The 144,179-nt window shown below is 40.2% G+C and overlaps 1 protein-coding gene across 2 annotated transcripts; it reads left to right on the top strand.

The window, feature by feature from the left end:
* The first annotated feature begins 45,655 nt into the window (after positions 1–45,655).
* On the top strand, positions 45,656–133,282 carry spred1 (sprouty related EVH1 domain containing 1). Of its 2 annotated transcripts, none has more exons than XM_060828920.1 (7): positions 45,656–45,777; positions 46,240–46,476; positions 70,609–70,783; positions 99,863–100,031; positions 109,466–109,515; positions 126,139–126,300; positions 128,272–133,282. In XM_060828920.1, exons 2-7 carry the CDS (start codon positions 46,451–46,453, stop codon positions 128,929–128,931), a joined length of 1,242 nt encoding a protein of 413 aa, XP_060684903.1. In that variant the 5' UTR covers positions 45,656–45,777; positions 46,240–46,450; the 3' UTR covers positions 128,932–133,282. The 2 variants fall into 2 exon arrangements, with proteins under 2 accessions (XP_060684903.1, XP_060684904.1); XM_060828921.1 differs by lacking the exon at positions 45,656–45,777 and adding an exon at positions 45,825–46,114 and having other exon boundaries at positions 46,312–46,476.
* The last annotated feature ends 10,897 nt before the right edge of the window (positions 133,283–144,179 follow it).

The following is a 144,179-nucleotide window of genomic DNA, read 5'->3' as shown; positions in this document are numbered from 1 at the left end:
GTGGCCAAAGTCAGGTTCCTGTCATGATTATCACTAATTATGCCCTTGAAATAAGTCTTTTAAAATGGTCATTCCAGATTACTGTTCTTCCCATTTTGTTACATTATAATTCATGTTGGACAGTCGGAGTGCTTCAACTGAAGACTTGCTGCAAATGTTATTTTAGGGCCATATTATTTTCAACATCTAATAGTTGCAAAATTAAAATAGTCTGAGAGATTTCCTTTGCCAATTTAATGTGCTCCACAAAGAAGACTCCTGCATTCTAGTGAGCTAACAGTTTCTTTCAATGCAGTATGAATTGCTCTTAAATTTCCAAAGTTAGAAACAGAGGTTGGTTTAAGGGTCCAGCAGAAGATATTGTCTAATCAGGGACATTATTACCTAGGGCAGGTGGGACTGAACCTGGGCCTCCCGGCTCAGAGATGGAGACCCTACAACTGTGCTACAAGATCCCTCAAAGGTTAAACTGAATAACTCTAGAATTGATTAAGTACAAATGACGCTCATTGGAGCTCATAAGAAAAATGATTTTGGGTTCACAGAGGAAAGTGGGCAAGTCGGAGGACCTGCTCTTGAATCTGCTCTGGGGCTGGTCAAAGTGGCGAGGCAGCAGGCCATGGAACAGAGGTCATAACTCACAACTGCCTGTCCCCTTCAATGCTGCATCTGTGCCTGAGTGTTCTTGAAGATGGAGCACGTGGTGACCATCAACTGTCTTGATGCCTTTAGAGAGTGATGGGGTGCCACAGAGGTTGCAATGCCTTTTTCTTCCCTAAGTCTATCTTGATTTTGGCTTCCTCCTTTTCCTACACTTTTGGTGTTGCTTGTGCTGCCTCAGACAGGCTTTGCCTATAAATTGGTCTTGATTCAGAAACATGGGTGAATTAGTGGTGGAGATTAAAGGACAAAAGTAACACAGATGATTTAATGGTGAAAAAATACATTCAGAGGTGTATAAAAGCACTTCTGTAAATAAAAAAAAGTTGTGGAGTTGATTTGGGGGTTATCCTGGAAGTGCTCACACCTCTGGATGAGAGGAGCTGGGTTCAAGTCCCACCTGCTGTAGAGGTGTGTCATAACACATACAGTCATAGAGATGAACAGATGGAAACAGACTCTTTGGTCCAACCCATCCATGCCGACCAGATATCCCAACCCAATCTAGTCCTACCTGCCAGCACCCGGCCCATATCCTTCCAAACACTTCCTATCTGAACAGATTGATTATAAAATACCTAAAGCTGGGTTCTTCCCCAGTTTGGTGTGAGCTTCTGGGCAGAGAAAGGTGAAAATTTGTGCTTCCAATAGATAATAAATTTTATTATAAAATCTTTTGATGCCTAATTCAACATTTGCAGATCGGTCGATGTAACAAAGGTGTTCATGAAAACATAACATTCTGATCAGCTTTATGTGAAATATGAAGTCCCTTCAGTTTTATCACTGTCAACTCCCTTTGATCTTTGTTTGATCTTTTTATCCAGTTGGCCAATAGTTAATCTGTCAGAATTATAATGAATTGAAAGAAAATGTCAATAGAATATTTATGATCATAATGGGAGTTACATTTTAACTGTATTGAAAAATAACAGAGCGACAATAAAAATTGATTCACTGATGGGTATTTCTAGTCACAGCTACTAATATAAATAATCAGAACTGACCTTTGGTTTTTTTCTTACTTAGGTAGCAATACTTTTGGAACCTTTTTTAGTTTTCACAGATTGAAACATGCTTTTCACCCCTTTTCTCCCATACACTCTTTCAACATTTTCTTCCTTCCTCTCCTAAAGATTTATAGCTGTTCAATAGTTACCACAGTATTGGATGCTAATTTTTGTTCAAACAAATTGGTCATTCTTTGTCTGTGGTGACCTAGGTAGAAGAAGCACCAGTTGACTTTGCTCCCTGTCCAGCACCTCCCCACACCTTTTCCGAGAGAGGAGTGTTTTATTTTCTGAGACATTGAGCTCAGAAATGGTATAGTCATTGGATTAAATGGTCAGAAAGTCACCTTGAACTGATGGTATAGAAGTTCAATTAACTCAATTTGTTAAAAAAAAGCACTTTGATATCAACAATATTAGCAACTTTCAGCACTTTATTACCTCAAAATTATTTTTGAATGCCCTTCCAACTTGTTGAAAATTTGCAGAAGTATATGTTACATAGTCTACCAACACATTGCATTGCTTTCCATATATTTGTCACTGTTTCATATATTCCTTGTATATGGTATTAGTTTTAAACAAAAGTGGCTTTCGAACCATGCAACTTGCAATTATTTGATGTATGTATGTCATGTCTGCATTCTCTGTGGAAAAAAAACACATGTTAAAATGTAATTAACCAAAGAGATTGGGAACAACTATACCACAATGATTTACTAATGAACTATGCAATTGTTCTGTCAAGTGTTGTACAATAAAATGGAGTAGTTACCAAAATGTGCCTTGTATATGGATTTATGCTTGACTTGTATGAAGGTCCTTTACCGCAATGTGTGGACTTAAATTTTACGTTTTGATGGAAGTGTCTCAAGTACATAAAAGCAGGAAAAACGTTTCAATTATTCAACTTTAATTAGATCCACTACCAGCACCATCTCTACTCCCATTTGCAATCCCTGAAAATGTGTGGACAGTCCATTTTGATTGCCTTAAAGGCCCTTTTCATTGCTTACCATTGGTAAGTGCCAATGCCACGGGAGTTTACTATAAAATAAAATTTAGTGGCAAGTTTTTGGGAGTACCAGGTTTAGTCCCCTGGGGATTTCCACACCTGACTTTTAACAGAGTTCTGTAGAAACCATTAGTCCACAGCAATAGCTATATGTAATCAAGAACCAGTGATCAGGGATGTCTCAAGGAAGCTAAATAAGGATGAAATCTTCCTTCGCAAAAGGTCATACCCCATAACTGTTCACACAAATCTGTTTTATATTTAAAAGTTATTATCACATCTGCATGAAGGGATTAAAAATGCACAAATATCATTCAGAGTTGTCCTTCATAAAGCTTTTTATAAACAATGTTGTAATAATAAGCATTCATACAAGACTGGCCCAGGTTAGAAGAGGTGAACCAAGCAGTCACGTGTCACATGTCTGACCAGGTATGTTAAATCTATTGTTTCAAATCAGTCACGAATACTGACCATTCTCACAGTGCATTTCGCACAGCACACTCGGATATAGTTGTCTGAATTAAGAGCAAATCTGGCCTCTTACTTTAATGCCCATGGTCAGGTATCTCCCATTGGAACATGTTCAACAAAGGGAAAGTGGTGCAAATGAACAATCCATATAGATGCTGCAGCTTAGGTAATTGAAAAGGCATTATAATTGCTGAAATTTCAGTTCTCAGGTTAGAAACTTAACCGTTTTTGTTTTAAGGTTGTATTGCATTATTAATGCATGATTGATGCACATCAAGTTGAATACCTTTATATCTGCATGACCAGATTCCCACTGAGGTTTGCTGCCTGTGAAATCAACATTTATCCATTTGCAAGGTGTTACTACTAGAGTCAGAAATACAAGTGTTCAAGTTGAAGGGGGTGGTTTATGATACTGTAATTCTTTACAAATGCACTGTGTGATAACTATTTCTTAGTACTTAAGCAAAACACTAATAATTTATTTTCCATCTACTGTGTTGTGATTGTAAAGGGATCCACCAAGGTGGACATCATAGGATATGAGTTCAGGGCTGACAGATTATAACAGGAGTGTCAGAGATTCTGCTCACTCTGAGAGCTGGCTCTGAGGGAACTGGATCAGTGTCAAGGACTCTCATCTGTGAATAAAGAGTGAATTGGTGATGGGTACTGGCCTCTGTGGAGTTACTTTAGACTGCATGTAGATCATTTAAAAATGGCAACCACCAAATTGTCCTAAAATTATGAATGAATAAGGTGTTGTCAGTACCAATCAGAAAACATAAATACATACTATACTGCAGTCCAGGCCTTAGCTTGGAGCAGGAATTGGGTGAGTGGATAGGACCAGGTCAGACCATACTGACCTTAGTTGTGCTTAAAGAGCCTGGTGATTTTAAATGCCAATGCTGAGCTGGATGCCCTCAGCTGCCAGCCTGAAACCAGCAGGACAGATGCCAGCACTAGGGAATAGAAAGCTACTGACCTGTCATGGGGGAGAGTATTGCTGGAATGCAATAATTTAAGACAGGTTCCATGAAGCATTCCTGGTCCTCTTGTCACCATGGAATGCTCCTCAATGTCCCACAAGGAAAGATTTTCCAAATGTTTTAAAAGCAACTTTTTTCCTTTTGGTTTACCTGGTGAAAGACTCACAATGGTCTCCTCACTTGGGCCCCTGATCAAAATGAAGTATTGTCGTTACAGCAAAGACTAATCTGCATAATCTCCCTCCTCCCCCCTCCCTTTAAGACCATAAGACATAGGAGTGGAAGTAAGGCCATTTGGTCCATCGAGTCCACTCCGCCATTCAATCATGGCTGATGGGCATTTCAACTTCCCTTACCAGCATTCTCCCCGTAACCCTTAATTCCTTGTGACATCAAGAATTTATCAATCTCTGCCTTGAAGACATTTAGCGTCCCGGCCTCCACTGCATTCTGCGGCAATGAATTCCACAGGCCCACCACTCTCTGGCTGAAGAAATGTCTCTGCATGCCTGTTCTGAATTGACCCCCTCTAATTCTAAGGCTGTGTCCATGGGTCCTAGTCTCCTCGCCTAATGGAAACAATTTCCTAGCGTCCACCCTTTCCAAGCCATGTATTACCTTGTAAGTTTCTACTAAAACTCCCCTTAATCTTCTAAACTCCAATGAATACAATCCCAGGACCTCCAGCCATTCCTCTATGTTAGACCTACCATTCCAGGGATCATCCGTGTGAATCTCCGCTGGACACACTCCAGTGCCAGTATGTCCTTCCTGAGGTGTGGGGACCAAAACTGGACACAGTACTCCAAATGGGGCCTAACCAGAGCTTTATAAAGTCTCAGTAGCACAACGGTGCTTTTATATTCCAACTCTCTTGAGATAAGTGACAACATTGCATTCGCTTTCTTAATCACAGACTCAACCTGCATGTTTACCTTTAGAGAATCCTCGTCTAGCACTCCCAGATCCCTTTCACTCCTCCCTGACCCCAAATGGATTCATTCTCCCATTGACCAACCAGGTCGTATCCTCTATCTGTCTTCATCTATCCCCACTTCACCACCCTGCCCCTGCCAACCCCTTTAGCTGCAGCGCCCCTTACACCCACCCCCAGTCCTGAAGAAGGGTTATACCTGAATGTTGACTTCTCCACCTCTTGGCTTGCTGTGTTCTTCCAGCCTCTTGCCTGTCTATTTATGTAAGGTAGATGTGGGTGCCTATCCAGCAGAGCAAGTTAAGTTGACAGGGACTGGGCATTGACAGATGTTGTTCATGCTCTGGACATTTTGACCAGTCCATGTACTAAAAACACTTAACCCAAGCACTCTTGTCGGTGATGTGGACAAAAGGACACAGAATTTAGTTTGCAGTTCTCTTAATTTTAATAACAAAATATTCCTTATTAAAAGAAACACATGATCAGCTCACAAATTTCCATAATATTTACTATCTAGCTAGCTTTATCTGGCTGAGAAAGGAAATTACCCACAACAATCCATAGGTTTGAACTGGGCTTTCGCAATCTTCCTCTCTGACATAGAACTGGCACGCTTCCATAAAATTGGGTCTGACAGAGCAGGGCTGATCTTCCCCTGGGCCTTCTTGGGTTAAGGTTAGAAGTGAAGAAAGGCAACATGGCAATAACGCTGATTTTTCTCTTTAGATGCTGCCAGATCTGTTGGGTTTTTCCAGCAATTTCTGATTCTGATTTCTAGCATCAGCAGTCCTTTGGTTTTTTTTGCTCGATAAAAATATAGATTTGTAGTAGCAAAATTTTCAGCCATCCACTTATTAAATGGCAGGTTCCTGGATCTGAATGGCCTATTCCTGCTCCTCGGTCATATGTTTATATGAGAAGTATTGCCACTTGCAAGCTATATTGTTGGCCAATCAGACAATGGTAAACTCATCACTGTCTTTCCAAAACCTAGTATTCCAATCCCAGGAAATATCACTGTCCATCCTCTATGTTAGAGGTTTGAGGCAATCTCACATGAACGACATCGGTATTATCTCTTCACCCCCTCCACACAGTCTATCATGAGAACATTCCTTTCTGTCATCTTCAATAATTTTTCAATCCTGTTAACTGCTCTAAATAATGTCAGTAACTCCCCCATCGGATACACCTGCCCTCATTGCGACTGAAGACTGAGAGCTCCTAAAAGCCTACATCAAAATGTCAAATATTTTCCACAAGTCAGGCTTTTAATAAGCCCCTAAATGGTTTGATTTGTTAGTAGGCACTTTGCAGGAGATACCACAATCTTCCTTGTAAAACAAAAAAGGAAATACCAGCTCAGGTCTAGATCTGCATTTCCAGATGTCTCCTTATTGAATCCATAGAGTGTGGAAACAGGCCAATCAGCCCACTGAGTCCATACTGACACTCTGAAAAGCACCCCCCTCCTACCCTCTATTTCCCATGGCTAGTCCACCTAGCACATCCCTAGACACTATGGGCAATGCACCATGGCCAATCCACCTAACCTCCACATCTTTGGGATGTGGGAGGAAACTGAAATACCCAGTGGAAACCCACGCAGACATGGGGAGAATATTCACACAGACAGTTGCCCAAGGGTGGAATCAAACCCAGATTGCTGGCTCTGTGAGGCAGCAGTGCTAAACTGAACCACTTTTTCACCCTTTTTCTAAAGCTTTCTACCAGAGTGGCAGTATGGCATACTTAATAAACAAATACTACCATGTATTTGAGATTGTGGATTGAATTATTACAGCCAGTTTATGGAATTAGGCATTCTATACAACCCATTAGGCTTTAGATATAATATGCTTTCACCTCTTAAAAATAAAAATCACTTTGTCATCTGTGTAGTGGAAATAATATTATCTTTAATGCTGCAGTCAAAAATATGCATCAATAGAGTATTTTATCTTTTGACTTATCTGAGGTTACTGAACTTCAAAGCAAATCACAGAAAACTTACTTCAGAGTAAGCTTAATTCATTAACATTTTTCCATGAATTCCTTCATGATTTTCATGAACAGCAGAGTTGAACATATTAATATGGCCGAGCCTGTGCTAACAGTATCATAATGTACCATAAATGAGAACCTGTTGCATCTCAAAAAGTTAACCTGAGTACTTCATTTGTTAAAGGAAATACTTGTTATATTTAGTGAGCCCTGATGATAGGATACAGAAACAAGCAGATTTTCAGCAGCCGGGGGATTTTCAAATCAGCAGAGAGATAAGTGAAGGATTAAAGCGGTGGTAAAAAATATCAAAATTATATCAGTGCTAATCCAATGCTTCTCAATATATATGAAAGTTTGGAGCATGGTGAAACAGACTTGCCATTTTTATTTTAGTGATGTGTGACATTGAACCATGAACAGGAAGGTCTAGGACAATCAGACACAAGAAAACATAGTGGGTCGGAAAACACAATAAAAAAAAATTCTGGAAAATACTTCATTGTTTAACAGTCACTCAAGTTCAAAAGAGTTAGAATTAATGTGGGTGAAACATGAACACTGAGAAAGGGAAGTGAAATAAGATAGAGCTAAAAATGTCCAAACAGAAGAACTAAAGTTATAAAATGTTCAGAAGATTTAATGAAGGAAAATAAAATGACATTAAGATCTAGTGACTTTTTTTTAAGAATGAACCTTGTATCCAGCCCTGAAACTCTTTAGTTCCTTTTCACATTTGGAGAATACTTTACTGAAAAGCTTTATTTAAAAAAAGCTAGAGGAACTAGGTATGGTTTGTAAACTATTGAAATTTGTATACATCAAAACCATATTTGTAAATTATTTCTTATTAAGAAAGCATTAGGACTTGAAATGTACTGGATTTGCATTTACAATATACAACAAGCTTATAAAATACTAAATGAAGCAGTGCTGGTTCAATCTACCTGTAAAGCCTAATAATTTGATATAAGCATTTATTTGTTAGCTTTCCTCCAAAAAACACTAGAGGGTCTGTGACTGGAAAGCTAAAGTTGCAATCACAACTTCTCAGCAACTGATTGAATACAGATATTTTAGTGTCCCCATTAGGGTGCTTGTTCAAATGATAAAGTCCTTAATGCATCACAGAAAGCTAGGAGCTGTAAGGCCTATCAAAGTTGTGCCAGTAGGTAAATCTGTAGATACAAAACTGTTCTGGGGTCCAAAATAATTCCAAGATAACAAAATGTTGATTCATTTGCTTATTAAAAGAATCAGCAATGGATTTATTTGCACTGTTGAAAGGGTTTGACAGCACATTACACTTTCTTACAATACATGTCACATGAGCGAGTTTCATGTGTCAGTGAGATCGATAAGTGACAGAAGATGATCAGAGGCAAAATCAAGACAAATGGTTCTAATGTATTAATATCTGAGAGAAAAGAGATCCAACAATACATTTACATCCTATGCTTTTTTCATCAGTAATGCATGGAGCAAAATGAACAAGGAAATAGATTCTGAACAAGGAGAAAATCAGAAACAAAATCATAACTTAAGAACTGTGCACCAAACCATAAAATACTTTCTGTATAGCGATCTAGATATAACAGATTGAAAACAGAGTCACATACTTCAAAACATTACCTCTAACTCCCTAATGTACCTTAACCTATTCCCAAAAACCACAAACCCAGTCTCATCCTCATCCTGTTTACAATACCAGTGTGTATAGTGTCTGAAAATAGGAACCTATACACAAAACTTGGCAGCAATAGAAATTATTTATCTTGGCAAAGCTCAAGTTTAGATAGGATATGATTGAGTTTTTATTTTAATGAAGGGCTCAGATTCAGTCTAATTAGGTAGGTTAGTTTATTATTTGGAAATAATGAAGGTATAGGTCAAGCAAATTAGATCTGTACTGAATGAGTTAGCCTAGTTGCCGGGAAATCTTTTTATTTCTTGCAAAGTATTATTGGTCTCTGGAAGGAATTCTTGAGACATCTGGACCCTGAGATGTACCTGGGGTCATTTAGAGAGCAGGGAACGAGTGGATTTCCGGACAGGAAACCCGGAAGTAAGGGCTTCCTGGATGTCGTGAAGGATTTAACTGCAGGATGTCTTATAGATCTTTTCCATCGGTTTCCAGGCAGACAGCAGCCCAATTGACAGGCTAGACAATTGCTGGGCACAAAAAAATCAATGGGATGCCAGAAAAGTCAGCGGGGGGAAGTCATGTGAGTCTGAGTTCTGTGTCCATGCCTTATACTTTCAGAACATCGGACCATAATATCTGAGTGGGTGGGATATTGTTGTTGATCACAGTAAGATAGCAGAGGTATGTTTATTGGACCTGGAGGAAACACAGTTGCTGTTCCCAGCCTACAAGCAGTGCTATAAATACATTTACATTACACATCCAACCATTTCAGTTTCCGTTTAACTGCTGGGATTCCTGAGAACCAGGAAAATGGCAACCACTAGTCAAAGGTTAAAAGCCCATTAATTGAGGGTACACTGCCTCCTTAAAAGATTTCAATGACATCACTGTTTCCTGAGACAAGATAGGTTGTCCACATCCTGACTCGTTTCCATTAAAACAGAAATTGGGCAGATTGGTTTGGAGTGTTTATATATTTTGCTTCCCATCACATCCAAACCCACTTTTTCTTGGGTCTTAAAACTACTGCTGTGGTTAAAAAGGGGTTCCTGCTGTCTTGTAAAAGTAGGCACAAGCTTCTGACAGAAGAGAGCATTATTACTTTTAAAATAAGATGCTGACACATGGCATAGGCATGACATTGATGCAGTGTCAACGCAAAAACATATCCAACTGCTTGACTATTCATTGCTGGCAAACATGACAGGTTGCCTGACTTTGTGTCTGTGCAGAAAGATGAAGCACAAAGTACTGTGAGCCCCTGAATGAGGCAGCAATGCATAAAAATGTAAGGAAGGAATGCTGTCAACATCCAAGTGGATGCAGAGTGAGTGAGCACTACAAGAACAAGCCAAAAGCCTTGTACTGAGGCGTGGATGCATATCTGTCCTTGTGTGCTAAGTGGCCTGGCAGTAGTATTGCAATATATAGCATTGGTTTGTTCCAACTGCAGTATTGAAGTGGTGAACCATATTATTAAATGAGCCTGAGTTGTGTCAAAATGATGTGGTAAGGCTGGCACTTATCCAATGCTGACTTCCATGTATGAACTATGCAGGTGGTCACTGGCCATGAAGTTTGTCCTGAGGTGTTGAAGTCTGCTGGCTAAGATAACAACGCAGAGAAGATGCCACAAGCTGCAGCTGCCAAGTGCCTGCTTAGTCTTTTGTGTCAATAACTGTTGTCAACTGGTTTCTCTCAACTGCCTGGGACAATAGTAACTTGCGTATAAAGCAGGCAAGTATAGGTAACAATGTGATGTTAACATGCAAAAAGGCCCCCTACCACTCACTCGCAAGGTTTTCAGCTAGTCATTGAAACCTTGGATGGAAAATTGGCCTTTTATTTATTGACAACATAGAACCCCTAGAGTGCATTAGCAGGCCACTTGGCCCATCGGATCTACACAGACGCGCCCCAGTATCCCCACATCCACTAAAGCCAACCTATTCAACCTAAGCATTCCTAGATACTATGGGAAATTTAGCATGGCCAATCCACTAAAACCGCACATCTTTGGGCCACGGAAGGAAACTGAACCCAGGTCGCTGGCGCTGTGAGGCAGCAGTGCTAACCAGAGAGCTACTGTACGTCCCACCAACAACTTCATTTTCCCATTTCCCATATCGCTCAGAGGTAGGGAACGTTCCACTCAAGAGATTTTCCTACCTACCTTTTTCAAAAGAGAGCATTTACTCATGCTGGGAGGACCTGTGTATGGTTCTATAATTTATTGGATAAAGCAGTATGTTGGTGGGTTCAGCAGTCATAGCTCATCCTTCTTTACCTGTATATTTATCAGCCCATAGTTTGAGAACAGACTGGAAAGCTAAATGACAAAATTCACCAGCAGCAGCAGAATGCAAAAACACATCCAACAAAATGTTGGCATGAACCACATATAACAGTCAACAAAGCTATAATAACAGAATATGAATATAAAGCGCATGTGATAGCCACTGTTTTATATAACACTACAGTTTTCTGGGAGCACGCCCTCCTGTTTTAGAGTTTTGATGACTTTATAAATTCCTCAGACTCATTTCATTGGTTTATAGCAGCTCAAGGCCCACTTAATTATATAACTGCTTCAATTTCAGAACATCAGATCATAATGCCTGAGTGGGTGGAATATTTGCTGTAAAATTGTGACCTGTACCTTGCATCTACAGCAGAAAAACACCAGAATGAACACACAAGATTTTGAATATTGAACCTTCCTCCTCATAGTCTGTGACTCTCATTAAAACAAACAACTCCTCTCTAACACACTTCAAGGTTTTTTTAATCTGTTGTAAGGTCTAGAGAGCAGATGAAGAAAAGCCAATAACAGAACTATATGTTTTTGGGGCACCTTGCCCAAAATTGTAAACATTCTGACCAGGACCAGAAGCCCAAAGTTGACATTTGAATTACCTTTTCTTTTTTGTATGTCTGCCAAAGCATTCCTCAGTATGTGCATTGTCATTTTTCTGTTGGTGTCTCTTCATATGCAAAATTAACTTTCTGCCAGTGTTTTAGAGTACAAAAAGTAGGTGCAATTTTTCCAAACTACATTACAATTATTTTGAGCTCCATTGAAGAGTGATGCATGCCAGCAAAGTAATGGAAATAGTGGATTGAATTCATTACTTCCATACTGGTCATGGAGTCAATGAATGTTTTTTCCCTGTTAGGAAAACAGGGTTATGGATTTTGTATGTGCATGTATATTACATAATGTATATAAAATCATGTGAACAAATAGTAAGTGCTTTTATTTATATAGAGAGAGAGATCTTAAAATTACTCTAACCCTCTTGAGACGCCAAGATGGGAGGTTGTCACTCAGACTGAACCTGGTATGCATAAATCCCAAGTGAAAATCAGACTCTAAAGATGTAAAGGTAACATTTTAACATGATACATTACCTCGTCTCCCTGAATAGCTGCTTTTCTTCACCACTTGTTATAATTACTTTTCATTCCCAACATTGACCTTTGCAGGTGTCAGCCTTGCATTTTTCTTTGGCAAAACTTACAAAAATTCCATGGAAGTTATAATGCAATGGAGCACATACAATGATATAATGCTATGCTGCAGACATTGATATTAGATACATATTGCAAATACATATTTATGCTGCACCTTTTAAAGACAACCTAAACTACATGTGCAACATTCTTAATCAAGGTCTACTCAATCAAACACAAAGCCAACCAGTGCACCCTGCTTTGCAGTAATATTTGGAAAGCTGTCATTAGCTACTACTTATAGTCAGTACTATTGGATTTTAGCTTAACCAAATGTCAAAATATGTGAATAATGAAAGTATTTTGATCCATATGTGGTTGCATTTCAGAGGAAACTCATTTGTTGTGAATTGCTTTAGAAGATCCTAACCACATAACAAAGTTCCATATTAATACTAGCTTCTCTTTAAACTGCCATTATAGAGGATCCAGTTTATCATGATAAACCAACAACCCAATCTGTATGTAACTCTGAATCTTGACTAACATAGTAACAAACAAACAGAAATACCTGAAGGACATTCCAAAGATAATCTGCAAGATTCAAGTTTGCTTACTAGGCCACAGCTTACCAAAGATCTTGATGCATTGGATTCAATTTTAGGACAGTCAACTGTTGGTCAGCACCAGCTGTTCATTCAATCTGGGACGGCAGAGATTGGAGACATTTTGAGACATGGATTTCATCTATATAACACTGCAAGCTGTGGGAGCCAACGTGTTTTCCCATTACAGCTGTCAGGTTTGAAATCTTTGGAGTTATGACTGGTTCCAATGTTGATCTAGTCTTTGAAGTGACAACATGAGTGAGTTGGTGAGTGAGGGAGGTGTCCAAGCCTGCAGTCTATGTCACTAGGCAAGTGTTTCAGAGCAACCAGCTATTGTAACCTGTTTAATACCAGGCCAATGCTGAAGTGTTCGCAAAGTGGAAAAAAAAGGCATGGGATAAAGAGATTTCATTTCATGCCATCTAGTGCCATTGGGATAGGGAAGGACTGTCAGAAAAGAGTCCATCTAAACTGCGCTGAGGCCACAGTTCTAATGAGAATAGAGCAGTCACAGAGACATGATACAGAATATAAAGAATAAATTGAATGAATTGTTAATTCAACTCTGGTATTTTCAGCCATAATTAAAATTGGTTACAAGGTGGTCAAGAATGAGAACTAATTATAATAGATTACAAGGTCCACAGGAAATACAGAGAAAAGGGCGGAAAAGGATGAAGCGCGTTAGTCACTGAGGTTGATAAGAGGGAAATATAATGAAAGGCATATCCCTATGTGTGTATTTTCAGCAAGTGGGCACATAATAAGGTTGGGTGGCTAACTACGCAATAAATACAGAGAGTGGGAACAGCCTGAAATCAGCAATCTACCACACAATTAAATAATTAAGGGTTGATTGCATTTGTTAAACATTTAATTGGCTCTGTTAATACTCTGACCACACCAAAATACAGTTGGTTTGAGCAGACAAGTGGGATTCTTTTACTTTAAGAATTGTCTCAAACAGTGGGAATAAAAAGTAGCACTATCTTCAGGGGTATTCTTTGCTCATTGAGTGCACCTCCTCTGAGTGTAATACTCCACCCCTTCATTCCCCCTAATATTCTGAAAAACCGATCCTCACTAAACTTTCCAAATCCTCTTAGAGTCATAGAGATGTACAGTATGGAAACAGACCCTTTGGTCCAAACCATCCATGCCAACCAGATATCCCAACCCAATCTAGTCCCACCTGGCAGCACCCAGACCATATTCTTCCAAACCCTTCCTATTCATGTACCCATCCAACTGCCTCTTAAATGTTGCAATTGTACCAGCCTCCACCACTTCCTCTGGCAGCTCGTTCCATACGCGTATCACCCTCTTTGTGAAAAAGTTGCCCCTTAGGTCTCTTTTATATCTTTCCCCTCTCACCCTAAACCTATGCCCTCTAGTTCTGGACTCCCCGACCACAGGGAAAAGACTTTGTCTATTTACCCTATCCATGCCCCTCATAATTTTGTAAACCTCTATAATGTCACCCCTCAACCTCCGACGCTCCAGGAAAAACAGTCCCAGCCTGTTAAGCCTCTCCCTATAGCTCAAATCCTCCAACCCTGGCAACATCCTTGTAAATCTTTTCTGAACCCTTTCAAGTTTCACAACATCTTTCTGATGGGAAGGAGACCAACAGTGGCCTAACCAATGTCCTGTACAGCTGCAACATGGCCTCCTAATTCCTGTATTCAATGCTCTGACCAATAAAGGAAAGCATACCACACACCTTCTTCACTATTCTATCTACCTGCGACTCCACTTTTGCAACTCCACTTTCAAGGAGCTATGAAACTGCACTTCAAGGTCTCTTTGTTCAGCAACACTCCCTAGGACCTTATCATTAAGTGTATAAGTCGTGCGAAGATTTGCTTTCCCAAAATGCAGCACCTTGCATTTATCTGAATTAAAATCCATCTGCCACTTCTCAGCCCATTGGTCCATCTGGTCCAGATCCTGTTGTAATCTGAGATAACCCTCTTCACTGTCCACTACACCTCCAATTTTGGTGTCATCTGCAAATTTACTAACTGTACCTCTTATGCTCGTATCCAAATCATTTATGTAAATGACAAAAAGTAGAAGACCCAGCACCGATCCTTGTAGCACTCCACTGCTCACAGATCTCCAGTCTGAAAAACAACCCTCCACTACCACCTTCTATCTTCTACCTTTGAGCCAGTTCTGTATCCAAATGGCTAGTTCTCTCTGTATTCCATGAGCTCTAACCTTGCTAATCAGTCTCCCATGGGGGACCTTGTTGAACACCTTAATGAAGTCCATATAGATCACATCTACCATTCTGCCCTCATCAATCCTCTTTGTTGTTTCCTCAAAAAACTCAATCAAGTTTGTGAGACACGATTTCCCACGCACAAAGCCATGCTGACCACCCCTAATCAGTCCTTGCCTTTCCAAATACATGTACATCCTGTCCCTCAGGATTCCCTCCAACAACCTGCCCACCACCAATGTCAGGCTCACTGGTCTATAGTTCCCTGGTTTGTCCTTACCACCCTTCTTAAACAGTGACTCCACGTCCAGTCTTCCGGCACCTCACCTGTGACTATCTATGATACAAACTGATACTATCAGCAAGAGGCCCAGCAATCACTTCTCTAGCTTCCCACAGAGTTCTAGGGTACACCTGATCAGGTCCTAGGGATTTATCCACCTTTACCCATTTCAAGACACACTGCACTTCTTCCTTTGTAATATGGACATTTTGCAAGATGTCACCATCTATTTCCCTACAATCTATATCTTCCATATCCTTTTCCACAGTAAATACTGATGTAAAATACTCATTTAGTATCTCCCCCATTTTCTGCAGCTCCACACAAAGGCCACCTTGCTGATCTTTGAGGGGCCCTACTCTCTCCCTAGTTATCCTTTGGTCCTTAATGTATTTGTAAAAACTCTCTGGATTCTCCTTAATTCTATTTGCCAAAGCTATCTCATGTCCCCTTTTTTCCCTCCTGATTTCCCTCTTAAGTATACTCCTACTGCCTTTATACTCTTCTAAGGATTCACTCAATCTATTCTGTCTATACCTGACATATGCTTCCTTCTTTTTCTTAACCAAACCCTCAATTTCTTTAGTCATCCAGCATTCCCTATACCTACCAGCCTTTCCTTTCACCCGAACAGGAATATACTTTCTCTGGATTCTTGTTATCTCATTTCTGAGGTCTTCCCATTTTCCAGCCCTCCCTTTACCTGTGAACATCTGCCCTCAATCAGCTTTCGAAAGTTCTTGCCTAATACCATCAAAATTTGCCTTTCTCCAATTTAGAACTTCAACTTTTAGATCTGGTCTATCTTTTTCCATCATTATTTTAAATCTAATAGAATTATGATTGCTGTTCCCAAAGTGCTCCCCCACTGACACCTCAGTCACCTGCCCTGCCTTATTTCCCAAGAGTAAGTCAAGTTTTGCACCTTCTCTAGTAAGTACATCCACTTACTGAGTCAGAAACTTTTCTTGTACACACTTAACAAATTCATCACCTTCTAAACACTTAACATTATGGCAGTCCCAGTCTATGTTTGGAAAGTTAAAATCCCCTACCATAACCACGCAATTTTTCTTACAGATAGCTGAGATGTCCTTACAAGTTTGTTTCTTAATTTCCCTCTGACTATTAGAGGGTCTATAATACTATCCAAATCAAGTTATCATCCTTTTCTTATTTCTCAGTTCGACCCAAATAACTTCCCTGGATGTATTTCTGGGAATATCCTCCCTCAGCACAACTGTAATGCTATCCCTTATCAAAAATTGCCCCCACCCTTGCCTCCCTTTCTATCCTTCCTGTAGCATTTGGACCCTGGAACATTAAGCTGTCAGTCCTGCCCATCCCTGAGCCATGTTTCTGTCAACCTAACATACAGCCTCTCAGGGGAATATGCAGTAAAAGGAAACAATCATACTTGGAAATGAATATAACATGCATACTGGAGATCCATTTTGAAATATATCAGATGAGTAAGTGTCATTCCCAATTTTTATTGGGATTTCTTTCTGGTTACCTCACTTCAGGATCCATGTTTGATTCTTCTTCGGTCTGCCTACAATACCAGTAGTGTCCACTACTGATCCTGTGGCAGCAGCAGTACTGCTAGAGCAGCTAGCCAATCAGAGTGAAGCCATGAAGTCCCACAGGCAATTTAGTCTGCCTTCAGTGTATGATGGCTGCAAGGCTGGTTTATTTCTGTTGTGTTGGATCACGACCAACTTTCCTTTGAAGGAGGGGTGGAGGGTTTTTGGTGCAATAATTGTATGCCACCTATTAATTCCAGCCATTGGATTCTAAATGTCTCATCACTGGAATGAGACAGAGACTGTTCACAATAAATTGAATAAATATGTCAATGGGTAAAATGACACATGTACAATAGGAAGTGTTACCAAAATAATTTAAAGAGCTACAGAACCAATTTGCATCTCAACAAGGCAAAGCTATCCATGGACAAGTTAAAAAAAAAGGTTAAATTGGCATAAATCTAAAAGGAAAATAATACTTAATTGCATAATATAGCTTTGATTTTAATGCCTGAGAAATATACAAAGAACAGCAGTGTGTGACAAAGGAAGTGCTGAAGAAAGGGATTAAGAAAAGTTGTAAGACATGCTGAAGTCAACATGCAAGTTTTTTTGCAACTGCATTAGGAAAATAGTTGTCATTTTATTACTTAGATCTCAGACCAGGCAGGCATCTGTTGAGAGAGAAAAGCACAGTTACCATTGCAAGTCCACTATGACTCGTCTTGAAGAATAGTCATATCAGACTCGAAACATTAATTCTGTTTGTCTTTCCAAATATACTGCCAGAACTGCGGAGTTTCTCCAGCACTTCCTGTTTCTCCAGTTTCTCCAGCACTTCCTGTTTTATTTCAAATTTTCAGCATTCACAGTATTTTACTTTTATTGGAGTGGTGCCTTCAACACATATGATGGCATACGACATTCCAATATGAAGATACCTGCCTCATCTTCAGTAGCGACAAGTAATAACAATAGCCTGCTTGTGGTTACTGTATCTATGTAGTCAATAACCACAGAGACCAGACCATATTTAAGTCTGAAATCGTATACCATTGTAAATCATATTGTTAATAAAATTCAAGACATTTGTCTTAACATGGTATATGTTACAAGGTTTAACATATAGGGAACACTCTGTCCAGATCACACTGGCAGTGGTATTTTACCCATCATTACATCATGCTCGCAGCTAGTTGATACTAAAAGGAAATAACAGCAGAGGTAGTTGTGAATACTTTTCTTAACCAACACTAATCAACTACCTGAATTGAGAGCTAACGTTTACAAATAACCATCCAAGACCAAAGTCCTGTTATGAAGCATGAATCACTCCCAGCTTCAGAAGGCAAACGTAACAATCATTCAAATAATTATCAAAAATATCTGTACTGACAAAATATTGACTCTGAATCCTTTCATTCCAGGTGTGCATCAATAATTACATTAGAAGCAGAAAGCTGTGGACACTGGAAATCTGAAATAAAAACAGAAAATACTGGAGAAAGTCAGCAGATCTGGCAGCATCTGAGGAGAGAGAAGCAGAGTTAGTGTTTGAGTCCAATATGACTCTTCTTCTTTTATCAAGAGATGAGGATGGTGCGGTGGTGGTGTAATCAAAGTGGAGGACAGAGTTCAAGGTCTGAAGTTGTAGAACTCAATATTCAGTTCTGAAGACTCTAAACTCACTAAGCAGAAAAAAACTATTCCTTCAGCTTGTGTTGGGCTTCACTGGAATACTGCAGCAGGCCCAGGATGGGAATGTTAGCATGGCAGCAAGATGGTTTATTGAGATGGCAAGCAATAAGAAGATCAGAGTCATTCATATAGACAGAGTAGAGGTATTCTACAAAACAGTCTATGTTTCATCTCGCCAGTGTAAAGGAGACCTCATTGTGGTCAGCGAATACAGCAGATTAGATTAAATGAAATACAAAGTGCTGCTTCTCCTGGAAGCTTGGAGCCTTGGACACTGACAAGGAGGTGAAAGGGCAAGTGTTAGACCTTCTGTGATTGCATGAGTTGGTGTCATGGTGGGGGCATGAGGAAGAATTGGAAGAGTGGGCCAAGGTGCCACAGAGTGAACAGTTTCCATGGAATCCTGACATGTATGTGTTGGGGGTGGGGGTGGGGGGGGGGGTGGGGTGGTGGGGAGGAGGAAGGGAAGTGGGGGTAGCGTGGTGAGATGAATTTGATGGTGGTATTCTGCTGGAAGTGCCGGAAATGGCAGAACATGATCCTTTGAACATGGAAACCCTTCAAAGAAGGGTCGTATTGGGCTCAATAATTATCTCTGTTTTCTTTTCCACAGAAGCTGCCAGACCTGCTGAGTTTCTCCAGCATTTCATGTCAGTAATTAAATTGTTTTCCAACTGAAATTCTTGATGGGTTTGCTGAATCAGAAGGTCCGTAAAGTTATAGCAGAAGCATGAAGCATAAATGTGTCATCTTCTTTTAGTCATCTGATTCATCAGCTCTGCCCAGAAAATAGTTTCAGTCATTCTTTAATAACTGACTGCCTGCCTTGGCAAATATACTATAATTAGGCGACTAGTTGAATTCAATAGCAGCAATTTAATCTGGAAACAAAATGAAAATTAGTGATGAAATGTGATAAATCAAGTATATCTTCTCACTAATTAATATAATTTTCTAGTACAGAATAGCTTTTTTAACATAAAGTCCAGCATCAGAAATCATGCATAACATAAATTCAGTCACAGCACCAAAGGAAAAGCTTAGCCCTATATAGAACATATGACTCATTATTTACAGCTTATAACAGAAGATGCAGAGAGTCTTTCTAGTGTAACACTGCTTAAACAACACTTTACAATTACACTCTGTGATCACTCTCTGACTAACATAATCTGCTCCAATAAGTCTGTGGGCAACAGTGGAAATTTTATCCAAATGCATTTCATCTTGTTGCTTTCAGAATTGTGGTAGTTATGGAATCTCTGAATAAAACAATCGTTACCTCCTGAAAAATTTTATGGTAATGTTCTAAAATTATAAAGCAAAAGTTTTAGTTCTTATTGGAAGTCAGTTCCCTCAGAGGACAAATGACTAAAGAAGAATTTGCATTTTATGGAACTTTCCAATGGATATAGTCACAGCTGCGTTGTAGGAACAATGAAAACAATGAACAATGAAAACAATGCCATCAACAATGAAAACTAAAATTTATAGAATAATATTACTAGAAGAATTTGTGCTCAAATCCATTTAAAATTACACATTCGTAAAAAAGCATAGAAAGGAAATTTTTCTCCATATGCTTTGGATCTAAGCATCTCTTTGCAGAAATTTGATGAACCAGATGTTGCATGGAAAATATATTTTTTTTTAACTGTAAAGTGATCAAAGCTCTTCTGGGAATTGCAAGTTGTATGCATTTTTCCTGAAAAGCTAATTTGATTCTTCTTCCCAAACATACAGAAGTCCTTTCCAGATTGTATCATTATAATTGGAGAAATATTCTATGAAGCATTGCATACACTTATCAATTAAGGAGAGGCAGTTCCCCATTGATCAGAACTGGGAAATGCTACTTTTCCTTTATCATATCTTTTATTGTCAACTTTCAAATCAAGTTACACATATTTGAAAGCATGATGGGAAAGAAAACAGTTAAACGACTCAATGCACAATCCTTGAAATTTTTAAATTTTTTTAGAAGTATTAATGGGAAGACAACATACTCAATCTCTTCATGACATGTACATTTGCTTCTCAATTTAAACAGAAATAAAATAAATTATAACTTCTGCTCATCATAAAATCCCAAATAATGGAATACTTTTGTGTGGCTTCCATTATGTAAAATATAAGATTGGCCAAGTACAAAACTAACTTAAGATCCATCATGCTGACTTATGGTTGACTTTTATGATGATCAACTTAGATTCCAAATGATCGATTGTGTAAGGAGACTCTCTAGTCAGAAGCACAGACAGATGTTTCTGCGGCCAACAGTGAGCAATCAGAATGGTGTGTTTCATCCGTGGTGCTAGAATCAAGGAACTCTCAGAGAGAGTGCAGAATCTTCTCAAAGGGGACTGGGACCAACAAGAAGTCATTCTACTCATTGGAACCAGAACATAGGAAGGAAAAAGGATGAGATTCTGAAGGGAGAATATAGGAAGTCAGGCAGGAATTTTAAAAATGGTCCTCAAGGATAGTAACATCTGGATTATTCCCATTGCTCCAAGCCAGTGAATGTAAGAATAGGAGGATATGGCAGATGAATGTGCAGCTGAGGAGAAGGGTTCACATTTTTGGATAATTGGAATTTCTTCTGGAGTTGACCTGTATAAGAAGTGAGCTGTATAAGAAGGACGGATTGCACCTGAATTGGAAGGGGACTAATATACTATGGGAAGGTTTGCTGGAGCTGCTTGGGAGGATTTAAACTAATAAGATGGGTGGGGGGAGGGGGGTTTGGTTGGGACCCAACGAGATAGTGAGGAAAGAAATCAGTCTGAGACTGGTACAATTGGGAAAGAGAATAAGTCAAACAGTCAGGGCAGGCAGGAACAAAGCAGAGAACAAGGTAAATTAAACTGCATTTATTTCAAGGCAAGAGGGAAGGCAGATTAACTCAGGGCATGATTAGGAACGTTGGACTGGGATATCATGGCAATTACATAGACGTGGCTCAGGGATGGACAGGACTGGCAGCTTAATGTTCCAGGATACAAATAGCATAAGAAGAATAGAAAGGTGGACAAGAGAGGAGGGGGAGCAGCATTTTTTGATAAAGGATAACATTACGGTTCCCTTAGGGAGGATGTTTCTGGCAATACATCCAGGGACATTATTTGGTGGAACTGAGAAATAAGAAAGAAATGATTACCTTATTGGGATCATACTATTGACCACCTCCAACAGTCAGTGGGAAATTGAGAAACAAATTTGTAAGGAGATATCAGTTATCTGTAAGAATAATAGAGTGGTAATGGTAGGTGATTTTAACTTTCCAAACATAGACTGCGACTGCCATAGTGTTAAGGGTTGAGATAGAGAGGAATTTGTTAAGTGTGTATGAGAAAATTTTCTGATTTAGTATGTAGATGTATCTACCAGAGAAGATGCAAAACTTGACCTTCTCTTGGGAAATAAGGCAGGGCAGGTGACTGAGGTGACAGTGGGGGAACATTTTGGGGCCAATGACCATAAACCTATTAGTTTTAAAATAGAGATGGAAAAGGAGAGACCAGAACTAACAGGTAAAGTTCTAAATTGAAGGATGGCCAATTTTGACGGTATTAGGCAAGAACTTTCAAACGTTCACATGTAAAGGGATGGCTAGAAAATGGGAAGCAGTCAAAAATTAGATAACAAAAGTCCAGAGACAGTATATTCCTGTTAAGGTGAAAGGCAAGGCTGGTAGGTGCAGGGAATACTGAATGACTGGAGAAATTGAGGTTTTCGTTAAAGAAAGAAGGAAGCATATGTCAGGTATAGATAGGAGAGATCGAGTGAATCTTTAGAAGAGGATAAAGGCAATAGAAGTCTCCTTGAGAGGGAAATCAGGAGGGTAAAAAGGGGGCATGAGATAGCTTTGGCAAATAGGGTTAAGGAGAATCCAAAAGGATTTTATAAATACATTAAGGACAAAAGGCTAACCAGGAAGAGAGTAGGGCCCCTCAAAGATCAGCAAGGCAGCCAATGTGTGGAATGTCAAATGATAAGGGAGCTACTAAATGAGTATTTGCATCAGTGTTTACTGGGGAGAAGAACATGGAAGGTGTAGAATATGATGAAATAGATGGTGATATCTCAAAAAATGTCCATATTACAGAGGAAGAAGTGCTGGATGTCTTAAAATGAATCAAGGTGGAGAAATCCCCATGTGCTGATCAGGTGTACCCTAGATCTCTGGGGGAAGCTAGAGAAGTGATTTATAGGCTGCTTGTTGAGATATTTGTATCATCGATGGTCACAGATGAGGTGCTGGAAGACTGGAGGTTGGCTAACATGGGACCTCGATCTAAGAAGGATGGTAAAGAAAAGCCAGTGAACTACAAACTGGTAAGCCTGACATCAGTGGTGCGTAAGTTGTTGGATGGAATCCTGAGGGACAGGATTTACATGTATTTGGATAGGTAAGGACTGATTAGGGATAGTCAACATGACATGGGAAATCATGTCTCACTAATTTGATTAAGTTTTTTGTAGAAATAGCAAAGAGGATTGATGAGGGCAGAATGGTAGATATGATCTATATGGACTTCAGTAAGGTGTTCGACAAGGTTCCCCATGGGAGACTGGTTAGCAACTTTAGATCTCATGGAGTACAGGTAGAACTCGCCATGTGGATACAGAACTAGCTCAAAGGTTGAAGACAGAGGATGGAGGTCGAGGATTGCTTTTCTACTGTGCTGGATATACTGCTTTTTGGCAATTATATAAATGATTTGGATGTGAACATAGGAGGTATAGTCAGTAAGTTTGCAGATGACACCAAAATTGGAGGTGTAGTGGGCAGTGAAGAAGGTTACCTCAAAGTACAAGGGGATCTTGATCAGATGGGCCAATGGGCTGAGAAGTGGCAGATGGAGTTTAATTTAGATAAATATGTGATACCTTATTTTGGAAAGGTAAATCTTAGCAGGACTTAATGGTATGGTCTTGGGGAATGTTGCTGATCAAAGAGACCTTGGAGTACAGGTTCATAGTTTCTTGAAAGTAAAGTCTCAGGAAATAGGGTATTGAATGCTGCATTTGATATGCTTTCCTTTATTGGTCAGAGCATTGAGGATAGGAGTTGGAAGGTCATGTTGCGACTGTATAGGACATTAATAAGGCCACTTTTGGAATATTATGTGCAGTTCTGGTCTCCCTCCTACTGGAAGGATATGAAACTTGAAAGGGTTCAGAAAAGATTTACATGGATGTTGCAAGGGTTGGAGAGTTTGAGCTACAGGGAGAGGCTGAGTAGGCTGGAGCTGTTTTCCTTGGAGTGTCAGAGGCTGAGTTGTGACCTTATACAAATTGATAAAATCATGAGGAGCCTGGATAGAGTAAATAGACAAGGTCTTTTCCCTGGGTTGGACGAATCCAGAAGTAGAGGGCATAGGTTTAGGGTGAGAGGGGAAAGATTTAAAAGGGACATAAGGGACAACCTTTCCAAACAGAAGGTGGTGATTGTATGGAATGAACTGCCAGAGGATGTGATGGAGGTTGGTACAATTACAGCATTTAAAAGGCATCTAGATGAAATATGAATAGGAAGGATTTAGAGGGATAAGGGCCAAGTGCTGGTAAATGGGACTAGATTAGATTAGAATAGATTACTTACAGTGTGGAAACAGGCCCTTCGGCCCAACAAGTCCACACCGACCCGCCGAAGCGCAACCCACCCAGACCCATTCCCCTACATTTACCCCTTCACCTAACACTACAGGCAATTTAGCACGGCCAATTTACCCAGGTTAGGGTATTTGGTCAGCATGGACGAGTTGGACCGAAGGACCTGTTTCTGTGCTATCTCTATGTCTCTCTGACTCTATAATGTCAACCTGGGTTGAAATCACTCAATGTCATTTCATTTTCATCCATAAAATCTCCGAGGAGAGGAGAGTAGATCCCTTTAGTCTGTGTTACAATGAAATATTGTTTGCAAAATGAAAGAACAGTCTGCATTCCAATGTGTCATTGAGTCCACCGGACCTGAGAAGTTTAGAAAGAGCCATAGAGTCATACAGCATGGAAACAAGCCCTTTGGCTCAACTAGTCCACACCAACCATGTCCCCAAACTAAACTAATCTAACTTGCCTGCATTTGGCCAAAATCCCTCCAAATCTTTCCTATTCATGTATTCGTGTATTTTAAATGTTGTAATTTGCACTGACCACTTCCTCGCGCAGTCCATTCAACAAATAAAATACTCTGTGGAGAAAAGTTGTCCCACATGTCCTTTTTAAAACTTTCTCCTCTCACCTTAAAAATATGCCCCCTGGTTTTGAACTCACTCACCCTAGGAAAAAGATCCATAATATTCACCTTATTATGCCACTCATGATTTTATAAACCTCCATAAGGTCACCCCTTAAACTCCAATGCTCCAGTGGAAAAAGTCCCAGCCTATCCAATCTTTTTTTATAACCCAAATCCTCTGTTCCCAGGAATATTCTGGTAAGTGTTTTCTGAACCCTCTCCAGTTTAATAATATCCTTCCTATAGCATGGTGACCAGAACTGCACTTAGTACTCCAGAAGAGGCCTCACCAATATTCTGTACAACCTCAACATGACTTCCCAACTCCTATACTCAGTGGTCTGAGCAATGAAGGCAAGTGTGTTTAAATGCTTTCTTAACCATCCTGCCTACCTGTGACAACTTGGCATTCACATTTTACCTTTAAATGTATCTCTCAACCTAATGCACTTATTTAACACCAATTTATTCACAATAACACAGGTTTAAGAAAAAAGGGGTCAATTGCATGCAATTATTAACCATAGAGAAGTATTTAACTATAAACTTTGTGGCAATATTACAATCCTGGAAAGCATCTGGTCATGATTTCTGAATAAACTTAGAGCAGTTATAACCTCCAGCATGAATAACATTACCCATTGTCAACAAAAAAATATATTGAATGAGCCAATATCCAGAAAGATGAGTAGGAAAGAATAACCCTGAGGAAATTTAAGACTAAAATCTCATCACAGGGTTCCAGTCACAAATAAAGATCAGGGGAGTTTCTATCTTGCAATTTATGACATAATTGATCTCATTGATCAGCTTGGAGTTTTGTAACAATTCCCACAAATCTGGTATGAAATACATCAGACGGCCATGTGCCAATTAGGTAGTGCATTCTGTGATAGGAATGTCAGTGGAGATAATGGTAGAATTTCTTTCTCATATCCAATATTAATAGCTGGCTTCTTTTCATTCCTAACAAGAATGTTTATTTAACCTATCTTTTTTTCTTCCTTTATACCTTCAATGCCAGATTATCCTATGTTGAGTAGTTGAAAAACCTTCTATCAGATCTTTCCTAGAGCCACTGTATAACCAATCATTAAAACATTAATGGCAGCAAATAAGATTTCCTGGTACTAGATTCATTCCTCTGTTCAACGTGCCTGGCCTTTGCATGGTCGTTCTTCATAATCTCGCTAGGTAATGTCAAGATACTTAATAATTAGGAGTGAGCCAGAATTGGTTCATTGTTATTCGCACAGTGAGGTAGCATTTTGGAAACAGCAACTATGTGATAAAGTTTGACCATCAATTCTAAGAAGGAGAAAGGTTAAGCATTAACTTAGAGTTTAGATTTAAGTAAAGCTGAATTTAAACAAAGTAGTTGGAAAAGTAACACGTTAAACAAGACTCACCGCTAACAGATGAAAATACAGGAAAATAGTGGTAGGTATTTGAAGAAGTGTTAAGGACAATACAATGTGAAAACTTATCCTAAAGAGGACAGTGGTACAGTCATGATATTTAATTTGGCACGTAAGACATAGTATGAAGCTAACAGAAGCAACTAATACAAATGCTCTGGTAAATTGTAATCCATAAATAAGGGATATAAAGTACTTTGCATCTGTCTTCATGGAGGAAAATACTAAGGACTTCCCCCCCAAAAAATGGAGAATCCAGGGATTAGTTAAACAAGGAATTGTAAGATGTTAATATTAATAAGGAAACAATACTAGAGAAAAGAATGGGGAGATAAATCAACTAGGCCTGATGACCTATCTCTCTGAGTGTTAAAAGAGGTGGTTACAGAGTCAGAGTCATACAGTATGGAACAGACCTTTCCGTCCAACCAGTCCGTGCCAAACATAATCCCAAATTAAACTTGTCCCACCTGTCTGCTCTTGGCCCATATCCCTTCAAACCTTTCCTTTTCATGTATCTATCCAAATGTCTTTTAAACATAGTAACTGTTCTCACATCTATGAGTTTCTGAGGAAGTTCATTCCACACGCGAACCACCCTCTGTGCAAGAAATTTGCCTCGTACGTCTTTTTTAAATCTCTCTCTCCTCTCACCTTAAAAATGTGCCCCCAGGCTTGAAATCCCCCATCTTAGGGAAAAGATAACTACTATTCACTCTATCTATACTCTGCATTATTTTATAAACTTCTATTAGATTACCTCTCAGCCCCCTACGCTCCAGTGATAAAAGTCCCAGTGTATCTAGCCTTTCTTTATAACTCAAATTTTCCATGTCCAGCAAAATCCTGGTAAATCTCTTCTGAACCCGCTCCAGCTTGATAATATCTTTCCTATAACTAGGTGACCAGAACTGCACACAATATTCGAGAAGAGACCTCACCAACCTCAACATGACTTCCCAACTCCTATGTTCAAAGGACTGAGCAATGAAGGCAAGCTTGCAAAATAGCCTTTTTAACCATCCTGTCTATATATGATGCAACATTCAAAGATTTATGTACATGCACCCTTAGGTCTGTCTGTTCAACAACACTACCCAAGGCCCTACCATAAATTGTATTAGCCTTACCCTTGTTTGTTGTACCAAATGCAATACCTCGCATTAATCCAGCTTGAACTCCAATCTGCCATGTTTCAGCCCATTGACCCATTTGATCAAGATCTCTCTAATCTTGGAAAACCTCTTCACTGTCTACAATGCTACCAATTTTGGTGTCATCTGCAAACATATGAACCATGCCTTCTATATTCTCATTTAAATCATGTACATAAATGACAAACAAAAGAAGACCTAGTCAGATCCCTGTGGAACACCGCTGGTGACAGGCTTCCAGTCCAAAAAGCAACCGTCCACCATTACACTTAATGGTAAGGTCCTCGGAGTGTTGCTGAACAAAGAGGCCTTGGAGTGCAGGTTCATAGCTCCTTGAAAGGAGAGTCACAGGTAAATAGGATGGTGAGGAAGGCATTTGGTATGCTTTCCTTTATTGGTCAGAGCATTGAGTACAGGAGTTGGGACGTTATGCTGCAGCTGTATAGGACATTGGTTAGGCCACCTTTGGAATATTGCATGCAATTGTGACCTCCTCCCTAAGTGAAGGATGTTGCAAAACATGGAAGGGTTCAGAAAATATTTACAAGGATGTTGCCAGGGTTGGAAGATTCGAGCTATAGGGAGAGGCTGAAAAAGCTGGGGCTGTTTTCCCTGGAGTGTCGGAGGCTGAGGGGTGACCTTATAGAGGTTTATAAAATCATGAGGGGCATGGATAGGGTAAATAGACACAGTCTTTTCTCTGGGGTTGGGGAGTCCAGAACTAGAGGGCATAGGTTTAGGGTGAGAGAGGAAGATATAAAAGAGGCCTAAAGGGCAACTTTTTCATGCAGAGGGTGGTACGTGTATGGAATGAGCTGCCAGAGGAAGTGGTGGAGGTTAAAAGGCATCTGGATGGATATATGAATAGGAAGGGTTTGGAGGGAAATGGGCCGGGTGCTGGGTTGGGATATCTGGTCGGCATGGATGAGTTGGACTGAAGGGTTTGTTTCCATACTGTACTTCTCTATGACTCTATGAGTCTATGATTACTCTCTGTCTCCTGCCGCTAAGCCAATTATGTATCCAATTGGCAAACTGACCCTGAATCCCATTTGATTTTACTTTACTAACCCGTCTACCATGCGGAATCTTGTCAAAGGCTTTACTAAAGCCGAAATAAACAATGTCTACTGCTCTGCCATCATCAACCTTTTTGGTAACTTACTCAAAAAATTCAAGCAATACCATGCTGACTATGTTTAATCAATGTTTGCTTCTCTAAATGTCCATAAATCCTATCTTTTATAATCACCCTTCAACAATTTATCCACAACCGAAGTCAGACTCACAAGTCTATAATTTCCTAGTTTCTCCTTACATACTTTTTTAAACTAAGGTACAACATTAGCCACTGTCCAGTCATCAGGCACCTCACCTGTAGTTATAGATAATGCAAATATTTCTACAAGAGGTCTCATAATTTCCTGTCTTACTTCCCACAACATTCTGGGATACACTAGATCAGGCCAGAGAAGTATATCCATTTTATAATCTCTTAAGACCTCCCAAACTTCCTCTTCTGAAATATGAACTGTTTGTAAAACATCAAAGTTTATTTCTCTGTATTCTATAGACTTAATTTCTTTCTCTACAGTAAAAACTAATGCGAAATCTTCATTTAGTATCACTCCATCTCTCAGGGTTCAACACAAAGATGACTTCCTTGATCTTTAAGAGACCCTACCCTCTCTCTCTAGTTACCGTCTTGCTCTTTAATGTATTTGTAGAATCTCTTTGGATTGTGGAGATAGTTGATCTTTGGTGGTAATCTTTCAAAGATCGATAGACTCTGGAATCGTTCCTGCAGATTGGAAAATGATCAGTATAACCTCACTATTAAAGAGAGATAACTGGGAACCACAGACCTGTAAACGTAACATTAGTCAAATTGAAAATGCTAGAATTTATAATAATGGATGTGATAATAGGTCACTTCAAAAGTAATGGTTTGATTGGGCAGACTAGCAAACATATTTAGATTTTCAGAAGGCTTTTGATAAGGTCCTACACAAAATACAGATAAACAAAGCTTTGGCATATCAGATTGGGCAGAATATTGTGGCAAGAATTGAGAACTGGTTAACAAACAGAAAGCATAGAGTTGAAATAAATGGGTCATTTTCAGATTGACAACTCGTGGCTAGTGAGATCTTACAAAGATCAGTGCTGTGTCACCAACTATTCACAATCAATAGTAATATATCAACTTTGTGGATTAAATTTAATACTTCCAAGTTGGCAGAATACACAAAACTAGGTGTAATTGTGAGCTGTTAGGAGGATGACACTTTAAGTGGACTTGGCAGAAGTTAAGTAATGGACAAAGATTGGTAGATAACAAATAATGTGGAGAAATGTGAACTTATCCATTTCAATATAAACAACAGAAATGCAGTATATTTCTTACACTATGTAGCCACTATGTAATAGAGAACTTGAGTATTGCTGAAAAAATAAACATTTTGACAAAGTTTTTTGTCTTGCACTCATCTAGGCAATTCACAACAATTACCAAGTACAAGGAAAGCAACATTTATACCGTATGAGAAGGAAGTGCTAATTGATTACTGCATGGAATCTGACTGGTACAGGTGATATCTTTGAGAATGTACTGGTTGGATGATGACTGACAGTTAACTTCTAAGACTTTTATAAATTTTAAACCAACCAAGTGACTCAATAGGCCAAGACATTGTCTGAGAAATCACTCAAGGAGTAGACATGTCAAAAGATTAAATATTTTCTGGTGTTTGTAAGGGTGAAAGTGATTCAAATCAAACAGATTTTTTAAAATATGGATTTTAAAATTTGAGGCAGAAAAGATTACTCCTTTGAGTGTTGTGGGGGAGGGGCATGTTGATATGTCAGAAATGAACAAGGTTATATAGCAATGAGATAAGGAAGAAATTCTTTACTAAAACAGGGGTGATTTTTTTGACATTCTCTGTCACACAGGGTTATGGAGATTCAATCATTAAATATATTCAAGACTGTGATCAATAGACTTCGACATATTCAAATGTCAGGCACAGGAAAAGGGTGCTGAGGTAGAAAATCAACTGTGATCTCATTGAATGGGGAGCTGATTGAAGGTACAAAATGGCTTGCACATGCTCCTATCTCTTATGTTTGGAAAAATAAAATATTTAGAGCTACTAAAGGGAATGTGGATACTGTTATAACTGTATTATTATAGTATCATGTATTTGTAAAGAAAGCCAATCTGTCTTTAAAATGGTCAACAAATCTTATAAAATGGATCTCAAAGGTCACATGAATTCCCTTGTGAATTTCAACTGGTATTGAGACTAGACTGTATTTATCTTAGGAAGAAATTACAAAAACAATTTTGAAATTCAATATGCATTTCCAAGCGTAAACAGAAACACCTTGACAACAGTTCTGCTGAGGTGTAACTCGCTCTCCCTGTATCACTACACCTGATAATGACCACCTTCCATACTGATGGTTGAGACAATTAAAAAGTTGATGGGACTATGTCTCAGACCTCGGTCAACCCAATACCTTTAATGGAAGCACAATTTGCCAGTCATACCAATTGATGCAATTTCTGACCTGCATAAGGCAGACCGTGAGCAACCACGTTGGGCAGATGTCCTCCAGGAAGAATACTAAGATCCACAATAAGACAGAGGTTTTGTAACAGGGAAATAGAGGGAGTCAAACTGGGTAAAGGACTTCTGTACTGAACTAGTTTGTCAACAGCCACAACCTGTCATACCATAGAAGCAAAACCATGGAGTCTTCATTTCATCCTGGAATCAATCTGCACTATAGATGAAATATTCAAATCTTTGACAACAGATGTTATTGCAGCTGCTGAATCTGATTTCAAGTTTTCAACCACTTCACTCCAGAAAGATGATCTTCAAGCAAGCCAGACAAAGAAATGACATGAGAGACTGTGCTTATTTCCATCTCCAAGTGTAACTTTTGTCCTTCCTTACTTTTATACTTTGTTTCTTTATTTTAACTGATAACTGTATCATCTTTTACTCAGTAACTTTCAGCAATTGTTATATAACAAACTAACATTTTATTGTGTTTGATGCTAGTTATTTTAAAATTGAAACATTCGAACAATAACAGGGTCAAGAAACTACCTATACAAATTTGTAGTTGTGATCATGGTAATAAAAAGTTGCAAGTCATATAAAGACTAATATTAACAGATTTTATAAATACATTTACATTATAACAGTAAGATAAAGATCTATTAAAGGTGGACACTGGTGATATGGTAACAACAGATGTGTTAACGGTAAATTTATTAAACAAATATCTTGTATCTTTTACACAACAGAGGAAAATGATTTTAGAAAATACAAGACAAAAAGGTGGAAAAATCAAGAGGAAAATGTTAACATATCGAATATTAGTGCAAATAATGATGGAGAAAATAATGAAATTTAAGATGATTGAATCCCCAGGACACAATGATTTCTACCTCAGGGTGATGAACATAATACTTCTGTTAAAACTGTTAAAAGCTCTCTTGATGCAGTGACCATGCCATTAGACTGGCAAATTGATAATGTCACTCCTTTATTTAAGAACAATATGAGAGAGGGATGTCAATTAATTATATGCTTAGCAGGCTAAGATCATGTGTAAGGAGGTTATTAGAATAAAGGGGAACTAATTAATATAAAGTTTATTTTCCAACAATCATCCTGTAAGATGCCACACAATATGTTATCACATAAACTTAGAGATCATGGGATTAGGGATAATGAATTGAGCATAGGTTAGCAAATGGAAAACAGTGAGTCGGACAAACAAGGCCACTTTCACATTGATGAGACATTGTTAGTGGGACACTTCTAGGATCAGTGATAGGGCCTCAGATGTTTAAAGTCCACATCAATGACTTAGATGAGGTAACTCTTTTGTCATGTCCTTCCTGATGGACTCGGCAAATGGCTCTATGCAGCACACAAACAAGGCAGGAGAGAGAAGGCAGCCCTGCCTGACTCCAGATCTGACTGGGAAGCTATCTGATTCCCACCCATTGATTGAGACTGCACTGACAATATTGGTGTAGAGCAGTCTGATCCAATTACAGATTCCCTCCCCAAAGCCCATTTTGGAGAGAACATCTCTCACATGCATATGTGATATCCTGTCAAAGGCTTTCTCCTGGTCCAGGCTGATGAGGTAGGTGTCCAACTGCCTGTCCTGAACATAGGCGATCATATCCCTGAGGAGTGAGAGACTCTCAGCAATCTTCCTGCCCGCACAGGTTTGGTCAGACCTGACTCGGTTGGCGATGACCTTTGCCAAGATTTTGTAATCTGCATTTAATAGTGAGATTGGTCTCCAATTCTGATTTCCTCCCCCTCCCCCTTCTGCTTGTAGATGAAAGTGATGATGCCTTTCCTCATGATACCAGCCCGAAGCATACTGACATACACCTCCAGCAGGTCCTGGCCAATCAAGTCCCACAGAGCAGAATAGAGCTCGACCGGTAAGCCGTTGCTTCCGGGAGTTTTATTCATTTCAAAGGACTCAAGAACCTTGGTCAGCTCATCCAGAGATAGCGGCTGGTCCAGCCTCTCCTGTTCTGTCGTCTAAGACCTCCATGATAGAGGACAGGAATGACTGGGAGGCCACGCTGTCTGTTGGCTTCGAGTCGTACAGAATGGCGTAGAAGCATTTGCTGATCCTCATGACATCAGCCTGAGATGATGTTACTGAGCCTGAGAGGGGTGACTATTCCTGGCAGCGGGGGCCTGCAGGTTAAGGCCTCCCTGTACATGGATGATGTCGCCATTTTCTGCTCAGATCCGCTGACCGTGCACAGACTCTTGTGCATATGTGACCAGTTCGAACGGGTCTCGGGGCCAAGGTAAACCAAGGCAAGAGCAAGGCCATGCTCTTCAGGAACTGGGCCAACCAATCCTTCATCCACTTCACCATCAGGACTGACTACCTGAAGTTGCTGGGTATTTGGTTCAAAGGGGCTGGGGCATGCACCAAGTCTTGGGGGGAGCATATCAAGAAAGTGAGGCAGAAACTGGACAGATGAAAGCTACGGTCACTCTCCATCACGGGTAAAAACCTGGTCATCAGGTGTGAGGCACTGTCAGTGTTGTTATATGTGGCAAAGGTCTGGCCTATTCCCAGAACCTGTGCCATCGTAGTCACCCGGGCCATCTTCCATTTTGTATGGAGATCAAAGATGGCCAGAGTCCGAAGGAGCTCGATGTACTAAGCTCTGGGCAACGGGGGAAAAAAGCACCAAATGCCACCCTCACCCTGATGACCACCTTTGTGTGTGGCTGCATCAAGCTGTGCGTGGATCCCCGGTATGCAAACACAAAGTGCCACTATATACTGAGGTTCTACCTGTCCCCGGTGTTGCGAAGGATGGGCCTGGCCTCACTGCTATGGAATGCTCTGAGTAGTTGGACCGTTCCGTATCACCTGTCCTTTGTGGAAAAATTTATGAAGAAAAACACCTTTGAACACAAGTCCATCAGAAAGTGGTCAGCACGTAGTGTCCTTGAGACCCTTTGGGAAAAGGAGAGGGTGGATCCTGTCAAGCTGTTCCCTGGGTAGACTGTCAAAGTCATTTGGCAGAATGCCTCATTGCCAGAACTTTCCAACAAGCACCAAGACATGGCTTGGCTGGTGGTGAGAAGGGCTCTGCCTGTGAGACCCTTTATGCACACCCAGACTCTCTGCAGCACCGCATGCTGCCCTCGAAGCGGCTGCGGGGGGGACGAGACTGTCACACATCTCCTTCTGGAATGTGCCCACACAAAGGACGTCTGGTGAGGAATTCAGTGGTGTTTGTCAAGGTTCATCCCGAGCAGCTTCGTGACTCGGGACTCCATGCTCTACGGTCTGTTTCCCGGGATGCACACCGAGACAAACATCAACTGTGCCTGGGGGATCATCAACTTGGTGAAAGACACTCTTTCGTCTGTCCGAAACCTGTTGATCTTCCAGCTAAAGGAGCTGACCCCGATTGAGTGTTGCAGACTAGCACATTCCAAGGTCCAGGACTACGTGTTGAGCGACATGCTGAAACTTGGGGCAGCTGCCGCCAAGGCGCGATGGGGAAAGACCACCGTGTAATGTCTGCCTGTCAAAGAACAGGGGGCCCATGCAGTAAGTGGGCTCTGCTGACGCCTCAGCTAAATATATGGACAGTAAATGTACAGACCTGTATATATGAATGATTACTCTGTATGCAAAGAAATGGAATGTTTATGTATGTATGGCATGACTAATTGTACAGATCATCAAACTATTTTTATGAATAAAGTATATTTTTGAAAGAAAAAAAACTCTTTTGCAATGTCATTTTATGCCCACATTAGGAGTCAGTTAGCTCAGTAGGCTGAACAACTGGTTTGCAAGGTTACCACAAAGCTCCTCTTTTCAATCTGATCCTTCACCTGAAGTGTGATGACTCTTAGGTTAAAATCACCACTAATCATCTCACTCTCTCTAATGAGAAAGCAACCCTATGGTTCTCTGGGATGATGGCAGCATTATACCCACATCTAAGGTTTGGGTTCAAGACAGACTGGTGGAGAAGGTAAGGACAAGAAGTGTCTTCAGGCTTGCACTTCTGTAGAACTCTATTAATTCCACATTAACACTAAATGTATCAACACATGCCGATCTGAAATATAATAGGTTCTAATCTCACAGTTACATTATTAGGAGTCTAATATCTACACATGTTTCTCTCTTCACTCTCCTCTCAATCTAACTAACTCCACTGTACTGTGATATGTGTGCTCAGAAAAAAGTCACTCCTTCCCATCATAACAAGGCTGCTCCAGATTCTAAAACACTTACACATCACCGCTCGCCAAAAGCTCTCCCTCCCTTCATAAACACTGATACGTTTATACATATGAGTTATTCTGATTACTTCTTTTTACAATATTCATTGTATATTTTGTCCTTATTTCTTCCATCTCTCTGCAAGTCTTTGACTTGACTCTTCTGTGTTCATAGGTGGATAAGAAAAATCTAAAAGAAAGTGTAGAAATACTTGTTAGTGAGATTTCTTTTTCTCTGTTGGCTTCCATTCCAGAGACTCAATTGATCTGGAGGCCTGACCAAATGTCCTGAACATGAAGTGCTTGCTGCAGCGTCTTGTATTGATATATTTGCAGGAATGAATGACAAGTTAGGTTGAAGCCCAAGTTCAAGTCCCACTTGCTTCAGAACTGTGTAATAGTATCGCTGAATAAGTTTATTAGAAAATATTGAAAGAAATTGGGTTAGAAGGTTACTTCTTTGAGTGAAAAATTATTTTACTTGTCCGTTGATGATAGGTAGTTCCACATAATATTAAAAAATAAGTTCTATTGCAGTGTTGACCTGGTCTTCAGTGTTCTGTTCCAAGCCATGAATATACATAATGGCCTGGAAATTACTTGATTTGACATTGGGTATATACTTTGGACTGTGGCACATCTTTGAAATGGGTCATCTTTTCCTACAATGCATAGATTGTTGGGGTAAGGCTGATCAGTTTTGCCTTCGTTATGTGGGGTTAAGCTATGATAAGATATTGTAGCAATAGATTGTTTTGGATTTCACATGGATCTTACCTCAAATTGTATATCTTTCAGACATGAAATTTATCTCATCTGATTGAATGCTCTGTTGTGCTTTAAGCAATCAATGGTCTTTGTGGACTGTTTTTTGGTAAATTGAACTGCTGTTTATGGAGCCTATTCTGGAGGTGAATTCACTTTCAATTGAAATAAATCAATGATTAATTTATCCAAGAGACTAATGTCACTAGTTCAAGACCAATTAGTTACTTGTCAGCCAAGGATCCATTCATACACACCCCTGGGCTCCAGTTTATCTGCAAACCAAGCTTTCGTTATTTGAACAAGCAGCTGTATAAACAGCACTTACTCTGAGTGTGAGATTACTTGCTTTTTAAAAAGTGCAGCAATCTTTTTTCCACCAATCCTTGATCTTTTAAACAGATTTTCTTTCCCATTTTCGTCCACAGTCAATTATACAGAAAGAAAAGTTATGGTCTTCACACACGTATGGTGCCAATGATATTTGCCACTTTATCAACACAAGCCAGATGTTATCAAAGTCTTGTTGGATATTTACACAGATTGCTTCAATATTGGGTTCTAACTAATACTGAATGTTGTGCTATCATCAACAATAATGCCACTTCTGACTTATGATAGCGGAAACATTATTGATGAAGCAGATGTAAATAGGACATAGAACATTACCCTGAGGAATTCCTGTTGTGATGTCCTGGAGTTGAAAACAACCACAGTCATCTTCCTTTGTGTGAGATGTGTTCTTGGGCAGTGGAAAGTTCTCCCCCAGATTCCTTTGGCTTCAGTTTTGCCAGGTTTCATGATGTTATAATGTAAATGCAGCCTTGATGTTGAGGGCAGTCACTCTCTTAAATTCAGCTCTTTTGTTCATGTTAGGATTAAAGCTGTAATGAGGTCAGGAGCTGAATGACCCCGACAAAACCCAAACTGAGCATCAATGAGTCAATGCTGTTTGATAGCACTGTTGACAACAACTTCTATCATATTGGTGATGATCAGGTATAGACTGTTATGACGGTGATAATTGACTGAGTTGGATTTTCCCTGCATCTTGTTGACTGAACATACGTGGGCAATTTTCTGAAGGAGTTGACTCAGAGTGGGGTATAATATGACAGAAGCATACATTTACACTTCATAAAAATCTCTATTATTCATGTATATAGCTGTATAATAATGCTCTGAATATTTGCTTTTGGGGGACACAATACCTGAACCTTATGCAGTCTCCCATAAAAACATGGGAACTTCCGAAAGAAATCTGCCTTTCCATAAGTCTTTCACACAGTTAAACATTTCAAGTGCTTCAAATTTAGTTTTTTTTTTGGAGGTCCAAATACTACTGTATGGGCAAGGTCCTGAGGTTGGACAAGGTCCCAAGTCCTGGCCAATTGTTAACCTTGGCTCAAGTCAGACTAACAAAGCACAAGGCCAGCAGTCAAGTCTGAATACATGACCCAATGGTACATTTGATGTGCATTTAACATTTAAGCGATGGGTACTGTGTCAATACTGGATCTCAATTGTAATCAGTCAAGAAAATTAAACCTTGATTAAATGAACTTCAATAATGTATGAGTTCCATTGGGTTATCAGTTAGAAATAGTAAGATTTGGTAGGCAGACCTCATTACAGATTTATTTTATATCTTTTACACTTAAATGAATAAACTAGACCTTTGTCTGGATTTTACATACATTTAAAATATGAACCTCCTCTTCACTCTGGACGAAACCTTATAAGAATATGAATGAGCTGGGTTATGGCAAGATAAGGCATGGTGGCTCAGTGGTTAGCATTGCTGCATCACTGCATCAGGGATCTGGGTTTGATTCCAGCCTCAGGTGACTATGTGGAGTTTGCACATTCTCCCCATGTCTGCGTGGGTTTTCTCCAGGTTCTCCGGTTTCCTCCCACCATCCAAAGATGTACAGGTTAGATGGATTGGCCATCCTAACTTGCTCATTGGGTTCAGGGATGTGTAGATTAAGTGGTTAGCCATGGGGAAATGCAGCAAAGGTTGAGTCTGGGTGGGATGCTCTTCAGAGGGTTGGTGTGAACTTGTAGGGCTGAATGGCCTGTTGTCACACTGTTGGGATTATGATTACGATTGGTGGAAGAATCAGACCATAAGTGTGATGAGATCCATCTCAACATTAAAATCATCTTGCTCCAACTTTTGTGCTCTTCATAAGTGGCATGGCCTGATCATGACAGTGACAAGGTGGCAATTGATGGGGATTAAAGCTTATTAAATACATTGTTACCACCACAAGTCATCTCATTAATAGTCATCACCTTACCAAACTAGCCCAATGTTGGGAATACTTGCCAAGGAAATCAGAATGTGCACCTGGCAGATGAAGCTTGCTGTTTGTTCTGAACCACCTGCAAGTTGCCTGTGACAAAACCACAGCTCCGGGCAAAATACATGGGCACCAAGCACAGTCCCCTGCATTCCATAGACATTGGCATCTGACAACTGTCAGCCCATCTCAACTATCCACTATTCCATTATCCACTGGCTGAATGATCTGGATGCATCCACTTGCATTGCAGGTTATACCAACAAATTGAAAGTCTGTAATGGGGATATTTTGCACACAGGAATGGGCACTTAGCTCACACACTCGACTAAGCTCCAGCTCAGGAATGTTCGCTTTCATGAGTAGCCCTCATTCATTTAGTGTCTATGCGCTTGCTCACAGCATCGTCGCCTTGCCTGATTAGCACAGTCACACAACCAGGCAACTTGCCTTGCAGCTCAGCAGTCCTCACTCCTGGGGTGGTACGTCTGGCTGTATGGCAGCATGCCACACCAATCTCACATGTCTTCCATGTGCCAGCAGCTTATGTACAACCATGTTTGCGTGAGCAGCAAGTAGGCAGCCAAGTATTCAATTATAAAGGGAGTAGTCCTCAATGAAGTCCTTGGAGACATGCATTAGTCAGGGGTCACAACACAATCAGTGAAGTGCAGCATCCTATAGGATGTTATACGATGTTCACAGTCAGACGTCCAATCAAACCAGTCTCAATCAAGTGGTCCTTGCTTCTGCAATCCAGTGAGTAAGCCATGCCAGTCTGTTGGTGCCATAGCAGCCAGTCCAGGGAAAAGACTAATACATTTGAGGAAATGTTTTGGTCCAATCATGGACTAGGGGTCCAGTCATGATGTTGAAGGGATGGGCCACAGTCAGGCCATTGAATCCATCCCCGGAAGCTAAAGGGAAAGGAGTTGAGAGGAGGGGAACGAATTAGTGGGCATGGCTGTGGCACTGAGCTCCAGCACATTAGTCATCAGGATCAGGGACTTCAGGCTATGGGTCAAGGCACAGCAGAAATTTGAATTGGGTGGGGTGGGGGTTGGTGAGGGTGTGTGTGAAACAAAGGAGACCAGACTGTAAATTATGGCCTGGGAGTAGGGCAATGGGAAGTGGGATGGACTTATCGAGGTGGGCTACGAGGAAAGGGACATGAATATTTGAGGATGCACTGACACGGTCAGGTTGATGCTGGAAGACACAGGAAAAAGAATTGTCACTTTCACCTTTTATTCTGCTGGAAATTGAAAGAATGCAGAAAGGAGGAAAATGCTTGTGACTACAATGGCAGGATAAGTGAGACAACCTGCTTAGGAGGGAGATGCAGCACACACAGTTCAGAGGGCTTTAAAGAGGAATTGCATAGGTCCTATCCCCCTAAATGGTCAAGCAAAAAGATCTGTACAGTTGGCACTCCGTGGCCTCTCTGCACTATTAGCCCTCTCTGAAGTTGGCACCTCCCTGGCATAGCCATTGCTGGATAACTCTTTGGCAGTTTTGGTGCATAGAGGGATCCAAATATTAGGAATCATCATCCTGGAGGGCAAAAGGTACCAGCAGCACACAAAGATTTGTATCCACATTGTTACCACTGATTGCAACTGATTTTGTCAGCTCCCTCCACAACTCTCAATCCATGAAGCCTCTTGTGTGAACAGTAGCTTTTCTTTGATTTATTATCGTCACATGCACCTAACTACAATGAAAAGTTTCGTTTTGCATGCAGTACAGGCAGATATCATACAAAGGTCACTGAGTGAGTGAACAGAGTGAGCAATACAAAGTTATGGCTGCAAAGAAGGTGCATAAAAGCAAGATCAACATTGGATTTTAAATCTGAGACATCCATTCAGAAGTCTAAAATCAGCAGGGAAGAAGCTGATCTTGAACTTGTTCGTACGTGTGTTTAAGCTTTGCTGTTTTTTAACCTGATGAAAGAGGTTGAAAGAGATTCTAATGAGGTGGAAGGGGTCTTTAATGGCATTCACTCCCTTTCTGAGGTATCAAAGAGTGTAACTAGAGTCAATGGATGGAAAGTTTGCTTGCGTTATGGACTAGGCTGTGTTCACAACTTTGTAGTTTCTCTGTAGTTCTGTAATTCTTGGGCAGAGCAGTTGCCATACCAAGCCGCCATGCATCCAGATAGAATGCTTTCCTATAAAAGTTAGTAGAAGTCCTTATTGACATGCCAAATTTCCATAGTCTCCTGAGGAAGAGGAGACATTGTTGTGCCTTCTTGTCTGTCACACTACGTGGTTGCATTCAGCAGCTACATACAAAGAATCAAAAGCAGATGCATCATAGTTGCAGTCAACAACACTTATGTACAAAATGTGTGAAATAAGAAAACCTTTCTCACCCATATCATCAACTACCCTTAATATGTTTTCTTCATTCTCTCCCTCTAAATACACTCCCTGGTTCCACAGCTGGGGTGGAAGAGCCTGCTGGGATTTAGAGGCCATTAGCGCTGGAGCTTTTGGTTAAGCAACGTTAGGGGGCTTGCTTCTAGATGGGCCAGACAAGCTGAAACTCTTGCTGCCAGAGGCAAGTTAACCATCCTTGGCTTTAGCATTCAAGAATTCAGGTGGTTCTGAGGAAGCAGGCAGAGTGGGTGCTACCTCTATATTATCCTGAATAGAAACTATAGAACAAACTGTGGTTCCTCCTCTAGCTGGGTACCTCCGGGCACCACCCTGTCTCATGGAGAGGGCACTCACAGACCAGGCTTAAGATTTCCTTTCAAGATTAGAAGGTACTAGAAATGCACAGCAGGTCAGGCAACATCCGAGGAAGAGGAAAATCTACATTTCAGGCAGGAAGCCTTTCTGATGATTCCTGAATAAGGCCTCATGCCCAAAACATTGATTTTCCTGTTCCTCAGATGCTGCCTGACCTACTGTGCATTTCCAGCAACACTCTAATCTTGACTCTAATCTCCAGCATCTACAGTCCTCACTTTCACCTTAAGATTTCCTTTCCCTATGCTGCCATGTCTTAGGTGCTGGGAACCAATGGGTAGGTATGTATGCGTGTACAACACTCCAGCAACCTTGAGGCTATCCCTCCCTCCATGTTTGCATCTGATCCCTCATTGCTAGTGCCTCAGGGCTCTGTCTAACATAGGCCTGATTCTGTGTCTGGTTTCTATTGGTCCTGTGAAAGCCACAGAGTCATAGAGATGCGCAGAATGGAAACAGAACATTGAGACAAACTCGGTCAAGGTGACGAGATTTTGTAAATTAATCTAGTCCCATTTTCCAGCATTTCCTATATGACTAGGAAGCATTTAGAGGGATATGGGCCAAGTTCTGGCAACGGGGACTTAATTTCGGATATCTGGTCAGCATGGACAAAAGGGTCTGTTTCTGTGCTGTATATCTCTCTGAATCTCAGTCCTCTGGACTCTCATCCACAGATGTCAGGGATGGGGCTTCTGATGGAGTTGAGATTGAGATTAGGCTGATGGAACCTGCAAGACAAAAGAGAAAGAAAGTAGCACAGTCAGTGCTTGGAAGTGACATGCAACAACTGAGAATGATAGCACATTAATGGGAGAGTGGCACTGACATGGAGAGAGCTGCTGACTCTTGCACTTTGGAAAAAAGAATACAATCATACTTTCTAAACGGTGAGAAAATTCATAAAGCCAAAGTACAAAGGGATCTGGGAGTGCTAGTCAAGGATTCTCTAAAAGTAAACATGCAGGTTGAGTCTGTGATTAAGAAAGCAAATTTAATGTTGTCATTTATTTCAAGAGGGTTGAAATATAAAAGTACCGTTGTGCTACTGAGACTTTATAAAGCTCTGGTTAGGCCCCATTTGGAGTACTGTGTCCAGTTTTGGTCCCCACACCTCAAGAAGGACATACTGGCACTGGAGCGTGTCCAGTGGAGATTCATACTGATGATCCCTGGAATGGTAGATCTAACATACGAGGAACAGCTGAGGATCCTGGGATTGTATTCATTGGAGTTTAGAAGATTAATGGGAGATCTAATAGAAACTTAAAAGATAATACATGGCTTGGAAAGGGAGGACGCTAGGAAATTGTTTTGTTAGGCGAGGAGACTAGGACCCGTGGACACAGCCTTAGAATTAGACGGGGTCAGTTCAGAACAGAAATGCGGAGACATTTCTTCAACCAGAGAGTGCTGGGCCTGTGGAATTCATTGCCGCAGAGTGCAGTGGAAGTTGGGACACTAAATGTCTTCAAGGCAGAGACTCTTGATGTCACAAGGAATTAAGGGCTACAGGAGAATGCGGGTAAGTGGAGTTGAAATGCCCATCAGCCATGATTGAATGGCGGAATGGACTCGATGGGCCGAATGGCCTTACTTCCACTCCTATGTCTTATGGACTCTTTTGGCAGGACATGGATGTTTCAACAACCCCATGGAAACGAGTCTGGTCTTGTGTTGTGACAGCCAAAATTCTTTCCTTGTAGGGGTGAGGAATCTGATGTTAGGTATACCTCCACTATTCAACTTCTCCCTCTCTAATGTATTATGGGCTATCTTCTTTTGGAATGAGAATAAGGGGAGATTACAATGAGTGGAATTCCTGTTAGTGCTGATACATGTATGGTAAGGTTGTAAGATGGACTGAAGGACTAAACAGACTACACAGAAAGTGCATGTAAGGCTAGTGGTGTAGGAAGCTGAGGGCAGTGCAGAAGTGTTGTGGGTAATAGTGAGAATGGTATAATATAAGTCTTGATGGGAAGTGTGCACAGTGCCACAGATAGAGTTAGTGTGAGGTGCTGGAAGAAGAATGTGGCAGTTATCCTGGCAGAACAGAGAAGATCATTGATCACTTTGCACCCCAGAGATGGCACTGATATGGGTAGCGGCAATTGAACCTCTAGGTCCCTGTTGCTGTATCACAGATCCATCTTTCTCTTCTCAAACATGTTCAAATTCTATAAATCAATGAGCTGGACATACAAATGTCCGAAAGCGAAGCAACAGTATGCTATTTAGCTCCTGGAGCCTTCTTCACCATTCATCAAGGTCATGGTTGACATGATGGAAACCCCAAATCTGTATTCCTACCCACTCTGATCAAGTCACCTCTGCCTTAAATTCATTCAGGATTCTACTTCCACCACATTTTCAGGAAGAAAATTCCAAGACTAATGACTTTCTGAGGGAAATCATTTACCCTCATCTCTGTTTTAAACTGGCAATCCCTTATTTTTAAACATTGACTCTTATTTCTCAATTCTCATATCCTCTCCACCCACCCTGCCAAGGCCCATCAGGATCTTATGCATTTCAGTCAAGTCACATCTTAGTCAACTAAATTGCATTGGATGCAAGCCTAGCTTGCCTGACTTTTCCTCATAAGACAACGGACTCATTCCAGGTATAATTCCGGTAAACCTTTTCTTAAATGCTTCCAAAGTACTTACATACTTACTGAAATAAGATGATCTGGATGTAAGCACACTAGTGCCGTGTATAACTGAAGCAAACTGCAAAACCCCCATTTTGGTTTAAAGTTGCTAAATAAAAAAACTGCATAAAAATCACTAAATATATATTTAACTTATGATTGTCAAGAAAAATACAACTTTAAGATTGTTTGTTACCTTGAGTTGATATGAGAAATTATGATTATTTTTGAACTTATTAAGCAAATGCCATATACAGCCTGTAATGATTGGATTCCCCACAGTGTGGAAACAGGCCCTTCGGCCCAACAAGTCCACACCAACCCTCCGAAAAGCAACTTATCCAGGCCCATTCTCTTACATTCACTCCTGACTAATGCACCTAACACTACAGGCAATTTAGCATGGCCAATTCACCTGACCTGCGCATCTTTGGACTGTGGGAGAAAGCCGGAGCACCGGGAGGAAACCCACGCCACACAGTCAGTTGCCGGAGCGGGGGGGGGGGGGGGGGGAGGAGTTGAACCCGGGTCTCTGTGAGGCAGCAGTACTAACCACTGAGCCAGCGTGCCGACCCGGATCAGTTTGTTACCTTCGCGAGTGTAGTGCTGGAAAAGCACAGCAGGTCAGGCAGCATCCGAGGAGCAGGAGAATCAATGTTTCGGGCACAAGCCCTTTGTCAGGAAATCAATCCCTGAACAGGGGCTTATGCCCAAAACGTTGATTCTCCTACTCCTGGGATGCTGCCTGACCTGCTGCGCTTTTGTAGCGTAGCATTTTCGACTCTAATCCTCAGCATCTGCAGTCCTCACATTCGCCTAGTTTGCTATCTTGTAACAGTGACAAACGTGAAAAGAACACTGATGCACATGTAATGCACTGAAAGATACAACAGTAGAAGAAATAAATTTGAATGATGGAGAGGCAAAAAAATGATAAATATTACTTTGCTGTTTGTTGATTGAAGTTCTGTAGAACTTTATATTGTGCGCGTTGTTGATTAGTTGGTGAAATAATTCACGAATTCCAAAGCAAAACTGCATTTTTTTGGCATATATTCCCCAGTGTTTTCTTTCCTACCCTCTCATGCTTACCGTTTTGCAACTAAAATGGCAGACAGGCCATTTGCTGCCCTCAATCAAGACCGTTCCTGAACTGATTTTGAGAAAATGCATGCTGGCTATGACAATTGATGACATCCCCTCAGTTTCGGTGGCCAAGGACCACATTAGACAAGGAACTGATGGTATAAGTGAGCCAAAAAGAGGGAGCCCACATCCTACATTGGCGTTACTGCACAGCATTCATGAAGAAATATCATTCGCTGTTTCAAATTTCAAAGGTAGCTATTTTCCTTTCCAAGCTCAGAAGTTTGTTTTCCCATTAGCGTCAGATCATTCTGTCATTTCAACACTTCCACGTAGTATTTTTAAAAATACATTGTTAGAATATGTTTGCTACGCATTGAACAACTACAGCATTTACAATATATTTCTGCAAATTGCAAAATGCGAGTTGGAACGTGTATCGTCAATGAAAACAAAACAAATGCGTTTATTAAATATAAGAAATTGAACATTGCCGCTACTCCAGCGCTCAAAGTATCTTTGATTTAAAACGCTCGTCACACTTTTGGACTAAGATAACGTTTAGAAATCAAAACACATTTCAGCTCCCCATGCTATATCAAAGAGTAATTCTTCAAAAGTCCTGCAGCCTGATTTCAAAGTAATCTGCATAAAATAAAAACTGTTAAAAGCAAACGCAAATGGGGTGGGGATTTGTTTGATATTAAATTAGAGGAAAGATGTGAAGTTGCTGGTTTTTGTTTGAAACCACGAACATATGGATCTGTTGTTTTTTTCTCTCTCAACCGCCTGGTTTCACTAGTTGCTGGGTTCGCTCTCTCTCTCTCTTTCTGTGTGCGTGTGTACAGTTGATGCGATCCAACCCCAGTCACATTGAACTCAGCTCCAGTGTGTGTGTGTGTATGTGCAGATAGATCACTGCGCGTTCTCCCTAGGGAGAGACAGAGAGAAAAGCTCCCCATCGCCATTCAGCCTAGCGTGAGGAAGAAGGGGACGGTCTTTGCTCAGAGTGTAGCAGCAGAGCAGTATGTTTTATCAATGAGCCTGTCTCCGGGGGTGGTGGGTGCTGAGGCGGTTCCGCAGTGAGGGAGGGGAAATGAGTGGAGGGATACCACCACTCGGCAAGCTTGGCGTGTGTTGGTCATTGCTTCCGCCCAGATGATTGCACGCCTCCCCCCCCCTTCCCTTCCCTCCCCTCCCCTCCTCCTCTCCTTCCTTCCTCCCTCCCTCCCTCCCCCCTCCTGTCGAGTGAAGGGGAAAAAAATGGAGTGAAAGCGGGGATGGAGAGCCGGAGCCGGAGTGGAGCTACGGCCAGGGGGCCGAGGAAGGGGCAGTGAAGCCGGGGGCTGGCTGGGTGGGAGGGTAAGAGAGAGGATCTGGGGCAGCAGCCCCAGAGGGGTGGCGGGGGGGTGGGGAGGTAGTTGCTAAGCGCCCACCCGCCCCGCCTAGGCTTTAATCTCTGTGTCTGTGTGTGTTTGTGGCTGTAGCTCCCGCGTTCCCTTCCCCTTCCTCCACCCACTCCCCCTTTTCCTCTTCCTTTTCCATGTGGGTCCCGACAGCAGCAGCCGAGCGCCCGGGAGTCACCCTCACAACATGATCACGATGATGTTGTTGCTGCTGCTGCTACCGCCGCCGCCGCCGCTGCTGCTGCCGCCGCCGCTGAGGATTAACGTGGCCATGAACGGAAGCCGCTGAAAGATGAGCGAGGAGGTGAACCCGACCGAGTAAGAAACAAAATTACCCGCCGGGACTCAGGGATTTTACCCTGCCCATCCCCAGCACCCACCCATCCATCCAACCCCCTCCCGCCAGCTACTGATCCTCTCCATCCACCAACAGCCCGCCTGAATCCTTCTCATCCCTACTCCAGCTCCTCTACCCCCACCCGTTTGACACGCCCCCATCCGCTTGCCCCCCTCAAATCACTACCCCATCCTCTCTCCCCAGAATATTTCCCCATCCTCTCTTCCCCCCCCAATCACGCCCCCATCCTCTTCCCCAGATCACTCTCTCATCATCTCCCCCCAGATCATCCCCCATCATCGCCCCCCCAGATCATCCCCCATCATCTCCCCCCCCCAGATCATCCCCCATCATCTCCCCCCCCCAGATCATCCCCCCTCATCTCCCCCCCAGATCATCCCCCATCATCTCCCCCCCAGATCATCCCCCCATCCTCTCTCCGCCACCAAATCACTCCCCCATCCTCTCCCCTTCTTTCAAATCGCTCTCCCATCCTCTCCCCCTCCCCCAAATCACTCCCCCATCCCTCTTCCCCTTCCCTAAATCACTGCCCCATCCTCTCCCCTTCCCCAAATCACTCCCCATCCTCTCCCACTCTCCCAAATCACTTTCCCATCCTATCCCCCAAATCACTCCCCCATCCTATCCCCCAAATCACTCCCCCATCCTATCCCCCAAATCACTCCCCCATCCTATCCCCCAAATCACTCCCCCATCCTATCCCCCCAAATCCCTCCCCACCCCAAATCACTCCACCATCCTCTGTCTCCCAACCAAATTACTCCCCCATCCCCTTTCCCCTATCCTCTCACACACCCCAAAATGACTCCCACCCCTAAATCACTCCCATGCTCCCTCAAATCACAGACCCCCAATCTCTCCCCCTCAATCATGCCCCCCAAGTCACTTGCCACCTAATCACACTCCCATCCACGACCCCAAAATTACCTCCTTTCACCCCAAAATCACTCTCCCAACGTTTTCTCCTCACTGAAATTATTCCTCAATCCTCTCCCTCCTCCATCAGATATTTCCCCTTCCCTTCACCCCTGCACAGCCCAGCAGGGTTATCCTGCCCCTGACAACTCCCATCCCTGCCACCCTTGTGCCCACTTCTGGCCACCACTCTCCCTTCTGCTGCCACCATCATTCTACTCACACCACCTGCTTTGCCACATTGCCACCTCATTCACATACTCCCTGACCCACGTGACCCACACTCCCATCACCCCCTTCATTATCAATCCCATCACTCATCCCTCACACTCCTCCATCTCCCCTCTCCCTCCCATCCACCTCCTCCCCTCTCCCTCCCTCCTCTTCTCCATCTTCCCATCTCTGCTGCTTCCCTGTCTCCCCCTCCCACATCAACATCGCCCGTCTCTCTGTTTCCCCCTCTCCGTGTCTTTTACTCCCCATTCCAGTCTGCACCATCCACCATCTACCCTTCCCCTCCCCTCCCCTCCTGTCTCCCCTCCCCTCCCCTCCCCTCCCCTCCCCTCCCCTCCTGTCTCCCCTCCCCTCCCCTCCTGTCTCCCCTCCCCTCCTGTCTCCCCTCCCCTCCCCTCCCCTCCTGTCTCCCCTCCCCTCCCGTCTCCCCTCCCCTCCCCTCCCCTCCTGTCTCCCCTCCCCTCCCCTCCCCTCGCCCTCCCCTCCCCTCCCCTCCCCTCCCCTCCTGTCGCCCTCCCCTCCCCTCCCCTCCTGTCTCCCCTCCCCTCTCGTCTCCCCTCCCCTCCTGTCTCCCCTCCCCTCCTGTCTCGTCTCCCCTCCCCTCCTGTCTCGTCTCCCCTCCCCTCCTGTCTCGTCTCCCCTCCCCTCCCCTCCATCCCATCTCTGCTCCTGTCTCCCCGTTCCTCTCCCCTTCATCGCCCGTCACGCCCTCCTGTCTCCCTCCCCTTTTCTCCTGTCTCCACTTCCTGTCCTGCCCAATCACCCCCTCACCTCCATGTCGTTCTCCCCTCCCCACCCCTCCTCCACCTCCCCCCTCCCCACCCCTCCTCCACCTCCCCCTCCCCCTCTCCTCAAATCACTCCCCCAGTCTTTTTTCCTTTCTGTCACCCCTCTGTTTTGCTCCCATTCTTCCCATCCCTCCCCCAGTCTTCTTTCCCTCCTGTCATTCCCCCATCTCTTCCCGTATTCCCACTCCCCATATCTCCCCACCGCTGGCTTCCTCACCTGCCCACCCTATCTCTCCCCTGCCACCCTTTCCCCATTTCCCCCCATCTCCCCTTCCATTGTCTCCTTTCACCCACCTTGCTGTGATGTCTTTTTTCCCCCTTTCCCAAAAAAATCCCAAATTTTCTCACTACATAGTTGCTGCAGTTAGTAAAGAAATAATTATTTGCAGATTTCAAAATGTCTTTCATGGTGGACGATAGCAAGTGACTGTACTTAGGATATATCATTATCCATATGTAATATATAAATGGCATGTATATGTTCTACTAAATAGAAAGATGGTGTATATGTACATACCTCCAATATATGATTCTATGTATTTTTATAATATCTGTTCAAATATCATCAAAGTTTAGTGATTTTAACTGAAGACACACAAACAGTGAAACAGAAACGTTTTGGTGTTTTGTTTTCGATTGTTCAGCTTTCAGGGCTCTGTTGTGGTTTTATTTTGCCAGTTTGACATGACTGGAAGATTCTAGATTGGAGCTGAGGCTGTGTCACGCTTTTGGTAGCAGTAAAATGGTTTGTTGCTGTTCCTTGGGGTAGGGGTTAGGGTGAGGAGGTTGGTGATTTGACACCCTGGTGTGAGTAAGAAGTCGGGTGGGGGGGGGGGGGTGTTGGGTCAATGTGGGCTGTGCTCCCTGGAATCTGTTTGGGTTGTACTTTGTGGGGTGGGGGAAGAGAAGAGACAGTGAGGTGTTGGTGCTGTTCAGGCTCGGGAGTGGGGAAGCAAGGAGATGGTGTGGGTGCTGTTCTCAAGGGTTGGGGGGAATGAGGGTTAGAGACAGATGGTTGCTGCTCGGGGCGGGGGGAGCAGTTTGGAAATGGGGTGAGAAACAGAGTGGGTGCAGCACTCCCAAGAGCAGGGGAAATGGGGAATAGACAGTATGGGTGTTGCTCTCCATAATGGTGGGGGAGGGGGAAGAGATGGGTGCTGCTCCCCAGGGTGGGGTGCACACTCTTTGTGTGTGGTTGGTGGGGGTAGGGGAGAAAGAAAGTGGGATAGTGTGGGGGCTGCTCCCCAGGGTGGGATGCAGACTATGCTTGTGTGTAGGGTTGTAGGAGAAAGGGAAGGGGAGAAAGGAGGCGGGATAATGCGGGTGCTGCTCCCCAGAGTGGGGTGTAGATTGTGTTTGTGTGTGTAGGGTTGTGGTGGGGGCGGGAAGGGGAGAAAGGAGGCGGGATAGTGTGGGTGCTGCTCCCCAGGGTGGGATGCAGACTATGTTTGTGTGTAGGGTTGTGGGAGAGAGGGAAGGGGAGAGAAGAGGCGGGATAGTGTGGGTGCTGCTCCCCAGGGTGTGGTGCAGACTGTGTTTGTGTGTGGGGTTGGGGTGGGAGGGGTGCAGTTACCGTGTGCCAGGGTACCTCGGTGGGAGGGGGGCGTGGGGTGTGGCGTGGTGTTGTGGAAGTTAAGAAAAACATTGTGGGTGCTGCTCCCCATGGTTGCGAGGTGAGGAGACGGCCTCGCAACTGCAGGCCAGCGCGGTCAGGGTTTGTTGGAACTAGCGGAGGACGATTGGTGACGAGTTTGTTTAATGAATACGTTCAGTTCCGTTTGATCATTGAGGTGACCGATCCTGCTGATGTTGTCTTTTAAACTGTTCGTATTTACACGCCGTATTTTCATTCATTAACAAAAAAATCACCCAGAATAAACAAACACCTCTCAATTTCCAAAAGCAGGGGGGGGGAAACGGGGCCCCTTTCAGAGGCTGTGCCTACATTACCCGCAGCCCTTGATCTTCAAAGCCGTGCTGCTGCAAACGTTGCTTTGCAGTTGCTGAGAAAATGTTCGCTTGGGAGGTGCGGCCGTCACATGATCGCCTCATTCATAAAATACCTGTTGTCCATTCACAGTGCAGACACTCGCCTCGTACAGAGCGATTAGGAGAAATCAGCATTGGGACATTTTGTTGCCAGATAGTCGCCTGGTTTTCCTTTTCCCTCTGACAATCTAACGTTAGAATGCGTGAACAGCTCTTTGACTGTAGTACCCCGTTTTTCGGTGAATTCTCAGATTTACTAAATTATACATTGTTATTCATTTCTAAAATGTGAAAGTGAAATGAAGCGTCACCATCATGCCTTCTTCAACGCACATCCTTCGTTTGTTGCAGTTTTATTTTAAAAGAAAGCAATTTGTTTGGGAATATAGTGCTTTTATTTCATGTTCTCACTCGGCAAACCTTTTCCTTTTCCCCGCCCGCTCCCCATCTGGTTTGATCACTTCCTTTTCAGGAGGTGCTAAACGCTTTCTGAGACATGGTTCCCAAAGTAGCAACTGGCAAGCAAAATGTTTCTCAGTGCTCTATTTAATTTTATCTATTGTAAGATAGGACGTATCATCGCCAAGCACATTGAACTTTCAGCAAAAAAACAACTTCGACAGTACTTAGAAATCTAAATGTTTTTAATTTTCAGAATCCCGAAATCTTTAGATCAATTTTATTTCCTTTACTAACCTGGCTTAATATGTAGATTAAGAATTCAATGTGGACCTCTATGTCATCAGTGACTCAGCAACAAGAAGTGCAGATAATGTATTATCCGCCAAGCTATTGTTCCTTTAATTGTGCTTTGTAATTGTAGTTTCTGTGTTTGTATTGGCATTGTCAGGAAGAGTTCCATGAGATATTAGTATGATGCTTATGTTTTGACACCACACATATATAGGCCTTGTTCTTACAAACTTCTGAAAATCATAATTGAAGCTTGTAAACTGGATGCTGGTCATTGTAAAGCGAGCTCCTTGTGCATTCACTACCATTTTAGCATGATGAAATAATTTGTGTTGTATCTAGTATTCAAGTAAAGCAGGAGTCTTGTGGTTTTTGGTGCAATCCACTTCTGGTCTTGACACCTAATTGGGGTCTGATTTTGACAAGCCCAGATTGTATTCACTAACTCTGTGTATTCTTCATTATTATGATATAGGAACCACACCATTCATGATCATGAATTATTATTCATATTAAAATATTACTCATGTAACATTATGTCCTCATGATTACATAACATTGCCATGTAAATGACTCATGTAATTATCAAAAAGTTTAAAACATCATCACTTCTAGGATCCTGAATCAAAGTAAAATAAAATAAGTTAAAAATCAGGTAGGAAAAAGTGGGACCAGCAGATGCTGGAGATCAGAGCTGAAAATGTGTTGCTGGAAAAGCGCAGCAGGTCAGGCAGCACCCAAGGAGCAGGAGAATCGACGTTTTGGGCATGAGCCCTTCTTCAGGAATGAGGAAAGGCTAAGATAAACGATAGGAAGGAGGGACTTGGGGGAGGGGCGTTGGAAATGCGATAGGTGGAAGGCGGTTAAGGTGAGGGTGATAAGTCGGAGTGGGGTGGGGGCGGAGAGGTCAGGAAGAAGATTGCAGGTTAGGAAGGTGGTGCCTAGTTCGAGGGTTTGAGTTAAAAATCACACAACACCAGGTTATAGTCCAGGTTATTTGGAAGCACTAGCTTTGGGAGCACTGCTCCTCCATCAGGTGGTTGTGGAGTATAAAACTGTAAGACAGAATTTATAGCAAATCTTACATTGTGATGTAACTGAAATTATATATTGAAAAAAGACCCAGATTGTTTGTTAAATCTCTCATCTTTTAGGGTGAGCATGTGGTTTCAGTTCTTTGATATGTATTCATAAAGAACTGAAACCAACATATTCATTCTAAAAGATGAGAGACTTAGCAAATCCAGGTCTTTTTCAGTATATAATTTCAGTTACATCACACTGTAAACTTTTGCTATAAATTCTGTGCCTTACGATTGTGTCCTCCACAACCACCTGATGGAGGAGCAGTGCTCAGAAAGCTAGTGCTTCCAAGTAAACCTGTTAGACTATAACCTGGTGTTGTGTAATTTTTAATTTTATACACCCCAGAACAGCTCCGGCATCTCCAATTCATAAGGTGTGAGCAGGCTATGATAAATTGGGGAGCATCACTTTAAGGAATGCCAGTGAATAGGCAATGGCGAACATTTAAAGGGTGGCTGGAGGTATAGAGAAGTGCACCTGTCATTCTCTCCTCACCTCCTTCCTGTCTGGCACAAAAATAAAGCAGGAAAGGTGTCCTGACCATGACTAATAAGGGAAATTAATGATTATTAGATCCTTAGATCCATGAAAGGGCTTTCAAAACTGACCAGAAAAAAAACAGTACACCTGAAGATTGAGTGCAATTTAGATTTCAGTAAAGGAGGATAAGGGATTGATGGGGGGGAAATAGAGTACAAAAGTAAGTTTGCGGGGAACATAGCTTTTACAAATTTATGAAGAGATAAAGAAGTGTAAAGACAAGTGTCCCTTACAGTCAGAAACAGAGGAATTTATAATGGGTAACACATATATAATGGCAGACCAATTAAATACATATTTTGGTTCTGTCTTCACTAATGAAGACACATAAAAATGTTGGGAACATGGAGTCTAGTGAGAGCAGCTGAAGGAAATCAGTATTAGGAAATGGTGTTGTGGAAATTGATGGTATTAAAAGCCAATAAAACCCCCAGGCCTGAAAACCCATGTTTCAGAGTAGTAAAGAGAGTGGTTCAAGAAATAATGGATGCATTGGTGATCCATTCGACAGACTCTGGAGCAGTCCCTGTAGACTGGAAGGTAGCTAATGTAATCCCCCCATTTAAAGAAAGATAGAAAGTAAACAGAAATTATAGATTGGTTAGCCTGACATTAGTAGCGGGAAAATTTCTAGAACTCATGTTTAAAGATTTAATAACAGAGCACCTGAAAAATACTGACAAGGATGGGATAGATTCAGCATGAATTTACAAAAGGAAAATCATGCTCGACAAACCTACCGGAATGATGTTGTGAAACTTGGAAGGGTTCAGAAAAGATTTGCAAGGATGTTTCCAGGGTTGGAGGATTTGAGCTATACAGAGAGGTTGAATAAGCTGGAGCTGTTTTCCCTGGAGCACGGAGGCTAAGGGGTGACCTTATAGAGGTTTATAAAATCATTAGGGGCATGGATAAATACACAAGGTCTTATACCTGGGGTCGGGGAGCCCGAGGGGAAAAATTTAAAAGGGACCTAAGGGGCAACTTTTCCATGCAAAGGGTGATGCATGTATGGAATTAACTGCCAGAGGAAGTTGTGGAGGCTGATACAAGTATAACATTTAAAAGGCATCTGAATGTGTATGTGAATAGGAATACTTTAGAGGGATATGGGCCAAGTGCTAGCAAATGGGGATAGAATTTGTTAGGATATCTGGTCGGCATGGATCAGTTGGACTGAAGGATCTGTTTCTGGGCTGTACATCTCTATGACTCTACTGGAACCTTTTGAGGATGTAACTCATAGAGTTGACGAGGGGAAGAAAGTAGATACGGTTTGCTTGGGCTTTCAAAAGGCTTTTTTAAAAAAACAACCCTTGTGAGAATTAGCATGGAAAATTAAAGTGCATTGTATTGGGTGTAATGAACTCAGTTGACCGGATGGCCAGTTTGCGATGCAGAGGGACACCAGCAGCAAGGGTTCAAACTCTGAACCAGCTGAGGTTAGCATAAAGAACTCTCCTTCTCAATCTCTCCCTCACCTGAGATTAGGTGATTGTCCAGTTAAACCATCATCAGTCATCTCTCTGTAATGAGAGGACAGCCCTATGGTCTGATAAAACTATGGCAACTTTAACTTTATTAAAATGTATAGACAACTGGTAGGCAGACAGGAAACAAAAAGTAGGAATGAAGGAGTCTTTTTCCAAATGGCAGGCATCAATTAGTGGAATCTCACAAGGATAAGTGCTTGGACTTCAGCCAGTCACAATAGATATTAATGATTTAGATAGGGAACTAAACGTTATGTCTCCAAGGTTACAGATGATACAAAGCTAGGTGGGAGGGTTAATTGTGAGGAGGATGTAGAAATGCCTCAGATTTGGACAAGTTGAGTGAATGTATAAATGCATGGCAGATAAAGCATAATATGGATAAATGTTGAGGTATCCACTTAAATAGCAAAAACAGGAAGGCAGATTATCTGTATAGTGATAGGTTAGAAAGGGGAGGTACAACAAAACCTGATGTCCTTGTACACCAGTCACTGAAAGTAAGCATTCGGGGGTAGCATCGGTGAGAAAGGCAAATAGTATGTTGGCCTTCAGAGAGAGAGAGAGAGACAGGATTTGAGTGCAGAAGCAAGGACATCTTGCTGCAATTGTACAGGGCCTTTGAGAGACCACACCTGGAGTACTGAATGCAGTTTTGGTCTCCTTAACAGAGGAAGGATGTTCTGGCTATCAAGGGAGTACAACAAAAGTTTACCAGACTGATTCATGTGATGTTGAGAGTGTGGTGCTGGAAACTCTCGACTCTAATAATCTCCAGCATCTGCAGTCCTCACTTTCGCCTGATTCATGTGATGGTAGGGCTAACATATGAAGAGAGAATTGATCATATAGGACTATATTCACTAGAATTTGGAAGAATGGGATGAGGGTGTGGCAATTTTGGAGAAACTCATAAAATTTGAACAGGACTAGACAGCGTAAACTGAGAGTTTATGAGCAGAAAATTACACAAAACCTAATGGTGAACTAATGCTTAGTAGCCATTAGTTTATTTACCAATCCCTTCAATAAGACTATTCATTTTGATAATACTGAGATTGTATGATTTAGATATTTGCATGAATAAAATTTTGAAAACAGGTTATTTCAAATTGATTTTGAAAGTTTGCAACTTCAAACTTTCATATTGCAATTTAAAACTTCATGTTTAAAGAACATGAATTATTATCTTGGATTTGGATGTTCATTTAAAATAGGATGGTATTTACATGAACCAAGGATAAATACTGTTAAAAACATTGGGTAGTTACACACCGACTGTCCTTTCAGACACCATCTGTTCTGAACTTGAAACAAATGGTTTACTGCAGTTCAAAACCGCTTCCCCTGATACCAAATGAATGTGCTGAAATGTTGCAGAGGATATCCGCTTTGAGATATCATCTGTGCACTCTTAGTTCTGACTTTTCTATGAATGTACCCAAATATGCTGAAGGCTCTGTCAGTTCTCAGCAAGTTAACGAACTGTAGAAAGAAATCTTTTCAATAATTTCCTTGTAGTAAGTTCATTCATTTTGATCCTTACATTTTAGCTTAAATATTTGCCTCAAAATATGAGATGGAGTACAGCTTTTAAAATTCAAAAATGCTTGCAGCATTCAGATCATGCATATATCCACATAAGATGCTAACAAAGAAAGTGTCTCATTAGATACATCTATTTAGTGCCATTCACTTAAACAGGAATGATTCTAGCATGACTCATGCCCACAAATAACTCCATCTTGCTGTTTACAAAGATATTACCAGCTTTGGTTTTGTAAATTAGTTCCTAGGAACCATCCCATTGGCCTGACTGCTGAGCCTTCTGCCGGCATTGAGCCCAGTTCCTATTTTAAAATTTAATTCACCACTGTCAGTGCTGCTACTTTTTATGTATAGCCCTTTTAGTTTATGTTTAAATGTTCTATAATAATATATAGTTTGTAGAGAAATTGTAGGTAACATGCTTCCTTAGGAACTCTGATTAATTTGCACTCTTAATGTAAAAGCTAAACTTAAGTTGCAGAGGATATCTGACTAAACAGTGGTAATTTTCCTTTAAATATATACATACAGTACTTTTCCATAATGGGCTTACATATAAAAAAAAGATACAGGAAGCCAATATAGTAAGATTTCCTATTACCCATTTGTTTTTAGAAACTGCTGTTTCATTCGTGCAGGAGATGTCTCAGTAGATTTTTTGGATGATCCAAATTAATTTTTAAGATGTTTTTGAGTAGAGTCAAAATGACGTCTGTGACTCATTCACTGTAGTCTTAGCTGGACTTGATTTGAATACATGTATCTGGAATTCTTTGTGCTAGTAGATCTGTTATCCCACAGCTTAACTTCTGCATAATTTTATGACAGTTATGATCACTTTAAGATTTTCTTGTCTGCTTTAATTTACAAATAAAAGTTAACCCAGCATGTAACTTCTGAACTGCATTTTGCAAAGAGCAAAGAAATAGGGTTAGTGTGTTATCATGACTGCATTTTTGGTATACGAACATTACTATAAATATAGTGTTGGCTGATTCACAAATATAGTGACATAGGCATATATAGTGACTACTGTACCCATATTATAATGGCTGTGCTGTCTTGGGAGGTGCATTTGATATATTGCATTTATTAAATTGCACTGTAGGTGATTGCTGTATGCAAACTGGATTGAACTCATTCATTAAAAGTGTATTAATTAAGCTTGCAAAAATGACAAGATGACTGAAGAATTATTAATCTTATTTTAATCATAACTAACCCAGTGATGCCAATTGTAAAATGTATAAAGTGTAGCTGTGCAATTTCTATATTAAAACAGTGACAACATTGCAAAAGTGCTTCATTATTTATAAAAGTTATGAAAGGCACTATACAGTTGTTCAGCATAGTTTGAAGTTTTGAAATTAGCATTTGTTGCCCATACTTAATCACCCTTGAGAAGATATTGTTGAGCTGACTTCTGAAATTTCTGTAGTCCATGTGAGAGATAGTTAGTTCAAAGAAATATAACAAAAAAAAACGGCATTTATGGAGTGCAGTATATGTTCTACATAATGTAGTCAATGCTATGCAGGTAAGCAAGGCTTCCATAGAGTCATAGAGGTGTACATCATGGAAACAGACCCTTCAGTCCAACCCACCCTTCCCAACCCAATGTAGTCCCACCTGCCAGCACCCGGCCCATTTCCCATCCTATCCCTCAGGATACACTCCAACAACTTGCCCACCACTGAAGTCAGGCTCACTGGTCTATAGTTCCCTGGCTTGTCTTTACCGCCCTTCTTAAACAGTGGCACCACGTTAGCCTACCTCCAGTCTTCCGGCACCTCACCTGTGAATATCGATGATACAAATATCTCAGCAAGAGGCCCAGCAATCACTTCTCTAGATTCCCACAGTGTTCTAGGGTACACCTGATCAAGTCCTGGGGATTTATCCACCTTTACCCATTTGAAGACATTCAGCACTACCTCCTCTGTAATCTGGACATTTTGCAAGATGTCACCATCTATTTCCCTACAGTCTATATCTTCCATATCCTTTTCCACGGTAAATACTGATGCAAAATACTCATTTAGTATCTCCCCCATTTTCTGTGGCTCCACACAAAGGCCGCCTTGCTGATCTATGAGGGGCCCTATGCTCTCCTTAGTTAACCTTTTGTCCTTAATGTATTTGTAAAAACTCTTTGGATTCTCCTTAATTCTATTTGCCAAAGCTATCTCATGTCCAGTTTAGACATGGAAAAGTCTCATTAACAGCAGCGACCAAATAGTTCTGATTTGATGATGTTGGGTGAAGGATATCTATTGGTTCATTAGGACGGCTTCAGTGCACTATTTTCAATAGTATTATGAGATCTTGATGCATCCACTTGAGCAGGCATTGGGACCTTGACTTAATTTGAAAAGCACATTGTCAAATTCATGACCACATAGATTAGATTAGATTCCCTACAGTGTGAAACAGGCCCTTAGGCCCAACTAGTCCACACCGACCCTCTGAAGAGTAACCCACCCAGACCCACTTTCCTCTGACCAATACACCTAATACTACGGGCAGTTTAGAATGGCCAATTCACCTGACCTGCACATTTTTAGACTGTGGTATGAAACCAGAGCACCCGGAGGAAACCCACACAAATACGGGGAGAATGTGCAAACTCCACACAGACAGTAGCCCGAGGCGGGAATTGAACCTGGGACCCTGGTGCAATTTTTTTTAATGGCAATCAAAAGGTCTCCAATAACTTTATTTTTTTCCGGATTTCTACTGAATTTAAATTTCACCATTTCACCAGCGGTGCTAACCACTGAGCCACCATGCCGCCCTTAAATCAGTGCCTACCAAACTTCTCCCCATTGTGACCCTGGGTGAGACATGCAAGACTCATGGGCATGTAAAAGTGTAGCCCTGCCTGCTAGAAAAGAAGCAAAGCTTTCATAACTATAGCTCTACTATAGCCATTGGTTCCTTTAGCTTCTGACACCACTTCAGGTCCTCACCCCAACTTAAGGAAGCACTGGTCTAGATCATGTGTGGTGGTAATATCACCGGTATAGTAATCCAGAACCCGAGGGAAATGGTGAAATTTAAATTCAGTAAAAATCCGGAAAAAAATAAAGTTAGTGGAGACCTTTTGATTGCCATTAAAAAAATGGTTCACTCATTGTTTAGGGAGGGAAATCTGCCATCCTTCCCTGTTCTGGCCTACGTGTGGCTTCCGACCCACATCAATGGGTTGACTCATCTGCCCAATGAGGGATGGGAAATAAATGCTGGCCTCGTCCAAAATGCTCACATTTCATGATCAAATAAGAAAAGAACCCGTGAAGTGGACTTAAATCCATATTTTTCTGACTTAGTCTGTCTAAGTGCTAGCACTTGAACAAGTTGATATTTGGCAAGTTAAACTGAATCAATTCTTTATTATTTGATATGAATTACGGCAAAACTATGCTTACAGACTAAATTTGGTGACAATTTTGGAATTTAAATGCATTCTTGTTTAAGAAACTGTTAACCAGCTGTCCCATGTTTAGCCATGAAACAATTATAATGTCCTCTTTCATTTATAAGAGAATGTTGGATATATCCTGGGGATACCATTGACCAGAACCTCAAATGGACCGGCCAAATAAGTGCTGTGGCTGCAAGAGCAGGATTGAGGCTAGGAACTTTACAATATGTAACTTACCTACTGCCTCCCTAGACTCTATTTGCTACCACAAAACAAAATCAAAAGTGTGATTGAATATTTTCCACTTGCCTGGTTGTGTACAGTTCCAGAATCATTCAAGAAACATAGTACTATACAAAATAGCCCCTTGAATGCTACCACACACACAAACATTCACTCCCTTCACCACTGATGCTTAGCAGCAACAATAGCTACCATTTACAAGAGGCACTGCAGAAATTCACCATGGCTCCAAACCCAAAATCATTACCATCTCAAAGGACAAGGGCAGCAGGTACATGGCAACACCACCTGCAAGTTCCACTCCAAGCTACTCAACATCCCAACTTGGAAATATATCACCATTCCTTCAGTATCGCTGAGGCAAAACCCTGTAATTCATTTCCTAGTTGCATTGTGGGTCTACTTACAACACATGGACGGTAGTGATTCACATTGGCAGTTCGCTGCTACCTTCTCAAGGGCAGTTAGTGATGGACAATAAAAGCTGGTGCAGTGTTAAAGTGTGTTTCATCCTCAATTAAGGGTGTGTCTACTGGTGTTCTTTGGAGAGCCCCACATAGCTATAAGTTGCAGACTGTTCCCTTGCAGATGGCAGCACCTCCAAGACACTCACCATCCTCATTTGGAACTATATCACTGTTCCCACCCTGTCGCTGGGTCAAAATCCTGAAAACTCCCTTCCTGACCATTGCAGGTGCACCTACACTCAAATGAATTGAAACCATTTAGAAAGCTGCTGGCCATCACCACAACAAGATGAGTTGGAGATGGGCAATAAATGCTGGCCTAGCCAGTGAAATCCACATTTCCCAAAATGAATTTTTAAAAAAGCAACTTGTCTCCTTCTCCTTTGTAATCACTCAGGATTGAGGATAACTTGTTTCCCCTACAGTTTGATTGGTTCTGAGGTGGTTTATACTATCCCTAGACTATAACATGTGAGGCAAATTGTGTTTGAAGAGTTTGGTAGATACTTTGTTTCGAGGTTTCTGAATTATATCGTGGTGCCTTGACTTTGCCTGTGCACTTTTCTGGTGAAGTCTCTGTTTGGTATCTAGCTAACTGCACCTTCTCCACTTTGGTCAGTCACAAACCAGGGTCTCCTATTAATTGGTGGGGATGTTTGATCTCTTCAGGGGAATTTAAAGCAGTGTTACTGTTGTCTTCCTGGGAGTCTTCTGTCATGACTGAGTTCTGCCAAGAGCAGTTGCTCCAGGAGTCACATTTCTGACATATGAACAGCCTGTTCTGCCCAAAGTAGCTTGTTTTCAATGATTAGCACCTCAACACTCAGTATGTTGACTTGGGAGAGGGTTGCCTTTCCAGTGGAAATCCAGTGATACAGATAATGATAAAAATCTGTGCAGCAACTTGACACTTGACCCTTCATGAGACCCATCTAAATAGAGCAGCAGTCTGAAAAACATAACAAATGTTCAAATGATATTAGACTATCAAGTACATTCCCTCTAACTTGTCTTGAGCTGTGAGGAGCTCTGAGGCCTATGCACAGCAGCAGCTTCTGGACCAGAATTCAAGGCATCAGCAGGATAATTGGCAGAACCTCGAAGTCACTGCTCAGCATTACCTGTAAAACGTAGAGGAAGCATTGGCTGTCAGTGTGTACCAGTTTCTGTTCTCGCCTGCTACTGTTGCTGCAGTGGCAGCAACTATTTTTGTAACACATGATTGCTTTGCAGTCAGTCCTGTCGGGGTTTTAGGATAAGGGTGTGTCAATTTGCATAGAACACACTGCCAACCAAATGACTGGAGTTGGCAAAGTTGGAGATGGGTTTTCAAAGCAAATGTCATCAAAATTCTTTGGGCACTTTTTATAGCTCATGGGTTGCTCTAATTGAAATATTATAAGGCTGCTCATCTCTAATTGCATAACTCCATAAAATTCAAGAAACAACCTCATTGTACCTTTCAGTGAATCAAGTCACAGAGGACTGCCTTTGGTTTAATCCACTACTTATTACTCTGTCATGACAGTTTGTAGCACCACATGGGCGGCACGGTGGCACAGTGGTTAGCACTGCTGCCTCACAGCGCATGAGACCCGGGTTCAGTTTCCGACTCAGGCGACCGACTGTGTGGAGTTTGCATGTTCTCCCCGTGTCTGCGTGGGTTTCCTCTGGGTGCTCCGGTTTCCTCCCACAGTCCAAAGATGTGCAGTCATGTGAATTGGCCATGCTAAATTGCCTGTAGTGTTAGGTAAGGGTTAAATGTAGGGGTATGGGTGGGTTGCGCTTCGGCGGGTCGGTGTGGACTTGTTGGGCCGAAGGGCCTGTTTCCACACTGTAAGTAATCTAATCTAATCTAATTGTCATTGACATTCTGACAGCGGTCTGGCCTCAAAAAGAGTGTAGGTTTTCTTTTAACATTGCTGTTTTTTTTAGGTCTTATAGGAAAAAAGATATGGTAATCACTAATCAATAAACCAGTGCTATCTGGACGTTTTCACACTGTATGCCACATTTCGAGGTTTGAAAATTATAAGAACAAGGGTGTGATTTTTGGGGAGCTGAGAGGTCGGGGGTGATCATAGCTTTTTTTTTCACAAATTTTGCTTTCCATGGATGCTGTCTGACCCACTGTGATTGCCAGCATCAGTTGTTTTCAATTGAATTTACTTGCTGTTCTATACCAGAAGATGCATTTTCTTTTGTCATACTAAGGAGTCATTTTCAAATGATGAATGCAAGGTATAAAATACGCTGAATCTACTTAAAGAGGCATTCATGTTTTATCTTGAATTGAGCTGTTCTGAATTGAAACCCATCATAAACCTGAATCCAATAAATCTGGTAATTTTTGGATCAGTAGCAGAAAACAATCATGAAATTAACCAAGTTGTAAACTTTTAACTGGATTACTAAAGGGAACTGGTCTGTTTGTGTGTGATTCCATCAGTCATTGTGTTCTTAATTCAATCCACCTTTAGAGCAATTGGTGATGAGCAATAAAGCTGCCTTGCTAGTGCTGCCTACAATAATCTCAAAATCCTTATTCTTAAAAGCATACTTCCCACCTTGCAATGAATCTAAAGATTGTTCAGAACCTAAATCAATGGCAAATCGAGATGAACTGTCTGATCTCAATCCCTGATGATTTCTGGCCAGAGGTTGGATGCTAAAGGAAAAGGTTTGCAGACTGAGCAGAAAGTAACTTCAACTAATTCACCAAATAACTTCTCCGTTGTTTGTTCCATCTGAGATAGTAAAGAATAAAATTATTACCTTCAGAATGGATCTGCTATGATATTGCTGTCCCTACAAATAGAATCACGTGAGTTTAGATCTAGTGTAGATGCTGTCTGCACAGATATGTGATTTGCTCAACTCCCAACAATGAAGAGTAAACTGCAATAGATTAAGTTTGTGAAGTAACCAGTCCAGTGTCATTTGATGTATTAGCTTCTTATATCCAAAGAAACTGAACATAAAAATATCATCTACAATTTAAATTCAGTGTGATCCTAACATGTCCCTTCTGTTCTTTCCCACCCACTACCATATTCTTGTGGGCATCTCATTGATTCTGTACAATATTAACTATCCACAATAACTGACCAAAATACTTGTGGTAAAATAAATGTGCAAAGTATCTAGAATCCTAGTTACTAAATCAAAAATTTTTTGAGTTTCTGATAACAACCAGGGGCAGATTGTAGACTTAATCAATGAAGGTGGCAGTGTGAATTGAGAAAGCTGATGATGAAGGTATTTTTAAAAAGTACTAAAGTGGGATGTGGGTATTGCTGATGTGGGTATTGCTGATTGCCTTTGTTACCCATCCCTAATTGCCCTTAAGAAGGTGGTTCTCAGCTACCTTCTTGAATCATTCTAGTCCATTGGTGTAGGTGCACCAACAATGCTGTTAGAGAGAGAGTTCTCAGATTTTGACAGTGACAATGAATGGACGGTAATTTATCACCAAGTCAAGATGGTGAGTGGATGGGATAGAAATTTGCAAATGCTAGTGTTCCCATGTTTCTGCTGCCCTTGTTCTTTTGGATAGTCGCAGTCACAGGTTTGGGCAATGTTATCGAAGGAGGCTTGTAGATTAGATTACTTACAATGTGGAAACAGGCCCTTCGGCCCAACAAGTCCACACCGATCCGCTGAAGCGCAACCCACCCAGACCCATTCCCTTACACCTAACACTGTGGGCAGTTTAGCATGGCCAATTCACCTAATCTGCACATTTTTGGACTGTGGGAGGAAACCAGAGCACCCAGAAGAAACCCACGCAGACACAGGGACAATGAGCAAACTCCACACAGTCAGTCGCCTGAGGCGGGAATTGAACCCGGGTCTCTGGTGCTGTGAGGCAGCAGTGCTAACCACTGTGCCACCGTGCCACCCCCGATGATACACACTGCTGCTACTGTACATGGGCTGTGGAAGGAGTGAATGTTTAATATATTAGATGTGGTGCCAATCAAGTGGCTGCTTTGTCCTGAAAGGTGTAAAGATTCTTATTGGAGTTGGAGGTACACCCATCCAGGCAAGTGGGGGAAATTCTGACTTGTGCCTTGTACATTGTAGAAAGGCGTTAGGGAAGCAGGAAGTGAGTTATCCACTAAAATTCTTAGCCTCTGACTTGCTGTTTGTGCCATAGTACTTTATGTGGCTAGTCCAGCGCAGTTTTTAGTCAGTTGTAATGCCCAGGATGTTGATACTGAGGGATTCAATGATTTGATTTGCTTTGATTTATTTATTGTGATGTGTATTTTGTTACAAAATACTGTGAAAAGTGTTGTATAGTCTCACCAGTCTCTGGTGCCATCTTAAAACAAACGAAGATAAACCAAAATATAGAATAAAGAAGCAGAAGACTGAAGAAATAAAGAAATAAATGTTCAACTTTACAGTCCTTCTTGTTAAGTGCTCCACAAGAGGCAATGGGCCTGGTGGCCAGGCATGAGTCCCTTGGCCGTGCTGCTACCACTAGAATGAAAGCCGCCGCTGTTCGGCACCATCTTGCCTCCACTGATGTCGTTGCCACTATATGTCCTCACTGGACCTCGCCAGTGTAGATGCTGGCACTGCCAGGTACCACACCAGCCCAAACTCAACTCTGCAGCTGCCATGAGTCCACTTCAGGCCCACCTTGCCGATGCTGCTGATGCTGCAGGGTCTCATACTGGGCCCAAACCTATCTCTGCCGATGCCTCTATGAATCTGCGCTGGAAGCAAACGCCGCCGGCAACCCAAACTTGTCTCTGCTACAGCAGCCATGAGTTGGTGCTAAAACTGCCTCATCAATGCACCTAAACTTCCTGACACTGCTGCCGTGAATACACTCTGGGCCCACATGCCTCCACCAGTGCCGTCGCCATGAACTCCGGGGCTTCTCAACCCAAGGTAAGTAAAATAAAAGAGAAAAAAAGGATAAAAGAGAGGAAAAACAAGACAAGAACTGAAAAGAAAAGTGGATGGAGTAGACGATCCCCAGGCTCAGAAGCCCTATTCCACTGCTATCTTACAGGAAGATAGTATTACCATTAAATATCGAGGTGAGAGAGTTGGATTCTCTCTTTGTGGAGATGGTCATTGCCTGGCAATTGTGTAGTTTGAGTGTTACTTGTCATCCCAAATATGTGTTGATGTTATCCAGTTTTGGCTTCATATGGACTTGACTGATTCACTATCGGAGGAGTCGTGAATAACATCCCCACTTCTCATCTTACTTTGGAGGATAGGTCACTGATAAAGGAACTGAAGACAGCCTGGATCTTTGAATTTATTGGTAGAGAAAGGGTACGAACAGCTCGATAAAACACAAATTCAGCCTGGTATGGTGTTCAGTTCTGGGCACCACACTTTAGCAAGGTCAAAGTAGGAGAGAGAATGCAGAAAAGATTTACATCAATCTTACTAGAGGTGATTGACTTCTGATATGAGGAGGTACTGGAAATGCTGGAGTTGTTCTGGTTAAAGGTGAATTGATTGATGTGTTCAAAATCATGATGAAGTAAATAAGGAGCATCTTCTCAATAACACTGAAGTCAGTAGCCAGAGGAGGCATATTTAAGGTGATTGACAAAAGGACCAGCGGTAACATTATGAAACGTCATAACACATACCAAGTTATTTTGACCTGAACCTGAATTGCCTGAAAGGACGCTGGAAACTAAGTTAAAAGTAACATTCAAAAGAAAATACCGTTAGCACGTCTGTAATGAATGACATTGTGCTCAGTTCTGATCACCATATTTTAGGAAAGACTTCAGAACAGGTGCAAAACAGATTTCTGAGAATGTTTTCAGCAATGAGAGAGATGTGTTAGTTAATTAGAGGGATTGAAGAAGCTGAGGCTGTTCTCTTTTAAGAAGAGATGCTTGAGAGGAGAGTTGACCAAGGCTTTTGAAATCCTGAGGGGTCGAAACAGGTTAAATTGAGAGAAACATTGCACATTGCATTAATTTGTATTGGCAGCAGTCCAAATTGACACTCTACAATGAGTCTGATTCTTGTGCTGTTCATGGTCAGAACTTTAATGACAAATAACAAATAAAATTAGATTTATAGAGGAACTCTTGGCATAATTATGCCCATAACCAATGCAAAGCCTATTGGCAGTGACAATGGCTCCAAAAAGACACATTTTCTGTGCATGGAACCATCTTAACATGCCTTGGTGATCAAAACCAACTGAAAAGGCAAGCGAGTTCACAATCCAAACACCCATGAGTAAATGAAAATCGAGTGAAAAGGCCAACAGTTACGTCATGATATACTTTTTATATCAATTGCATGCAACGTTAAATTAAACAACCATGTTCTTAAAGGTTGGAATATCAAATAATGGAGACCAAGTCTCAAATATCTGCTATTGTCAAATAGATATGCTGTATGCACTTTCACCGTCTTGAAGAATGTACAAACCTTTTGTCTATTAAAATGTATATTGAGGATGCAATGGCAAACCTCAAGTGCTCATTTGCGGTTATCTCATTGGAATGCTGCTACAGGTTTCAGTTTACTGAACTGCTTTGTTTTGATTAAAAGCATAGCATTATCTACTAATGGATTCTAAGCAATAGGTATGGGAAAAAATAACCTTTCAGTTTTATTGATTGGGCAAAAAAAAAATACAGTTAACTTGAAACTTAGTGCAATTGTGGTTTTACTGATTGCTGGCAAATAGTACTTTAATGTTCCCCAAATACACAGCTGTCTTTAGGTTCTAAGATGAATGCTTTATAATTCGGTTCTTGGGTTCAGCGATTCTGGTTAGTTTCTAACTTGTACAATTCCATAATGGTTACATGTGAAATATCTAACCTATTTGGAGATGAGAATAACTTCAATACTATCAATGTCAACTTTTTCATTTTCAAAAGTAGGTGAAAGGTTTTTGTGAATGTCTTTTTAGTTCTTTCTTTGTCCCAAGACACCACCAGATGATTGGTTTATCATATCATAATCTTTCAATTTGATTTGGCATTGAGCCCTACGGTCTAGGTTGTGGGACTCTTTTGCAGTGGAATGCTTGGATGAGAGGCTGTAGATGAATTAGAATGGTTAGGTAGGATCTTTTTCAGCTGCGGTGAGCAGGTCTTCAGTCGTCAGTGGTAATCACAAAGTGACACTTCAGTATTCATAAAGACTGATAGCAGGGACAGCCATAATTACTGGGAATTCCTAGGAGATGATTGTTAGAATTTGGTTGGTATGATGGCCTATTTTGTGGTTGACAAAATAAACTATGGATATCTAGACATTTTCAGTTAGTTCAGAGGATGAAAGAGGATATCCTCAGAGGATATGGCCAGCATACATTTGGAAGCTAACCCCTTGTCATCAGATGATATTGCAAAGGACAGCATAAAGAGAGGATTTAAGGATAGGACAGTCTCACTCAGGAGGCAAGTAATGTCTAAACCAAAGCTAGTTGTAATTGAATTAATAAGCAATGAGTGGAGAGGTGAGGCAAAGTTGACCTTGAGATGAAGCAATGTGGAATGTTTTTACATCTCTAGACTACACCTGTTGTGGAAACTGCGGAGTTTGAACAATATGGACTGTAAATACCTGACATGTGACCTGTCAAAAATGTAAGCATCGAAGCAAATATTGAAATGTGTTGCTTGATTGGGTTACAGTCATGTTACAATGCAACAGTAAAGTACGCAAACACTGAATGTGTATTTTTTGTAAATTCTGAGATATTGTTAATAAATGATATTCAGCAAATGTGTGCTTAATTTGCACCTTTTTTATTTTAAATATTTTCTACAATCCATCTACAAGTTGTAAAATAAAGATTGTTAATGTTTGCTATTAAAATGGTTCATTTCCGCAGTTTTATAGAAAACAAAATACTGAAAATCAAAATATCTGACTTATTAAATATGATGCAAAATAGTTTTACAGTAATGAACAAAATTGTGTCCATGAATGTACAGCTAATGTTTTATTCAGCTGTTCAGACTTTAGTACAAATGCAGTTAGAACTTTACAGTTTAGTGAAAGTAATAGTTTCATCAATAAGCCTGGGTATCACAGCATCAAAATGACACAGCAATTATTTTACTTCAGTATCTGATTTACTAGAAATGCTGAAATCAGACCCAATTAGAGATATTACCTTTTCATGGCCATGGTTCCTAGTGGCAAGGTTAAACAAGTCCCGTGTTTGGCCCAGGTTTCAAGGATGATTGCCTCTTGCCCTTTTGGTATGACTGCCATAGCCTCAAGTGTGAATTTGGAGTGGAGCATTGAATGAATTGATTTGCTTGTGACGTCACTCAATTTTCAGGCTTCTATCACAAGCACAGCAACTGTTTATTTTATTAGATCATTTATATGAACAGGAAGTAATAAGTTCATTAAAATGAATAATCTAATATTAATAGTGCAGTAATTCCATCAATTGCTTTCTATATTCTCTCTAGATTAACTGAGATACTAATTTAAAGTATTGGTTTAAATCAGCAAGTAGCAAATTTCAATGCCATCAGTTCGTACATATATATGTACATAACCTGAAAATTGCATATTATAGAGTAAAATCAAATTGCTTAGATGTTTAAAGTTTCCAGTTTAAATATGCGTAAAGAAATAAATTTATTTATAGCTTCATAATTCAGAAATATTCAAGAAACACCTCTTCAGTTAAATGAATAAGCAACTCTTCAGCATTACCTCTGACATTGCACAATGTCAAATATTCAGTACAGAAATGCATGCCTAATATGATAGACAGATGGAGGAGGGTGTTCTGTGACATTGTTTTGAATAAGGGGTGGGCATGGTCAGAAGTCACATGACCCCAAGTTACAATCCAACAGGTTTATTTGCAATCCCAAGCTTTCGGAGCACTACTTCTTCATCAGGTGAAGTCAGTCTTCACCTGACTAAGGAGCAGCGCTCTGAAAGCTAGTGAATTCAAATAAAGCTGTTGGATTGTAACCTGGGGTCGTGTGACATCTGGCCCTGCCCAGCCCAGTCCAACATCAGCATCTCCACATCATGGCTACCATTAATTTTAATAAGTAGCAGTTAGATAAAATGTGAAAAAGAAACAAAACTAAAGTTGCATTATTCTTTTGAACATGGTGAACCTCTCGCTGGGAGTTTACCTCACTAATGTTTCCTATCCTGAGAAGATAGGCAATATCGTGAATTTATTTCTGTCCAGTGAAATTTCAAGACTTGTTTGCACTGCCTAAACAATTGCATATTTTAAAAAGTTGCCAATTTTGGAGAGTCATTTCCACTTACTCATCCTGTCTAAAGTTTTTGATTCTTCAGGTTTTTTTTCAGCACATTTTTTTGGGTGGCCTCATTTATGTGAGAAATGTCTGTTTGTGCAAGACTTCCATGAAGTATTTTATACTCAGCTATAAACAGTGGAGAAGCAAGGGGTTCTAACTTGATGAGTTGGGAAGCTGCAGGTAAAAGAAGCAATGTCTTCATTAATGTATCTTCTCAGATAACTCACTTTCCCAACTTGTACAAACTATTTCTGGTTTCCAATTTCTCCTTGCCTTCCTTCTATTCCAAAAGCTGTGAGATATTCTGTAAAAGTTAGGCATTGACACAGCAGAGAGCAAAGTGATCATGCTTTATAGTTAAATCTGACAATTCCTATTTGCCCTTGAGAAAGTGTTGGTGAGCTGCTTTGAATCACCGCATGTGGTTTGTGTACTTCTACAGTGTGATTTGAGTTACAGAATTTAAGGACAAAGGAGCAATGACGTATATTCAAGTCAGGAAGGTGTATAACTTGGAGGTAAACTTGCAGTTGGTGATGTTCCCACGTGCTTGCTGCCAATATCTTTGTGTGGCAGAGATGAAGGGTTTGAAGAAACTTTGAAAAGTTATTGCACTGCATTTTATAGATTATGCTGTCACTGGGCATGCTCGTGATGGAAGGTATTAATGGTTCGGGTGGTGAATGAAGTATCAATCAAATGGGTTGGCTTGACCTGCATAATATTAAGCTTTTGTATTCAGGCCTTTTGCTGAATAAACTTGCTTTTAAACTATTGACTCTGTTGCTAAACTTGATGAAAAAAGCATGCATATCCCATTACCACAGTAAATATTTATTGTTTCAAGTATGGTACATATCCATTAATATATGACTGCAGAGTTCCTTTGAAAAACTGGCTGTTTTGTTATGCATGTTTTAAGATTGCAAACATGTTGCTCACATATTAATTTCCCATTCTGCTATGTTGCTTTGATAACATGTTGGATGGAGCAGAGAAATGCAGGATCAAGAGTGAAGTAACTCCACAGAGGCTGGGATCCCATCACCAAGTCACCCTTTATTTACACGTGGAGAGCCTTTGACACTGATCTATCTCTGTCAGACCCAGTTTTCCAAGTGAACAGGATGTCTGACACTCCATTCTTAATTGTCAGCCAGGGCTCCCGATTGGGACTGTTAACCTGGTCCAACCGGGGAACTCATATTCTATGATGTCCACCTGGCTGACCTCGTTATAATCACTACAGTGGACAGCTGTCTCAAATGCACATCCTGGTTACTGGTGTAAAGGTGTATTCTTAGAGCTTTAGAAGTGAGTCATATTTCCCTCAAGGTTGATTTATACATAGGCTAGGTGAAAATGTTGCTAAGAGTAGGAAAATCTAATTTGCTGTCGTCTTTTTACAGTGATAGTTATTTTGCACGTGTGCGAGCAGTGGTGATGACCCGTGATGACTCGAGTGGAGGATGGGTGCCACTGGGAGGTGGTGGCCTCAGCTGTGTCACTGTTTTTAAAGATCACCTGGATGAAAGTGGCTGTGATGATTTTCTAATCCATGGAGAAAGGCTCCGAGACAAAACGGTAGGAGGTTTTACAAAAAAAGGCACTGTAATCAATATTTTAATCTGTAGCATTATATTGAAACTACAATATCTAACTTTAGATAAGTTATTAATAAAATTGAATTGCAGAAATAAAGTTTACATTTGCAGTACTACTTCAAATTTTTACATTTTACTGTGAAAGACGGTGTGCTTCTTCCTCATGGATGGATATTTGGGAATGATTTGGGAATATCTTATTTCCTGAATACATCTTACATTTGCAATAGGGAAATTGTTGTAAGCTATAATTAAAGACGTTAACATAGGATACTTGGATAAGTTTAAGATAATCAGGCAAAGCCAATGTGGTTTTGCCAAAAGAAAATCATATTTAACTAATTTATTGGAGTTCTTTGAAGAAATAACTTGTTCTGTGGATATAGAGGAATCGATGAATGTATTGTATTTAGATTTGCAGAAGGCATTTGAAAAGATGCCATATCAAAGATATTGCAGAAAATAAGAGGTTGTCATGTTAGGTTAATGTTTTGGCATGGATTGATTTGTTAGCTAACAGGAAGCAGAGAGTAGGAATACATTTTTTTTCAGGCTGGCAGGATGTCACAAGTGGTGCACCACAGGGGTTAACATTGAGGTCAAAACTCCTTACAATTTATGTAAAATGATATGGGTGAAGGGACTGAAGATATGGTAGCCAAATTTACTGATGACACAAAATAGGTAGGAAAGGGAATTGGCAAGAGGGCATAAGCAAGTTACAAAGGGATGTGGTTAAGTTCAGTGAGTGGGCAAAGGTATGGTAAATAGAGTATAATATAGGGAAGTGTGAAATTGTCCATTTTGGCAGAAAGAATGGAAAAAAAAGAACATCTAAATGGTGAGAGATCACAGAGCTCTGATTTGCAGAGAGACCTGGGAGTGCAGCAAATAATCAGGAAGGTTAATAGAATGTTATTGTTTTCTCCAAGGGGAATTGAATGTAAGAGTAGGAAGGTTATGCTTCAGTTGTACAGAGCATTGGTGAGACCACATTTAGACCACTATGTACAGCACCACTGGTCACATTATTTACAGAAAGATCTTATTGCATTGAAAATAGCTCAACAAAGGTGTACTCAACTAATACCCAAAATGAGTGGATTGCCTTTGGAGGAAATGCAGGACAGGCTGGGCCTATATCCTCTGGAGTTTATAAGAATCACTGACCACTTAATTGAAATGTATAATATTCTAAAGAGAGTTGACTGGGTGGATGTGGAAAGGATGCTTCCCCTTATAGGACAATCTAGAATTATGAGTCGGAGTTTAAAAATAAGGGGCCACCCGTTTAGGACAGAGATGAAGAAAAATAATTCTTTGAGGGTTGATTGTATTTGGAATTTCCTTCCTCATAAGACAGTGGATACAGAATCTTCCGATCTTTTTTTAAGGCAGAAATAGATTCTTGATTACCATGTAGTGAAAGATTATTAAAGATATGCAAAAATATAAAGTCGAGCTTTTTAATCAGATCAACTGTGATCTTATTGAATGGTGGAGCAGAGGTAGAAGGGCCAGGTGGCCTGCCCTTTTATAGATTAGACAATTTTAATACCATGTTATAACGATAGTATATAAAGATTTCAATTTAAATTGAGCAACTTCTAATTCTGAAAAGTGGATTGTATATGCAATATTACTGCCATTTAATTCTCCAACTTTTAAGATTTTTGCATCACAGCACCTTGTACTTTTCAACTAATATACCCATTTTATAGCTTTTTTCAATTTCCTTCTATTCCACACCAGATTTTTTTCTATCCCTATCTCAAAAGAAAATGTTGCATTTATATTCTGCCTTTCACAACTACTGTACATCTCAAAACACTTTTCATTTTATCAAGTACTTTCAAATTGAAGTTACTGTTATCTTGTTGGGAGCATGGCACTCAATTTGAACATAAATGCTGGCAGCAATGAGAGGGTGATCAAATATTCCGTTTTTTGTGAAGTTGATTAAAGGATAAGTATTGGCCCAAACACGGGGGATAACTCCACTGATGTTTAAAATAGCGGCATGGGATTTTGTTTTACACTGATCTGACTGGAAAGGTAGGTCTCGCTTTGAAGTTTTTTCTGAAATACAAGACTTCCAGCAATGCAGCTCCATTCTGGAATGTCAGCTAAGAGAGGGCCTGGAGACGTGTAAAGTTCTGGCTCAGAAATATGAATGCTATAAACTGACATCATGTGTCTCAGGTCTCATGGCCTCCCACTGATCATCATTCTTCCAAAATAACAAACATGTGGTCTTCAGACTCTGCCACCTCAATATGTGACTGCTTCCCTTGAACTCCCCTCCAGCATCTCTCGGTCCAATCTTTTTCCACCTTCCAGGTAACAGTGGCCCAGATATCATCAAAATTAAAACTGAGGAGAATAAATGCAGATTAAAAACTTTGAAGAAGCACACAGGAGAAAAAAAAAGGAAGAAAGTATATACAAAACCAGTTAGTTAAGTTTCTAAAGATATAAAAAATACAAAAGGAAAGCAGACAGAAGAAACAAAAGCCATGGATTGAAAAACATTTGATAAATGTGGTTAGAATAAACCAATTGCATTTACAGAACAATGACCCTGAGTGAATATATAGCTATTCATAATAATTTATTCTAAGTATTGCATGCACTAAACTTCCTGTAAGTATGACTTGCTTCCTCTTGCACTTCCCACCCCCATACTTGCCTTGATTGATAATATTCCTATTATCCATCGATGTGCCAACTGACTCACTGAGTAACTCCACAGGAGATCTATGAGTGACTAATTGAAAATGCATGTGCATGCATTTTATGTGTCACAATTTAGTCATATCTATGTCTGTTGCTCTCTGAAATGCTAGTTAAAGTTTTTTATTCATGAGCATCAATATACCTCTTGCAATTTCTGTTTTCTCACTGTAGCCAAATCTTCGGTCACTCCTTCTTGACTCACAATCATTTCACGTATTTCCAGTAGTGTTACACCTGATTTTCAAATGAAAAATTAGATATATTTGTAATCTTACGTCCAGTTCATCTATGAACATGTTTGTATTCAAATAGGTAACTTGCTGCCAGCCCACTCCTACTCAGGCAGCTATTAATTTCAGAAGCTTTTTAAAAATGTAACTTCTTAAAATGTTCGCAATTATTTCTTCATACTGAAGTAGCTTGCAGCAAGCCTGTTCCCTGCAATTAGTGTTTTTTATTAACATATCAAATTATAACTAGGGTTAGAGTGGGATGAAGCCCTCATTTTTGAAGTCCTTCCAATGTTTTATATTGCTAGCTGACTTACTGAAGGATTTAAAAAAATTTTTTGGTTAAGCCTAGAAAGGCAAACGGCCTGTTCTATTTAATCACTTTTCCTGAAGCCAATTCTTAACCGCTTTAAATTGCTAGACTGCCAATACCTGACCTTTTCATTCTCCCAAAACCCATTATAAGGCCGAATGGCACTTTTATTTATTCGAGAGGTCCCTTGTTTTGTTTTGCTTGGCTGTCTGCAATGCTCTTCATTAATTTATTCATTAGTCCAAAGACTTTCCTTTTGCCTTGTTATCCCATGCATTAATTTGTGAAGACCCTCCGCTTCTACTTCAGGTTGCTTAGTATTCCACTGGGATGATAATTAATTCGAGGGGAAAGTCAATAACCTCTTCCTTATGGCTCCCTATATCGTCTTAATCCATATTTTTGACCTTGTTTTCCAAATTCTTTCTTCCATCCAACACTTCTCCAGTTTTATTTACCTCAAACTGTTATCTACAGTTTTCTCCTGCCTTAATGGGTCAGCATGGTGGCTCAGTGGTTAGCACTGCTGCCTTACAGTGCCAGGGTCCCAGGTTCAATTCCAGCCTTGGGTGACTATCTGTGTGAAGTTTGCATATTGTCCCCATGTTGTGTGGGTTTCCTCAAGGTGCTCCAGTTTCCTCCCACGTTCCAAAGATGTACAGGTCAGGTGAATTTGCCATGCTCAATTGTCTGTAGTGTAGGTGCATTAGTCAGGGAGATTGGTGGGTTGGTGTGGACTTGTTGAGCTGAAGGGCCTGTTTCCACACTATAGGGAATCTAATTTAATCTAAAAAATATTGTCTCTTCCTACTGGGATCCATTTGATATATTTAAGATGGCAGCGGTAGAGTAGGCAGCTTTCAGGCTCTTGAGCCTGGGGCCTGTCCACTCCTTTATTCCGTCCATTACTTTTGCCATTTTACTTTTTACCTTACCTACTTGCGAAGAGCTCGGTCACGAGGTTATTGGGGAAGTGAGCCCAACACAGACTCACGGTGGTGGTGGAGTGAGTTTGGGCATGATGCAGGACTTGGCAGCATTGGCGGTGGCTGCATCGGCAAGGTCAGCCCAGTGCTAAATCGTTGCTGTGGTAGCATCAGCGGAGGAGAGATGGCGCCAGACAGTGGCAACTCTTTGTATTAGTGGTCACAGCGCAGCGAAGCGATGGTTACAGCAATATCATCAGGACCCGAGGCTGGTCGACTGCTTTGTGCTGGTGACCTTGGAATACAGGCACCATGTTAGTTTCTGGCTCAGACACGGCAGTCTCAGCACGGAGTCGGGGAGCCCAGATCCAGGCCCATAGGCTGACACAGGAGCCATTCCAAAGACCAAGTTGCTGCTGGACAGTGACAACACTATGCAACACTTTGCATTGTATTTGTAACAAAATATACATGACAATATATTGATCAACTGTTTTCTTTTTTAACTTCCCACTGCTTCTTTCAAAAAGTCATTGTCTCAATTCCTCCAAACCAGACCTATCACTTAATAGTTCTGAAAAAAAAGTCATTTCTGACTCAAAGCCTTCATTGTTTCTCTCTGTCTGGATACTGCTAGACCTACTGCATTTTCTAGCACCATCTCAGCTGTCTTCTTCAGTACTTCACCTCCCTCAGTAACTCATTACTTACAACTCCATTAATATTTGCCTACGCCATCGTAGTTTTACCACCCCACTCTGCTTATCATGATGAATGACTAATTCTCCAAATTACTGACAACCTGTAGACTTCCTCCAACTCCAACTGCTCGCTATCCTTTACAATATTAACCCAAAATAAATGTTCCTTTCATCATGTTGTTTGATGCCACATTTGAGTTTAGTTCTTTACAAACTGATCAAGGAGAAAGTAAAGAATTGAACTGTCTTCAAGTTTAGACTTCAAGGTCACTCTCTAGTATACATTAATATTAAAAACTTGCATGCATGGTAATCACAGTAAAACCAGGCCCTGATTGACACTTGTATAAGTGAAGGATTAATTCATCATCTCTGGGTGTTCACGTCCATGTGTTTATGTGACTCACCTGGAGTTTGGGTGTTCTAACTCTGCCCATACTGTTATTTATTCTCTGTAATATACAACTCTTTTCCATCATTACAATGTTGCTCCAGTATGATGAAGCCCTTCCACATTTCTTTTACACAATTTGACTTCACCTCAAACTGTTTTCCCACCTTTAGTATGTTATACCTCAACCCAAATCATGCTTCCTCAATTAACATAAAAGCAAAATCCTCATTTTGCTCAGGCCGAAGCATCAGTATTGCATGCCAAGCCTACTGTCGCATTTTGCTACCATAGCTAGCCATTCACAGAGGGTGCTTTTGCAAGCCCTATCATCCACTTTCCAAGATGCAAACAGTACAAACCATGTTTCACTATTCCAGCATCAAAAAAAACTCTAAAGCAGTCATGTGTTTACTGTTCCACAGCAGCACTGAATGGAATTTTTATGTTTGTTTATGCTGCTGTGATATTATTTAAGGAAATAGTATTTATTTTTCTGGAAACCAATCATAAGACAGTTAATGCAATGTTCATGTTAAATGTACGCTGCCAGATTTGGGATATCCCTTCAATCCTTGGTGCTGTCAAATGTGGTTCCTCTCCACTAAGACTACCCTATTTAAACACAGCACACCCCAACCCAGCAACAGTACAACTGCACGTAGATTTGTTTGCTGTTCCTGCTGGATATCAGATACCAGGCAGGAGTCTAATGCAACTTATATCCCATCAGATTTGTATCCTTGTAATTGAAAAAGTAAATAGCTTTAAGAAAATATTTATAGATGTGAGTATATCATTCCATTTCTTTTGCATACTTGTTTTTTCCTCATGAGTCTTTACTTTTGTGCTTGTTTATCGCTATTGCAAACATTGTAACCAGAGACATGGAATTACATCATTGAAGCAGTGATGAAAATAGTGTGGCATTGTGGGATGGAGAGCTGGGGCAATGACTTTTTTTGTGTTCCTTCATGGGACATGGGCATCACTGACAATTATTGCCCATCCCTAGTTAGCTTGAGAAGGTGATGGTGAGCTGCCTTCTTGAACCATTAAAGTCCATATGATGTATGCAGATATACAATAAAATTAGGAAGGGGGTTCCAGGATTTTGACCCAGTGATAGTGAAGAATTGACAATGTATTTCCAAGTCAGGATAGTGAGTGACTTACAGGGGAAATTGCAGATTGTGGTGTTCCTAGTTTCTGCTGCCCTTACCTTTTGAGATGGTAGTGATTGTGGGTTTGGAAGGTGCTATTGAAAGATAACTTTTGCATTGTATCTTGTAAATAGTACACACTGTTGCTGCTGAGCATTGACAATAGAGGGTGTAAATATTGTGAATGTGGTGCGAATCAAGCAGGCTGCTTTGTCCTGGATGGTATCAATCTCCTTCAAGTTTAGAGCACACTCATCCAGTCAATTGAGGAGTATTCCATCTTGCTCCTAATTTTGCCTTCTAGATGGTGGATTGGGAGTATGGAAGGAGTTGCTTGTTGGAGGATTCCTAGCATCTGACCTGCTCTTGTAGCTATAGTATTTATATAGCAATGTCTCGTTCAGTTTCTCAGCAGTAGTAGTAGATACTAGGGGATTCAGCGATGGCGATTCCCTTGAATATCAAGTGTCAATAGTTGTTGTTCTCTCTTGTTGGCAATAGTCATTAAGTGGCATTTGTGTGGCACAACTGATACTTACCACTTATTGTCCCCTGAGTATTTTCCAGATCTTGCGAAATTTGGACATAGCCTGCTTTGGCACCAAGGAATCACAAGTGGTGCTGAACATAGTGCAGTCATTAGTGAATATCCTATTTTAGACATTATGATGGAGGGAAGATTATTGGTCAGATAGCTGAAGATGGTTAGGCCTAGGACTCTACCCTGAGAAATTCGGACAGTGATGTTTTGAGATTGAACTGACTGACCTCCAGCGGCCGCAGGCATCTTCCTTTCTGTCAAGTCTGACTTAAACCTCCTTTTTCTTATTGACTCTAGTTTTGCGAAGGCTTCTTGATGTCACGTTCATTCAAATGCAGCCCTGTCAAGTCATAGAGTCATAGAGATGTACAGCATGGAAACAGACCCTTTGGTCCAACCCATCCATGCCGACCAGATATCCCAACCCAATCTAGTCCCACCTGCCAGCACCCAGCCCATATACCTCCAAACCCTTCCTATTCAAATACCCATCCAAATGCCTCTTAAATGTTGCAATTGTACCAGCCTCCACCACATCTTCTGGCAGCTCATTCCATACACGTACCATCATCTGCATGAAAAAGTTGCCCCTTAGGTCTCTTTTATATCTTTTCCCTCTCACCCTAAACCTATGCCCTCTAATTCTGGACTCCCTGACCCCAAGGAAAAGACTTTGTCTATTTATCCTATCCATGCCCCTCATAATTTTGTAAACCTCTATAAGGTCACCTTTCAGCCTCCGACACTCCAGCGAAAACAGCCCCAGCCTGTTCAGCATCTCCCTGTAGCTCAGATCCTCCAACCCTGGCACCATCCTTGTAAATCTTTTCTGAACCCTTTCAACTTTCACAACATCTTTCCAATAGGAAGGAGACTGGAACTGCACGCAATATTCCAACAGTGGTCTAACCAATGTCCTGTACAGCCACAACATGACCTCCCAACTCCTGTACTCAATACTCTGACCAATAAAGGAAAGCATACCAAAAGCCTTCTTCACTATCCTACCTACCTGCGACTCCACTTTCAAGGAGCTATGAACCTGCACTCCAAGGTCTCTTTGTTCAGCAACACTCCCTAGGACCTTACCATTAAGTGTATAAGTCCTGCTAAGATTTGCTTTCCCAAAATGCAGCACTTTGCATTTATCTGAAGTAAACTCCCATCTGCCACTTCTCAGCCCATTGGCCCATCTGATCCAGATCCTGTTATAATCTGGATAACCCTCTTCGCTGTCCACCACACCTCCAATTTTGGTGTCATCTGCAAACTTACTAACTGTACCTCTTATGGTAGGATTGGTAGGTACCTCCAAATCATTTGTGTAAATGACAAAAAGTAGAGGGTCCAGCACCGATCCTTGTGGCACTCCACTGGTCACAGGCCTCCAGTCTGAAAAACAACCCTCCACCACCATCCTCTGTTTTCTATCTTTGAGCAAGTTCTGCATAACCTTGCTAATCAGTCTCCCATGGGGAACCTTGTTGAACGCCTTACTGAAGTCCATAATAGATCAGATTTACTGCTCTGTCCTCATCAATCTTCTTTGTTACTTCTTCAAAAAATTCAATCAAGTTTGTGAGATATGATTTCCCATGCACAACATACCATGTTGACTATCCCTAATCAGTCCTTGCCTTTCCAAATACATGTAAATCCTGTCCCTCAGGATTCCCTCCAACAAATTGCCCACCACCGAGGTCAAGCTCATCAGTCTATATTTCCCTGGCTTGTCTTTACCGCCCTTCTTAAACAGTGGCACCACGTTTGCCAACCTCCAGTCTTTTGGCACCTCACCTGTGACTATCGATGACACAAATATCTCAGCAAGAGGCCCAGCAATCACTTCTCTAGCTTCCCACAGAGTTCTCGGGTACACCTGATCCTGGGGATTTATCCACCTTTAACCGTTTCAAGACATCCAGCACTTCCTCTGTAATCTGGACATTTTGCAAGATGTCACCATCTATTTCCCTACATTCCATATCTTCCATGTCCTTTTCCACAGTAAAGTCAGTTAAATGTAACCAGCCATGTCCCAGGCTACCATTTCTGAAAGTGATAAATACACACAAAAGCAAGGACTTATGGGGCAAATAAACGTGCAAAAGGCAGGGATTGATTTTCCCACATAAAATATATTTCTATAAAGTTCTTTACCATTGCAATGATAAGGATAGAAGGAAAACAGAAGAATCAAGATTATGGTGTGATGATTAAAATCATTTTGCATTAAGAATGTTTTGAAAGCATGGGGAAGATCAGTGCAGTGATCCAGTAGAATCCCTGGATCTTCTGACATGGCAGCTGAAAATTTTGTCATTAACAATAGAAGTGTTGGACAATCAGCAACCTGATTATTGTAAATCAGCATATACTTTGACAATAGCATCAGCACAGGGTGTTTCTATCGATGTGGGGTTGACCAGTGTCAGGGTACCCTGCTTTATAATGGTAAACAAATAAGAACATAAGACTTATGAGCAGTCATTCAGACTTTCAAGCTTGTTCACTATTCGGAAGATCACGAACGCGGTTTGGTTATGGTCTCAACATCCTGAATTTCTCCTATGACCCTTGACCTCTTTGTCAATCAAATATCTCAGACTTGAACAAATTCAATGACTGAGTCTCTGCTGCTTCCTGAGGAAGAAAAGACCTAATGACTCTCAAACATAGAACATTGAATGATGCAGGACAGGAACCGCTCCTTCAGCCCACCATGTTGTGCTGAACATGGCACTGAATTAACTAATTCCTCCTGCCTGCCCTTGGTCCATATCCCTCCATTCCTTGCATATTTATGTGCTTATCTAAAAGTCTCTTAAATGCCCCTAACTTATCTGCTTCCGCGACCATCCCTGGCAATGTGTTCCAGACTTCTACCACTCTGTTTAAAAAAAATCTATCTTTCGCATCTCCTTTGAACTTACCCCTCTCACCTTAAATGCATAGCCCCTAGTTTTAGACATTTGAACTCTGGGTAAAAGATTCTGACCATCGATCCTACCTGTGCATCTCATAACTTTACAGACTTCTATCAAGTCTCCCCTCAGCCTCTGCTGCTTCAGAGAAAACAACCTCAGATTTTATAGTCTCTCCATACAGCTCATAGTCTCTAAAGCAGGCAGCATCTTGATATAGGTCTTTTGTACCTTGTCCAAAGCTTCCACATCCTTCCTGTAATGTGGCAATCAGAATTGAATGCAATACTCTGAAGTGTGACCTAACAAAAGTTTTATAAAGCTGCAAAATGACATCCTGACTCTTGTACTCATTTCATCTGCCAATAAAGGGAAGCATGCCATATGCCTTCTTTATCGCCCTATCTACTTGCATTGCCACTTTCAGGGAGCTATGAACTTGAACCCCAACATCCCTCTGTTCACCAATGCTGTTCAGGTCCCTGCCATCAACTGTATACTTAACATTTCATCTCCCAAAGGTCAGCACCTCACACTTACTCGAATTAAACTCCATCTGCTATTTCTCCCCCCCATATCTGAAACTGATCTATATCCTGCTGCATCCATTGAAAACCTTCTACACTATCCAAAACTCCACCTAACTTTGTGTCGACGGCTAAATTACTAACACAACCGTCTGCATTTTCATCCAAGCCATTTATATAGATCACAAACAGCAGATGTCCCAGAATGGATTCCTGTGGAACACCACTAGTCACGGACCTCCAGCCTGAAAAACCACACTTTCACCATTACCTCTGCCTTCTATTGGCAAGCCAGTTTTGAATCCACATGGTCGAATCATCATGGATTCCATACATCTCAAAGGAAAAATATTTCTTCATCTCTGCCTTAGAAGGAAGACCTCCTAATCTTAAGTGATGTTTCCAAGTTCTGGTCTCCACCACAAGAAAGGAACACCCTTCCGGTATCAAGCAGGTGTTAGAGTACTGGAACAACTATAAGTAACTCAAGTTCTTCGACCAGTGGGACTAGTCATTGTGAATCCAATAGAATAATTTGTTTCCTTTATCCAACCAATTATTGGGCCAAAATTATAAATCAGCGGGCAAGTAACTGTGCAAGAAATAAATTTAATAAAATAAGAGTCTTATCTGTGTCTTTTCTCACTGTTGTGGTATTAATATAAAGAGAGATTTAATTCAGAAAATGATGTTACCTCATCATTTCTAATGTTTTCCTGAAGTAGTGGACTTCAATATTAGTGGAAGCTTCTCACATAGAAGGGAGGAACAGTTGAGCTAATAAAATGGTAAGTCTTTGTTAACCAGAAAGAACAAAAGGACCGAAGTAATTTGCGTGTTAATAGAGTCATAGAATCATGCAGCATGGAAACAGACCCTTTGGTCCAATTCGTCCATGCTGACCAAATTTACCTCACTAAACTAGTCCCATTTGCTTGAGTTTGGCCGATATCCCTCTGGACCTTTCCTATTCATGTACCTATCCAAATGTCTTTTAAACATTGTAATTATACCTGCATCTACCATGTGCTCCGGCAGTTCGTTCCATGTATGTGCCATGCTCTGTGCCCCTTCGGTCCCTTTTTAATCTTTGTCCTCTCATCTTAAAAATATTCCCTCTAATTTTGAACTTCTGTACCCTAGGGAAGAGACCTTTGCTATTCGCCTTACCTATGCCCCTCATGATTTTATAAACCTCAATAAGTTCACTCTTCAGTCTCCTACATTCCGACGAACAAAGTCCCAACCTATCAGTCCCTCCTTATAACTTAAACCCTCTAGTCCTGACAACGTCCTTGTAAATCTTCTCTGAACCCTTTCTAACTGAATATGAGAGAGAATGTGCGTGTGAGAGAGAGCGACTGTGTGTGGGGGATGTGGCAACGGATACTTATTCAGGATGAGGGCATTGCTGGCTAGGCCAGCATTCATTGCCCATCCCAGAGGACAGTTAAGAATCAACCACAGTGTAGGCCAGACCAGGCAGTTTCCTTTCCTCAAGGACATTAGAGAACTAGATGGGCTTTTCCCAACAATTGACAACAGATTTGTGGTCATCATTAAACTCTTAACTCCAGATTTTTATTGAATTCAAATTACTCCATTTTTCATGGTGGGATTCTAAACTGGGTTGCTAGAACATTAGCTGGGTCTGTAGATTAATACTTCAGCGACAATATCACTAGGCCATCGCCTCCAGTATATGGGTACCAGTGCAATATTCTGTAACACCACAATGCACAGTAACATTGCCGAAAAGATATTAATTTCACTGGTTGCAGTTCAGAGAAGATTTGCTACCACAATCTGAAACAAAACAGAATTGGTGGAATTACTTACAGTCCTTAAAGTTAGTGTGAAAGAAGAAACATGGCCCAAGACCAGTGATAAAGAATTGGGGAATAAAAACTTTTCAAAAGCTACTTTTTGTTCCTAACTGAAATGCAAACTTATGCACAATATTCAGAATTTTCTTTTAACTGTAGAAATTTAGCACTGCAACTAGCCATTTTTCTGGGTGAAAGTTAAATGGTAGTCCATCATTCTTATACTTTAATAAGTTTCTTTCCTTGTTATTACTTATGGGCAATGACATAGTCACTCTGAACAGGTCTGAACATTTGTCTTCAGAGTTGTGTTATATGCTTACTTTTTAACTATAAAACACAAGAGTGTAGCACAAGAAAATAATGATATTAATGCCCTAGTGTGCTGTGAAGCTGACTGTCTAATTCCAGAACATTTCCAAACTTTGAGGTGGATTGGAATCAAAATAGTATGAAATACATGAACATTTAGAAAGTGTGTGGGTAGGAGTGGAAAGTTGCAGAGGGACATAGAATATGTGATTGAACAAAAGAATGGCTAATGACGTTTAGTGTAGGAAAATGAAGTAGTAGTCCCAGTTGCTCAATCTTTCCTTGTAACTATGATGTTGCACACCTTTTGAGTATGTGGTCTTTGGCTTTGATGTCCTTTTTTTATAACAGAGCACCCATGTTATTATTTCATTATTCAGACCTATCCTAATTAATTTTTTGAAAGCATTTAGTCCCCTTACTCTTGTTCTGTATTATCTTTTTGATAAAACCTAACTTCATTGTTTGAGGAGTACTTTAGGGGATCTTGAAGTGATGATGGTGCTATACAACAGCACATCCATCTGTGTGACCAAACAAAATGCCTAAAGTTATCTTTTAAAAAAAACTCTTGCAATATATTTTATTGTCTTGCTGAAAATCCATGTGTAAATACCGATAATTTTTAGTAAATGTTTCTATCAAATTTGGTCAAAAATAACCTGCTTTTAACAAGACTGCACTGGTTGTCCCTGATTACCCCAAATACAGTATTTCTAAAGACTTGCTAAATTGATCATGAATTGCAAATTGGAAAGGGTTTGCCACAACTGAGAGATGATTTGTTCTATATGATTACTTAGTTTATCTTTCTTTTCCCTCTCCAACCCGTGTGTTTCAAGAACCGCTCCCCTGTCCTGAAGCACAATTTGCATGCTTTAATGTAAGTTTAAATCTTGAGATCTTTGAGGAAGTTGTTAAGTGATAGAGGGACTATAGTGAAACTTGTACAGATAGATTTTAAGATCACAGAATCATAGAATGATCCATCCAGGAGAATGCTGTTCAACCTATTACGTTAGTGCAGACTTTTGGTTGGAGCGAACCAATTCGTCAAAGGTGTTATGGTGCAGTCCAAAGCACACCTGTGTCTGAGCCAGAATGTGATTCGATAGCCAAAGGAGGTTTATTCGTAATATGGCCAAGAAGAATTAATCTGTACGTCTTTTCAACAATCAGAAATGGCAGGTGCTAAAAGCAAGAGAGATTCCTCGTCAGCAATGTTCTGGAAAGAAATTAGGAGCCTTGACCATCACTATTTATAGCTCCAGACTGAAACATGTCTGAAAATACATGTTGCCACAGCAACTCTGAATGAAACATATCAGACCACCACCCAATTAGTTCCACTCCCCTGTACTTTCATCGTGACATAGTAATTTTGTTCCCTGTATTTCTTTCTCCTTTAATGTATTTACCCAGATCTGAAAGTTGCTATTGAAACTGTTTCCACCACTTTCCTCACTGAACCTTCTAAACCACAATGTTTTGGTGTTTTTTTTCATTTTCTTCATCTCACTTCTGGTTCTTTTACCTTCACCTTCAACGTGTGTCCTTTGAATACTGACTGACTGTCACTGCAAGAGATTCTTTTTATTTACTCTATTAAAACCATTCATCATTATACATTGAATTATATTGACTGTAAGGAGAACCCTGCTTCTCCTGTTTCTCCACATAATTGACCTCCCTCATCCCTGGTGCCCTTCTATCAAATATCCTTTGCTGAATGCTTAACAAACTTCTTAAAGTGCAGTACTAGAATTGAACACAGTGTTCCAAAAGCAGCTTAACCAGTTGCTACTAAAGGCTTCTTGTTTTTATATCCTACTCCAAGGATTCTGTTCATGAAGCCATCCAAGAGTGCTGGTGCTGAAGTTTAGGTACACACCATCAGATACTGAGCTCTCCGGATCAAGAGAAGGCCAGTTACAAAACTAGTTCAAAAATGTTTTCTGGACAAGCGAAAAGTGTGTCTTGGGCATCTATGGGACTTGAAGCATGAGAACTGTTATGAAAGCTTACTGGTAACAAACTGGAGGAACAGCAACTAAGATGGTGTACATTTAGAGTGTGTGGATCACCAATGATCAGTACTGATGTTTAATGATAATATTTAAGGTTTCTTCATCATTGCTTTATCTTGGACCTTAAATACATTTATTTTAAGAGAGGCCAGCACAAAAAGCCTTCTTTTCCCATTGAGATCTTCAATCATGTGAAGTCGCATGTTACAATACTCTGGATAATCAGCAAAGTTGCTCTAAGACACTCTCGTCAAATTGTTTTGAGTTTTATTGCCAGACCAATGCTGCCAGCGTCACCTATATCAAATTTAATTTTGTGACCAAAGTTAAACATGCATCACGACTACACCTAAATAGAAATCATATGTCACCCAATTCCTTCCACAAAATTGATAACAGAATGCAGAATACCAAAAGATGTTAAATACTTTGTGTTCACCCAGATGTTGACACCATTTTGCATATTGTAATTAATTCTCTGTCTGAAAGGCAAACGGTAACTTGCAGGCTGGCAACTTATCCATGTGTCTTCAATGTCAGGAAGAACAAGTTGGTTTTAAAAGAAATTGATGACAATCCATTCATAGCTACGAGAGACGGTAAAACTTCATTGAATTGGAAACCTTTTTGTGGAAAAATTACACATAACTGCATTAATATAGACATCTTATCAAAATTGACTAGAAAAATGGTGTACAGACGGTTATCTTCAGCTGATCATGTTTGCCACCATCACCAACTTGATTTCTGCAAAATATGTATATGTATATATTAATTTTTGCACAAATTTGGTACAGTTCAACCCAGGTTTGTCTGAAAGGTAACCCGTGGCCCACAAAGCAACTTCCAAGGTGTCTGTGTCTGTTGTTCAAATACTGGTAAATAAAGCTGGAAGATTCTACAAGGAACTGTTTCTCTAATTAGTGGCTGGTTCTCTCCTGCATTTGCTTTTGAGACAATTAACAAATGCAGGAGAGAAACAATATGTGACTGGAGGAGCAAAGTGCAGAACAACATGAACAATTTAACTAAGCTTCAGGCCTGAAGCCTTGGAAGTGAGACTGCAGGTTGGCTACTGGGATACTGAAAGAAGAGGAGAGTGACAGTCGGGGTGAGGCCAAGAGTATCAGGTGGGCTGTTGATTAAGTATCTGATTAGCCCTTTATTAGAGGATTGGTGTGGAGGGGGGCAGGGGTGGGGGTTGCAGGATAACGGAAAGGAAGAGAAAATCTGTCAGATATGCCTTTGGCACTGGAGTGTGAGCAGGTGAATGACTAGTGCTGGGCCTGGTACTGAGTCAGTGAGTGCTGGGAGTCTGGAGAATAGATGAGTGAGTGATCAAAGTGTTGTGAGATGATGAGAGTGAGCCTGAAAGACAGGTCAAGTCGAGGTAGGCAGTCAGGGTAACATGGTGACAGAGTGATTAGCACTGGTGCCTCACAATGCCAGGCACCTAGTTTCAAAATTCTGGCCTTGGGTGACTGCATAGAGTTAGCACATTTTCCCAGTGGCTGCATGGGTTTCCTGCAGATGCTGCAGTCCAGAGATGTGCATGTTAGGTGGATTGTCCATGCTAAATTGCCCATAGTGTCTAGGGATGTGTAGGTTAGATGGATTAGTCATGGGAAATACGGGGATGGGGTGGTGGGATGAGTCTGGTTTGGATGATCTTCGGAGTGTCGGTGCTGACTCAGTGGCCTCTTTCTGCCCTGTAGGGATTCTGTGGGGACATCCAGGCTGAAAGGCAACCAACCTCTGATGCCAACGTTCATGTAAATTCTGCTAAGCCACTTCAGAGTCTGTCCATCCGGACGCAAACCACAATCACCATTAATTCTACTGAATTCCTTAGTTTGCTTGCTCCCTCTTCTCCCGGCAAGATGCTCACAACTTGGGCCATAGCCACTTTCTCTGGTTCCTAAAAGAAGAGGCAAAGCAAAGTTACATCAATTAATTGTTGTTACACTATCGATTTATTTCATAGGAATTTCTGTTTCCTGAAATTCATATTTACTGCTGTGTCAAACCTTATACCTCTGAAATTCGCTCACTCATCCCCACCCTCACTCCTCCTCCACAAGTAAGGGGCAGTTGGAAATGTGTCTCTGCTACCCCCTGATGTGAAAATGTTAGACAACCTTAATCTAAGCCCATGCAAAACAAAACAATTGCTGCCGCGCCTTGCTTTAACAAGGTTCTACAACATTATAGATGTCGATGTGTCTTCAATTCATTATGAATAGATCAACTGTAAGAAATTGTTAAAAATATAGCAGGGCACGAGGTGCAAATCAAACTTTCAAATTAATCTGGCAAAGTGTGCATAGAACATATCAGCATCAAAACAGATGAGAAATATTCAGTATGCCTGTGAGGTTTGCTGTATTCAGCCATAAAATAATCATCCTTTTCAGCCAATCGGGGGAGAAGGAGTCCATTCCCAGTTCTCTGTGGAACATGTAAGAAACTCAAGAAGGAAAGCAGAAAGGCTGCTGTTTTCATTTGCCAGCGCCATCAGCCAGTCAATTCCACTCAGTTTCCCTGTTTCTGAATTGTGTTACACAAAGAAAAGGAGACTTGTTTGTAGAGGATTGTTTCTTCTCTGCTTCACAAAGCAGTGCCACATTTCTTTTGGACGCATGTGGATGAGGCAACCTTTTCAGGAGAATTACGCTCATTGTATGATTTTTGAGTTGAAATTCTGTTTTCCAATCAATGACCAGTAACAAACTACATTCTGCCCAACCAACTTCTTTCAACGTGGTTTGTGAATTCTGCGGATGGCAAGATATAAAGTCTGCATTGTGTAGAATGACAAATTGGCAGAGGTATAGGAACCTGAGGGCAAATCCAGAACAGAGAACAAGAGGCAGGAACTTAATAAGTGACTGAAAGGCAGAAGAAGCAGAAGTTAGAAGATATACAGCACAGAAAATTGTCAGTGTTAACATAAGTATGCAAACGGAAGGAGTACGGAAAGACTCATGGCAGCATGATGTTATTGCTGTAATGGAAATTGCTTAAAGAAAGGTAAGGATAGCAGCTCAACATACCTGGATATACAGTTTTCATGCAGGAGAGCAAAGGACTTGAAAAAGTGGAAGTGTAGTTATTGGTTAAAGAACGAAACACATCTTGAGGAGAGATAATCTGTGAAATAAAACATCAAATGAGTCCGTAACATCATAGCTCGGAAACAGAAAAGGGACAGACACATTGTCATATTTATACACTTGATCCTCAAATAATGGGAAGTGAGTTAGAGAGAAAAGTATGTAGGCAATTTTGAGTGCTAAAATAAGAGGGCAATAGTAGTTGGTATATTCAACTACAGGCAGTCACCAGTTTGTGAGTGAGGTCCATTTCCAAGTGAAAGCACAACACAGGACAATATAAAGTAGCAATTCGTCAGTACAGAAATCATTCATACGTCAGTTCTTTAAAAGTACACCCTGTACAGGATCACATTTGTAGATTCGAGCATCTCTAATCAGACGTTTGTAAATCGGGAACCCTCTATACTCTAATACCATTTGTATGCAAGCAATATGAAAGGCACAAAGGACACAATTCTTGAACTGGATTTAAGAGAACATTTTTCTTTTAAAACATGTTATATCAAGTTCAATTCTAGATTTAGCCTTAGGAAATGGAACTGGACATGTGAATGAAGTAGCAGTAGGTGACCATTATGGAGATAGTGATCATAATGCAGTTAGATTTAATGTCTCGATGGAAAGGGACACAGAACAGGAGTGAAATTGGAGGTGGATAACTACAAAACTGAGAGATTATCTGGTAACAGTGGAATGGTTATTCCTATGTGAAGGAGAGTAGTAAGGCTGCCTTGATGTCTGTGTCGCTGGCTTACTTGTTGATCTTAATTGGATAGCGAGCACAGATATTGCAAATCCTTGAAGGTAGATAAGTCACCATTACCAGATTAATTGTACTCCTGGCTGTTAAAGGAAGCCAAAAATGAAATAGTGGTTGATGTGACGATGTTCCAATGTTCATTAGATCAGACAAAGTACTTGCGATCTCCAAATTCACACTATTATTCAAAAAGGGTGCAAGATATAGGCCAAATAATTATAGACCTGTCAGTCTGACCTAAGATGTGGGCAAATTACCAGCATCAGTATTGAGAGGTAGGGTATACTTTTACTTGGAAATGTGTGGTTTAATCAGAGATTGTCAACGCAGTTTTGATGAGGACAGGTTGTGGCTTACTAACTTGCTGCATTTTTTTTAAGGAAGTAATGAGGAGGATTAATGAGAGTAGTACAGTGGATATTGTCTGCATGGATTTTGGTAAGGCATTTGACAAGTTCCCACAAAGCCGACTGTTAAGAAAAGTTAAAGCCCATGTGATATGGGGAATGTGGCAAGTTGCATCCAGATTAACTTACTGACAGGAAACAAAAGGTACGGGTCAACAGATGGTTTTTATGTATTTCACAGGACTCAGATCTGGCTTCCTTGCTGCCTTTGATATAAATTAATAATCTGAACTTGTACATGAAAAGTGTGTTTAGAAAATTTACAGACAATACAAAAAAAAAACCGAGTAATTAAAACCAAGGAGGATGGCTGTTGAATTCAGGAAGATATCATTGTTTGACTGACTATGTGTGTGGAAAAGTGGCAAATGAAATACAGCCCAGACAAGTGAAAGGGGGTAAACAAAGTAAGAAAATATAGAATAAATATTGAGAAGAGTAGAGGAGGTGAGAGATCTTGGAGTGCATGTCTACAGGTTCCTGAATGTGACAGGACATATAAATCAAGTGGCAATGAAGGCATGGGGTGTATTTTCCTTCATTAGGCAAGTTATTGAATGCAAGAGCAGGGATTTAATGCTGGACCAATATGACAGTTAAAGCTGTCATAGTCCCAGAAGAGCTCGGAGCTGCTTTCTCATTACAGAGAAATGACTAGTGCTGAGTTTAACATGAGAGTCACCCCACCTCAGGTGAGGGCGAGGTTGAGAAAGTGGGAAATTCATGATGACCTCGGTTGGTGTGGGAATTGAACCCACACTGTTTGCATCACTGTTCATTGTAAACCATCCATCCAACCACCTGCTCTAACCCACAGTACAGAGGAACATTACAAGAATGTTGCCAGGTTTGAAAATTGCAGGTATTATGAAGATTTGGATAAAAATAGCATCGTTTTCCATTGAACCAGGGAGGCTGCGGGGTAGCTTAGTTGAATAATTAGAAGCAGAGTGGGCAGTGAAGATCTGTGACCCCATTAGAGAGGTCAATCATCACGGAACACAGATTTAGGATGATTGGTAGAAGAAGTAGAAGGGACTTGAGCAAAGTCCCTTCAAGAGAGTGGTATGTGCTATGAATTCAGTACCCAGTTTAGCAGTTGTGATGGAAATCATCAACTCATTTAAAAGGAATCTAGATCGCCATTAGAAACGTGTAACCTGCAAGCCTGTAGACCAATTGTTGGTAAGTTGGATTGGAATAGATAGCTGGTTTGTTCAGTCAGCACACACCTAATGTGATGAATGATGTGTTTCTGTGCTGTAATTTCTCTATGATCCTGCAGTTTGGAAAGGAAATGTGCATAAAACATAAACAGATACATAATGCATTACATTTAAAATGGAGGAACATGTAAAGCAATATATACCAATACTGAAAAGAGGAAATTTGATCAATGACGCAGATGTTAGAGTTTTTAAGGAACTGGAAAGAGAACCAAAAGAAATAAAACTCAACTGGCCTATGATTGGAGTAGCTATAACTCTGGCATAAACTGTCATTTTGTGCAAAAAGCTGAGCTGCCTCAGATTGTTCAAAGAATGATCACATCCCTGATTATATCCCTCCACTCCCTATTAAATAGCACCATTTTAAGAGTGGGCTAGAATATGTGGCTCTTGTGATGTTGAGATAGACTGCACTTGATGAAGGATGGTAGCTCTTAGAGTGAATATTGTGTTCTTCATGATAGTCAATAAAATATTATCAAGAAATCTGTGAAATTGGTATTCTAAGTCCTGAATATACATGATGATAGAAGTGAAATCTCATGCAATATAAATTGTTGCTTCCTTTGAAATTTGGAATTCTTTGGTCTCGCCTGTTAAACAGCTTCAACAGCATGTCTTCTTTAAATCCGTGGTAGTCATCTTTCAGAAGGGTGATTGATTAAATGTTGATTAATTCTTAATTGAAAATTGTTCCACTTTTCCTGACTGCCTTGATGGGCTTTGGTCTTCCTTCATTGACTTGCTTGCCTTTGCAAACACCATTTGGTTTTTGGAAGGTAAATGGCTGTTTTGTTTGAGTAGCTCGCTACTATTTTCTCTTCTTTCTCTACCCCATCTCCTCTGGGTAAAATCCTTGGCCTCAATCAGTACTGTCTCCCTTTTCAATCTGACTTAGTTTTAAAAATGTGGATAACTGCAAAGGGAGAATCCCATATCCTGACACTGCATGATTTAGTGCATTGCAATACTGTACATCTGGGATGCAGCTGGACTCTTTTTGATGTAGCCTAAAATAATTTCCTGACATTGACTGTAGACAAGAAAATGGTCTTTAAACCAAATGTGCATGTAGAGAAACATTTCACAAAGGGCCTTCAGGTGAGCAATGGGTGCTTTAAAATGATGAACAGGAGTTTCCTGGCATCTGGGTAACCAGACTGCACCAGCAGAAGCGCACCCCACTCCCCCACTACCGCGCCGTTCATTCATGCTGCCAGGTAAGTTTCCTAGGTGGTGTGTGTTTTGGGGTGGGGCTGGAGGGGGCACCAGGTGAGCCAGCTCGATACAGACTCCACTGAATTTTAACTTCCAATGCCTGTTCAAACTCACCTCTGCAGCCACTCATTATTTTGCATATACAGCTGCCTCGATAGTGCGTCCTTTGCTGGTGAAGCTGCCCTTGCCTCTGTGCTGCTGACCTGCCTCCTTTCCTTGTATGGATGCTGCTAGTTAGGAGGGCATCTGCAGATGAACAGCTCAACCAGTTTGGCTCCTGACATGTGGGTGCTCAGGGTTCACATTTGGTTCTTGGTCTTGCTCGAAAAGCCCCTGGTGATATCCCTGCTGAAATCTATCTCGGTGATCTTTTTCTAAACTAATTCAAAACAAAGTCTAAATCAGGTGTTTAATTGATCCAAGTCTCTAACCTTTAAGACTAGAAGGAGTAAATGATACATGAAGTTCCCCATCAGTAAAGGGTGGGAAAAGGCGTGAAGTCAAAATGTAATTTAAACAAAAACTCATTGCTGACTGAATGCAAATACTTTCAAAGCTGATACACAATGATTTATGGCTGTCAACTAATGAACTGAGGATACCAGTTCCAACACCGCACAGCCCAGATGGCCTCCTTCTTCAAGGACCGCAGATTCCCCCCAGACGTAATCGACGATGCCCTCCACCGCATCTCCTCCACTTCCCGCTCCTCCGCCCTTGAGCCCCGCTCCTCCAACCGCCACCAAGACAGAACCCCACTGGTTCTCACCTAACACCCCACCAACCTCCGCATACAACGTATCATCCACCGTCATTTCCGCCACCTCCAAACGGACCCCACCACCAAGGATATATTTCCCTCCCCTCCCCTATCAGCGTTCCGCAAGGACCACTCTCTTTGTGACTCCCTCATCAGATCCACACCCCCCCACTAACCCAACCTCCACCCCCAGCACCTTCCCCTGCAACCGCAGGAAATGTAAAACTTGCGCCCACACCTCCACACTCACTTCCCTCTAAGGCCCCAAGGGATCCTTCCATATCTGCCACAAGTTCACCTGTACCTCCACACACATCATCTATTGCATCCGCTGCACCCGATGTGGCCTCCTCTATATTGGGGAAACAGGCCGCTTACTTGCAGAACGCTTCAGAGAACACCTCTGGGCCGCCCGGACCAACCAACCCAACCACCCCGTGGCTCAACACTTTAACTCTCCCTCCCACTCCACCGAGGACATGCAGGTCCTTGGACTCCTCCACCGGCAGAACATAACAACACGACGGCTGGAGGAGGAGCGCCTCATCTTCCACCTGGGAACCCTCCAACCACAAGGTATGAATTCAGATTTCTCCAGTTTCCTCATTTCCTCTCCCCCCATCTTGTCTCAGTCGGTTCCCTCAACTCAGCACCGCCCTCTTAACCTGCCGTCCTTACTGACCTCTCCGCCCCCAACCCACTCCGGCCTATCACCCTCACCTTGACCTCCTTCCACCCATCCCACCTCCATCGCCCCTCCCCCAAGTCCCTCCTCCCTACCTTTTATCTTAGCCTGCTTGGCTACTCTCTCTCATTCCTGATGAAGGGCTTATGCTCGAAACGTCGAATTCCCTATTCCTGAGATGCTGCCTAACCTGCTGTGCTTTAACCAGCAACACATTTTCAGCTGTGATCGCCAGCATCTGCAGACCTCATTTTTTACTCTATCATTAACATTTGTCTACCACAAAATTGTTGGCAATCTTTGGCCTTTTAAACACTTCAAGGAACAAAACAATGTTCCTTCGGATATGGTTCAAAGCTAAATACTAACATTAATTGATCTGTTTATCTCTTTTAGGGAATATTGTTGGAAATTTTAATAAATAACTTTAAATATCTCTGTCAATTGAATCATTCAGTTCCTGTCTCTTGCTTTTTTACATGATGTCATAATAAATCTCTTCATTCCAAAACAGTTCCTAGTTCAGACTTGATTCTTCATTTTGATTGGTTATACAGCTGTGCTGTAAGTCGTGAGGTGCAATGGTTATCATCCCTGCCTCTGAACTAAAAGTTCTCGTTTTGAGTCTCAACTTAAGATTTGTTGGCCATGCAAGGTAAATTCAAACATGGTCACGGAGTTGATTGTCAACTTATAAATCCTTCCACTATACCACAGTGGTTAGCACTGCTGCCTCACAGCGCCTGTAGACCCGGGTTCAATTCCCGACTCAGGCGACTGACTGTGTGGAGTTTGCACGTTCTCCCCGTGTCTGCGTGGGTTTCCTCCGGGTGCTCCGGTTTCCTCCCACAGTCCAAAGATGTGCTGGTCAGGTGAATTGGCCATGCTAAATTGCCCGTAGTGTTAGGTAAGGGGTAAATGTAGGGGTATGGGTGGGTTGCGCTTCGGCGGGTCAGTGTGGACTTGTTGGGCCGAAGGGCCTGTTTCCACACTGTATGTCTAAAAAAACCTGCAGCAGAAGGTAAGACTAAGAGTGCCTCCTGGTCAGCCATGCTTGATGCTGAGTGGCACCTCTGGTGACAGATGAGCAGCTTGTTCCATTATAAACTAACTATGGAAAAATGGAAGCACACCTTATCTGTTCCATGCACACATCGTTGCATGGAACAGATCACTTATGGCAAATGAGAAGAAGAAATAACTGTGCAATTGCTTGCAGTGTTCACACAGGATTAAATACTTTTTCCATGGTTGTCTGACATTAGCTTGTAATGATGAAGCCTATGGAAAGTCAATAGATGTGCAAGTGCAGCAAGCTTGTGTTTGTTCACCTCTGACTGCAAAATACAACACCATGTCTTAAGTAACCAAGTATACCTATCTTGGCTCTCAGTCTAAGTTGCCTGCAATTTAAAATGTTCATTGTTATGGTTGCAAGGAAGCAGAGAGAGTCAAGATTACTGAGAATTGGATGCAGAATAATCAGATAATCTGTTGGTTGGAGGATAAATACTGGCCAGCACACGATGGGTAAAATTCCTTAACACTGTGCATTAGTCAAGTAATTTCCTGGTGTAATGACAAATGCTTGAATGCTTTCGTTATTGGCTTCAGAATTTTTAAAAATGCTTTCCTGTTAGTCTTGCAATCTAGCTCTTCTCTTTCTGTTTAGTTTTCTTTTGTTAGTATTTTGCAAAGATTTTCTTGCTGATTACAGTTTTTTCTTTGGAGAATATCCCTGTGCTGGTACTTGTTCCCGTGAGGTCTACCTATGTCAATGGTTATGATTCACCCCAAGGCTCTTCAATGACACGAGTTCTTCAAAGATATGGGTTCTTCACTGCATGACAATAAGATTTTGGAACAGTCTATAATGTGTAAATTTTGCATGTCAGTTTAAAGTAAAATTCATACAGTGGCTTCTGTTCCAACCATCAAAAGATTCCTTTGATCTTGGTCAGTCTTCGTGTCCAGTTGCTAATGGGTGTATATTTGTCACTGTCAAAGTTCATATGATATGAATGAGCTAATTGTAACATCCATAAAGCATGTGACTTGGGTAAATCGCCAGACAGAAATGGATGTTCAGATGTAATGATGCTTGTCTTTGTCAAGCTTCAAATTTGTAGAGTTATTGAAAGAAGCTTCTGTTTTATGTATTCTGGTTTAGCTAAGCTTTGTCTGATCGTCAGACTTTTTAGTGCAAAGTGATTCTTTTATAAATGATCATGGTTCAAGAGTTGTGGTTAGTATATGAAGTTCTCAACAACAGAAGTACGCTGAAAAGAAATATGTTGCAATAAAATATTTAGAACTTCAACAAATAAATGGAGCAGTTTACCTTGAAACTTGTTTTTTTATTCAATAATTTCTTAAATTTGAATCTTCATCGAGAGATTCCAGTTTTTTTTTTGACGTGTATCATATTTAAATTTTAAAATTAGCTCTTGCTGGACTTAAAATGGCAGCTATTGAACACAGAATAGGCCACTTGACTGTTGTTTCCAGCAATTGTCTGAACACAAGCTAGCTCATCACCTCTCTGGAATGTCACACCATATGACCATTGCAATAACACTCGCAAAATGGAGTAACAGATCACGTGTCTCACTAGTCAGTTTTAAGCAAACAAAAACATTGAAACTCACTGTGGCTGAAGTGATGCTGTTATCTCCTACATTTCAGGACTTTATTTTGATGAGAAGGAAAATGTTGACAGTCTGATTAGTACGTTTGTGGATGACACCAAAATTGGTGGAGTTGCAGATAGTGAGGTGGATTGTCAAGGATACAATGGGATATAGATAGATTGCAGATTTCGGCAGAGAAATAACAGATGGAGTTTGATCCAGACAAATGTAAGGTAGTACATTTTAGAATATCAAATACAGGTGCAAATTATACAATAAATGGCAGAATCCTTAGGAGCATCAACATACAGAGGGATCTGAGCGTACAGGTTCACAGGTCCCTGAAGATGACATCACAGGTGGATAAGGTGGTCAAGAAGACATACAGCATGTTTGTTTTCATTGCATGTGGTATCAAACATAAAAGTTGGCAAGTTGTGGTACAGCTGTACAAATCTTTAGTTGGGCCACTTTCAGAATATTGTGTGTAGTTCTGGTCACCACGCTACCAGAAGGATGTGGATGCTTTGGAGAGGGTGCAGAGAAAGTTTACTAGGATGTTGCCTGGTCTGGAGAGTTTTAGTTATGAGGAGAGATTGGATAAACTTGGATTATTTTCACTGGAAAGATGGAGGCTGAGGGGCAATCTGATAGAGGTCAACAAAATTACGAGAGGCATAGATATGGTGAATAGTCAGAGGCTTTTTCCCAGAGTGGAAAGGTCACTTACGAAAGGGCATATGTTAAAGATGAGAGGGGGACAGTTTAAGGGAGCAGTACAGGGAAACTTCTCATACAGAGGGTGGTGGGTGCTTGGAATTCACTGCCAGTGGAGATGGTGGAAGTAGGCACATTACCAATGTTTAAGGAGTAACTTGATAGCCACATGAAGGGGAGGTGAACAGAGGGATAGATACTGGGCAATAAGTAGCAAGTCTAAATAAAGACTGGGAATCAGTGTATACTTAGTGGGCTGTTTTGCATTGTGTTATTGTATTGTTGCATCAGGTAGAATACCTGGTTGGGAGCAAGCTCATGCCAGTTTCAGGCCATTTAAAAATTGAACTTAACGAATAGTAGATTTGGGAGAACAAATGTCTGTTTATAAGAGAAAAGAAAACAAATGAGTATGAAAAGTGTGAAAAATCACATCTGTTAAGGACAGGAGGGCCATAAAATAACCCAGTTAACCCCATCTCCTTGCCAATGATGATTTTACACAATTGAAAATACTTGGACCAGAAAAGATTCTCTTTAATATCTATAGATATCAATTACCTACAATTGTATAGCGTATTGATATGTTTAATCCAGTTAGAATATCATTGGAAGATATTGTTAATTTTAAATTTTGTGTAACACTCAGGATTGTAATTTTTTTTTAAAAAGTCCAGTCTCTAGGTCACAGTTATTTCTTAGGCTATTCATCTTCTATTCATTATGAATTTTGCAAATAATCATTCTAAATAAATTGGGAACCATTTTACTAAAATATAAAGTTAATATTGGACTTTCACCACTAACTTATACTTCAAGGTATATCACAGTCAATGTTTTAGGTATGCTTTCTCTCTTTATGACATAGATATGTTTTTGTTATATAAGCGAGGCTTCAGTGTTGACTTGTGATGTTTATTTTGTCCCCTCAAAGACAAAAGCAAGTAGTTTTGCTTTGGGATTTTGAAACCTTTGTAAGACATAATTATAGCCTTGTCTAAAAGCAGTCTAGAATAATCATATGGCCTGCAGTATATTGTGATTTTGAATACTGTGTGGAGATGGGGGGTCACCATTTGAATTGGAAAGCATGTCAAAAAGAACAGAAACACAGTCTTGTATAAAATTGATTGATTAAGGGTCAAATTTAAGAAATTTAAACTGAAATGATATAATGGAAGTGTCAGGGTAGAAAATAGAAATTGGAGAGTGTGTCCATTGAGATATTTTCTCCTATTCCATTTTTATGCAACCACGATTCTCTGAAACAAGACAAGCAATTTGACCCAAAAGTGCAGTTTTTAAAAGCAGCAAATGAGTTGGGTCAAAAGGGGTCAAGGATAGGTAATATCTTCCTTGCTATTTGAAACAGAATAGGCAGGTGATCAAACTTTGGAGGTGCCGGTGTTGGACTGGGGTGGACAAAGTTAAAAATCTCACAATGCCACGTTATAGTCCAACAGGTTTATTTGGATGCACTAGCTTTTGGAGTGCTGCTCCTTCATCGATAACCACCTGATGAAGGAGCGTCACTCCGAAAGCCAGTGCTTCCAAATAAACCTGTTGGACTATAACCTGGTGTTGTGTGATTTTTAACTTTGTCATGATCAAGTTCTAAGATGAAGAGGAGATGGTGATTTTTAATTTGCTTACAGGATGTGAGTGTTATTGCCATCCCCAGTTGCCCTTGAGAATGTAGAAATAATCTGCCTTCTTGAACTGCCAAAGTCACTGGAGTGTAGGTGGATCTACAATGCTATTAAGAAGGAAGGTTTCAGGATTTTGACCCAGTGACAGTTAAAGGATTGCAATATCGTTCCAAGTTAGGAGGGAACTTGCAGGTGGCGGTGTACCCATGCATCTGCTGCCTTACTGCTTCCAGATGGTAGAGGCCATGGGTTTGGAAAGTGCTATCTAAGGACTCATGGAGCATTCTTATCGTGTAATTTCTCAGTGCTAAATACAGTGCACCAATGGTAGAGAAACTAAATGTTAGTTGGAGTGCCAGTCAAATAGGTTGCTTTGTTCCAAATGGCATTGAGCTTCTTGAATGTTGTTGGAACACATGAAACCAGGTAAGTGGAGGATATTCCATTTCAGTTTTGACTTGTGTCCTGTTAATGGTGGACTGGCCTGCCAAATTAGGAGGTGAGTTATACAGAATTCCTAGCCTCTGACCTGTTCTTGCAGCCACAGTGTTTACAAGGTTGATCGAAGTTCAGTTCCTAGTTAACTCCCATCTCAGCAATTGTAGTGCCATTGAATGTCAAGACAAAATAGTTAAAATCTCTATGTTGGAGATAGACAAGCTGAGTGACTTGAATTTTACTTACTGCGGATCACCCTGGATGTTGTATGGGTCATACTCCATTTGGAGAAGGACTGCTTCGGTGTCTGAGGAATTATGAAAGGTGCTGAATATTGCACAATCTTAAAGAAACATTCCAGCCATATCTGAACTTAAGTTGGAGGAATAGCCATTGATGACGAACCAGTTTGGGTACATGTACATTAACTCTAACATGTGTTATACTGCCTGACCTTTTAAAGTAAAGACCATTTTTGGTGAATCTCAGTAAGTACTGGAGTCAGTAGCAGCACTAGATACTTTAATATTCATGGTAGTTGTTTAAAAAAAGTGAATGCTTGATGAGACTGACCTTTTTAAAAGTTATTACTAGTCCAGGCTATTAATTGATATTTTTAATCTTTAAAAATGCTTTTAAATTGGATATTCACTTTAACACAATTTGGAGCATTTATTTTATTTCAACTATTTACTTTCTACTTCTGAATGTCTTGGGATTAGAAAATTTAAACAGAGACACTGACAGTGTTTGATTTCTTGGTTATAAGCATGGTTAGCAAATGTATATAAAACAATTTTAAAATATATCCTTTTTGCTGTTTTAATGTGCAGGTGGTTTTGGAATGTGCTCTGAAGAAGGATCTAGTTTACAACAAGGTTACGCCTATATTTCACCACTGGAAGATAGATGATAAAAAGTTTGGACTTACCTTTCAGAGTCCTGCTGATGCTAGAGCATTTGACCGTGGCATTCGCAGAGCTACTGAAGCTATCTCAGAAGGTACAGACACTCATATTTGTAAATAGTGACAGTTTCAGCAATTCACTACCATGATTCGCTTGTAAAATATCTTTGAGCAAAACAAAATTTCTGGAAATAGCAAAGTTCGACTATAATATAATTTGAACCTTTCACTCAGTAGTTAAGGCATCCCGAATATTTGGAGAACAGAGGGAATGAATATGAAGGCTTCTGCTTTCTGAATCTCTCCCTTTGTCAAAATAAAAAGCAACACCCATTTGGATCGGTATTCATGTTCGACTTTAAGAATCCTGTGGATAATATGTCTCTGCATGTCAAAATTTCTGTCTGGAAAGTAACCACAGCAGTTACTGACTGTTGTTATGGATAAAAGGTAAAGGCAAATGCAAGAGACAGCATTTTGTTCTATTTGTGTTGCAGTAATCTAACACTGCATATGATTTGGTCAATACCTGCAAAGTTAGATTCAGAAATCGAGTGCGCGTATTTGGACTGAGCATGCAAAACGAATGTCTGTTGGTGACCCTGGTGAGTGAAGTTTTTCATTTAAGTAGTGGTGGCCATCACCTTGAATCAGAGGGATGTTCCATTGGGATGGATGCAATGATTCTTTGTACCTAACGAATTAGACAAATGAAAAGTTAAGTAAATGCAAAAAAAACCTATGCAAGTTTGTGAGACCAGAGTTAACAGCAAATAATATTACAAGCACATTTTGATGAACACACCCTGAAAGGGAAACAAAATCTTAAGACAACAGGCAAAACACTTTTGCAGGCAATAAAAGCCAAGGTCTCTGGTAGAAGACAGACTGAGCACTTTGTGTAGGCCAGCAATGTGGCAAGAGCCAGTTTTGTAGTTGCTCAAGCCATTGGGAGAAGGTATGCCAGCTGGACGAAAATAATGATGAATGATGTAAAGTTAGAGTGCTTCTGTTCTGAATGCAATGGAATTCCTTGTTGCCTATGTTTACACTTGCTATTTTTTTGTCCTTTCCCCTGACTTAAAGAGATACCATATAATCCCCTCTATATACCTTGAAAAAAAAATTATCTGTGTAAATATTGTCAGAAGTTGGGACATGCTTCCTATGTAATTTTCAGTAAAGTCTGAAAAGCTTTGAAAAATAAAAACACAAGGCAAATGGAAGAACGTATGTCTGATTGCATTCTTTTAACACTGGAATGCTATATTAATGGCTATATAAATATAGCCATTATGTTATTGGAGAGTAGCAAAACGTTACAGGCAGAAGGGGTTAAAAGCAAGATGTTGAGCAATTGGGAATAGGTGGTGAGCAGGAAGAGATCATTTAGAAAACAGTCAATGGAACAGAAGCCTAAATAAAGTGAAAATATAGCAAAGTACAACAGCTGGGGAGAAAGTAGAATAAGTGGTTAAACATCACAGAAGAACAGGCATGAACATGACCCAGTAGCTGGCTAAGTGAGAGAAGAAGATATGAATAAAACAGATCCATTTCCGTATTCTCAGTGTTTTTGAAACATTTTCTCCATTAGAGACTTGCATATGTTAAATTTGTGTTATTTCAAGCAAAGTGAAGTTACATTCTTTCAAAGTAATTTGTACATGGGTATGCTTTACTTCTGGTAAAACTAAATATTTCAGGACTACTTATAGCCTAGATTTTAATGACTATTGAGCTAAGATTTGAAAACCTGAGAATTATACACTGTTGTTAGAGAGCTGTGATAATGGTGTGAAAGATATAAACAGAAGGTAGGAGCAGGAGTAGACCATTTCATCCCTTGAGTTTATTCCATCATTCAAAATTATCATGGCTGATCATCAACATCCTAATCCCGCCGAACCCCACCAAACCACCCCCCCGCCCCCCCCACCACCACCACCACCACCACCACTCGAGGCCAATATCTTTTGCCACAAGAAATGATTGCTGGACCTCTTGCTAAAATATTTGTATAATAAATAACCACAGGTGAGGTGCCAGAAGAGTAGAGGTTGGCTAGCATGGCGCCATTACAGAGAAAAGTGGTAAGGAAAAGCCGGGAAACTGTAGACTGATGAGCCTGATGTCAGCGGTGGATAAGTCCTTGGAGGAGATTCTGAGCGAGAGGATTTTGCAAGTATTTGGAAAGGCAAGGACTGATTAGGAATAGTCAACATAGCTTTGTGCATAAGAAATCGTGTCTCATTAACTTGAGTTTTTTGAAGAAGTGATGAAGCAGATTGATGAAAGCAGAGTGTGGATGTTATCTTTATGAACTTGAGTAAGGTGTTAGACAAGGTTCCACATGGTAAACTAGTTAGCAAGATTAGATCACATACAATACAGGGAGAGCTGACCATTTGGATACAAATTGGCTTGAAGTTAGAAGACAAAGAATGGTGATGGATGGTTGCTTTATGGACTGGAGGCTTATGAGCAGCGGTGTGCTGCAAAGATCATTACTGGGTCTGCTGTTTTTTTTTTAACATTTGGATGTGAATATAGGAGAAATGGTTAGTAAGTTTACAGATGACACCAAAACTGGTGGCGTAATGGGCAGCAAAGTACAATGGGACCTTGATCAGTTGGCTAAATAGACCAAGGAGTGGCCAGAGAGATTTTAGTTTCTATAAATATGAGGTGCTGTATTTTGCTACGGGCATTATACACTTAATGGTAAGGTCCTAGGGAGGGCTGCTAAACAACAAGATCTTGGAGTGCAAGTTCATAGCTCGTTGAAAGTGGAGTTTTGATTAGATTAGATTAGATTACTTACAGTGTGGAAACAGGCCCTTCGGCCCAACAAGTCCACGCCGACCTGCCGAAGCGCAACCCACCCATACCCCTACATTTACCCCTTACCTAACACTACGGGCAATTTAGCATGGCCAATTCACCTGACCCGCACATCTTTGGACTGTGGGAGGAAACCGGAGCACCCGGAGGAAACCCACGCAGACACGGGGAGAACGTGCAAACTCCACACAGTCAGTCACCTGAGGCGGGAATTGAACCCGGGTCTCAGGCGCTGTGAGACAGCAGTGCTAACCACTGTGCCACCGTACTGCCCACGTAGGTGTAGGTAGAGTGGTCAAGAAGGTGTTTGGTGCGCTTTCTTTGTTGGTCAGTGCATTGAGTATAGGAGGTCATGTTGTGGCTGTAATGGACATTGGTTAGGCCATTTTGGAATACTGTATTCAGTTCCAGTTTCACTGCTATAGGAAAGATGTGACACTAGAAAGGATTCAGAAAGATTTACAGGAATGTTGCCATGATTGGAGGGTTTGAACTATTGGGAGAGGCTGAATAGGCTGGATTTCTCTCCCCTGGAGTGTCAGAGATTGAGGGATGACCTTATAGAAGTTTATATAATTATTAGGCATGATTAGGGTGAATAGCCAAGATCTTTTTCCCAGGGTAGGGCAGTTCAAAACTAGAGGACACAGTATTAAGATGAGAGGAGAATGATTTAAAAGGATTTTAGATTAATTTAGAGTATCTGATCAGCATGGTCTGTGTCCATGCTGTACATCTCTATGACTCTTTTAAGAGCTATATCTATCTCCTTCTTGAAAGCACACAAAGTTTTGGCTTCAATCACTTTGGAATAATGAATTCTCTGGGTGAAGAAATCTTTTCTTCCCTTCAGTCCTTTACTCCTTCCCCTTAAACCACAAACCCTGATCCCTACCATCGGGAGCATTCCTTCCTGCATCTAACTCTCTAGTCCTGGTCTTCTCATTCTTATAAACTCTAGTGATTACACTCCGAACTGACTCAATCTCTCCTCATACATCAGTCCTGTAATCGTTAGCAAGAATATTCTTCCTCAGTTAAAGAGACCAAACTGCACACGATATTCCATGTGTGGCCTGTATAATTGCAGCAAGACATTTCTGTTCCTGTACTCAAATACAACTTGCCTTCTTAACTGCCTGATGCACCTACATGTTTACTTCCAGTGACTGGTGCACAAGAACATCCATGTCGCATTGAACATTGCCCTCTCTCAATTTACAGCCAATCAAATAATAATCTGCCTTCACATTTTTGCTACCAAAGTGGATAATTTCATATTTATCTACATTATACTGTATCTGCCATGCATTTGCTCACTCTCTCAGCCTGTCCACATCACACTGCAACATTTCTGCATCCTCCTCACAGCTCACCCTTCCACTCAGCGTTGTGTCGTCTGCACATTTTGAGATAGTAAATTTATTTCCCTGATATAAATCATCAACATATATTGTGAATAGCTGGGGTTCTAGTGCCAATCCCTGTAGTCTCCCAGTAATCACTGCCCGCCATTCAGAAAGGCGAACTTTAATCTACTTTGTTTCCTAGCTGCCAACCAATTTTCTATTCACTTTACTGCTCTACTCCTAATCCCTTGTCCTTTAATTTTACACATTAATCTGGTTATAGGTTTGCTCGCTGAGCTAGTAGATTTGTTCTCAGACATTTCGTCACCATACTAGGTAATATCATCAGTGAACCTCCGATGAAGTGCTGGTGTCTTTTCCCATTTGTTATTTATGTGTCTTGGTCTGTTGTAGTGGGTAATTGCATTTCCAGTTCTTTTTCTGAGAATTTGGTAAATGGGGTCCAAATCTATATGATTCTTAATTCCTACATTCATCCTGGGCCAGGCTAAACAAAGACATGCACAGCAATTCCTAGAGATCTGGCATTCAAACTGGAACTCCATTAACAAACGTATTGATTTGGAGCCATTTACCAACCTTTTGGAAAAAGAACCAGAAGTGATATCACCCACTATAACAGATCAAGGCACATAAATAGCAAACGGGACAGAACACCAGCGCTTCATCGGAGGCTCATTGATGATGTTATCCAGCACGATGACGAAATGTCTGAGGAAAAAATCTACCAACTCAGCGATCAAACTTACAACCTAACCCACAACCTGAGCTGGAAATCTTCTCCAAAATCGCAGACCCATTAATCTTTTACATGGGACTTTGCCAGAAGCCTTCTGAAAGTACAAATAAACCACATCAATTTGCTCCTCAGATCAGCTGCTTGTTGGGTGGAGGGGCCATGCAGGAAAGAAGCCTTTTTTATCTAAGCATTTTTGTGAAGGAAGATGAGGGGCCCTACTTTAGTATTCAAGAAATCATATTCCTTCATTAGTGGGAAGAGAAAGGGAGACAAATTCTCTATTGCAGGAAGTGGAGAGACAAAGGTTAGGAGAGCATCAACAGTAAGAGAAAGATGATGGTTTGTTGAAAGGGTGGCTGGGAGGGAAAGAGTTGAAAGCTGAAGTATTACGACTTTTCATTTTTCTTTCATAGCGTCTGAGCATTGTCGGCAAAGCAGGCATTTGTTGCTCATCCCTAATTTCCCTGAGAAGGTTAGAGAAGGAATGATTACAATTGGTATTCAACAGGCCAGCTTAATCTTGACAAACTGGAAAGTTACTAGTGCCTTTTTAAAATTAAAATCTGAAGAGGAACTTCAAATGAGAAAGCATTAAGATAATTTCTATGCTCTTAGCCATACTTTTAATTTACTAATAAGGATTAGTTGTCAGTGTGGGTTATCTTCCCATGTAATGTATATAACCCATATCAAACAGAAGAAAAAGTGTCTGGTCAGAGTGGAACCACACAGAAGGACTTCTTGTCAGATATATATGTCGCTCCTTTCTAAAATAAAAGTTAAGCTTTTTGTTTTCCAACAACAGTATTGACAATTTTTATAAATGCAACATTGCTCACATTTGGTATTCAGCTGCCATTTCAGTAGCTGTGCTTTTTCAAATATGTATGTTCACTTTCAAAGGGGAACCTAACATATTTAAGATCATAAAAGCTGAATCTTTTGCCGTAGGCTTTCAACCACTTACAGCTGTGTTGCAGAGGCATCCTGCGTGTCTTTTTTACTTGTTTTGTCATGTGGGTGTTGACATTTTGTGTGTTTCTGCTTGCTTAGTTTTAGATGTAAATTATTTCCCAGTGAAAATGCTGTCATGTGATACACTCCGTATTGGTGTGAAAAGTACCCTTGCAAGTAATAATTGATGTAGAGAATGGCTAGCTGCTCAGCAGATCGCAGGAGAACTAATAATTTGTTTCCCTTAACATAAATGATGGGTTAAAGGCAATGTTACAGGATATTAAATGAACAGAATAATTAATAATAACAAATGAAAAACATTTTTATTCTGCTCAATAACCTGCCTTCTAATTAGTTTCTTTGCTCTGCTAGTAGGAAGTTTTATTTATGTTGAACTATTCCTTCCTCAATGATGAAAATAAAACAAATGAATTATGAACTGTTAGCACTTCTGAAAAAGTCAGCATCTTTTGACCATTTTTTGATTGCCCTTGATCTGAGTGGTTTAGTTGACCATTGTCGTGGGCAGTTAAGAGTTGACCACATCACTGTAGGTCAAACCAGGTAGGGAAGACACATTTCCTGCCCTAAAGAAACCAAATGAGTTTTTACAACCAGAGATGATAGTTATCATGGTCACCAGTTCTGAGACCAGCTTTCAATTCCATATTTCATTAATTTGAATTTCATCAACTACTAATTTGAATTCCAGATTAACAGAGCGTTAGTTTTTTTATTGTCTGGATTATTACTCTGGTAGTATTACTACTACATCATTTTGGATGCTGACTTATAGCTTGAATGTAACAAAGCTAATCTATTTTAGTGGATGATGGGGAAATGTTAAATATTCTTGCAATGTGTTTGAAATAGAGTTAAACATTATTCGTGCTTTTTCTTGGTATGTGAATGTTAGATGTCAAAATGGAAAACAACATATTTAGGGTTTTAAAATTTGTAGATGTTGGTCTGTGGATGGATGTTTATATTATGGTTCCCTGCCCCTTAACAAGTGCTTTTTACTTCATTTCAGAATTATTTGGGGTAAAGAAAGTTTGTAGGAATCTTTTTCATTACAAGGCTAATTGTCAAACATTTTCTGCTTGTTATTAATGTGAGTTATGGCCAGTACATCCAAACTACTAGTAATCCATGTTTCTGTTCTTATCCTTCTTTTTGGCATCTTTATTGACGTGGCAGTTCTCCATATATAAATTTAGCTTGCTGACAAGTACTGTTTTACTGCACTGTCTAGTCCAGTTCTGTCTAGTGCAGATGGTTCTTCCATTATATGTCACTGGATTGCAAGTAATTGTATGAAATCAGGTTTCCTTATATTTTCCTAGACCCTTTGAATTTATAAAAACCATCCCAGATGAAGTTGGCTGAATAGCCAAATTGTTAAAAAAAACAGGATATGAGGTTCTTGATCCAGATGAAATGTGTATTTTCTGAGCATTTAGTTAACTTTGAATCCAGATTTCTAAACTTTTGTTTTCACTGAAAAGTAAATATCACGTTACAACTGAAAAGAAAACTCACAGAAGAGTCAGGCAGAGTTTTTAAAAAACTCAAAGGTGTCATGTCACACTAATTCATTTGATGGACTGTGTTGATGTGATTTATTGTCTCTTTGTTTCACCCAAAACTGAAGTACAGAACTTTAACATAACCCATCAAAAACTATGTTCACAAGAAAACCAAGGTTCATATCTACATATGACATATCAAGTTGTGAAACTGAATTTAATGAATCCATACTTTATAAGCAGGCATCAGATATAAGGTGTGTTATTGTAAAAATCCAAACAGGCTACTAATATTAGTGAGAGGCCAGTCACCCTTATGTGTGACATCAGCCTCTGTCTTTGCAGTTGACTATTAATTACCTTGGAGCAACTAGGCATGGGCATTAAATACTACTTTATGTTGCCACTAAATCAAAGCCAAAGCAAATAATCAGGTGAGCCAAACTGATGAAACATCATCAGTTCATTCTGGGTTCGATTCCAGCCTCAGGCGACTGTATGTGCAGTTTGCACATTCTCCCCATATCTATGTGGGTTTCTCTGAGTGCTCCGGTTTCTTGCCACAGTCCAAAGATGTGCAGGTTAGGTGAACTGGCCATGCTAAATTGCCTATAGTGTTCAGGGATATGTAAAGTTTGGGGTATGTAGAGTAAAAGGGGAATGGGTCTGGGTGGGATACTCTTTGGAGGGTCGGTGTAGACTTGCTGGGTGGAAGGGCCTGTTTCCACACTGCAGGGATTTTATGATTCTTATTGTATTCTCTTTGTCCTTGACCCACTCTAGTTCAGTATTAAATTTCTTCACAACATGACTGCTCAAAGCTGAGAGATTTCTGCATGTGAATTAACTATTAAAGGTTGTCGTTTAATTAGAGAATCAAACTTCCTTCACTGTCACCATTCTGCATGTTGAAGGAAACTTTGAAGTTTCCTGGAAAGTATGGAAGTATTAGCTCATTTCGTTGACGTAATGTTGCGAACAGGTTTCAGTCTCCTTAACAACATTATAATACCCAATGCAAGATCCCAAAAAGGAGAATCTCAAGCATGTTTTACACAAAAGGCAAGATGTGTAGTGCAAAACTTTGAACTTCTTGGAATGATTCTGCATCCTGTATGATTTTACTTCTGGTCTGATGTGCAACTTAATTTAAAATAGAGAAATAAGGCTCTGTCAAATTCCTCCAACATTGCTACTATCTCCTTCCCAAGTGGTTAGCACTGCTGCCTCACAGCACCAGGGTCCCAAGTTCGATTCCGACCTTGGGCGACTGTCTGTGTGGAGTTTGCACATTCTCCCCGTTTCTGCGTGGGTTTCCTCCAGGTGCTCCGGTTTCCTCACACCGTCCAAAGATGAGCAGGTCAGGTGAATTGGCCATGCTAAATTGTCCATAGTGCTAGGTGCATTAGTCAGAGGGAAATGGGTCTGGGTAAGTTACTCTTTGGAGGGTCGATGTGAACTTGTTGGGCCGAAGGGCCTGTTTCCACACTAGGGAAGCTAGTCTAAACTGGAGTAACCTTTTAACTCTTATGTGTTTTTTTATTTCAAAACCTCCATTAGCTTCTTGTTAGACTGCACGAAGTCTTTCTTCTGACTTGGGTCATCAATATTTTCTTCACAGATTTTATCAATCCTACCTTCTTGTAGCAATTGTGAATTGTGAATGGTAGTCTAGTGGTCATCTTACTGGACTAGGAGGCCCAGCCTTAGGTCCTGGGGACGCACTCAAAATCCCACCAAGCAGCTGCTGGAATGTCAATTTGGTTCAGAAAATCTGGAATTGAAAGCTAGTGTCAGCGAGTGACCATGAAACTGTTAACCGACTGTTGTAAAACTCCATCTACGCTTAAGTGTCAGTAAACAAAGTTCCAGAAACGTAAATACCAGCAGCCTTTTACATAGTGGTTGCTGTGAATTTTATCCACCATCATTGTCTGTTCTATTAGCTGACATACCCCACCAGACAATATTTTTTAAAACACGGTTGAGTGGATCTAATTGAAAACTATTATTATAAATTTCAAAGAATGACGACAGGTGTGGTGAAATAACTTGGAGTCTGATAATATCAATGTTTTATTTGTCTGCAGGTTGCCAAGAAACTTTCAATGAAGCAGCAGTTCCTGATGATGGTTTTCAAGTAAGTAGCACAAAGGAGTGTGTAAAATGATTTGGTTTAGGTCATCTCTGTCAAAGTATTCCAGAGCAGGTACTTGCTAGATATGTGAGAAGCTAACATATTGTGGTGCAACTTCAGAACGAACCCATTCATTTGGTGGATTGAGAATGAATATTTCAACATTAAATAATAACCAAGTAGTTTGAGTGCTCATTTTCCTCCGGCATTAAGGTTTATTAAGACTTTTTAATGCCATTCAAGTAAAGGTTTTAAATGCCTCGCAGTAATTTTCCTTCTTTAAAAATCTACCACTGGCATTGTGTAGGAAGAAACGTCAGTCCTTTGAATAGATGTACTGAAGGAATAATGGATATGTACATGAGACTAATGCTGTGTAGAAATATAGGATTTCAGAAGCACAAATGCTGAAAAAGTAAAATTATGATAAATTGGAAGACTTGACTGCTAGTTTCTGCATATGTTATGTTACCGTATCTTTGGCTTCGAAACCTTGATCTGCAACCTTGCAAAGGCTTGCAATTTTTATCCATAAATGGTTTATTGAAGCTGATTACTGCAAACATCAGGTTTTTGTTTAAGTGTGTGATTTTGTGTAAACCTATTTCATAATGTGCGAGTAAAATGTATTTTTAGAAGCTTTGAAAGGCTTAAAGCTGGCTGAATATGTTCAGTTAAAAAAAATAAACCAATTTCATAAGTCATGTAATATGTTTTTGGCATATTTGGTGTAGATTAAAGGGAAGGATATCACTAAAATCTTGTCATTTCATACTGAAAAGGATAGACTTGTCAAAGTAGATCTTCATACGTTCCAATAGAAATATGATATCAATTCAAGAGTCAAATGAAAGTTGTGAAATCCTGAAACCTTTGCTATCCAGCAAGGTATCCAATAAGTGCCGATAGAATTGAACCCCAGCAAGAGTTGCTCCACTCGGGAATAGAAAAAATTGACAAGAAAACATAAGCTGCATTATATTAGGTGCAGCAAGAAAACAAAATAATAAGCTGCATTGGAGTTGAAAAAATAATCTATGGTTGGCAGAAGTCTGTAGATATTGGTAGACAAAAGCTGCCTATGGTACGCCAATGGATAACAGGTAGCTTTTAAACTGTGTCAGGCTATTGATTCATCCATAACTTTTTTGACAGTTCGCATTATTTTCATTTTACAAAATTCTTTGAAAACTTAGCAAATGATGTGTATTAAATAACCAACCTTGATGATGATTAGTGTTAGTTACTTTGTTCTCCCTTGAGATTTTAAAAGAAATGATGCACAGAGTTCTTAGGTTTATTCGAGAAGGTAATTGAGATTTCCACTTCATAATGCAACCACAAATAAGCTTTGTGGGCAGGTGTTTTGGCACAACTGACTGCCAGCAATCTTTTGTGATGGGCTGAAACTAAAATGGAACTTCTAAGATTTCTGACTGTAGGCACAGGAAAGATGAGTAATACATTGGGCAAAATATCAGTCTAAAACTGTCAACTTTGTTCTTTTGCCCTAGGCAATGTTTTGTCTGACTCCTTTGTCAATGTGAGGTTGTCCAGTACTGCACCAAAAATTTGAAAGACCTATGATTTAATAACACAGTCTGAAGTGGTTTTGCTTTAGGCAGGCAGGATACTCATTTCAATGGATTGCTCTGCAGACAAAGGTAATCTCTACTTCTGAGGGTATATCATCTACCTTAAAATTATTGCCTTAAGAAGGGGAAGAAACATTTTAAAATGGTATGCAATATTTTAACCTTGTAACTTATTAAATGCTTAATTTCTTTCTCCTTTTTAACCAATTCCATAACCCAGTGAGCATCATGATCAGAAAGATTAGAACAGTTTTTTAATTGTCTAAAATACAAAGAAAGTAACCTGCTGTCTGACATTTTATAATAATGGCAAAGATACTAAAAGTGGTAAAACTTGATAACACAATAGAAGAGGAGTTTGTCTTATGCCTAGCTATATGGCTGCTTTGACAGAAAAGGGTTGCTAACTTTCAGAGTATTGAACAAGGGCCTGTGACATGTCAGTGAGCAATGAATTGATGGAGTTTCTTTTTAAGTGAGGGTCAGCATTAGGGAGGGAAGTCACAATGTGAAAGCACTGAGAGATGTTAAGGTAGGTGAAGTTATAGATGCTGAAGGAAAGGGAAGGGTCTAGTTGCAGTAGAATAGGGATAGGAATTGTTTCAAAGGACAATTCATTCTGCAGCCTGGAAAATCTCCCTCTTTTCTTTTATAAAAATACATCTGAGCATTTTCAACCTCTTTCCAAGTTGTCATTGTGATAAGTAGAGTTCCCCTGCAACTCCTTCTCCATCCTTCCTTCAGCTTTGATGATGAGACTGAGGATTTGGTTGAGCTCAGGTAACGAGGATCTAAAGGACTCTCTTTGCACTCATCTGTATTGTGGATGAATTCCAAGCTGGCCTTGTAATTTGCTGCAGTGGATTGTGGGCCAACCATTGGATTTGGCACAGGTTTCCTGAGAAGGCTTTTGTTCTGAAAAGTAAATTTAACACTGAAAATGACACCTTACGAGAATGAAAAGAAAATGGAAGAACTTGCATTATGTAGTGTCATTCATAAGATGCTTTATATGTTATGATTGTCAGCATTCTTAGAGCTTTAGGACTATGGAGCTAATGATTTTCTCCTCACAGAATAACCTCCTCCTACCAGGAGCTCAACATTAATTCCCCTCGAAAAAGCTCAATAAATTCCTTCTCTAAGCACGGAGACCAGAACTGCACACATTCCTCCAAGTGTAACTCCACCAATGTCCGGTATCATTATAGTAAGATTCTAATTCCTTTGTAATGAAAACTATCACAATATTTGCCTTCCTGATTGTTTGAAGTACCTGCATGCTAACTTTATGATTCATGTATGAGAACAAAGCATTTTTCAATCACAGCATTCCAAACTTTCTCTGCTTTCAAAAGTTTTTTCCTACTAAACTGGATAGTTTCATAATTCATCACATTGCATCAAATCTGCCATGTTGTTATCCAGTTGCCCAAACCTTTTGTGTATCCCTCTGCATCTTATTTGCATCCCTCTTGGCTCTTGCTTTGCCACCTAACTTTGTTATCAGCAAATGTTGAAATGTTACACTAAGTCATTAACATGGACAAGAAATAGTTGAGACTCACTACAGCTTCCCAACCCAACAAAATCGCATTTTTTTTTAATCTTTTAACCAATCTTCAACCCATGTGTAATAACCTCTACAAGGCCTATGGCGAATCACTAACTAATCTACTGGTAAGCTTATCGAGTATGAGTTTCCTTCTTAACAGGCAGTAGTCTTGCCAGCTGGAACTCATCGTCTGAACCCTTTTTGGCACAACTAGTAGGTGCAATTGTAGTATACCTACCACTGGACCAAGTGTGCCACGGTTCAAGTCCCACCTATTCCAGGGGTATGTAATAACATCTTTGAATAGGTTGATTAGGAAGAATAGGTGAACATTTTTAAACTGTCCCAATTGATCACTGTGTTCAGCTGTTAGCTGAGACCACCCATGTATAGAACCTCGGCTATTTAAATGCCCAGGGCCCTCTTGTGGTGCAGTGGTGGTGTCCCTACCCCTGAAACGGGAGACCCAGATTCAAGTCCCAATGGTTTAGGGGTATATAGTAACATCTCTGAACAAACTCATTAGAAACTAAGTTTTAAGGAAAAAAACAAAAAGCAGATCCAAGAAGAAAAAAGAAGGCTCGTTGCTTTTGGTTGCACTTCAGTTCTATACTCTTGAACTATGGACATCGGGTGCGGAGGGGTATGGGCAGATCACAAGACCTCTTCATAAGTCTGCTCCTCGGCCTGGCCAGGTAGGAAAGGGGGATTAGTGTAGATAGTATGTCTTATTGGCTGTACAGACTGATTCATCTGAAGAACTTCTTCTGTGCAGTATGATTCAATGATTCTATGATCTCATATTGCCTTATCCACCTTACTAGTTGCATTCTTAAAAAAACTCTTTAAAAGATTGGTCAAGTCTGCCTTCCTTTCAAAATTCCTCATCATCTCTAATTAAATATGTCACTTTCAAACACAAGATTCCTAATAGTTTTTTAACATTTTGCCTGCTATTACTAATAGATCATATGGCTGATATTTTCCATTTTTATACTTGTACAGTTCTTAAATAACGAGGTTACCTGCCAACCTTCGAGAGCTATTCTATAAGTTAATTAATACTGTAAAATTATTCAGTGTGTAATAACCTCTACAAGGCCTATGGCGAATCACTAGCTCTTTTTATTCCTTTAAGTTGTCCTTAAAACACACCATCGCAACATTTCTCTTGTCCATTTTATTCAATTCACCAAAAAGATTTTGAGCATTTTTTTCTGCATTAAGGGCATTACATTGGAAATTTTGTAAACTAGCCAGGCACAATCTTTTGCTTAATAAATTTCCTGTATTCAAATTACTCAGCTTGAGTCATCATTTCTGCAGTGATATAAATAGATTAATAGATCATTAAAAGACTCCACTTCAGCTGAAATGTGGAGAGATGTAAGACCAGTGAAATAGTTTTAAAGTTTAAGCTAGTTTGCATTTGATGTCCATTTTAGTTCCCATAGGGTAAGAATTGGTAATGTTTTCAGCCATGTACTTAGCCATAAGGGATTTGAAACATAAGGAACAGGAGCAACAACTGACATATTGAACCTACATATTCAGTAAGGCCATGACTTACATAATCTATCTCATCTCCAGTGTCCTGCCATATTCGCACATCCCTTGATTCCATTAGAATCCAAAATATCTAGTCACAACTTTGGTAGAGAATTTCCAAAGTTCACATTTCTCTGAGTGAAGAAATCTCTCCATGTTTTAGTCCTAAATGGACTAAAAGTCCTAAAATCCCTTTAACCTGAGATGATGACCTATTTTTCTATACTCTGCATCCGTTGGACACAGACTCTGTATTCTATCCTCCCAAACTTCTGTTCCAGTGAGATCATCCCTCATTCTTCAAAATGTTGGGACAGTTTAGGCCTGTACTGCTCAATCTTTTCTCGTAGGACAACTCATGAATCTGAGGAATCAATGCACTGAATCTTCATTGAAGCCTGCCTAAGATAAGTACGCTCTTTCTTGCTTACTGCGCACAATACTCTAGGAGTGAGCTCATCAAAGATCTATACAATTGCATTAAAGTTTTCTTACTCTTCTATTCAAGCCCATCTGCAACAAAAAGCCGACAAGCTATTTGTCTTCCCAATTTCTTGCACTACCTTTTATATTAACATTGTGATTCTTGTAGAATGACCTGCAAATTCTTCTGAACACCAGTATTTATTAATTTCTCATTATTTAATTCTTGTAACCTTCCTACCAAAGTAAATGCATTTCTTCAATTATATTCCCTCCGCAATTTTATCCACTCACTTAATCAGTCCAAAATCCCTTTACAAATTCTGCATCCTTCTCTCACTATATTTTCTCATCTATTTATGTATTGTCAGCAAATGTGGATGCATTATACTCAGCCCTTTTATTGAGTCAGTAATATGGATTGTAAATAGCTAAAGCCACAGCACTGATCCTTATGTCATCTTATTATGCTCCCCTGACAAACGGCATTATCCTATTATGCTGACTGTGTTTCATCCTTCAAGCAACCCTCTATCCTTTCTAACCCCATTAACTCCTACCTTGTGTAACAAGCATTCATGTGTTGCTTTCGTGATTCACTTATTAAAATTTGTGTGTGCTGCATCTACTGCTTTCCCTTTATCTACCTTTTTTATATCCTCAAGAAAACACATATAAGCCAGTTAAAACAGATTAACCTTTCTCAAAACCATATTGACCATGCTTATTCTTATCTTGATTTTCAAAGAGTCCTGTTAACACTTTCTTCATAGTACATTGCCGCGTTTTCTTGACTTGTAATGTCAGGTTAACTGACTTATGGTTCCTTGTTTTCTTACTCTCCCTCTTGAATAGCAAGGTTATACTTGCTGACTTCTAATCCACTGAGAACCTTTCAGAATGTGGGGAATTTTGGAAGATCATACCATTGTGGTCACTGTATTGGCAGTTACCTGAGATGTGCCTTAGCTGTCAAATGTCAGTTCCAATGTAATTGGAAAATATCATGGGCGTGAGAAACGTGAAATAAAAACAATCATTTTATAGAGAAACTCAGCAGATCTGGGAACATCCTGGAAAGAGAAACAGTGGTAACAATTTAATTCCATTATGAGTCTTCAGATCTGGGCTTGGGTCTGAAACATTTGTTGGTTTTTAACTTCAGTAAGATCTCCAGCGATTTTTCTGTGCAAATGTGCTTTGATTTTACTACTACCTGTGGTTGCCATTATTTCTGGTATGTTTTTGTGACCGCTATTGTGAAAACATATGCAAAATACGTGTTCAAAGTCTTTTGTCATTTTCGTGTTCCTTGTTTATTTCTTATTTGTCTTGTCTCAGTCTTTGAGGGATCATGTTTACTTTTATTATTCTTTCTAGAAGGTCTTCTATTTGTTTTTGTATCTTTTATTAATTTACTCATATTCTCATTCCTTACCATTTTTTGATCATCCTTTGCTGGTTTCTAAAACTCTCAACTAGTTCTCAGCCTTGCTAATTGAAATTATTATAAACCTCTTTTAACCTAATGCAATTTGTAACCTGTTAAGTTAGCCTTGGGTAGAGAAATTTTCTCATGTAAGTTTTGTTTCTTAAAGGATTGTCAATCAATGAGAATTTTGAATTTATTTTAAAATGTTTTTCATTGCTTACCTACCACTGCATTTTGTAATCTGATTTCTCAGTCTATTAGGCAATCTCACCTCCACACCACCATACCTAAGTAACTAGCTTTATTTAAGACCATAACTTTGGACTTCAATATGACACACTCAAAGTTGACCTAAAATTAATCATAATATGATCACCTTTTCCAGAGGATCCCTTACTATGGGAAAACTAATCCAGTCCGTCTCATTGCACAAGATGAGATCTAAAACATCCTGTATAAACATCCATTGTGAGGAAGGGTCACTGGACAAGAAATGTTAACTGATTTCTCTCCACAGATGCTGCCAGACCTGCAGAGATTTTCCAGCAGTTTCTGTTTTTGAATCTAAAACATCCTATTCCATGCTTAGTTCCCTGATACATAGATCTAGAAAACTGTCATTAAATGAACTGAACCTCAAAACTACCTTTGACCAATTTCCCTTTTCCAGTCCATTTGAAACTTAAAGGTCCCCATAGTTATAGTGTTATTCTTCTCTTTATTTCTTGATTAATACTCAGCCCATAAGTATAGCGACTGCGAGGGTTCAAATGTGGCGCAGTGACATATTTTGTTTTATAATGCTCCTGTGAGGCTTGGGACTTTTCTTTTCAAAATTAAGCATGCTACTATAGATATTTGTTGTTGCTGTAGGAGATCTATTAACTACTCTGACTAATGTTCTCTGCTCCTTGCTTAACTCATACTGATTCTGCTTCCTGATATTCTGAGCCAAGATTCTTCCTCACTCCTGGCTTTTGGCCATCCTTTATCATCAGGGCTACTTCGACCCACCACACCCACTGCTTTTCCATTTTGTTTGTGTTTTGCAAGCGACAAATAATTAATTCAACTGGTTACAAATGCTTTATACATTCAGCGAAAACGGATGTGCATGGTTGATGATCGTGATGAGATACCACTGTCGGTTTTCTAATCTCATCTGTTAACTGTTGACTGTTAGCCATGATGATTTTGTGAATTCAGCTGAACTAGTGCAGTTAGATTTGTGGCGCTTAATAAATCCTGCTTTAGGAGTTCACAAACTGCTGCCAGAGTAACAGATCATATTAAAGATGTAGAGATACAATGAAACCTTTGTCTGCTGTCAGTTAATCCACTTTTGTCAATTTGTCAGCGTAAAATGGATATTATTGATTAATTTGGAAATAGATCCATCCTATTGTGTTACATTGTATGCAACGATGGTGAGGTTTTTGAGATTCCAGCAGTCAAAATTCTTTTGTATTAGTAGATTGATATTGACTTCATATTAAAACACAACATAATGTGCTTTAAATCTGAGACCGGAGACTTGAGTCCTAGTTCAGGTATGATTTTCTTTCAAAATGATCATTAGCTTTGGTGATGTGTAAAGCTTTTTGAATTAAAGATGAAATTGTTTCTGCTTTCCTTATCTTTCTGGGTCAGTTGAAATGATCCTGGAATTTATGGATGGTGGAATCTGAAGTATGCGAAGTCACCCATTTTTGGTACAATTCATGCAAAAATCGGCCAAACGAGTGCAGGCAGTCGCGTGAAATCAAGTGTGATTTGCATCTGGTGTCAAATGGATTTTCAGGATTTTTTTTTGTTTTAAAAATTCAAGCTAGAAGATGGACCCAATCCCAATTAATTTAATTCCCATTGCAAGTTTTCACTTATAAAATCTTGAAGGCTCAAGATGAAAGGGAACTAATAGACAACTTTAAAAGTTTTTGAGTGTAATATTTTACATTTGAACTGTGAAACTGACCACAGTACATCGGTCTAAGTAACTTTATTTTCTGTATATTTAAGTCATTTTCAGTTATTTTGAAATTGGTTTAAACAATGAGTCCGGATATTGATTTTAAATGCCCATTTTAACAATGAATCCATTTTCAGCTGCATTAGCCAAGTAGTATCAAATTGCCATTCTTGAATTTTCATTTTAGTTTTAAAAAGTTGTTTTTTAAAAACAAATTCTAAAATGCTCACTATTATGGTGGCAGATTTTACATATACTGATATGTAAATGAGTTCCATTAGAAACCTCAGGGCGAAAATAATTCTTAAAAAGAAAGCAGTATAATTTGTGCTCAGATTGCTGTTTGCCTCCAAAGTAGAAGCCCCGGGCTGTAATTTAACATCATGCAGATTGCGCCATAACTCAGGCACATTGTAACCTTTCTTCGCATAGTTGCAACTTCACTCTAATTTGGTGTTTGTGGGAAAAACTAGTAAATTGCAAATTGGAAAGGAAGACTAAGCACAAAATTGAAGAAACCTCAACCTTTAATCTTGTCATATTTTGTGCATCTTCAGCCATGCTATTTGAATAAAAGTTAAATTTAGCACTCAAATGAATATCTTGGGAATTTTTTTTTCCTGAACTGAGCATGTTTATCTTACTGGCATAGACCCACTTTAAGCTCTTAGTCCCTATTTCCTTTTTTATATCAAAGTATAAAGTCAAAGGTTTAACTACTAACAACCAATTCGTCAATTAATGTTATACTAGCTAAGCAAACATTGCAGTTTTCTTGAAACTGCCTATTATTAACTGTTTCAAGTAATTGAAAGTACTCTTAACAAATTGTTTAAATATTATATGTTAAATTAGTTAATTTGAAGGTGGCATATATTTGTGCCTACTTCCTAATCAACCTGCTAATGTTGAAGTAACACTCTCTATTTTACATTTCACACAATAGTTAACTCATTTCATAACACGTAAAATATGAGGATCCAGAGTGTAAGAATCCAAAGGGAAGTGTATTCCACTAATCTTTCTTGTTACTAAATCGTGTTAGGAGCTATTATAAGAGCGGAGCTTTTTTTTTAAAGCTGTTAATGATTTTCTTCTTGAACTCAGGTCTGCAGAAAGGGGAAAAGGAAAGTCTCATACTTTGAAGAAGGGAAACTGAGTCTGGATCCCATTTTCCTTGCAGCTGTTTTTTTTTGTCCCAACATTTTGCAGCTGGAATCAATTTTATTACTTTACCCATCATCCATTTTAGTACTTTGAAGGAAAAAATATCATAGGAAACATCTCTTAGCAACCACAGGACAGTAATTACTATAACAGCAGCTGGGAGAAAACCAGATTTCCGTTTTACATAAAAGCTGCCATGAGTTGCTTTTTACAGACAGAACTCACCAACCTTTGTCAGAGCAAAGTAATATAGTCACAGAATGTGGGTGGTGGCTGCAGTTTTTAAGCGCTCAGCTGCTTTTTAAAAATGTCCATTGTTTATGTCTAAGCTGGCTTCAATGTGTGAATGCCTTTTGCAATTCCAGTTTGCTAGTTTAAATGAATTGCAAATTTGGAAAGTTGTCTTTAATTTGGTAAACAACAGGAAATGGGCCCCTCACTAAGGCAATAAGTGACACGATACAAAAATGCTTGTATGAAAATATTTCTAACAAAATGGATCAGAATGAGTGTGAAAATACACTAAATACTAGGCTGTAAACTTGTGTTGTTGAAACTATTTCTTCAGTTACCAATAAAAGTCCCTGAAGTTATTGCATGGTAATGCCAAAGACCATTTCATTAAAACTCCAGGGTTATTTCTGGAGAGTTGATTTAGGAATATTTATTATTCTAATTACGGCTTCTTTTAAGTTTCAACCCATTTTTAAAAATAAATGTATTTGGAACACAAAGTCTAAATTTTAACTTAAAGCTGCCTTTGTTGTGATGCAACTGTTTTTATGAGAAGCTTCTTTGATGAATGTTTTATTAAGTCAAAACACTCCCATCCTCAGCCAGGGTATCTTGAATTGGGAAGGGGAAGAGGAAGAAGATTTAAATTAGCAAATTTTCAGGTTGATTTGGATTTTAAAAGAGATTGACAGGATAAATAAAACTTTATCTCATCATGTGCCTGGTTATTTTTGTAAATAGCAAATTATGTCAAATTAATTTTCCCTAGCTGATTTTGTTTTGGAAAATGAACACACTTTCCTTAATAATAAGCCTACAATCTGATAGTCACCTTAGACTTGTTGAAGTATTTCATTAACTATCCAAAGGAATGATTTTTGTCTAGAATTAGTTTTTCATGTTGTGTGTAATCTAAGAAGATAGGTCTTTGCGATGTTTGAAGATCCAGGTGTTGCTTTAATCCATTGAAACAGTGAGGAGCTTAGCGAGAGCAAATGCATGAGCTTTCTGACTGCACATCAGAGGGGTCGGTGTTGCCTCAGGAAAGCAGCTGTGATTGATGGTTTGGAGGGCTGAACTTCGATTGAGTCAACTTGGAGCCCTTGCCCTCAAACACGTGGCAGAAAGAAATTGTTTTAAGAGTCTGAACTAAATGGAGTGAAAAAGCAAAGCAAAATGCTATAGATGTCAGAAGTCTGAAATGAGTACAGAAACTTCTGGAAATACTCAGCAGGTCAGTGGACTGACTAAAACTGAGTTAATGTTTTAGGTTAACAGCTTATCATCAGAGCTGACTTTGGAGAGTGCAACTAGTGAAGTGAAGCCATTTCAAAACCCTGTAAATGCCATCTTTTATTTTCCTGAGCAGATGTAAAAACAAGCCTTTAGGATTTTATTATTTGAATCTTGTCTGTCTGCTTTGGTGCTTTTCCATTCTACCCTTCTTATAGAGTGAGGAATAACTATAGTGGCACATGGTATGTATAATAGCTGCCATAAAATGTCAACAAGCATAATTTGCATTTATTTAATGTCTTCAGCATTGTAAAACATTCCAAAGCTTATTACAAGGACATTACCATACCAAATTTGGCTATACTACAGGCTGGGACAGAGGCAGAAATGGCAAGGGAGGAAATTCCAGATCTTGAGCCTAGGAAACTGAAAGTGCAGCTGTCAATCGCGGATCAATAAAGTAGGAATTGTGAAACAACAGAATTAGGGGAACACAGCAAACGTGCACTGAAGGAAGGGTAACACTACATGGGAAATCAAAGATAAAAGATTACTTTTAAATAGGAAGCATTGTCAAATTGAAAAACAAAGCCATCTCATGCAATTCTATGGCTATGAGTGCATACATACAAATAGAATCTGGCAGAGTGTTACCCTGTTTGAGAATGGAGAAATTGCAATTTCAGGACGATAATTTTGTCAAAGACTTAAGACAGGTCAAGGAGGATAAAAAGGGATGGTTTATCAAGTCACCCTGCATAGAATGTAATTTGTGATTTTGAGGGCTGAAACTTGATTGGTGGAAAGATGGCCATGACTTTGAAAGGAAACAACATGTGCAAGAATGTTTGGAGTATATCCAGAGATTGGAGATAGGGTGCAAATTTGCAAGGACAGAGTGGTCAAGCATGAGTTTACTTGTGAAGATGGATGAGGGCCGATTTGAATGGGGTGGGGGCAGAAGGCAGGTACAAAGACTTATTTTCTTTTGCTTGTGTGCTATTAACTATATTGACGTACAGAAGTGGGTGGGAGAGGGGTTAGGGAAGCAAGGTTTGAGCATGTAGGAGTAACAGATAGAAACATAGGAATTAGGGGAGACAGTGGGCAATTCATGGCTGATCTCACCCTGGTTTCAACTCCACTCTCCTACCTGGTCCACATAGCCCTTTATCTTGCTTTTCATCAGAACCATAAGTATTTCTTTCTTTAATCCGTTGATTTATTCCACATCCTCTGCACTCTGGGGCAGTTAGTTCCACAGATTCATAACCCTCTGAGAAAGTAGTTTCTCCTCATGTCAGTTCTGAACCTATCCCCTCTTACTCTGTATCTGTAACCTTTTGTACGGGTGTCCCACAAGGGGAAACACCTGTTCAGCATCCACCTTATCAACCCCTTTAGAATTTTATATACCTCAATCAGATCAGGAAAGTGGAGTTGAGGCAGGATAACATCAGCTACTATCATGTTAAATGGTGAAGTGAGCTTGAAGGGCAGAAAAGGGCTCTGGCCCGAAACGTCGAATTTCCTGTTCCTTGGATGCTGCCTAACCTGCTGTGCTTTAACCAGCAACACATTTTCAGCTCTGATCTCCAGCATCTGCAGACTTCACTTTTTACTTGAAGGGCAGAATTGCCTATTCCTGCTCCTAATTCGTATGTTACTATGTTCTTAGGAACAGATAATATTGACCTCAGGAATATATTTGGAGCAACAAAAAAGCCAAAGAGATTTGAAATGCATTACCAAGCTACAAACTTAATGACAATTTAAAACTTCTTAAGTCCCATGTATGTCAATCTCAGAAATGAGTGGAAAATATAAAATCATACATGCCCTCAATCCCAAGCTTTTATCTTATATTCATCAGAATTGGCACAGCAATGCCAGATACCAAACAATCATTGCAGGAGGAAAGACTACTTCATCATTTCTGATTGGCCAAAAAGTTGCCATGGAGAAAATAGCAGGAAACTGTAGACTTCCCCAAGTATTTAGACTTGCTCGAAACAACATACATTCACATACAACAATCTGTACTGTTCACGCATAAGAAACATGTTTAAGTCTTGCATCTTATATGAGGTACCTGTGAGTATTATAGGTCAGTGAGGCTTTTTGTATGACAGTGCCTTGGTCAATCAGAGTTGACTTGCTAAACAATACGTACCCTTTTCTCCTGTAGTGTCAGTGGTTATGATCAGATGAAATTTGGTATTCCTATGTTTGTGCTGATGAGTGCAAGATGAAAAGCATCAGCAATATGCCTTCATTTTGGTCACATCTAGCTTTTAAATAAACCTTGTTTCACCCTCAACTATTTTTCCTGACAAGCCTTTTTGCTGTAAGTAGTAAGATTAATAATTCTAATCTATTCCTTGCTGTTAGTGTTTTATTGTTTATACTGCTGACAAAAATATCAATGTCTCACTGTTACAAAAAATAATTCATCAGTAACTAGTTCCTATTCCCACCATCACTACTGTCCTATCCTCAGCTAATTCGCTCATATTAATGCTTTGATTTAACATTTACAAAGGGTGCAACTATGAAGTGTGTCATAGAGATATCAGCACGGAATCAGACCCTTCGGTCCAACCCGTCCATGCCGACCAGTTATTCCAACCCAATCTAGTCCCACCTGCCAGCACCCGGCCCATCTCCCTCCAAGCCCTTCCTATTCATATACCCATCCAAATGCCTTTTAAATGTTACAATTGTGCCAGCCTCCACCACTTACTCTGGCAGCTCATTCAATACACATACCAACCTCTGCGTGAAAAAGTTTCCCCTTAGGTCCCTTTTATATCTTTCCCCTCTCACCCTAAATGTGTGCCCTCTAGTTCTGGACTCCCCCATTCCCGGGAGAAGACTTTGTCTATTTATCCTATCCATGCCCCTCATAAATTTGTAAACCTCTATAAGATCACCCCTCAACCTCCGACGCTCCAGGGAAAACAGCCCCAGCCTGTTCAGCCTCTACCTATAGCTCAAATCCTCCAACTCTGGCAATTTCCTTGTAAATCTTTTCTGAACCCTCTCAAGTTTCACAACATCTTTTCGATAGAAAGGACACCAGAATTGCATGCCATATTCCAACAGTGGCCTAACCAATGTCCTGTACAGCCGCAACATGACCTCCCAACTCCTGTAATCAATACTCTGACCAATAAAGGAAAGCATACCAAACGCCTTCTTCACTATCCTATCTACCTGTGACTCCACTTTCAAGGAGCTATGAACCTGCACTCCAAGGTCTCTTTGTTCAGCAACACTCCCTAGGACTTTACCGTTAAGTGTATAAAGCCTGCTAAGATTTGCTTTCCCAAAACGCAGCACCTCGCATTTATCTAAATTAAATTTCATCTGCCACACCTCAGACCATTGGCCCATCTGATCAAGATCCTGTTGTAATCTGAGGGTAACCTTCTTCGCTGTCCACTACACCTCCAATTTTGGTGTCATCTGCAAACTTACTAACTCTACCTCTTATGCTCACATCCAAATCATTTATATAAATGACAAAAAGTAGAGGACCCAGCACCGATCCTTGTAGCACTCCACTGGTCACAGGCCTCCAGCCTGAAAAACAACCCTCCACCACCACCCAGTCGCTGGCATGAAATTTTGTCTTGAAAATTTCCAAAACACTTACATAACCCAGCAACGTTCATGTAATTCACTTTGCCCGCCCTTCCTAAAGGGGAAGCCAGCAGCCTGTACTTGGCACCTATAAGTTCCCAGCCATGAACCTTCCTTGAGAGGTACATTGAGAATCGTGCAAATGCGACGGTGGTTGAAAAATGTTGGGTGTGTTTATACATTGCAGGTAAATAAGATGTAGCTACAAATTAAGCTATATGCATTTAGGTAAATGTATTAAAAGATATATTCATACAGAAGATTGACACCATAATTAATAGTGTATAATGGAACTTTACAGATTGAAAGATTGGTACTGTTCTCCACCGCTCCCCTCTGTCACATTAGTAGGTCCATCAGCATACCTGACTGCCCACTAACTGGAATGAGCACTCCATGTAGATGTGACAAAATGAATGCAGTTCTTATCCCCAAAACTTTTGAAAAGCTGCTATTAATTAGTTGCAGGTGATTCTTGCCAATTGAAGGAGAGGCTCATTGATGCAGGAAGCTTGCCTGCAAAATTTTAATTTGACTGAACCTGGAAAATATATGTAGGACCAGCACGCAAAACAATTGGGTTTGTGTTTATTTGCGCTACCAAGCAAGCAGTGGCACATGTGAAAATTGGCCATCATGTGAGCATTAGCATCTCCGTTCCAAAGCTTTGGGCAGAAGGGAAAGGGAACCTGAAGGGTTCCTATTTCCAGTTGATTGATATCTAGTAAACTTTGTGGTGGTGGATGCTTTAATTAATATGGACAAACTTCACTCTATGAGAAGAGCTTTAATGTTCAATTGTGTTCTTAATAGACTTCTTGTAGATGCTATTTTAGTCCACCAATGCCGAGTGGTCTCTTGGATTCTACGGCAGAGAGCTTGTTATCAAAAAGAATCTATGTGAATGTTCACTTTGTCAGCGACAGAAATGTCACGTTATTAGTATTAGAAGAAAAAAGAAGTGCAAACAATGCATTGCACAAATCATTATATTTTCAACAATTCTTTAAATAGCTAGTACATTCGGAATGATTCTTATTGACTCTTAAAACAACCCAAAAGGACAATTGGAGCACTGAAGTTGACAAATTCCTTTATCACATTCTGTACTCAACTTAAATTTAAATTGATTCTGAGTTTTCAAGCGTCCATTTAATTTGCTAACAGTAGAAAATGAAATATATTTAACATAATTTTGGGCTGAAACTTGTGTATCATGATGTCAAGTTGTTTATCAGAACTCCACAATTATAAAATGCCTTTTTCAAGATCAGTTATGCATCACATTTTACTTAACACTGCAAGCATCAAAAATCAAGTTACACCTAATTGAATAAGCCATAAATTTATTGTGGGATTTCTGATGTGAAATATGGGGGTGAGATGTGGAAATTTTCACTGATTTTGCCATCAGTCTGTTAAGAGCTCCTGTATTGGAGCCCTGAGTGATAAATGATTTTGGTGCATGCCTGATCTACTGTAAGTTCAGTCAGTTTGATGATAATGACAACAAATACTGTCAACTCACAATCAATAATAGTTACCCCTCCAATGCCAGGAAATCTGACATTTGATATTTCAGTGCAGTGTTTCCAAGTACAGAACAATCTCGATTATCCAAATGAGGTTGGGCGGGGGGGGGTGGATTTTGTTCAGATAACTGATTGTTTGGATAACGGATAACACATTTACGGGGCCTTGAGATCTTGTTCAGATAACCGAGGTTGTTCTGTATTGTGATATGATGACCTCTGGTGGTCAGTATGAAGATGTACCAATATGGTTGCAAAATAATGAAGGAATTTGGGGTTTTTTTTTTCAGTCTGCACAAGAAAGTGATACCAATTCTTTGATCAGAAAAGAGCGAATTTCACGGCATGATACTGTAGTGACAAATGATCCTTGCAGAAGCTGCTATGTTAGAACGCCTCCATTTGAGGACTTCGGTTCTCGAAGATTATACTTTCCTGCTCAACAGAATCAGGTAATTTTTGATGTTTAACAGCTAAGAAAGGTAATGTGAAACACATGACATCGCCTTACGGTAATAAAATAGACAAATTTTTATCTCTTGTCACTTCCCCACAAAATTAAATGCGCGGCTAAATTGTGGAGCAAAGATACAATTTTGGAAGAAAATAAGAAAAGAATAGACTTTTATTTAATCAGGGATGTGACCATTGCTCACTGGGTCATTTCTCATGTTATGGCGGGAAGGCCGTGGATGAAGCTGCTAAAGATGTTTGGACGTGGAACTTCTGCTGAGGTGTCCTAGAGCTGAAATGATTGACCATCAATGACAACCATCATCTCTTGTGCTTGGTATGACTCCAGCCAGTGGAGAGCTTTCCCCCAAATCCCATCAGATCTAGTTTGCTAGGATTTTTTGATGCCATACTGAAATGCTACCTTCATGTCAAAGGCATTCACTGTTCCTCTCATTTCAGCACTGCAATTTTAATCTTTTGTCTATGCTTGGAGGCTGCAATTAGGTCAGGAGCTGAATAGACCTGGCAGAACCCAAAAAACACTTGTGGGTGAAAATGATTTTAAATAGTTCAGCCTTGTCTTTGGCACTAATATTCTGGGCTCTCCCATCATTGTTAGAACCACATTTTTCTGTTAGTTGTTTAGTTGTTCACCGCCATTGACAACTCAGTGTGGCAGAAGTCCAAAGTTTAAATCTGATCCGTTGCTTAGCCCTGTCTATCGCTTGCTGCTTATGCTGTTCGACACATAACTAGACCTATATTGTGGCTTCATCAGGTTGACACCTAAATTTTAGGTTGTTGTTCCTGGCATATCTTCCTGCACTTTTCATTGAACCATGCTTGTTCCCTGACTTGGTAGTTGGTAATGGAGAGTGGGGCATGTGCCAGGTGATGAGATTACAGGTTATATTAACTACAATTCTGCTGATGCTGATGGCTACGGTACCCCATGAATGCTCAGTTTTGAGTCGCTAGATCCATTTGCACTTAACCCATTTAACATTATGGTAATGCCACACCACACATTAGAGAATTTTCCCCAAAGGGAAGATGGAACATTTCCTCCACACACAGTTTGTGTGAAGGTTGCGGCTATTGATACTGCCCTGGACAGATGCATCTGCACAGGTATGATTGATGAGGATGAGATCAAGTAGATTTTCCCCTCTTGCTTTTCTCACCACTTGTCCCAGACCTATGATCTTTAGGATTCTGCCAGCCTGGTCAGTAGTAGTGTTACTGAGCCACTCCTGATGAACACTGGAGACTCCATGCAGAGTATATCTTGTGTCCTTATGTCAATTGTTCTTTCACTTGATTTTATCATGGGTGAGTACTGATTTATCGACTTGGGTGAGGGAAGGAAAGCAATAGAGGTAATAGCATCAGGCTCCTTGCCCATTTTGGACCTGAAGTCATGAGACATCATAGGGTTGGAAGCCAATGTTGAGGACTTTCAGGGCAATTCCTTCCCCTTGTTTAGGACCTGGAATACATTACCTGAGAGCTGGGAGGCAAAAAACTCAGTAACATCTTTCAAAATCCATTCAATAATTATCTCATGAGAGAGTATTTGTAGATCCAAGTGAGCAAAAGGTGATGGACTGAAGCTAGCTAAGCTCTTTGTGCGATGGACCAAACATGTATTCTGTAAAAAGACAGTACATTTTCTCAAAGCTGGTTTGAATTTAAATCTGAAATCTTAAACTGGCATTACATTCATTAAGGAAGCACAGTGGGAGGTTGTCATACTGCTTTACATTTCTTCAATAAAGTATCTCAACCAGTAACTGAGCTATTACTATATTTGCACACAGCAGCTGTGAAATTAATTCCTTGGGACCTTTTGGCTGAGATATTCCATGAATGGTTTCCATTAAAAATTGTTTTTACATCTTAAAGTTGTATCATTCAACTGCATGTTTTTAATTTCCTCTAATAAGAAAATTTTCAATCTTTTTCAGATTATGTTAAAACCAACTAGGCATGTCAGTTTTCAGGATGAAGATGAGGTTGTGAGGATAAACCCTCGAAAGGATGTATTAATTAGAGGCTACGAAGACTACAGACATCCCAATGTACGAAAAAATGAAGTGGAAACTGAAATAGACTCATATGTGTGCTTCAAACCTGAATCTAAAAAACACGACTATGTATATCCTTCTGTAGAAGGGATTGAAACTGAACATATTAAAGATTCAAAAGGTTCTATTGTATTCAAAACACAGCCATCTCCTTCACTAAAATCAAAAAAATCCAGGCGAAGGAAAGAGGATGGAGAACGCTCTCGTTGTATATATTGCCGAGACATTTTTAATCACGAGGAAAACCGGAGAGGACAGTGTCAGGATGCTCCAGACCCCATCAAGAAATGCATTTATCAAGTGAGCTGCATGCTGTGTGCTGAGAGTATGCTCTACCACTGCATGTCGGACTCTGAGGGGGATTTCTCTGATCCATGCTCGTGTGACACTAGTGATGACAAGTTCTGTTTGCGGTGGCTGGCACTTATAGCCTTGTCTGTCATTGCACCATGTATGTGCTGCTATCTTCCTTTGAGAGCATGTCACCACTGTGGTGAGATGTGCGGATGTTGTGGAGGGAAGCACAAAGCAGCTGGATGATGTGACCAATCAGGAGTCAAGCTGGGCTTAATAGTTCCTCTCCAGGCAGCATCAACCCTGGGTCTCAAGGGTTATGGCCTACTGGTATTAAAAGCCAGCAGCAATTGCAGAGCTGTGCAAGTTTCCAAGGCTTGAGGAGAAGTAAAATGTTTTAAACGATTATGGCCCTATGCAAGGCCACCATGTCTAATACTTTGCATGGCACAGCCTAACTTGAGAAGGTTTTGTAAAGCAGAGAGTTCTTTGCTTTTGGCTGTTCAGTGAGTACTGAATGTGATTGTGTGGAAGGGATTAATTTTGCAGTTTTGTACATTGAGTTGACTATGGTATGGTTTCTCACATAAAACTCTTACAGATGAAACTGAAGTGTTGGACTAAAAGCACTAGATAACTGAGTTTTGTTCAGAAAGATTTCAACTTGTTTTAGGCTTTGGTTCTAATAAGTATTTACTTAATATGTGCATTTACAGAATCACTTAACTGGCAGTGCAGGTGAATTTACTGTCTATGAATAATTAGATATTTAACACATGTAAAGTGTCAAACTCTATATAACTAAATTTGAAGTGGCTCATACTTTCGCAATAAAATCATTTATCTTTTCAGTTCTTCTGTGTTTGGAAACAAAAAATGTTGATGTGTAATGGAGCCATAGATAGTCATTTTGTTTTTAATTCATTGTAATATGCATGCTTACTATTCACATACGATTTTGCTTCAGTTTGAACAATTTTTCACCTTCATCTCTGAAGACTAAAAATTTGTGACTAATTTTCATTGTGGTGATTAAGCACATTCTGTTTTATCTCTCCCAGTGTATGTGTGTTGTGTGAGAACCAAATTGCAAGCTAGTGGCATATTTGGTTTTGGAAATATTTAAAAACACTTCTAATATTTTTGCTCAATCAGCAAGTTTTCTGTTGGTAGTCCAAGAATATCATATGACCTCTTGAATTTATATAATTGGGTGTCATACTATTAGAACATCTAAAGTTTGGAGTATAGTCAATTCAAGTATTTCAGACCTATTTTTCAACAGCCTACCAGAAACAGTGTAGATGCAATTTTGGGAAAGCAAAATCCTGGTATTAGTTTGTTCACTAAATACTCTACAACATTTGATGCAGGATGCTAATATAATTCAATTTGTTATTCGAGGGTTATTAAGTGAATGCTTTTAATTAGTTAAAAAAAAGTTAGATGCTACCTTTCCCTGTTTAGCTGTACACATAGACACACCTACATCTTCACTCTGCAATGGATATGTAAATAGGCATGGCATGTATTGCTGAAAAAAACAAGATGTTAAACGTTTGTCGTTAGGACTGGCACAGGAATTACAAACTTCAAAGAAAGCAAGAGTCTGTACCATGTGAGAAAAGGTGGTGATTGGTTGGCAAGTTGAATCCATTCAGAGCTAACCTGCCAAACAATCATTACCTTTGCTCGTGCATTATAGATTATTGCTTTCTTTGAAAGTTGGCATTCTGCAATTTATCCTGATGAGTGTTTAGAGAACATGACTATCTTTTTCAGCAGTACTCCATTTCTGTGCTACCAAGCAAAATGGTTTGTACTTAAATATATATACGTAGAACACAGGTCTGCATGGATGAGATGAATTTTCAAGTTTAAATTGATAATAATGCTCAGAAGATTACTAGTAGGAACATATTTCAAATTTGAAGAACCAATACCAATACCTAAATAATGAAGATTGATTTAGAGCCTGAACTAATAAAATTCACACACTCAAAATTAATATCTCACTTTTTTTTCAAAACATTTAATTATTTTGAATCATTTGTGAAACCCCATGGTGATAATTTGCAAGCACCTAAATAACCCTAAATGTTTAATGCCACATTTGGGTGCAGTTAGTTTGATACATTGTCCATGCATACCTTTATAGCCTGTGTACGTAATTGTGACTGTGGAAAGGATAATTGAGCTGTCGTGATTGTGCCAGGACCATTTCACCCTAAGAATTGATGCTTCCAAATTTTACCAAATATTTACTCACAAAATCAACACTTAAAATTTAGGGCTTTGTCAGAGTTGCTTGCCTAGGTTCTAATTTTTAGATATGTAAATACATAACTCCATCTGTAAAATACTCCACATTAGAATGCATTGATATTTATCAGCTGTGAGTAGATGGAATGGACTGACAGCTTTCTGTACATAAGCCAACTTTGAGTATTATTTCACATTGAAAAGTAGAGGCTAATGATATGAGACTTAGTTTTAAAAAGAGCTTGTTTCTAGTTTTGTACTTAATTGCAGAATGGCTTCACTTGGACATGTTTGGTGATGGGGGCAATTTTTTCATTTTGCTGTTTGAGTATTTAAAGGTCACGAAAGTAATGTTTCTTGATAGGATTCCATCCGTATGCTTGGAAACTTATATTTCGTCAGTATTCTGCACACTGGGAGAAACAAATTTCGAATTGTGCTCAGAGTGTTCACACATTGCTTGTGATTCTCCATATAGCTTACTGCATTCGGGTTGCTACTTGCAAATTTTCATTATCCAAGTTTTGGAAAACTGTTTTCCACAGTTCAATTCAAAAGCTCTTAATTTACCTGAACCTTTCAAAAGAACTGCAAGCTTTTTAAAATATCAGATTGTACTGGCCTGCCATCTACTATTATTGATGTTCATGGTAGACAGGCAGATATAACATTGAAGAATCTTCTCAGCCCCTGCATCAGAGCCACTGACAGAAATTTCAGTTGTGCTATATAAGGTCACTATCAAATGCTGCTGTGTTCAAGTATATAATAGGCTGAGTGGAAATTCTCATTTCTCGGGATTTCAAAGGATTCAGCAGGCTTCCATATTTCATTCCAGTATTGTTTTAATGTGGACATCTGGGCCAGTTTTACTCTTTGCAGGAATTCCTGAAGATCTTGAGTGCTTAAAGGTTTTGTGCTTTTCCTGCCTTCTGTACTCTGGTTAAGAACATGTGGTGTAAATTAACTTGCCCATCTGCCTTTTCACAGTCAGTAGATAGTATGGAGTACCAGGATCTGACTAAAACTTTCCTGTATGTTGAGCTGATAGTCACTATATAGATTATAAATTGAATGGTGAATTGAAGCCAGAATTTTTTATTTTGCAAACCCTATACTCCAAGCTAACAGTTTATAGATACTAATCTACAAAACATGATTTTACCTCTCAATTACTACCCGATGACTTTTTGATGATGTTTGTTTGTGATTGAGTGAAGTTTTTTTGTCGTATACTTCAAGAAATTGAGCTGCTGTGCAGATCTGGTGGGTATTTTCACATCCACCAATTACAGTCTCTGCTTTGATTGTGTTTGGTTCTTTTAAGTTCAATCAAAATGTTCCCTTTCATCTCCCTTTCACACCCCTCCTTGTGTGCGGATGAGTTCAGAGTTTATAACTATTGTTATGAAGATCCTTAGTGTGAAAGAAAAATTGCTAGCATACTGGAAAGCGTTTCCAACTCAGTTTAGACAAACAAGATCTTCTCAGTAGACTGTTTAGCATCCAGTAATTCTTAGCATAAATATAAGCTGCTTTTTATCTTTATTTTTCTTTGGATGGGGAGAGTCTGACAGTGTTTGTATGTGTAATGCAAGATGATGCGACTACCCCCAAGAGAAAAACTTGCTGGCTGTAGCAAAGTGTTTTGTTTGTGGTAATAGGTACACTTTGACCTTAGAATAATGAGGCACTACTAACCAGTATGGTACATCACCTAACCATGTACTGTAATTTATATGCAATGTCTACTTTATGGATTTAAACAGCCTAAGAGACATGCTAATAGCTGTAAAGGAATTGACCCTGCTGAATACTGATGGCACACTTATGTGCTCAGAACGGTCATGTCATTTTTGTTGTACTTCTAATTACTTTTTTTTAAAATGGTATTTGTTAGAATTTGAGACTTTATCTAATAGAAAACATTAAGCTAAAAACGCCTTGTACCTAGAGGTTTTTGTTTCTAAGTACTGCCTATTGTTTGCTTTGTGCCACTTGCAGATGCCTAGCCCACTTCCAAAAAGTGCCTCGCTTGTTCATTTTAAAAATTCCATTTAAATCTAACTGCTATTGTATTTGTTACTTTTGTTTTTAGTTTTTTTTTATTTTTGTTGAAAAGATACTAAGTATGTGATGTACAATTTAGTTTTAATAACTCCTGCCACAGGTGTAATTTCTTAAATGTATGAGGGTGTAGCTTCTTAATTTCTTGAATATATATATAATGTAAATATGCATATATAAGTTTGTAACTGGTTTTGTTACATCATACACTTGTAATTTGACATATCAAATAACTATCATAATAAAACTATAAGTTTTAATTTCTTTATATTCTGTCAGTTGTAATATTCTTTTGCTGGAGTGATTGGCAAGTCATAAACAGTTGACAGCATGTACAAACTGAAGTATATTAAGCAGGCACTTTAAACAGCAGTCTTTCAATTGAAGACCTGATAGAACCAAAATAATTAATGATCTTATTTCTAATTTTATAACATTGAAACTAACAACTAGAATGAGGGCAATAGTGTAATTTTGGACTGGACATAGTGAGCCAAGGTCACAACATGCTGTAGATGATCAGAAGAAAAAAGATTTAAAATGGCAGCCTTACAAGTTTTTGTTTGATTTTAAGAGATTTTTATAACTAAGTTAGATCTCTACCAAGCATATGGAGAGTTGTCTCACAATATTTCCTTGTGATACTGAAATACTCAAAACAACTGATACCTTAAAAAGGAACAAATTACTGCAGATACTGGAATCTTCACCGAAAACAAAAATTACTGGAAATCACAGCACATGTAACATTGAAGAATATTATCAGTCCCTGCAACATCCATGGAGAGAGAGCAAGCTAACATTTCCAGTCTAGATGACTCTTCATCAGATCTGACGTAAAGTATGGAGGGGGCAGCATTTATGGAATTGGGTTGGGCAGGGGGAGGTGTGGTGGAGAGCTGAGGGAGAAAAGATGTTGATAGTTCAAATTACGTGATCGGAATGTGAGAATGGCTGAAAACTGGTGTGTCTAACTGTCAGACTGGAAAGAACAGATGGTTCCACCAGAATGGGAGAGAGGACATGGTGACAGAGAAAACAACAAGTAAACCTAAAAGAAAGGGAAGAAATGGAGTGAATTCACAATCTGAAGGTGGTGAACTCAATATTAAGTCCAAAAGCTTATAAAAAGTATCTAGTCTGAAGATGAAATTTGTTCTTCTGGTTTGCGCTGTGATTTGCTGGAGCATTACAGCATGCCATGGACAGACAAGTGGGCATGCGAGCAGGAAAAAATATTTGTTCAGGGCAAAATGAGTAACAAATGCAAGCAGGTAATAGCAGTGTGAGATCTGCATCTTGCACCATATTGTTCAGAAGAGAGGGTTAAGGATGAAGTATTGTTAATCAATTTCTTAATAATGAGGAAAATAACCAATCTGATGAGCCATATGGAGAAGCTCCGATGGATCTGCATAAAGCCAACTATAACTAAGGTGGAAGTTAAGGTTACCTGAATAGTGCAAAAGTTCAGCTGGCGTCTGTCATAGGAAATTATAAAACCCTCTGCCATGCTCCCACTGCTACTACCAGCATTAACTCTTTCTTCTTGCACCTCATTGTCCAACCATTGCACACAAAGCAGAGCTTGAACTGGTGTATTTTGGCCGGTTAAATCCTGAATTCATTATGAAGCCCCTTAGAACCCATCAAAGACAAAGGCGAGGCATCAAATATAATTTTGCAGGATTAAATGGGGAATGCAGCAACAGGTATGAGTACACTTTTGACCTCACTGCCCTCTTTCACCACCAGTCCTTTCTTAGGCAACATCACATTACTCACGCTCCATGGGAACAGCTTGCTGAAGATCAGTATCGTGTTCTCAAGCTGTGAATCTGGTTTCTGTAATCGTATTTGAAGTGATGATTGTATGGCTCTCAGAGAGTCATTTCATAAACTTATTTGAAGTTCATTGGAAGTGGCCACTCTCCATGGTCAACATTCTCACAACACCCATTCCTGAAGGAGGATCACTGGATCCAAAACATTAACTCCGATTTCCCTCCACAGATGCTGCCAGAGCTGCTGAGCTTTTCCAGTAATTTCTGTTTCTCATAACACCAATTCACTGCTATTGAAAGTGGCACAAGTCCAATACTGTGGAGTGTGTTTGTATCACACATTTACCTGTAGCACTCTATGGCCATCTGTTATTATTTGTCTTTATTTTGGATTGTGGAGCAAGAGGGGGAAAAGGCTGCTTTAGACAAATGACTATGAAAGACCTGGCAGCACTTTTTAAAAAAAAGTCACTGAGCTCATTGTGATTGTGTTTAGACTGTTGCTTTGTTCAGGTGTAAACACAGAGTTTGTGTGCAGAGTAAGCTTTGTCCAGAGACAGATTGCTGATTGGTTTTGTATTCAGGACCAGTCTGTGGGGACCAGAGGTCATCAGCATGGCAACAACTCTCTGGCTCAGGTCAGATGAATTGAGTGCATGAGTACAATACAAAGGATAAGCCTTCAGACTGCTACAGTATCAGTCTCTCATTCTTTCTACTCTGTAGTAAAGTAACCAACATCTGAAATAAACATATTCTTTGCCACCATTTGCTATAATCTTTATTACCTTACAACTGCGAGTGATAGTCTGAACAATTACTGTGCTAATTGCCTAGTGTCTGCAATAAAAATTAAATAACTTAGAATAAGAGGCTCTCAGATTAGAATGATTTGGGAATCAAAGGGGAATATTTCTTCAAATTCAATGACCGGTGCTATTGAACAGTTTTCCTAGTACCTTCCTTGTTTGTTTCTTATTCTGCGTCTCACTGCATTTGTGTGCAGAGTTTTATAAAGGGCCTTAGAGTTTCAGTTAGTAGATTTATATGATGATAACTCACATTTTGTTTCTTGTGGTTAGAATGAATTTATTTCTAATAAACAGTAGTTTCTTGCACAGAAACCTGGTCAGTGTTCTCTGTTAACCAGAGTCAGTTAGGCAAATCAGTTGGGTGCATAGAGTTGTTCTATTAAATCTTTAACTTTTGTGAGAAACCTGTGAATGCTGCATCTTGAATATCAGCACAACACCATATTCTGATGGCTGTTCTGGTATTATCCTTAATGATGGCCCCAGGGTTTCAGTATTTGTATCAAACTAAGCGAATCTTGAAACGTATTGCATCCCTGACAACTAATGCTCAGTTGTGAGCAGTGATGAAAAATCCAACTAACTATGAACATTCCAGTATCTGTGCTGATCTTTGATTCCAGATTTTGCAATGGCGCACCTTTAGGAGGAATAAGGTCTTCTGAGGAATTGTACACATGCATGTTTACAAGCTCTTGTTCCAGCTGAGAAGTCCCTTAAAGAGTAAACAAAATGTTTGAAATTGTTATAGTAAAGTAGAAATCTTCACAATGAATGTATCAATCTTTTCACAATTCAGGCATGGTAAAGTCAGCATGCATTTCAGCTATTTTTATTTCTGTCACCAGGGTTCAGTGTAAGAATATAGGAAATAGGAGATGAATAAACACTTTGCTCATCATTAAACTTTGCACAATCAAGAAGGAGAGATTACATCTGGAGTGAGACACAACAAGAGGGAATATATCACCTGGGGACTTTGGAAGCAGTGTGGGAATTTGGCGCAGTGGGAACAAGGTGCTTTTTGTTTGCTTTTTTGGCCCATAGTTTGTAGGTTTTTCTCAGCGGGATAAATTGAAGCCTAGGATCGGAGGCTGAATACAAAATAATGAATGACATCACAGTAAGTTAATTGGTTGGAATAGCTACTAACTTGAAGATAAATAGGAGAAATATTTATGGATTAAAATCTTAAGAAAATAGGAATTGAATAAAAACAAATTAAGAGCTAAGTAACCAATATAGAAACACAGGGCCAGGCGATGTGTTTTGTACCTGCATGATGTGGGAGTTGGTGGACCCTTTTGTGGTTAATAGTGACCAGATCTGTTGCTTGAGGAACTCTTGCTCAGAGTTTCAGCTTCAAACACTGTGACACATAAGGGAGGGAGAGATTTGCCTGGATGCAGTCACACCCTTTAGAATAACTATCTGAATTTGGTCAGTGGGCAGGGACAAGTGAGTGTGACTATGAGCAAGGCATGTCGAGGTATCCAAGAGTGAAGGAGTCTCAGCCTTTGAGCTTGCCTAAGAGGTTTGAGGTTTCTTGCAGACTGTGTAGATGAGAGTGGGGGCTGTAGGGGGGGATAAGCAAACTGACTTTGGCACCATTGTACAGGGAGCCATTCGAGAGGGGGAAGAAAAGAGACACCAGGATAGTATAGTCAGGGAATGGACACTGTTCTCTGTGGCCACAATTGAGAGTCCCAAAGGCTGTGTTGCCTGGTATCTGCGTGAGGGTGGGGGAGGGGTAAATATGGGGTAGGGGTCCAGGGTACCTCATCTCGGCTTCAGAGGAACATAGAGTGGGAGGGGAAATATTCAGTTGTTGTGGTCCATGTATGTACCAATGATATAGATAAAAGCAGGAAAGAGGTTTAGCTGAGAGCAGCTAGGGACTAAATTAAAAAGCAGAACCAAAAAGGTAATAATCTCTGGATTACTACCTGTGCCACAAGCTAATCGGCACAGGATCAATAAGATTAAAAATGTATATGCATAGCAAAATTGCTGCAGGAGAAACAGGTTCAAATTTATGGGGCATTAGCACAATACTGGGGAAGGAGGGATCTGTACCAATGGGACAGTCTTCACCTGAATGGTGCTGGGATCAGAATTGCAGAATCTCTACAGTAGGGAAGCTGGCTATTTTGCACATCAAGTCCACACCAACTCTCTGAAGAGTACCCCACCTAGACTCAACCCATCCCAGTAAACCTGCATTCTCCATAGCTAATCCACCGAGCCGCTATACATCCCTGGATGCTCTGAGCAATTTAGCCTGGCCAATCCACCCAATCTGCACATCTTTAGTCTGTGGGAGGAAACCAGAGCACCCAGAGGAAACCCATACAGACACAGGGAGAATGTGCAAACACCACAGAGACAGTCTCCAGGGGATGGAATGTAAGTTTTAATCAGATCCCCCTCATCCTTCTAAATTACATCCAGTACAGACTCCTCAACTGCTCATCACATGAGACACATTTATCCCTGGGGTCATCCTTGCTCCTCTAGGATCACTCCAGCACATCCTTCCTTAGATACAGAGCCCAAAACTGATCACAATATTCCAAATGCAGACCTTTAAACAGCCTCAGCAGTGCATTTCTGCTCTTGTATTCTAACCCTCTTGAAATGAATGCTAACATTGCATTTGCCTTCCTTACCACCAACTGAACTTGCATGTTAACCTTATGAGAATCCTGAACTAAGACTCTATGTCCCTTTTGTGCTTCAGATTTCTGAAGCCTTTCACAGTTAAAAATAGTCTATGCCTCTATTCTTCCTATCAAAGTGCATGAGCTCACATTTTCCCACATTGTATTCCATCTCTCACTTCTTTGCCCACTCTCTTGGCCTGCCCAATTCCTCAACAGCCTTCCTGCTCCCTCAACACTACTTATCTTCCAACTATCTTAATGTCATCTGCATACTTAGCAACAATGCCCTCAGTTCCCAAGTCCAGACCGTTAAAGTGAATAGTTGTGGGGGTTGCAACACAGGCCCCTGTAGAACTCCACCAGTCACCGGCTGCCACCCTGTAAAACACCCCTTAATCCCCACTCTCTGCCTTCTGCCAATGAGCCAATCTTTTATCCATACCTTACCCCTAATACCATTGGCTCTTATCTTATTTAGCAACCTCCTATCAAAGGTCTTGTGACGGCCTTTTGGAAATACAAATAGTTCATGTCCAGTAGCTCTCCTTTATCTAACCTACTCAATAACCCCTCAAAGAATTGTTAGAAAGCACACCCCAGGACAGTGGAAGTGTTAGACCAGGCAGGAGGAAGCACTCTCACACCTTCATACATTGCCTCACTGATTTTGTTTGTCAAAACTAGCAGGTGTGTGTGTGTGTCAATCCCAACCCTTTTCCTTCCTAACCTACTTGTGCCTCAGAAAACCCCTCCACACTCCAAGTTTGGAGAGAAAAACCAGGCTGAAAGGCAAATAACATCCAATTCTCACTCTGTGAATTATGCCAAGGCCAGGTTTATGTTAGTTAAACCCAACTCTTCAGCTCAGCCCTTGTCCTCACCTCCTTCCCTTCAGGATCAGGATTTGAGCCCGAATATTTTAATGTCTTAGCCTTTCTAGAGAAAAGACAAAATGAAAATTATTGTTTTTATATTTCAACAATACTGCTGCTTGCTGCATTTTAATTTTCATCTTTATTCATTACCCTTTGAGTTATCAAAGTATGATGTTGGAATGGATTTTTTTCCCCTAACATGTTTACTGTTGTGACAACCTTGAATCTGAATTTATTTTCACAGCCAACCCTGCCGCCCACCACAACCTCCCCATACCCAGGAATCAGTTTAACAAGCCATCATTCTACTCTTTCTAGGGAAAGTATTTTCCTGCTTCGGTAAGATGACCAAAACTGCATGCAGTACTCCAGCTGTGACCTAACTAATATTCCGTATAATTGCAATTAGTGTTTTTAAAACTCATACTCCATTTCTTTCTTTATAAAAATGTATATACAATTTGTCTTGCTGACTGCTAATTGTATCTATTTGTTAGTTTCTGTGATCCATGTGAAAGGATGCCTAGGTCCCACTGAATGCAAACCTTTACCAGCCTCACCAAGCAAAATCAAATTTGCTTGTTTTGTTCCTTCCAACATCACACCTCCCATCTGCCATGTTGTTGCTGATTCATCCAACCTGTCTTTATCCTTCTGCAGGCTCTTTGCTTCCTTCTCACTTTTTTTCCCACTAATTTGCAGCATCAACAAACTTGAATACATTAAACACAGTTCCCTCAGCTAAGGTATTAGCACTACTCCTACTGTTTATTTTTAACCACATCTCTGTTAATACATTATCCCCATTCCCAGGGATGGGAATGAATTTTATGTAGTAAGTTTATCTAACATCTTTTGAATGTACATCGAAAATCCAAATAGCCCAGCATCCATTTATATAGCAAGTTTTGAGAAGATTTGTAGCTCGGGTTGAAGTTCTAGATGTAGGTTTGCTCGCTAAGCTGGAAGGTTTGTTTTCAGACTTTTCGTCACCATACTAGGTAACCTTATCAGTGAGCCTTTGGATGAAGCACTGGTGGCATGGCCCGCTTTCAGTTTGTGTGTTTAGGTTTCCTTGGGTTGATGACCTCATTTCCCGAGGCGATGTCATTTCTGTGGTGATGTTCATTTCCTATTCTTTTTCTCAGGGGATAGTAAATGGGATCCAAATCAATGTGTTTGTTAATAGAGTTCCAGTTGGAATGCCATGCTTCTAGGAATTCTCTTGAGTGTCTTTGTTTGGCTTGATCTAGGATAGATGTGTTGTACCAATTGAAATGGTGAGCTTCCTCATCTATATGTAAGGATACTAGTGAGAGTGGGTCATGTCTTTTTGTGGCGAGTTGATGTTCATTCATCATGTGATGGACAACATATCCATCCTAGGACAAGCCAAACATAGATACGCATGAGAATTCCTAGAAGCATGGCATTCCAACCGGAACTCTATCAACAAACACATTGACTTGGATCCCATTTACCACCTCCTGAGAGAAAAATCAGGAAATAATATCACCAATGCAAGGAAACCTAAACACATAAATAGAAAGTGGGCCATCCCACCAGTGTTTCATCCAGAAGCTCACTGATGATATTATCTAGTATGATGATGAAACGTCTGAAAACGAACCTTCCAGCTCAGCGATCAAACGTACATCCAGATTGATTTATTTCTTCCCTATCTGGTTTACCCATTAAACCCTCAAAAACAGTTATGTAAAACTCACCATGCTTTTTATAAATCTGTGTTGATTCAACTTAATCGTACTTTCTAAATGCCCTTTTATATGCCCTTAATAATAGCTTGGCCCTAGTCCCCTGTTTTCTCTTTTCCTCCCCTTTTAAATGGTCAGATTATGCTTGCTACCTTCTGAGCTTTGGAAATTCTGAAGACTTAATTCCAAATAATTCACTACCCTCTGCAGCTACCTCTTTTAGAATCGTATAGACTGTCATGTCCAAAGGATTGGTGTCATTTTTGTCCCATTATCCTCTTCAGTACAATTTCATTGAGATAGGAAGCTGTAACCTGTTAACAACACACCAGCTGTTGGAGTTTAAAAGAAGGAAGGACAAGACCTCCCTGTCCCACTCACACAAAATTCTTGCCTGCACTAAATTCCTGACAGCAGTATTAATGAAGCATTCTTTCATGACCATTACGCATTCTGACTTGGGTCACATGCTCTCCCTTCTTCATATCTGATTGAGAAGACACTTTTCTTGATGGTTTTTTTTCCTCTTCATTTTGAGTTACACAATAGTTACAACCGAAATCCATTAATGTGTAGTTGTCTACAAAGGGTAAAAGAACAGAACTGTGAAGAACCTAGGACAAGCCAAACAGAGACACTCACGAGAATTCCTAGAAGCATGGTATTCCAACCAGAACCCTGTCAACAGACACATTGACTTGGATCCCATTTACCACCCCCTGAGAAAAGGAACAGAACTATGCATCCTGAGAATTGGGGTAAATAGTGGTGGTAGTTGCATACCTGTGGTGAGTAAAAGTATGTGAAGTGAAGTGTGGGTGCGGCTGAAATGTAAGCGCTTATGATATGATGCAACATGCTTAGTTAAACATCGAGAGCAGTGGGATGTGCATTGATGGGATGCTGGTGAATCTGCAAATACAAACATCTTCCTGACCAGGTTCATTATCAAGCTGCATCTAAGGCTGGGTACAAATCTTTCTGCTGCTCATGCCCACTGCTAATGTTTCTATGCATTCTCGGTGACAGCCAAAAGTTTCATTTATGTTTTGCTGGGAAACCATTTCCTCCTCATCGCTCCCAACAGTCATTCCAGGGAAGCATCACAGAGTTTGGATGCTGGCTTTATTTGGCATCAATCAACATTAAAATTTTGGCTCCTCCAAATTTCATTTGTTCAGATAGTCAACTTGAGATTGCTTCACACGGCTGTACATCATGATTACTGCATAGCACGTAGACTTAAAACTTGGCAAGAAGGAATGTTCAACCAATCTACAATCAGAGAATGCAAGATACAAAACTTTCTTCTAGATTTTAAGCATGTAACAATCATAGAATCATATAACACAGAAACAGACCCCTTGGTCCAGCCAGTCTATGCTGAACATAAATCCAAATTAAACTAGTCCCACCTGCCTGCACTTGGCCCATATCTGTCCAAACATTTCTTTTTCATATGCTTAGGTAAATGTCGTTTAAATGTTGTAACTCTACCTGCGTCTACCACTTGCTCTGGAAGTTCATTCTACACACGAATCACTCTCTGCTCTTTAACTGCAGATTGGAAGATCAGAGGAGATAATGAAAAGGTAATAAAGATGAGATTGAAAGCAGGGATGGGTTCAGAAGAAGGTGAAGAAGGATATGAAGAGATATGGTAACCAAGAGATGTTTAAGCTTGTGATCCATCCTACCTGAAAAGAAGATAAAACAATTTTAAATGGCAAGTGAGAGAAACAATGAAATGAATCTGTGAACCAAGACAACATTGAGAGAGTAAATCAGTGCTCTTGAACAAAGAGATCAAGTATGCATGTGTATTGCATGGAACTGAATGTAGATCTCATGATGTGGTGAGAGCTGTAGTTTGTGGAACACAGCTTTTCTTGGAACTACCTTTTGAAGTAACACTGATCAATGTCAGCCTTTCCCCATTGTGATGGGCATTCTGGCGGCGCCAGTCCTCTGCTAAACCTGTAATTGATGTGGTTCCTGTGGTTTGTGAGCAACCCCAACCGTCACCTCCCTCCCCAACCCCCTGGCGATTTCTAACTGGAGCTAATCTTGTCCCTGCCTGTAGCGCATCTCTATGCTGCTGCTGGATCATATGAGGATCTGCAATTTTGTTATCATCTTCTGCACTGCAACTATTTCTGCACATTTCCTGGAACTTTATTTCAATGACATTTCCTCTATTAATGCTCTAATACTCTGCATGTAAAATAACTTATGGACTTCACCTTTCCACTTTATCTGTCCCCAAATTTGGACAAAAACTGATTAATTGCCTAGCTACCTATACCAGCAAGAATCCATGACAAGCCTTATGACTTCTGCACTTTCTTGTTTTCTCTCCTCTATTCCCCAAACACTAATAAGAATTTTGCATCCTAACAAATTACACCGATAAGCCTCATTGGGGAAGTGCTTGAAGTCAAGCTTTGCTCTTCCTGGAGTTGTCACAGAAATTAAAGATTCAAAATTCCTCAATTCCCCAACAAGTCCATATCAACTCTCTGCTGAGTAACCCACCCAGACTCATTCCCCTACCCTATTACCCTATATTTCACCCTGACTAATGCACCTGATCTACACATCCCTGAATACTATAGGCAATTTAGCATGGCTGATCCACCTAACCTGGACATCTATGGATTGTGGGAGGAAACCCACGCAGAAACAGGGAGAATGTGCAAACTCCACACAGACAGTCGAGCTTCTGGATTAATGGTGCTGGAAAAGTACAGCAGTTCAGGCAGCATCCGAAAAGCAGGAAAATCGACGTTTCGGGCAAAAGCCCTTCATCAGGGATACAGGCAGAGTGCCTGAAGGGTGAAGAGATAAATGAGAGAAGGGTGAGGGTGGGGAGAAAGTAGCATAGAGTACAATAGGTGAATGGGGGTGGGGATGAAGGTGATAGCTCAGGGAGGAGGGTGGGGAAGGTAGCAAAGAGTACAATGGGTAGATGGGGGTGGGATGAAGGTGATAGGTAAGAGAGGACGGTGGAGTAGATAGGTGGAAAAGAAGATAGGCAGGTAGGACAGGTCATGGGGACAGAGCTGAGCTGGAAATTTGGAACTGGGATGAGGGGAAATGAGGAAACTGTTGAAGTCCACATTGATGCCCTCGGGTTGAAGTGTTACGAGACGGAAGATGAGGCGTTTTTTCTCCAGGTATCGGGTGGTGAGGGAGCGGCGGTGGAGGAGGCTCAGGACCTGCATGTCCTCGGCAGAGTGGGAGGGAGAGTTGAAAGTTGGGCCACAGCGCGGTGTGGTTGATTGGTGTGGGTGTCCCAGAGGTATTCCCTAAAGTG

Source organism: Hemiscyllium ocellatum, chromosome 8 (genome assembly GCF_020745735.1).
Source record: "Hemiscyllium ocellatum isolate sHemOce1 chromosome 8, sHemOce1.pat.X.cur, whole genome shotgun sequence".
In the NCBI taxonomy this organism is placed as follows: domain Eukaryota; kingdom Metazoa; phylum Chordata; class Chondrichthyes; order Orectolobiformes; family Hemiscylliidae; genus Hemiscyllium; species Hemiscyllium ocellatum.
The sequence above is the reverse complement of the archived record's forward strand: the minus strand, read 5'-3'. Positions and strand labels throughout refer to the sequence as shown.

Excerpts from the sequence above, each read along its gene's own strand:
- spred1 (XM_060828920.1), top strand. The coding sequence starts at position 46,451 with ATGAGCGAGGAGGTGAACCCGACCGA. Across the intron at positions 70,784-99,862 it reads AAAGGCTCCGAGACAAAACG|GTGGTTTTGGAATGTGCTCT; the intron begins GTAGGAGGTTTT and ends TTTAATGTGCAG. Across the intron at positions 126,301-128,271 it reads TTCCTGCTCAACAGAATCAG|ATTATGTTAAAACCAACTAG; the intron begins GTAATTTTTGAT and ends AATCTTTTTCAG.